Consider the following 141,482-nt stretch of genomic DNA (forward strand, 5'->3'; position numbering starts at 1 on the left):
TCTTATTAGTTGGAGCGTGATGTTATATAGCCTTAAACCTTCCTCGGTGAATGGTCTATTGAACACAAAAAGTATTTTTCAATTTGAACCAGTAGTTCCTGAGATTAGCGCGTTCAAACAAACAAACTCTTCAGCTTTATATATTAGTATAGATTTGTTACGTTTCGTTCATCAGGTGATTAATAATACCAGCAGTGGCCAGCGTGGCAGTCGGTTATTGCTGAGTCATCAGATAAGATATTTATGTGACAGTGCAACGGTATATTACAGTATTATTGAAATAGTCCGCAACGCCATCTAGCCTCAAACTAAACAAAGCTTGTACCATGCGTTCTAGACAAATAGATACATTCATATAATATCATAGATAAATTACACCCAGACACAGAACAAATAATCCTGCTCATTACATAATAAACATTTACCCTGGGCGGGAGTCGAACCCGACCCGTACGACCTCTAGTATACTTAACAGTCAGGATCACTAAACACTCAACCATCAGGCTAGCTAAAGTAGGTAATCTTTTCTTACTAATAAAATCTTTAAGAATATGAGGAAGAACCCTCATACTAGAGACATTTCAGGGCTCCGATGTCCTGATAACTCTGCTCTCCAAGGGGCTACTGCTCAAAAATCATAAAGATTCATAGATACGGACGCGTTGTTGGGCACTGAAGTCCTCATGTATCGTGTGTCCAGAGAAAAAGAGAGATATCACTAGGCGCCGTACAGCACGCCGTCTGGTGGTTCAGGTTTAGTCAGTAAGAGTCTGACACTACCCGTGCCCTCACCGAGCCTTATCAAAAAAAACAAAAGGTCGTCCCTCTGAAAGTCAAACTTCGTCACGTGAGAACACGTGCATTTGAATGCCCTAAAAACAGTCACGTTTCGCGTCAAACACTGGGATGAAATGACTAATATTGTCAGAAATAATACATCAGTCCATTGTTTCAAGAACTTTCACTTCAAACAGGAAGTAATTGCAGAAAATGTCGCTGAATAAAGTATTTTTTGTCGTGTTGTTGTCATCATAAATTGTATGATTCATATTAAGTTGATACGTGATTCATTAGTAAACAGAATTTTAATTGTTTTATTTAACACGTAAATACTGTTGAATATTTATTTTTTTTGAAGATTGGACTTTGTTCTTTGTTGGTTTGTTCAAGACACTTAGTTTCACTATAGTAGCTCTTACATCAAAAATTGATATTTAAAAAGTTGCTTTGTTTTAAGTTAAGAGAACAAAGATATGTTATAAAAGAACATCACAATAATAGCTAATTTGTGAGTTTGAGTGTTTGTGTTAACTTAACTTTCAAACGGCTTCATCATTGTGCACAAAATTTTAAATGGAGATAACTCATACTCTGTATTAACGCGGGCCTGTTACAGCTTTTTTCAGCTATAAAAGACATCAACTGTAGCAAAGACTCAAGAAAAGTTAGCAACGTAGGTTTATGTCAGTACACTGAGCAACAAAAGAAAAATAAAATTTCAAATCAATTCGTGTTTTCGTTCACTGCTACTAGATGGCGTTAGTGTATTTCTAACAACGCTTGAAATAAATGACTCGGCATTGCGTTAAAGAAAATCTAGATCATTTAGAAATTCGCTTCAAAAATAAATTATGTCATGATGTAGTCATCGAAGATTAAGAATCCACTTTACGTAATCCTATGTAGGGTATGCACTTATGTAGTTTCTATTTAAAATGATGATAAAAAAATACCCTAGTTCTTTTTAAACTAAAAAAAATATATTGAAAAAATTGCAGATGTGTGAGCAAGACGGGGCTCTACAAAGCATAGAGCGACGTCCCGCTTCCACGTACAAAAGTATTACTGCCAGGGACCGGACAACCCCACTTTAGAGTTAAGCCGTTTGACAGGGTAACCCGTACACGGGGTAACTCATATCGCAGTGTTACCTTTTGTTCGAGTTACATCCTCGAAACCCAGCGAAATGGTTAACACCTTCATTATGGTAACCACGTGAAGGGGTTAACCCCTTCAATAACTTAACCCTTTGAAGTGGTTACCTTCACGAAAGGCTTTTATTCGTGTTACCCTGAATTACCCACTAAACTTGAGCTGCATACTTGCACCCTAGCGGCCCCTCATTGCTTTACTAAGACTACAGCTGATTTTCTTCTATCGCCGACGCGTCGCGCCTCTCGGACAAACTACCTACGCGCGAAACGTCATATAGGTAACTAGCTGTTGCCCGCGACTTCGTCCGCGTGGTTAGAAGATATAAGTTAGGAATTTTTGAACGAAAGCCCTCGAAGATTAATATTTTTCCCCGTATTTGCCACATTTTCCATTAAGTCTTCGCTCCTATTAGTTGCAGCGTAATTTTATATACCTAGCCTAAAACCTTCCTCGATTATTGGTCTATTGAACACAAAATGAGATCAATTTTTTTTGATGAAATTATTTATAATAATTTAAAAAAAAATCGAGTACAAGTTTTTTTTTCATTTTTTGCATTTTCTGAGAAGATTTGACGGGTGAATTTTCGATTGAAAATTAGAGTGTTTTTTTATATTAATTCAAAATAAGGTGAAAAAATAAATATTTTTAATCAAATAAATTACAGCGTATTTGGGACACAAAAAAGTAAGTTTTCACCAAATTTCGTTACAAAAATAAATTTTGGTAAAAGATAAAAATAAAAAACCACAATCTTGGTTTTTTAGATTTTTCACATAAATTTTGACGTTATGTGAAAAAAATGTAAACACAAAAGTTTTAGATCTTTTTCTTTTAGAACTTTGCCATTTGACTTTTTTCGATACGAATTTTAGTTTTGCCGGAAATTGATAAAAACCGTTTTTTACTCTTCAAACGTCACTCCCACCCCCTTCCCGACCTCAGATCACCCGTAAATTATTTTTCCTTTCATTTTTATAATATTCCCCTCCTTTTCTAATGGGTTTCATCCTACTATTTTTTAATTTGGTTTTCAAAATTATCGACCCTGGTCTACAAGTATAGACACGAAAAATATATATCACAACGTTTGAAAAGTGCGACAAGCAAAATTAAACTGTAAGATCATATCTACAATGATTTTTATTCCATGTTTACAAGTCGCTCGGTAAATGCAACAATGGCGCCGCTGGGCGGTAAGATGTCACGTGCGCTCGTGGTTATACTATTTTCAAACTAATGTCTATGATAAAGAGTGCATATTGCATTGTCTTAGGTTGGAGTGGGTTACCCTGTTACAGTGTTACAGGGTAGTAAAGGGTAACCTGTTCAGAACAGGGTTCCAGTAATCCGTTCGAAGGTGTAACATATGTCATAGGGTTTTTTCTTGAAGCGCTTAAAAAAACCCCTTCAAAAACCCTTTCAATGAGTATCCGGCCGGTCCCTGATTACTGCTGTACGAAAACTATTTTTCAGATGTTACTTACTTATTGCTGATGATACTTCACACAAAAATTTCCCCTTCTAATATTATAAATGCGAAAGTAACTCTGTCTGTCTGTCTGTTACGCTTTCACGTCTAAACCACTGAACTGATTTCAATGAAATTTGGTACAGAGATAGAGTTGACCTTGAGAAAGAACATAGGAGTTTTTATCCTGGACTTTTGAAGAGTTCTCTTGGAAACGATATAACCAACATCGACGCGGGCGAAGCCGCGGGCGAAAAGCTAGTATCTCGTATAAGCATGTGTTAATTGATACAGTGATGTGATCATTAGCACAAATATTAGGTTTATGATGTATTTTGCGAGTATGAAACACGGAACATGGAGATTAGAAGAAAGTGGTTGCAGGCTACGCGAACGTGTCAATATTAGGAGGTGATGATCAACTTTCTGAGTTGAATTTTTAAACTAAGTCCAAATTTTTTTTTGGTGGGAAAAAATCTTGACTTTGGCCTTGGCTGATTTTTTTTATTAAATATTTAAATAGATGACAAAACTCGAAAAAGTAAATTTGACAATACTAGTAGTGCTAGTATCGTCAGTACTAGGGCAAAGTATTGGCACTTCCCCTTGCCTAAGTATTTCGTCACTTGGAGTACGTGACTTTAATCGTGTACAAGACGGAACCTGTCAGGACACCTTCAAAAATTAAATATAGAATTCGCATAATTATGGCAACGCATGACTAATTTTCAACATGACTTAGCAATTTTGGGAAACGTCATAAGTATAATATCGGATTAGTTCATTTCACAATGATTTTACTTTCTTATTAATATTTAAAATGTATTTTAGTTTTAGTGTAAGTGTACTATTGTATCAAAACGTATGTAAAAAGCAATTAATTTTAATAATTTCCAAAAAAATATAATTTAATAGTGTCAGGTGATGACTCATTTAATTAGATATAAGATACAATATCTTAAACTAATTCACTTAAGTTTTTATCATGCGATGACTAATTTTATCTACTCAAAGAAAGATAAATCGTTAAAATTGTTAATACCTTACGTCAAGGAAGGATACCACAAAAAATGTTAGGATGACATTATATGAGTCACAAAAAAGTAAACAGATTTTTTATAGTTCTTTTTTCAACAGTCTAATGGCTGTCACAATATTTTTTTCTTGTATCAATGGCTTGAATTTTGAAAAACGAATGTTAAGTTTTTTTTAATGTTATAAGTATTTAAAACCTTGGTATTATAAAATATCTTAATGCAACCTTTGTAGAGATTTAATACTTCCTTTCTTGTATGAATTTACTAACGTGTTTCACAATTTGTTTTTAAATAGCAGGAGTATGACGCTATAAGCATTCTATGACTATTTTTATGTTAAAAAATTCTCGCTCTGCAGAAAAACCGGTTTTTTTCAACTTATTGTTTTTGTTGTCATTAAAATTCTGTTACAATACGTCACCTTTCTCCGTTAGTTTCCTGCTCCCGATGACGGAGCGATGTTAATAACGCGTCATGTTTATGCGCCGGCGTTGTCCTATTGAGTCACTTCTTCCTATTGATAAGGTGATAACAGATAAGATTTTATCAATATTGCCGAGTCATGTGTATGGGAACGATTTTTAAAGTGTTAGGGGTGTGTCATCATTTATTTGGTGATGGACTGACGAGCATAATTTAAATACGAATAATGGCTCAATCCGATGTTTCCGTGTGTTAGGTCTAATTTAATTCGGTTCATCATAGTTATTTTTTGTATCTATATTAAAGTACTGATCAATAAGGAAATGAAAAGCATCAGTATTGATAATTCTGCCCAACCAGTTAGCTAAGTAAGTTAAATAAGGAAGCAAAGATAATTACTGACACAATGAATAATAATAATAATCATATGATTTTATTACCAATTTTTAAGCATTGTTACATCATTTTAGTATATTCAACATTTTTAATAAACTAAACAGCTAATTTCTTACTTAACCAAAATCGTTCATACCTAGGTAGGCATATGAACCATTGAACCCTAAATGACAGATTCAGAAAAATGGAGAGTTCTGTATACGGACAATACCCGTACTATAAGATACGAAACTCAGAAATGACGTATTCTCAAACTTGCCGTACTTGAGTCGAAGTGACTCGCGACCAGATCGCCGCGTCAGCTCATGATTAAGGACTAAGGTTGGGTCCACAACTAGTCAGACGATACAGGTCTAATACGAGTGAGTAAATAGTTGAATCATGTAAATATGATTCATTCTCCAGAAAGTTATTATAAATCATTAATAGATAAAAAACTTAAAACCCAAGTTTTAAAATGTTCTAATTTAATCAAATCAAAGTTCCATTCAAATTTAATCAAAATTTGTCCAGCCGTTTTTATAGCTGTAAATTGCATTGTCATCGGGTTCGAAGCTGCCGTGAAATCTCAGAATAATAGCTTATCGGGAAGTGCCTCAAAAATCCAAACGGAACGAGAAACAAACAAAGAAATAAACAAGAAAAATTAGTGTTTAAAAAAACGTGGAAATATACTGAATATCGCGCTGCCTCACTCCATAGTTGTAATCCCTAGTACTTTCATGAGTCATACTCTGACATCCCAAATAATCTAGAAAACGGATTTACCTATAATTGATTACACTTCATTGGGAAATAACCTAGCAGGAAATACCCGATTCACGCCAGGACATGACTTGGACATAATTAATTATAATGATGATTGTCAAACAGGAATTACCGTGAAAAGTTGATAAAATGTTAAGGTTAGTTAAGGGTCAGCTCAAACTAATGAAAAATGCGGTGTAGGTTTGTATGACACGGAAAAGTAAGCTTTAAAAGTGTAACAGTAAAGTTCATATTATATTGAACCATTTTGTACATGACTTGCTCGTGACTCCTTGAGGCATTGATGTTCAAGCATTAGTGCATAAGTGCACTTTACTGTGGTACATTTAAAGTCGGTTTCTATGTGTCGTCACAAGCTCGCTGCCAGTCGCACTGAATCTTATACTATGGTAAAACAATATCGTTTCAAGAAATTCTTTCACTTCCGGATTTCAATATTTTTTGTCTTTAATACAGATATGCGTGGATTAATTTAACTACATATTATATCAGTCAAATAGTCAGTTTATAATTTCTCGTATGATTCTTACCTTATCGCTTTTAAATGATTAGAGACCACCCATTACGCATAATATGAGAAATTAACCTTGACAGTATAAAAACTCCGGCAATGTTAAGGTGCGATTCTATAAAAAGTAAAATATTGAAAGGTCAAAGCATTTTTTTTGTCGGCGGAGGATGAAAATGATGTTATGAGGGCTATTTATTTTGTTAGAAACTCTAAAAGAAAATGACCATGAAAATCAAGAAATGCTTTAGACGTTCGAAATGATTAATCTTTCAACTTGCTTTCTTTACTTACTATACAGACTAATATCAGTGGCATTTTGTTCGATTAAAAAAAATCTACGTATTATTTTACACTAAGCTAGGAAATATGCAAAAAAAAAATCGAATCACTATAACGATAAAACTCTGCAGCTCTGGATCAGATGTTGGAATCTTCAATCGCAATCATCAATCCTTCTCCATATGGCGATGAGATGCAGGATTATCTCATGTCGAGTATAGTTTTTGTACTTAAAACTATTCAGCCAATAAAATTCAGGCATATTCCTAGCTTTTACCGGTTAAATCAGCTGAAATTCTACCTGTTTCAGTTCCCAGAGACTTGCCGGAAACTATTCTGAAAAGCAGGTGTGAATGCGCAATTTCACTATCTCGACCTGTTCAAAGAAAATTGTGTGACTTTTATCTGAATAGGTATTTATTTACTATCACAAAATGTACTCTTTAATACTGTTATCAGTGATAACATTTACATACGTTCTACTTACAACTGGATACTACGCATATTTAAATATTATCAATCTTCTCCTTAGGTATACGTAACAATTTTTTTTTTGAGTACCATACAAAGTGATGCAAGAAAACTATAAAATAACTCTATGCAAAATGTAAGTTTGTGACAGCTACCGCGTACTGGCCTTTAACATTTGTCATTTCGAAAAAATAACAACATTCTTTTTTCAAAAAGTGACGTCCCGACACGTCAATTTAACACAACAAATACATTGCTTTTACGATTTGGACATCGAATACAGCTTTTCAACTAAGCAGAGAATTAAAATGGTTACTTTCTTTTAATTAACAAAAGGAAAGGAAAACTCAAAAGAAAAGTGTGCTCAACAAATTTAGGCGACTTATTACATAATGTACAGTCACAGAAGTAACAAACATTTTGGTGACGTCCGACATTTTTAATGAGAGCATTTGGAGGCAGCTCCTTTAATACGTAAGAACAGAGTTAACAAACCTTTTTGTTTACTTTTGTTGGGACAAACAACGTTTTTGTAATATTGAAAAAGAATCGCGACGGTCACGTGGGACTGAAATGGATTACGTAATTATAATGAAGGATTTCTTGGATCGTGTTGTTATGCCCAATAGGTATTTGAAGTTTTAAGTAGCATTTACGATTATTCCAAATATGGATCTTCGATCAAATTGCTTTCGTTTTAGTAGAATTATTGTCCAACCTTTTAATTAAGAAATCCATCCCATGGTATGGTATTTCGAGCTAACTTAAAACTTAAATGAGTTGTTATCGCGTTAAAAGCAATTCCTGGTGTTTAAGTTTCAATGGCTATTAAGGATTTGAAAATTCCCAATGTAAAGTTAAGTACAAAAAGGAAACTTTTGCTTCAAAAGTCATTATTTTCTTTGTCGTCATCGATCTCACCTATAAACTTTTTTTTCAGTTCCTTTTAAAAAGATTGGTGTTCTTACCCAAAAAGACTATTTTTTACCCTAAACAGTTACCATATCTGCTCCAAAATTTAATATCACGAAAAAGTATTGCAAAACCAGCACATAGGTATTATTAAGTTTTAGGCCGTAACTAAAAGCTGCCTCTAATGAGCCAAGGGCAACCAGTGGACCTAGACTATGCTAGGCACACGCCGTTTGCCCTTAATAGTAAAAGGATTTGAGCAATATGGCCCTACAAGGCAAGTGGATTGAACTAAGCTAAGTTGCAAGATTTTGGGCAATACATCTTTTAACATAGATTTGATAGTAGGTTAATAAGAGTGGTCTTGCGCATATTACTGAATAATCATTGCGAGATTACTACATACATTTAAGTATTGGGTTAGATCCGTTTTAATAGTTTCGTCCTTTTCGGATAAAACCAAAACTTCAGATCATAGAGGGCCGAGCTTGGAGATTTGTCAGACACGTTTTGACAAAAGAAAATTCTTTTGTTTTCCTCTTTATTTCTCTCTCTTAGGGATGAATACGTCCCTAGCGCAAGCCCTTCGCGAATTAATCATTACAACTGTCTTTTTATACTTATTTTGTGTATATTCCATCGTATTTTATCAATTGTGATTAGCCGCTATTTGAAACAGGTTAAATTACCTTAATGCTCTGCTTCCAGTAATTAATTATTGCATCATATTTAAGTAACAAATATATTTTATCATGACCTTGATACGCATATTTACCACTTTATGATCCATGTTTGTCTATGGACTGGTAAAGTCCATACATAGTACCAATTTGTTGTTATGAGTAAGAGTCTTATATTTTCCGCCAGTTTTTATGCTATGCCGTCATTATTCCGCAGTAAATAATAGGAAACGATTTAGGTTAGATTTCGTTGTTTTTGTTTTCTAACCCCTTTGCTTGTACGATAAAGCTGTTGAGGAAGAATTTTGGCTGTGTCGAAACGAGATAGTGCTCTACATTACTGGTAGCTACGTCTCTTTTCCACGTGTGTTATAATATTATGTGTTTTCGGTTCCAAATAAACATGATTCATGTTTAGTTGTAAACAACAAGTATTATTATACTTGCTAGGTACATAGTAGTGAGTAGTATGTTTATCGTTTGTTTTACATTTTAACCCACTTACTATTTTTGCTGCAAATGTAAGCCTTCTCTCCAATGTGTTTTTGTGTCACTACAAAGGTTTGGTATCAAAAGTCAACCTATTTATTTTAAAAAGACTTAGAATGCAAGAGCATTTCATCAGGTTTTTGAACAAATTTTCAAACTTTCTTATTTATCTTTGACGATTCCTGTAATTATGTGGTACGTAATAAAGAATATTCTATTCTATTCTTTCTTTATCATAAGCTAGGGATATATTTTTAAGCAGTTGAAATGCTACTTACGACCCACGCCATAGGGACAGCTTAGGTGTCGAGGATATGTCGGAATCTCAATGATTAAAACACCTTAGGCCTCTTCCGATGCCTAAGCCAGGGTCACGGGATCCTCCCGTATGGTCTACGCAATTCTGGCTTAAAAATGCCTCCGCCCTCGGGCCCCTGCAACAGCCTCAGCCAGAGCCACGAGATCAGAGCCTTGATTAAGATGTTTACAATAATGAGAATTTCCAGTCTTTAATCGACCATTGTAAACAGCAGAGTTGGGGCCCTGTTCGCACATATTCTGCGCGACTCGTTTTCAATATAGAGTTGTTCCCCACATTTTCACCAGTATTCACCAGTTTCCTGCTTCAGAGTAAGACAGAATTTTCCGGAACACAAAACAAACATTCACATCAATGATTTCAGCTCATCGCAATGTGTGGGATTCAAACTATTGGAATCCGTTTTCATAATTACGTAATAGTGTAATATTCCTACTGCCAAACACAATACAATATTGTATACAAACCACCTGGTTATTGTAAAACTTTAGCTTAAATATGACTCTTATGTCAACTGAATAAGGTTGATTTTATTAATTTGTTGATAGTTGTAAGGTGTATTTGTACAGTTCTGTAATAGTTTCATTTAAATATGGCCCTTATTGAAAGACAATAAGACTCAAATTGGTTTAGTTTAATTTTGTGTGAACTGTAGGGTACACTCCACCACACAATTATTGTCACACATTTAAATTTTAAATCGAACTTATATCGACGTATTAAACTTGATTTTGTTTGTTTGTTGCTAGTTTTGCATGTGATGTGTAAACTCAATCGCAAAATTATTGAAACACCTGCTACAATATATAACTCTATGTCAACGGGTTAAGGTTTATATTGGCTATTGTTTGTTTCTATATACGGGTGAAGTATTATACGCACGTTTTGTTATTGCCGTATTTCCCCGAGCACGTTAAATGTGTTACGTAGAAACTGTCACTAATACAATTGTTTTCGATGTGTCGTAGGCGAGTGACGTCATCACTTAATTACTTTACTCATTTTTATTTTTTAGTTAAGATAACTACTAGAGTTAACGGGTTCATGGAACAGACAAATAAAGGGAAGTGCTCACTGCTTTAACGCTGGGATTGGTTTTTCGTAAGTTACATATTTTGAGTCTGTTTCCCGTGTTACGAAATATTCAAATAATTGATAAATCTTTTAACATGCAAATATCAAGACGTAAAAAAAATTAAGATGTATGTCATATTGATTCTAAAAATCCCAATACCGCCACTTCTTCCTTATCTATTGTCAGTGAGCCCTTTTTAAAAAATACGGTCTTAAGTTGTATCATTTTTAATAATTAATTAAACCAGTTTTTTATCATTATCGTATCAATCTAGATTTTAAGATAGTTATCTATGTATGTCTTAAAACAAGTGTGCGTGACAGTAATTATTTAAGTACCAGATTATGATAACATTAAAAAGCAATTAAAATTTAAAATTCATTGTCATAGACTGCAATTTACGTAACAGAAATTTTGTATAAGACTTTAGGAATCTCGTGTGACGTCATATATCAGTACGCTGTTTACCGACAAGTGACGTTATTAAACATTTAAGATACAGGCACAAACACATCCAGACTATTCCAGACTCAGGACAAGCATTCGTGGATCACACAAACGCTTTTCCTATGCGGGGATCGAACTCGCGACACGTCGCCGCGTTGTGGTCAGTGGATCTGGTGTTTTGACCTCTGCCACTCGGCTGTCCGTAGAGTCATTCAGATATACAATAAATGTTTTTTAGTTAAATTTTCTATTACTATATTCGTCTCCGAATCCCCCCCAATTAGAAATACTGAAAACATGTTCATAAATTATAAACAATTAACATTCACGATCAAAACCTAACAACTTCGGTTCATAGTTCATTAACTGAATCGTTAATTACAATAACAAATCCAGGTTTTACAAATTCCAATTTTATTAATCACTCGCATGAAATCGTGACTCGAATTTAAATTGATATTTAGCATTGTATTAATTTAATTGACAATATAACAATTATCGGGAACCTAGTGAATATTAAACACTTACTCAGTGGGCAAACTTTAAGTAGGTACTGGCTGGGGAAATAGAAACGGTTTAGTTATGGTTTTAAAATGTTTTCAAGTAACACCAAAAAGGAGGAGATTCTCAATTCGTCTGTATTTTTTCATATGTTTGATACCTACTTCATTAAATTGGATGATCCTTACTGGGTGACTTTAAAAGCACAGATGCAATTTAAAAAATCAAAATCTGATATTCTCACAATCACCATAAATGACCGAATTTTTTTCCTTGGATTACTTATCTTCTATTTTCTTATTAACCTCAATATTTAACAATAGATAATATTGCGTCTGCGTCAGGCCAGCTAAGTTGTTAAGACCATTGTACTAAATTGAATTTATGATGACTTATAACTGCAGTGGCGTGAGTAAGCTAGACCAGTATTTACCATCCATTACGTTATTATATGCAACAGTTGCTTTATAAAGTAGTTTCGATTGCGCCAATGGATACTCTATGTAGCCTATGTAACTCCACTTTCAGCTACGCAATATCCTTCGAGTTGTCGCCATCGGGCGTCCATCTTGGCAAACGTGAGACGTCACACGGGATTGTGTGACTTCTTAAGGTAAACACGAGATCTAAACTTTTTGGCTGACGCAACGGGCGTGACGTGGATTATTGTTGCTGACATTGGGAAACAAGACGTGGCTTCCATGCAACGCCAACGCCCAAAAAAGACCCTCCTCCAAATTATTGACCAACATTTTGTAGGCTCGTGATTACGCGCCCATTTTGACAGAGGAGCGGCACGTCGTCGTCGGAAGCCATATTAAAAAAAAGTTTGCAGACTCTGGCTAACGACATTCTGACAAAGTTACATAACCATAAATACATTCCAATTTTGAAATAGATCATTTTTGTATCCTAACAACCTATTAACTAACAACAATAAATAAACGTTAGCCGATACCTGTTAATTGTCAAATTAATTAAACAATATAAAGACTCGACGGTGGCAGTTCGTGGGTTGCCTTTGCTTATCTGTAATTGACACATAACCGGCCAAAACTGGTTTGAAACTTTGAACAATAGTCGATTGAATACTAATCGGCAATTGGCCATATTACATTCCCAATAACTTACAAAATATATTTATTGGGGCTGTCGTAGTTGGTTTATTGATTACATACAACCTAGATAGGAAAATTTTACTTGTACACGGTGGAAAACTCATAAGAGATGTTTGTGGAATACTAATTTATGACACAGACTATTGTTGCATATTCAATAGGTTATGAATCACTCGTGATACAATAATAATTTCTAGGTTTGATGGACTACATTATTCTGCGTAAGTACATGTCTAATGTAAACCTCACGAATTTGAGCGTAAACGTCATTCGTGCGTCGTCAATAAAAGAAAACATTACGTTTGTTTGTATATATTGACTATTCGTGATCAATTGTTGGAATTATGGTGTCACACTGACTCGTATTTACTTTCAATGCTAAATAAGCTGACCGGACACGGGGGCTCTACTAGGAATTCATTGTCTACCTTTTACAATGATTAGTCATCATCCTATGATGAACAGTCCTGATTCTAGATTTCTAGAATGGTTATACGAGTCATCATCAGCACGTGTGTCAAGCTAGGTACTGTTGAAATTGCACCATTATTTCATTAATTCAAGCTTTCAGTCCTACCGGATTCTACCGAATACGTCTTTTTAAAAGAAGCGATTACCTGTCTCACTGTTTTCACATTTTTATCATTACGTATTTATTTACTGCAAAAATGCATGTACAATTAAGACATCTTTGCCGCTAATGTAAGCAGGTAAAAGTCCCCCATTTTTAAACAGAAAAACGTGACTGAGTGAACTAAGTAGGTATGTATGTATAACAAATGTGACATTATAAATCGGCTCATTTTCAAAAATCTTTCTTATCATCGAGATTAAAATGTATTTCGGTTATTGGTTTTTATTTCGGGGATTTTTTTAAAGATTCCTATCTATCTAGTTAAATTAAGGAAAACATGGTAAGGAAAGCGAGACACCTGAGTATTTTCAAGGGTGTTTTAAATTACGGCAGATATTACATAACAGAATATACAGAACAATTCCATATTGAAGCTAAGTTAGAGGATTTCAACAAATAAATACAAAAATGACATTACAAAAGATACTTAACGCTCATTAATAATTACTGAAGGCCACGAACTCCTCAAGTAGTCTTAATGTAGATGTGAGAGAGAGATGCCGCTCTACGCATGTATGCTCTGTCACGCTTCCACAACTGTTACACTGTTATTTTAAGACCGACAGGCCTCTAGCACATAAGCAGTAATTATTTGCACGTGATTCTACCGCGAGAAACTCGTGCGCAGCTGACTCGTGTATTAGGCTATTAAATTATTATGATCTAAGTATCGCTGGGCATCCCCGACTTTTTTGACTAGCTTTTTCTTACAGCTTCAGTGTAATAAAATCCGTAGATAATTAATTTATTTATACAGCTACCAACTCTACGAAGTGCTTCGATGTCGGTTATTGCTTTAAATCATGACCCCTGCAACTGTAAAACTCTGATTTCTGTTTTAATGATTTTTACTTCAGAACTTTATACTGTGTGGACCAAGTCCTATACTTTTTTGTTTGAGGTTTAATAGCTGTCATTTTGCCCTATGAAAATAAACTAAGTGTGGCAAACAAAACCGAACAAAAGAATAGTTTATTTTTAAAAGTTTAAATATTGGCTAGGTTTTGATGTCAAATGTTAGGTTTACAATGTACCTACATAACATTGTATCCCAAACATTTACGTAAACGTCACATATAATTAAATACTGATATCTACTTAATTGTGAGTTTGCGCTAGTCAACAGTTTAGTCTCTGCGCCAATTATGACGTCAATCTACAATCTAACGCACATGAGTGCAAATGATTTACTAAAATCAACCTTACCTTTCGCTAATAAGGGATATATCAATGCTTTGAAAGTCATACATGGTTAACTCTAGGCGTACCACCATCTAAAAAGTAGTTTTCTTGCAGTTGTAAAGAAGAAACGCCGATTTACGCTGAAATCGCATTCGCTCGCTGAAAAGTGCACCTCTATTACGATTGGCTTACATAAGTAACAATGATTTACTAAAATAAACCTTATGGCTTCGGAATAGAGAATATTGCCGTGTTAATAATTTGACAGTAATATACGGCACCTCTGTTTATCTAATTCACAATCATGAAGTTTCTTAGTATTCATTCAGGAAAATTCTGTTCCCTATCAAAACAAGATACAAATTTAAATCTTCAGAATAATTGATTTGTTTTCATTTACAAACTCAAGATAATATCTACGCAGAAGCATTTTCATTCTGTTTACCTAAAACTTTTTATAGTGTCTGGATGTAAATTTAACTAGATTTTTCGAGAGGAAAATGCTCACGGAAAAATGATTCAGAATTTTTTAGAATCTTTATTGATTGATTTTATTCTGGAAAATTTAGGTTGATCTTTTTGTAGCTACTACGTCGTGATTTTAATTCTTTGTGATAAAAGTTAGCTTTCGAGAGAAGAGGAGCTTGATCACAGGTTAAGCTACGCTTGATACGGCCGGTCTATGTCATAACGAGTACCTACGTTTTTCGGAAGGCACGTTAAATTTTAAGTCCCGGCTATTATATAGGCTGTTACGCCTGTTACGGAAAAGGCTAGACTATTGATATAGAGAGTTGGTTTGCAAATATTGTCGGATTGTCGATTCTTTGTCTTAGTCAACTGGAAGGTGATTTAGCTTAACCATTTACTTATAATATTAAATCATATTCCTATTAACAGTTATCAACTATTACGTTAAACCAAATAATTAAAATACCGTCACTACATATGAATACAGGAAAATGATTCGGCCTTAGTCTACGTCATCATTGCCACCTCGTTATCTGGGCCTCATCAGTTTCCTTTATAGAGTTCAGAAGGCCTACCACGTCTTATACTAGTATTATGACGGTTGTGGAAGCGGGATAGCGCGCTACAAGTTGTAGAGCGAGCGTTGTCTCTTTTCCTCTACTACGATAATATTACCAGAAGTTGTGTCAGGCCTTCTGGTATCAGACTTCCTTGTACGATGGCCAGACGTTGAGCTGATTTGAAGGTCAACGTGAACATAAGACGTGATATTTAAGCAGTGAGTAATTTCTTGTGTTTTACTATATTTGGGAATGGCTTTAAAATTATGATTATGTGATGTAAGATACTGTATCCTGCTCATGGTGATGATAATCTATAACCGTTGACATGGTACATGTCACCTTGCGAAAAGGAAGGGCTTTTAATGTCGTAACTCTATTGCTAATGTTCTGCTGTTTGTCCGTCAGTCCGTCCCACTGCCACCTGTACCAATCTCAGAGTAATTATTTTACTTACTGATGTGTTTTCCTCATGCACCAAGAAATTCTAATCAAATCTTTTAAAAAGTCAAGCCATGGTCATGGAAAACACTTTATACATAATACATTATATTGAAATTTTCCGTTGTTAGAGCACAAAACAAATTGAAATCACGTTAAGTCGTAGGTATTTATGATAACCTCCCACTTTTTGAAATCAGTCGGATATGAAAAATTTGACCCCAGGTTACACACGCCAAGTTAAAATTATTAATAGGCGTCATCTACGTGGGTTTGCCCTTATCTGTATACCCGTAGTCTAAACAGAATGATAAGACAGATTTTTAAGGCTAATACTACCTATGTAGATTATTTAATTAAATAAAACATAAATAATTTATTATGAGTCAAAGATTAAAGCAAATTTTGTAAGAAAAATGTCAGACCGTGGGAAAGTTGATCCCATTATCTTTATATAAATAATATCAAAAAAAATAAAGAGATGTTCGATAGCCAAGTGGTTGAGGTCGCCACACAGAACAGACTGCGCACGACGTGTCACGTTTTCAGTCCTCGCGTAGGACAAATGTAAGTATAATTAATTAATTTAGAATTGTGTTGAATTATAGAAGTTAAGTAACCTGTAATGGTAGATTAGTGTGATAAATAAATAAATAAATAAATATAATCCACGAATTTCGTGGTCGCGTTGCCCTAAGCCTAATTGAAAAATGCATGTGCCTGAATATGAATTGAATGAAAACCACCTCGACATAAGTATCCACATAGTGCAAAAAGTGACTTTTTAAGAAAAAAAAACCATGAAGGTTATGAGTATTGTCAGACTCATCTGCCAATGACGTCATTATCAATGACTCCTTAAACTTGCAGTATCTTAGTTAAGTAGTATGTTCCCAGTGACTTTGATATTGTTTAATCAACATACAACATCCCTGCACGAGTTTCACGTCATACTTTGCACCTGAAATGCACCAAGTATCAAGTAAAAACAACTTCATTACATACATTTTAATGACCCGATAACTTCTAAGATAAAGACGGAATTCAATAATAAGAGCAACTATGTCATTAATTACTCCTATGAGTTAAGTATCTGCTAGCAATTGTATACGTAACTTTCATCATGAACAGCAATTAAAAATACTCAACAAAATGCTTCCATGTTTTTCCCCGTACTACATAAAGTGTAGTAACGGGTTAACGGGTAAATACCAAATTAAGGATTCTGATGTAATCTGTTACAAGAAAAAAGTAACTTATGAAATGCAAAAATCGACCTTATGCCCTTGACATAAGATGTTCTTCGCTCGCCCTGTTTTTTTTTTGCAGATTTGTCAACTGTACTAAGTTATTGTTATTTACGTATTGCAACATGATTACCAAACAAAGGAAAATATTTTAGAACTTAAAAAAAAACAGTCATTGTGAGCTCATTGAGTGAACAGCTGATATTGGATGACAGCAATGACTAAACAGATTTTATACATTTTTAATGTTTTTTTTAATGTACACTTACGTTATCTTTTTCCTTAGATTTATTTATGTCCGTTTTCAGCAAAGGAATTTTTCGATGAAAAATTTAAGGGAGAAGGAACACGGATGTTTTGTTAAAATTATGAGTACGAAAATAGATTCATCTAAATGTTCGTAGTTTCTGCTCTGAATATTAACCTATGGATTTTTCATTAATATACTAGATCATCCGTTCCCAATTAGTTGTCAGTATTGTCCGGGATTCTATGTTGCCTATGGCATTCCCGTGATGACACGTAGCTTGCTATCGGAAAATATTTGTACATATTTTAGCAATATCTTCTGATCTTGCTAAGATCTTGTAAGAAATATTATCAAATCAAATAAGTAGACTACTGAAATTTAACAATTGTTTACTTATGTAATACGCGTTTGTATAAAAATACTACTAAGATTGTTTACCTTTTTAAATACGTCATCCGACAGGCTCTGTACTACTAAAGTATAGATGTAGGAAGCTGATACGTATTAACGTGTATCATTGGATTACACTTCCTTATTCATTATTTCCACTAGGTACCAACCTTTTCTTTATTTTGAAGTTAAGAAATACTTCCATCCCTACTAATATCCCTACTAATATTATAAATGCGAAAGTACCTCTGTCTGTCTGTCTGTTACGCTTTCACGTCTAAACCACTAAACTGGTTTTAATAAAATTCGGTACAGAGATAGAGTTGACCTTGAGAAAGAACATAGGATAGTTTTTATCCCGTACTTTTGAAGAGTTCTCTTGGAAACGCGATATAACCGACCTCGACGCGGGCGAAGCCGCGGGCGAAAAGCTAGTACTCTCTAAACTTTTAAAAACAGGAACTCATTTACCTTATTCCGAATCATCAAATTACGAGAAACGACTTAATCATTGTTCCAGAAATGTTTAATTTATGTCACAATGTCCTGTACGAATAATATGTAGAGGAAAATGCACAACGAAGGAGTATTTATTACGCAATGTTCTGTAATAACAACGTACTGTTTATGTTAATTGTCTGATCCACTTAAAATTAAAATCTAAACAAGTCAAGTAATAGTGTCATTAATCAACTCACTTTTTATAAACTATATTCTAATTAAAAACTTTTTATTGCATTAAATTGTTTTCGTGCTGGCTGAATAGACTATGATCAATGCCATCATAACTTATTTATCTGTGACGAAATTCTATAGGAAATTGATCCCCTTTTGTTTTGAATGACTAAGTTCTCAGTATTTAATCATGCAGGGCTTGGAAAATGCGTCATTACTTATGAGACTGTTTTACTTGAAAGATTGTTTCACAAGAATCAGCAGCTGTATTTAACCTGACTTAAAAAGGTGCGTAGCTTTTGCTCTATAAATTAGGTAAGTCGTGACCCGAACGCAAGTTGCAACCTATTTCAAACAAGAAATAAGTAGAATAAGCTTCCCTTGTTAAAATCTAAGCAAACATTAGTTGCTTCCTAACCTACATACCAGTTCACCCCGGAAATAGCAAGCAGGCACTAATGCGTTACGATCACACGAGTTGAGGTTCCATCTTAAATCATCATCCCATGTAATGTAGCCCGTGTTTCATTGATCGGGAATGCGTGAACCCTGACTAAGTTGAACGGACAAAGGATCGCTCGAATTGCTTACTGTTGAATCACCAGCTAACTGGACGTGTGCAAACATGACGATCAGACGATACATTAGCGTTATCCGCGTTCCATTGACTCCTTTGTAACAGATGAACGCGATGTTTTGGACTTACAGCGCGTCATGGATGCGGCATTGTAAAAAAATTGGTGAGTTTTTTGTGAGACGTTTTATTAAGTTGATGGAGAGAGATCGAGGTCACTTAAGGTTTAGTAATCGATTTACGGTTATTATTGAATGATTACAGCATTGTAGTGTTTGTCAACATAAAACATTTTTGGACGGACCTATCTTCAACTATATTTAATATCCATTATACCTGCCTTGTTAGATTTAAATACAGTAATTATAACATTGTTTAAAAGTCATTTTTAACAATAATATATTTTAACTTAAAGCATAATAAATAATATAAATATAAACAATTAAGTAGGATCACAGAATAACCTTAATTTTCTTCAGTATTTACCAAAACATGATCCACAAGCTGTCTACTACACAAGTAGCCGAGGTCAAAAAAATAAACAATCACATCGCGCGCCATTGAACGCAATCGGCGTTGCTAGGCAACCGAGCGTTGGCGCGTAACTTATGAAGTCCCCCGATTCGTTCTAAAACTGCGTCATCAGCCATTGTGCCTACGTCACGGTCTACCTAGGAATAAATCTTCCAGAATTTTCTAAAACACATTTAAATAGCTACGGAGCTTAATGAACCTATCGTATGCAATTTTGCAGTCACCTGAACTAAATTTTTTTGGTCTCGCATTTTTTTGAAACTGCTACAGATAGGAAGAAAAACATTACCATTACATTGCATTTAGACACAGGGTACTTACATCGTAAGAATTGAGTGCCTAGGTAGTTTTATATTAAACGAAAATATTCCCTGCAAATAAATTGCTAAATTAGTCAGCTTGGCATTTAAAACATTCATACAAATATCATATTGCAGATATTAATTTAAGAAACATTTACAAAATATGTCGCATTAAAGTAACCTTGAGTTTAGTTACGTGTACAGGTATATTGCAATTTGCAATTGTAACCTCCTTTGCATTCACGCCCAATCTATTCAATAAAATTGAATAATTTGTGAAATAAAATATGTATATGTATTAAATTTTATCGCATTCCGGTCGTTTGCTCGTGGTTAATGTTTTATCTATTGACAGACCACCGGAAATTATTGTAATTAAACTTTTGTTTACATCACACAATAGGTACCTACCTAACTATCTTCTATTGTAAATAATATGATATGATAAGTAGTTAATAAGACTGATATAACAAATGCCTAGTACATAAGTCATCCTCGAGAAAAAAAAACAAATTGTTTTTGTTTTTGCGCAGTATTAAATCCAGCAAAATTCGGTAATTAGTTGGGTCGGTATTTTAATATTGCATTGAATATTCATTTCTTAAGAACTGCTATTATGTAAGCCTAAGTAGGTACATACGCCTATATCGTAATAAAACGAGGTGCGAATTTATTTAGAGGTCATATTCGGTCACACATCAGCGCCTTGTGAAGTAGTGACTAACTAGACCACGAGAACTTGAAAGATATCTAATGTCGATCAATAAGACCTACTCGTAAAGTCATGACACTGCTATCTGATACATATACCTACTTAACCTAAACTATATTATGCATATTGTACATACTCAACTAGGTAGGTACGTACTAGAGTAGATTACACAGCGACTAGACTTACGTTATAATACTAACTGCGAAAAATGATGAAATACCTACAAATGTTGAAGTATACTTTTCGCCAATTTAAATGATTAGAAAAATGTTCCAAGTAAGTAACTAGGTACCTTTCTACCTACCTACCGTGCGAGCAAACAATGGCTAATAGTGTTGTTATACATTCACCTACCTAAGTAGCACTTCCTTTATTTACAAATAAGCTATCTTTAAAACTCATAGATATAGGTAAATTAAATATCTAATCTTCTACTACTGATGAGTGATGATGATCTACATCGACAGAACAAAACTAAAGAGAATTATTATTATTGTAAAAATATGTAATTGGTTATATGCCAAAACATTTTTACGAAAAAAATATTTAAATTATTATAAGTTTGAAGGTAAGTGAGTAATAATATTACCTAGTCTTGTGAAAAATATTGAAACAAACGTTTGCGATTGCATTGCCAAACGTAAATGAATGGTTACTGCCTCTCCTTCTCTTTAGATAGACTTACGCATAGTGTAGAAAGAGACGGCTATACTATTACTCCTCCGTCCCCAAAACGCATGGCGTTTTGTAGCGTACTACGCAAGCTGACGGTGTGTCGACATTGGACGTTGGATCGGTTGCCGGTCCGAGGCTTCGCGGCGAGCGTCGTCGTCAGTCTCGCAATGGCGTTAGTGAGAATAGGACGTGTGTTCGTTTAGCTTCACAACAACCCGAGCGGACACCGGCCCAAAATATTGGCCGTCTATCAGTGCTTGAATTACTTGGAGATACTTCCTGTAATTCCTCACACAATAAAACGACTTGTTCGTGACCACGGACAGTCAAATTTTGGTACGATATCCACTCAGGGCGAATCATTTCAAGGTTCGTACTTTGTTCGTAATTTCCCCTTACTAAATAACGTTACTAAATCGTGTCGATTGTCTCGTTTTGTTTTAAATTTTGTAATATCGTCGCTGCAGTGAACTCGCAAGTGTTACAATCGGAAGCATTACTAATCGGTGGTATTCGTATTGTTGCAGATCATGTTCATCTCATCGTAGTTCCTTCGTCTTAAAAACAAGTGTTTGTGTGTGTTAGTGAACATAAGTGTATCGTGACAGTGTTAAGTGTTAAAAATGGAACCAGGATCACCATCGTTGTTGTGGCCGCTGCGCCCGAGCAAGCCTGCCGTGACGGTGCCGGCGCCGGCGAGCGAGGACGACACCAAAGCCGAGGACAGGGCGCAGTCGCCTGTCCTAGCCGACAGGCTGACGGCGGCTCCCTCGCCTTCCAGCCCCCCCGCGCCATCTAGCCCGGCGCCTCCCCAGCACCAGTTCCAAGCGGCATTAGTCGCGGAAAAGTATCTCCTACTAGAACAAGTTGAGGGCTCATCGCTTTGTCGGTGTGTGGACGTGCGGACGCAAGAGGAGTATGTCTGCAAAGTACGTATTCGATACTCTAAACACTTATCTAATCATTCCGCTATATTATAAAATAATCTTCATTCGGTCTGAGACATAAGTCAGACACTGACGTAAGTGCAATGACTCCCGGAACCGCGACGAGTTACCAACACTAGTTCGTTCCTATACATGCACAGAGATGCTGTAGTCGAGATCGAGTTTGTTTGCCACAATATCTATACCTAGTCGCGATATTCCTACATAGGTATAATACGCGCCTATCTACAAACTACCCGTTCTCTAGTCCAACAAGTTCGAGCGAACTTGCAAAAGTTTATGCAAATCTAACGAAGTTCTATTGATGTTCACTTTATAGTTATCTATTTGCGGATTGGTATACAGTAATTGTAGTCTGATAGGTATTTACATAGGATAGAAATAGAAGTCTAATTTAAGCTTAGCAAGTTTATGTAAAGAGTAACTTTATTAATGTTTACTAAAGAGAACAATCTGTATTTTTGTTGCGTCGAGCTCAGGATGCGTAACTTCTCGTGTTGAAATTGTGCCGGGTTTCAACAGGCGTTGCGTAGCTTTGTTTGATTGATATAGTGTGTAATCTCTTGTTTAAGTACGACCTCTTAGTCCATGAAACTTATTACTTTGTAATAAATTAGTCAATCACTGAAATCACCAATCAGATCACTTTTGAATATTTTTGAAGGACCTAAATGTAAACGTTATGATAATGCAATAATTTGACATCAAGCAAAACAACGCCATATTGACGCACACGAGCCTAAATATTTAGCAAAACATTTGTAAAGGGTTCTCAGTATCCCACGGGATTGGACCCCATGTAGAGATAAGCCGAGTACTCAATAATATGCCCACATGTCGTGTCCCTTCAATCCGATAATTAAAGTTTATTAAAATTGACTATTAGTCACTTGTGACAGCCCGTTATACTTAGCATTAAATATATGTGGCTCGGTTCAATCTGTTTTCATTAATTTTATACCTATCAGATGAATAAATTATCGCTTGAATCTTAAACAAGCCTGTGTATTGCCTAATCTGTAATTACTCGTTTAAAAACACTAATGGCGCAGCTCTCGGTAAATAATTCTTTAATTAATGTTCAATACTCGTTTTTCATGAGTCTCGCGTGCATTGTTCATTGCATCTTGTTCAAAACCGATGTCAAACTTTATATGTCATGGCCTCGCGGCGTTGCTCGATCGCACTTGTAGGCCACAGACATCGCCGTTTTTACAATGTCATGTGTCGACTTTCGCAATCGATAACCTAACAATAACGGCAATTATAACGCTAACAACACGATAATTGTTGCACTACACCAGTCGTGTTATCACGCGCCTCGTGAACTAGAATTAGGCGGGGCTAACTTATTTACATTTATGAGGCTTATCCTTATTGGCTTTTGTGATTCACTACGTCGTTTAGTGTGAAACAAGTTTAAAACTCGTTATTTTAAAAGTATTTTGAGCATAACTCTGACTAATAATTTAGGCAATGCAGGATACGTAGAGTACTAACAAAGGCCTATACGGGTATTGTCAAGGCACAGAATAGGCACTTCCCTCGTGAGAACTTGGCAAGGTTAAAGTGTGGCAACGTTATCGTTGCTAAACGCCGAGCGTATTTACAACACCGACTATTGCCGACACGACTGCCACGTTTGTTCACATTCATCATATGTGATACCGTCGCTAAGTATTTGAAACGTTCTATTAGAAAAGGCTAATTATGGTCCACATTGATATACCCAGATTGTAGTCATAATGATAGAGTTACATCAAATAGCATAAAGTTGAACCAAAAATAGGCTTGACCTTCTCATTGACATTGTGAAATAGACGATTTGATAACGCGCCGATCGCCGAATGTCATAGCGAGGCTAGCGGCCCCCTCCATTGCCTCCCACTAAATAACAGTACAAGCGATATTACCAGCGAAGCGCTCGTTCATTGCTGCCTTAACAGACCTATTAAGGCGAGTAACAGAAACACAGCCATACATACGTTGTTAAATTGAGCATGTGGTATTAAAACACACCGTATCGTTGTTGACTGCAATCAATCTGCAAACAATCGAGGCAGCCGTTCGTACGGTAATCTGCTATTGTAATTTAGCCTAGAACGGATGAAGGCCTGGAGATTTGTTATGCCCCTTAGACATAAACAACTTCACTTAGATACAATACAAGCAGGAAATTCATCAATTGCTATTATATTTATACATTTTCGAATTAAGTAACTTGGTTTTTCACCATTGCCTTAATATGATATTGGTTGTCGAATTGCGACTTCATGGTTCGAGTGCGCTTTACTGTAAATATTTTGCAATAGATACACATGCCTTGTGATTATACAAATGTTGATAACACTAAAGTAGGTTAGCTCCCGTAAAATACGTTCGATGTCAAATATTATCAAGTGTTCTGTCAACATTGCGAATTCTTATCTATATCTAATGTTTTCGAATATGCGGACTAGTTTCTGCGGTACAAGCCGAGCAAAGATTATCTAAGAAATAATCAAGTTCAGACTAGTTTTAATAATGTAGCGTGAAGTTTTCCTAGTTTTGTTATTGATTTCAGAAAGAATAAAACGCCAAACTTATTTTTATCGTTTAAAAATAACAATTTACTTGCAATAATCTTGTAATAGAACACACGATTTTCTTAACAAATATTCGAGATGTAAGTTATGAAATCGTTTACTTCCAAGGGCTCTGGCCTAGAGATGGCAAAATCGCCTGGGGATGTTGTAAAAAAAAGGTTACGTACTTTTTAAATATTAATGTGACCTTTCCGAAAACTAAAAATAGAACTTCATGAATTCTTTGCCGGTTATAGGGGAAGCTTATAATAATTTAATAAAATTAACTTAGTGTGCCTATTACGCCTTTACTGTTATGACTAACTGGATCATATTTTATTTTTGTACAAGGCCCGACATCGTGTCTAGGGCGACCGCGCTGAAATAAGCAACAAAACAAACTATTTTTGTACAATACGATTTAAAAAAGAAATGGTTTGACGCACGCGACGTGATTCATCATTCGTGAGTCGGGAAATCAGATTTGGAATTTGCGTTCACAATGTCGTTGACATTTGGTGGGCGCACTGTGCTCACGCTGATCGGTGCAATCACTCATTTAAAAATAACTGTACAAGTCCATGCGGCCAATCCGCTAGCGGTTATAGAAAGCTTAACGTTACCGCCAACTCTTGCCTATTCACTATTGAAAAATGTATTGCAACAATTATCTTGTCTGTTTCGTTTGATTTCTACTTTGTCGTCACCCAAGAATTCTGTTTGAACTCAACCGGGCTAGATTTATAAAGGAGGGTTAGCTTGCCACTATTCACTAAATGTTTCTACCTCGTTATTCACATTAGACTAAGCCCTTTTAAATCGTAGCCGCTTTGAAATAGGACCCCTTTGAATTTATTTAACATGGACGGGAATCTGAGCTGCGCATAACTTTGAAGACACTTAGATCGTTTTATTTGAACGTTATGTTTTAAATCATGTAGATACTATAAAATTGATGGAGAATTAAGTTTTACCGTTCATCTAATGAAAAACCTAATCAGCGTCTAGGAAAACAGTTTGACCACAACGTTATTGTGTAAATGGAATCGGCCGGATTTAAAGAAAAAGTGTTAATTTTCCCGGAAAGCACCTTCGGATCAATATCGTCGGCAATCGATTAGAACGATTTCATTATATTTTCTTTCGGTTCGATTGTGGAACCGGTGTAGTAATATTGACATTTTCCTTTAGGTGGTGTCAAGAGACTGCAGCAGTTTACTCCAAGCCCACTATCGGCTCGATGGCCATCCGCACGTCAACCCCATACACGAAGTTCTAGTCGGCGATAAGAGAGTATACCTAATCTTCCCTCGGTCGCACTCCGATCTCCATTCATACGTGAGAGCGAGGAAACGGCTAAGAGAACACGAAGCTCGGAGATTATTCAGACAAATGGCAGAAACAGTAGCCGCGTGTCACGAACAAGGCATTGTTCTGCGGGATCTTAAGCTGAGAAAATTCGTCTTCGCCGATCCACAAAGGTGAGTTACTTATTATTACAAATGACTTTCTCGTTTACTTATGTGTGACACTCTGAACCATTTGCTATTGTCGCCATGTCGGTGCCAAAATGTAAAATGCAACGGTTTGGAATTGATATCAGCTTGATCTCAAATTGATCGATCGATTACTTCCTCAAATGTTTTTTATTACTGACGCCCACTGCGAGATCGATCGTGAGAAAACCGATGAGTTAATAAAAAGTTCGGAAGGGAAACGGAAATGCTCTTTGTATTTTAAGTAGTGAGTCGTTTCCTTCGTGAGTCAAACGCCTTGTGCTACTGTGATGTATGTTATCAAGTCATTCATTATGACTATTCACATGCGCTATGTGTCGCTATTAAACTGTTAGTTGTCGCTCGGTGATAAACTCTAAGTATTGAAGACACATTACGCCATCGGCGCCAAAGACACTTCTAAATGCGTATATCAATAACGGTGCTTATTAATACGTCAAGTTAGCAACTAGTTAAGAGTTTATTCGTAAAAAAATAATCAAAACGCTCATTATTACAAAAGGACAATCGTACAATGGGATTACTCAACGCATTTATTAATTACGCCGGTCTCGCGTCGGCCGGTAGGAACCAGCGGATTTTCAAACTTTTGAAATGTTATCTGGCCTCCATTGTTGCGAATATCTCCGGCAATGCTAGCGGCTCAAGGCGAACGGTGTCATTGCTGCGTACAATACTGCGCGCGCCGCAATCGGGTCAAGGGTCCGCGGTAATGCGCCTGCGCACCGCGCCGCGTGCCGACTCTGCGCTACGCTAGGCACCACCCTCTCTGACCCCTATGTTGTTTGTCATACGGGTACCTGCCCTCATCCGATCAGGTGATCCTGAGAAACTTATTTAAGAAAGAAAACAATTTTATGCACCCCTTCACAAGTAATTTTAACGACCACATTCCTTAGAGATTTCAAATGAATTCTATTCACCTGCCCGTATTCCAACCCTTGGTATTTGCTGGTTTAATAAAATTCAATTAATGGATTCTTTATTTACATCAGATAACATCTAAAAGGTGTTATTGTTCGATACATTTTTTACTTACTATTTGAGCTGTAAGTCAAAAGCTATTGTGGATTCGTTGCCCTGATAGCCCTCCTCCCACAACGGGGGCAACAGCCAACCTTTTGTGTAGTGGATTATCTTTGTCGTCCTCTCTGAGACAATATTCAGTACGCCCACGTGAACTTGAAACTTCACTGTGATGGTTTCTTTGACCTTTGGACTCCGTCCTTCGTGACATTCACGTAGCGAATTCGAATATGCCTTTGACATGACCGCTTAGCCGCAGACATATTCGAAACGCAATATGCATGCCACAAACGCAAACAAAACGAGTCTATCTGTATTTGCGCTACAGTATTAATTCAGTCCGCTTTGAGTAGACAGTGGAAAAGGTAAAATTGAATTCTCTTTTGAGCGAGGCATCATCAAAGCGAGTGTTGTCAAAAGCGTCGGTTCGCGATGCGGGACGGGAAGCACCGCGACCGTGCCTCTAATGTAAAAACTTTTGCTTTACCCTTTACGTAATAGCAAAGTACGCCGCGATTTGAGAAGCCTTTACCGAACTTGCGTCTCAAAGCCGGAATGTTTTACTTTTGGTTATTACAGAACCTTTAAAAGTAAAAAAACAACTTGTACCGCGTCGTCTAGTACGAACAAGTTATTTATGTTTTCATGTTCCAAAAAGTTTCTCTTATATGAAGACTATATCGAATAGTTAAATTGCAATAGCGCCGATAATGTCCGCTGGACATGGCGTGTACAAATACAAAAGACTCTAGTTATTGGGCAAACGGGACGCGCTGGCTCGCTGGCGTCTGTTTTGTCTGGCCGTTAATATAATTAAGCAGGATATTGCAGATGTGTTTCCAGTTTTGCCATGTGCCGGTGTTGGAGCGGAAATATCGCTTTTTGTTCTACTTAATGATAACGGACCTTCACGTGTAGGTCAAGCAGGTAGACAGCTGTTTAAGCAATCTGTGACCCGAGGCTTTCGTTCAGCTAATGACCATGTGTGCTCCGCTCATTCCCAAAGGACATCCTTTATAGAAAGTTAATGTATGGATTTATTCAGATAGTCAAACAAACCCTTATTAACATAAACGGGCAGCTGACCTTGTCCAGTTCTAATAAATTCTAATGATTCCACATGTCGCGCCGGTCACTATTCCCCACAGCTGTTGTTTGCAATCGTGAGAATGGTGTATCGGTGAAGGTGCAACTTGATCAAGTGTCCCGCCCTTCGACCTCCGTTCTCACGTCTCGGTGCGATATAAAGGCACCCCTGATTATAAATTCGAGTCATCCGGCGGGGCGCCGCGATCAACATCCCGCGATACCGCCGCGTCGTCCCGTCTCAAAGGTAAACAAGAACATTAATATTGATTCCGCACTCTCTTTTGAGCTTTGAACTCGATTTTCTTAACACTCGCCCGTAGTTTTTCTCAAAGTCCTTTGACATGAAAACTGATTTTCGCTGCTCTTCTTTGACATTAAAATTTTATTCAGATGTTGATCGATAAATGTGATCAAAATTAATATATTATTGTATTTTATTCTAACAGTTGTAACTGATTTAAGGAAAAAATTCGTCCCGGATTTCTATTGAGTTTATCTTCTAACTTTGTGTTGGAGCGGTTTCTACTTTCTCTGTTATCGAATGTTTCAAAAGATAACAAATGAGAGGTTCGTGTGTAACTAGAAACTATCAAGAGAAATCTCGGGCAGTGTATCCGGGCGCAGGCCTTGGGGGAGGAAAACGAGGCCGCCGAGCCGATAGCGCAGGTAGCGATCCTCGCGCCCTACGACAACGCGCAGCTCGCCTTGCAAACATCTAATTAATATGACGCAACTCATAACTAAATTATTATTGACTAAATTCCTGGAAGGATGCGTTACAAAGCTGTCATAATAACAAAACATTGACAACAAATTTTGTATAAAAATAAATTACCTTGCTGGTGACATCATGGACCTGACGACAGAAAGCCGGATGTTTGAGTGTAAACTACCTTTATACGTATAATGCATTCTTAATTTTGGCATCGCCGACAGGATATAACAAGGCGGAAACACATTCACGATACAAAAATAGTCTTTGTCCACTCGGTGTCTCTAAAATCTAATTTGCTTCGCAAGTTTTATAATAGAGAATTAGCCAAATCCCATAACGCACCAGACAGCACGGAGCCCATTTACTCTCACCCGACGTAGTTTTGGTCCTTTGTAAATAAGTTCAGGTATAAAAATAGTCCCTTGCGCATTGTTCGGGCTCATCCCGCCCACTCCCCGCCAAAATAATAACTCGGCCGAATCTTTCCAGGTAACAAAAGTAAATTCAAGTTTTTTGCGTAACCCGGTGTTCAGTAGTCGGTTAGGAACAAATACACGTACAAGGAATGACGATCCAAATGTATTTGATTAAGCAGCTTTTTTGTAACTTACAAAATATCTTAACGTATTTTTTAACACGTTTGGTCTGGGGAATAATGCTTGAGGCATGTCACAGAAAGATGTTTATTTTATAAAACCGGTTTGATAAATGCTACATTCGCCTCTTGTTTCTCCGCAAATATATCTGCGAATGGTAGTTTCGCACGTCTGTCGTGTTTAACGGGACGACGGGATATTTACGGTGCGGTCAGAGCCGGCGGATGTGCCAAATTGGTCCGCGATAGACGGCCGCCGCGCCACCCGGCAGACGCCGCCGCATCGCATGCCGGCCCGGCCACCGCCTCACTACATATTTCCTTCTAAATCTGTTCCTAATTTGGAACCGATGTGTATCATTATTGGCCGGCACGCAATCGTTCTATAATTTCTAAAAGATGTGCAACACGGTAACCTAAATAACGCCTCGAGGTGGTTACCGATATCTTAGCGGCGCTCGATCAGCGCAGCTCGTGTACCTGCGCGCCTACGCCGACTATTTTGAAAACGTTTTGAAACAGAGTTGCTAAAGCCTCGTGGTGCAAGAGACCTCTACATTACAGCGATGTATTTGCATAATACTGGGCGCTCTGTAATATACGTCAGTTTTGCTAGTTGTATAACTCTTGGTGCAGCCGTAGTTCTCCATTATCGTCTGGTTTGCGTAATGGACCTTATATTTCGATCTGCACTGCGTAGTTGGCATCCGCTGCTGGTATTTTTCGCGCGGGTGTGGCCGTTAGCCGCCGGTGTTAGATAAACGAGCGCACATCGAGTGCTAATTTGTACGGCGTGATTCAGGCGTGCCGGAATTCAAGCGCACTGTTGGTTCTTGTTTTGGGGCGTATATTCGCGGCCTCGATCGCGACTAGCGCGGCGTGGTGAGGTCGCGCGCAACTGTGCCAATGTCGCGTTGCCGCCGCTGCCGCAGCCGACGCCGCGCGCCCGCCGCCTCCTCGATCGTGCGGAACCGATGCCACTGCTGCAAATCATAAACTCTGCTGCCTTATCGTCTTCACAACTGTGACTCACCGTTCACCTTGAATGATCAAGACGCTCCCGCTCGGAAACCTTTGGTTGATCCGCCGACAGGCCCCTCAGCCGTGAAATAACCCGGAATACTTTCGTCTTACAACGCCTACACTTTTCCCTCATTCTGAAAATAAATGAATCGGCGAGGACGACGCAAGCATTCGTCATGGTTATAAATAACGCGCGTTCGCACCTTTTTCGGTAGTACGAAAACACCGGATGCGGCTACCGGACGCAGACGATAGTGCAATGCTCCCAAGCGAAAGTCGCCTCTAGTTGCTTGCAGGACGGGACATAATGCGTACGCGACGCTCTCGATAATGAATTGCCGGACATAGGTGTCATCCATACAAAGGTAAATCCAATTGTTAGTAGAATTCAAAGCAACGATGAATCGGTGTTAACGTACACCTTGCTATACCGGGGGCTTACACACAACAGGTTTATTGTTATCTGAAGGCCGGAAACCAGCTCTTCCTTCCCACTTTTTGTTCCAATTTCTTCAAGTTACTTATTGTATCTAATGCAGCTATTAAAATACTTTTGTACAATTTCTCAATTCGACGTCGTTAATTTTGCTATCGGGTACACAGCTGAGAAAACGCACGACTTGCTATTAAATCGATCCGGTTGCGTAAAACAAAGGTCTGCGAAACCTTGTGCAAGCGGCGCGCCCGCGCAGCGCCGACATATCTGCGGATTTGCGTAACTGCGCACTTATCCGCCGATACGACGCCCGTGTGTTGTGACACGCTCCGTTTGCCTACATCTGCACAACCTACATTTGAAAATATCAATACCGATTAACTTAAATAATGTAACATTTCAAGTTAAAAATATTCTCAGAAACATTATTTCGTGTCAACAAAATTTACGTTACTCGGACCAATTTTACGCAACAATATTTTGAATTTCATTAGTCCAAAATATCATCGTTCAATGTCAAGGACGATACCAATTAAGTTAACATTGACGAGCTGACAACATCCCATTTCAAGCGTCGCGCGTCGCTTCCGTTCAAGCACCTTGTGCTTAATTATTTTTTCATTAAAATTGTCGTTCCATATCTGAGGGTGACCTAGCCTTCCTTACATCTCATGGAAAACAACGATGGTGTCATATTATGATATCACCGAATGACTCACGGCATTCGTGACTCCAGAGACGTGAACGACTGATAGAAACTTGAACTGGCTTAACCTTCTCAGTCGGGAGCATAAGGCACGACCATTAAAAAGTCTTGCAAAAAGTTTCACGGTAGTCGGGCGCACGCGACCGCTCCCTGCGAAAGATGGGTGCATTCACATCGCACCGCGGGCAAAAAATATGCACGTGCCAGTATTTAAACAGGGACGAGACAGTGGCAATAATTGCTCCCTTTCTTGAGCCGTCGCACTTGACCGCTCACGGAGAACCAAGTTATGTCGAAGGTGGAATCACTGACCGTCGACACACGCGCCAGCCACCATTTCCATTTTTCCCTCGTTCCGTACCGTTCCATACGAGTTGAGATTAGTTTTTAACGAGTTAGCAACAGCGCACCGTAAGTCACCGGGGCCGGTCGCTCTAAAGCCGGGATTTTATTCAGCGCTGCATTTATTTTTACTGCGTCGTCGGTTGCATTTTAAAACCTGCTCGAGGCGTGTATGACGTTGTTTTGGCGTCGCAGCACTCGCAGCCACTGTCGCTATCCGCTTCGCGAAGGTCGCTGACCGCCGAAATCATCCAGCGTAAACAAAACACATGCAATTAACTACGTAACCATTGAATGAAACTCTATACTTTAATTAAGGATGCTACCGAATCGTAATTATCAGTTTTACAAAAGCGTAGTTCGACGCCAGTGACATTAAAGTTAAATACAATAGTTAATTTTCGGCCACAATGAATGCCTTTCCTTCGAACAAAGCCTCACACTTGCCGATAACACGTTATCGGTGCAAAACAACAATAAGTTCGTTGAACCTGTTCAATTCAAGAATGTGCCTTGATACTACTCGATACGTCTCAAGTAGAGGTAGTTATTTTCCTGTATGTTATTTAAAAATTCCAATTAGCATTATCATAAGACCAAACTCAGCGTCGCCATGATTCAGCCGACGTGACAGGACGATGATAAATGTCATACAAACAATGGAGCACTCGATGACGTCACTTAAGAGGGAACTTTAAAGTGTGAGGGTAACAATAGAGGGTGCAGGGATGAATCATAGGAAATTTCTTTCGGGTCACTAGCCTCGCACCCCAAGCAGCTAAATATACGATCCCTAAAATTACTCCAAATATAAACCCTTATAAATAGTCTATAGGTGAACGTATCGCTTAGGGTCTTTGTAAATTAGTAATCATTTTAGACGTGTTTATAGAGACTAAAATAGAAACTTAGCTTGTTCTCTTAAAATACAACCTATTTATAACTTCAGTTGAGACTTTGTTGTTGTATAGTGATCCATAAGACACATAATTTAAAGTCTGATTTTGTTCTCGCTACGAACTCTATAACATCGAGTTGCGCTACAAAAACGTACAAAACCTGAAGGTGCATTAATTGCCAGAGTCCTTTTACACTCGCAAGCGCACGAACAAAAATAAAACAACACCGAGACACGGTACGGGGCCTACTTGTGCATGCAAAGGAAACGAGTCCGCAATAATAAAAATATTAAACGGTGATCGAGAGAAAGCGAACATAACTTACTGGGAAGTGGAAAAAAACATAGGCGACACGTACGAGTTCCTGCTGAAGTGCAGGCGAGTGACCCCAGCTACCGATACAATATCGTAAATCTTGCGAGATGTTCTTGCCCCTTACTGTCAGCTTTTTCCTGTTTCGCTTTAAAGTTCAACAACTTTCGATATTCTGCAGACGACAGTCAATTTAGCGAGCCATCAGACTCGTAGAGCGGTTGTTAGCAGTTTAGTGTTTTGTTTTTGTCATACACATTGATTCCAGAGCGCGTGGGCGACCTGTGTGTAACGCGTTTTACGACTTTACTATAATAAAGCAAAACATATTTTGTTCTATTTAACTAAAAGACGGAGGCGTCCGCAATTTTCGCGCTCCATATTTTCAACCCAATGGCTACCTATATCACTTGTACGCCACCTACAAGGGTCGGTTAGTGCGCAAAATATTAAGAGGTGGGAGCTGTGAGCTAAACATACACAAGGAATAACATGTATGAATATTCGACCTTCGCCCACCCTTTTTGTGAAGCATTTCGGAGTTATCGTGAGCCAAACCCTCAGTTTGCTGAACAGATTAAAATATTACTAGGTCCATTTGGCAGTTTTCCTGAGTTGGATGTTTACTCTTCGTTGTAAGCGTCTAAAGGAATAATAAAAAGCGTTTTTAAACCGGTCGGGCGGTGGCCAGAATTACGATTAACCCTCAATCTGCTGTTGTGATGCGTCTCCCACTAAAAATACTTGGCGTCCGCTGCGATGCGCATCCTACGTTGTTTTATACATTTTTATCTCTTTGCGCTTTAATTATTTTGTGCAGTTGTTTAAGTCTACAAGTTCCTCGCTCGAATGCTACTGGTTATTGTAGAGCTGTAGACGCATAACGCTATTTGTGTTTAAAAACAATGGTAATTATTGTTATTAACATTCGATTCACGGGCGTTTGTCCTACGGGCTTCCTGTTTTGTTGCACTGCCTCGGTTTTTGATACGTTAACCTCGACATTATTACCGTTGGTTGTATTCTATTCCGAATTAAATTTTTTGAGTTGCTTAAACAAGATCATTTTCATATCGTGCAATAATTAATAATGTTACGTTAGATCTATTTCGAGCTCTTGAACGATCTTTATTAGAATAATATCCCCGTGTTTACTAACCGCTCTCTCGTTTTGTAATTCACATTTTCCTCATCGAAAGTATTCAATACAATAGGTTCATTTCATTATCTCTGACAAACATTCTGTTAAACTAATGACCCAAACTGCTTGCCTAGATATGCTAATTAGTTAATTATCTCTCATGATGTCACTAACATTCCCTAAATGCTGTCATTTAAGTTTATCTCGGTAGTTAGTTGCAAGTGTAACGTAGTCGCTTGACACTAATGAGTAAAGTGTATACCTAGTTAATACGGAGTCGAGTATTCTCATAGCTTTCAATTATAAATGCGTTGTGGGAGCGTCCGGGGCGATTGTCCGCCAGATACCAAGTGTAGGAGCATCCTAATCTCGTTCCGAAACTCTGGCGCTGACGTAACCCGGTTCACGGTCAGCTAGAGGAAATGACGCAAGCGCAAGCGTATCGTTGCACACAACACAACTGATGTTACAACACAACAACCAACAAACTCGCCAAAATGTTTTTGATAATGCTCACTCAAATACTGAGCTCAAAAACTTACTTTTTAAGGATTCGCAACTGACGCGAGTCCACGTAAGATTTGTCATAATCGTAAGACCGTAATGAAAATTCACGGTTCAAACAATTCTAACATTGACGTGGGTCAACATAAGGAACGTCGTATTTCGAGTTAGCGAAATGCTAATAAGAACTCGTAAGATCTCTTTACGATTGCGCCACTCTCGACATTGAGTTTGTTCTATGTATATTTTTATTTATAAATAGGTCCACGTTTCGTTCACATACACATCAAAGACTTGTAGAGTTGATGCAATACTGAATATTTACATACTCAGATAATGTATCCGAGAACTTATTTCGCAAATAAGATGAAGTAAGTACTTAATTATGATGACATCTGTAATAGGTGAATAACTGTAACAATAGATGGCCAAGGCGGCCAGGTGCCGGCTCTATAATGTATATTTCATTTTGTAGACAGTGGTATCTGTACGTGTACAATGTAGTGTAACAGTATTCGGTTATCGGGAACGCTCACAATGACATTGAAATGAGTTGCGTTGCGAAACGGTACTCTTTTCGTGTTTCTGGCCTCGCGGCGCGCGCCTTCGAGATTGAAGAATACGTATAATAAATATGAGAACGTATCCGACCTCAGTTCGCGGTCACTCGTTGTGTAACCGAACGCGACAAACAATACCTCCGATTTTAAGCTGACGTAATTTCAAAATTTGCATTTGATTGTTGCTTGACAAATGGAGCTTGATTCTATTGACTCATATGGTAATAAACATTATAATTGCACATGCAATTTGTAGAGACAATGTCAAATCAATAATAAAAGTATTTCATTATGCTCGATTCTATATTCACATTAAGACCACATTTGTTGCGAACTTAAATTGTCTCTTTTGTTCCAAAAATTCGTTTAATAGGCATTGTGTACAGTTAATACACCTAAGTAATTGAACCAACGAATTCATTGGCTGCGTGAGACATGCCATTAAGCACGTATCTGGTCTAGGCCAGCCATTAAGCGGCAAAGCGATTCGGAATCTTAATATCATTAATATTAAAGTATAATTTACATCGGCCGCCCGTGATCGGGTCGTGACATTGTCAGTGTGATGATCTGCTATCGACATGAAGTCATCGTCATATATAAAACGTACGACAATAACACTGGCGTCATTAGCATCACTATTGTACATTCCACTCTTGTTTTTCTTCACACAATCGATATGTTTGTACAGATTTCACGACAATTTGCGCAGTTAGTTAAGTCCCCCGCACATATTCGCGACGCGCTGATGTAATCAATATGGTGCGACGTACGATCAACACACTCATTAGTTCACGTGTACCGATTAACCCCTTCACGCTCCTACACGATGAACTCGTTCGCTTAGCCTTGCGAAATATTGTGTCAATCAACGAGACCTTTCATATAACTCATTTTATCAGACTGCCAAATTGATTTTGTAACAACAATTAAGTTTAGTCCGTTGTTTATTTAACTTTATAATCAATACCCGAAGTACAATAGTACTTGCATTTATGTAAGCAGATACTTTCAAATAACAATTTATACAAAACGAAGCTCTACAAAACACGTTATTCGAAGTAAATTGTTTCGAAGGTAGAGAAACGTGATCGAACCACCCAGTTATTTGACTCTTGAAATTTTTGAAGTAACGACCTTCCCACGCGAGGGTTGCGGGGGTTTTATGGGTCGTAGCACGTGACCCGTAGCAACTACGAGGCTACGTAGCGTTGACGTCAGAGCGGCAAAATTACCCCGCGAGTGGGATACGACGTAGTGACGCACATAATGATTCCTCGGCGCGTGCTATCGATTAGATGCGTAATTGTATGAATTCCAATAGTGTTTATTCGTTGTGACGTAAACGGTACACGGAAGCGGTTGCGCACGGTCGCACCGCGGCCGCGGCCGGCTCGCCGGACCGTTGTGTGGCGGCGTGCGGCGTGCTGGAGCCGTGGCCAAGGACGGCCGGACCCCGCACATGGCCGCGCGCGCTTGCGACACCCGATAGCGATGCGGCATCGATGCACACGCCACGCACTAGCGCCCGCCGGGCTAGCCGACACACTCACTTGCTTCCTACCACGCTACCACATGTAATCCGCTAGTTAGCTATTATTATCATTGTGATCTGCCAATTCAATTCTATCTCTAAATGTAACCCTCCCGTAACCTGATTAACCCAGCTCACCTTCTCACTCGTGAACAAAACAGATTTGAAGTACGTAATTACCGCCCACATTTGCGAATCAGTTACTTGAAAATGACGTACAGTCAAACTTTATTGCAACATTCATTGAAAAATATTGCTCTGAAAACGAGTGACGCGTTAGCTAACTTTTTTACATCAGACCGTTGGAATCTGACAAATGTTGTCTTGAAAATAAACAAGGTGTAATGACGACACAGCAATAGCAAGCAGGATGACGGAAAACACACATATGAAAACAAACGAATCGTATCGCTCTCAAGTCTCATGATATACTCTCGTGTAAGATTTCCGCGTGCGACTGAACGTGTTGTTACACCTCACATCCTGTTACCAAGAAATCTTTCGAATAATGGAAATGTTTATAGTACACAACTTGCGGTTTTCCTCTTACGCATCCCTCTAATTCGCGTTATAGTGAATAAACGAGGAAAATTTTCTGTCTGTACCTAAAGATAAAACGGTGATTAAATTATCGTTAAACTACATAATATACAAATCGGGCGGGTGGCCTCGATTCGAAGACCGCCGATTCAATGTCAAGTTGCGCAAGCGCCACTCTTCCGCCTTCCATTCGGCGCCGCCAACACCGCCAACCAGGAACGAGCGAACACTATTCGAATTTAAATTGTAACGTCTTTTGCCCTCAATTTACATTGTATTATTTTATTAGCAACACGAGATTTGTTGTGTGAATGCTGAGACGTGCGTGCGGACACGAGTACACGTGTCTTGATATTCGGCCAGTTTGTCATGAACAGAGTTCGGCCAGCCAGTTTGGATACTTGTAATAAATTTAAATATCTTGCTCTTTACGCGACTAAACATCGCGCTCTTATGTAACACAGATGTATATTTAGATGCATCAGTTTTACTTTTAATATTTATATCTCAACTTGTATTTTAATCAACCGTTTACTTGAAGCATTTCCACTATAAATATAGAACACCTGTTTCGAGAATGTGCACTAATTGCTAATTTAAATAAAACCATGTTGTATTGATGATAAAAATTTGTTATTTAAAAGGATCTTTATTTTAATGTCAAAAAATTGCATCTTCGTAATTACGGCGCATCCATTTCGAGGGCTAACTAGACAGTATCCAATTTAAAAGCCGGCGCAGCGTCGGCGGTAAGATAATTAACTTAATACACCTCTGCCATGTGGCCGGACGGTGAACACTTATTTTAATACTAACTTTTTCTTTTGTCTCTTGATACAACGTCAGCCATCTGCTGTGTAAATCGCGCAGTCCTATTTTATTTAAAATCCGTTTCCGGTCCCGTTACATCCGGTAGTCGAGAGTGCTTGAGAATCAAACTAAGCATACGCTCCCCTAATGACGTATAAAATGTTCAAGTACCATGGGAAAGTGTACTGCACTAAACAGTTGCTACTAAAAATAATATTCGGGATTGTGACACGGTCATTGTACTTCGACGTTATCACAGTACGAGACACCTAATCATTTTTAGAGGTCAGTACAATCTGTTATCACGGGCAGATAAGGTGGTAAGGTCGCGGTGTGCCGCAACGTGCTCCGTGCTCGTGGAACACAACCTTACGGCGAGATCACTGCCTTGACGTTCATTCAGAATTTTGACGAAAAAAGAGTCAAGGTGTTCTAAATTGTATTGTTGTACCGCGTATCGGGTTAATCTCCCAACAATCGCCCGAGCGACGTTACAATACCGACTTTTTGTGGACTTTGCCAATTCTAAACCCTCGTCACTATCCAAGTTGAACAGATGTTCCAGTAAACAAATACAGCTATTATACTCTCTCCTACGCATGATTTATTCGTTCTATATGTTGGCTGAATCGATGATGGCACGACAGAGAACTACCGACCATTGTGCAAGGATTCCTCCTATTCAACTCTAAGAAAACACCTTTTGGACCAGACAATGAGTTGCACATGCGAGACGTTTACCTGCACGCACGTGTTCGATATTCGCATTCCGCACACACAATAATGAATTACTTTTCTTCTCAACCTGTCATTTAAAAGCTAACCTAACTATTAATAATAACAGAGCTGCTATTCCTTTACCTCAGGGTAAAAAAGAACATAGCTCAGTAAATCTGGCATCTCGTAAAGGACTTTAATAGCCAACAATTTCTCGGCTTTATAGCCTTGCGTCTATATTTGGTATGTGTGACTTGCGCGTAGGGCCCCGACTTCTTTGCTATTGGCGGCATTGGTGTTACTTTTCTATAATATATAATGATTTCAATAACAATACGAATTCATTTGTTGTTAGTCATGAGCTCGCTCTTGTTCTATGACCGCATCGTTTAAGAACACAATGGTTATTCTAAAATAGAATGTTTGGACACGTGAAGACAACTCTATCTGTTGTAATGCAGGCGCGCGGGCGCTCGGCCCGATATCCGATACAACGGAAGGTCAACAGAGTTTAGTTACTATCGAGAGGCGATGTTTATTCAAATGCACTTACAGCCAGCACCAAGTTTGGATTTCGACATCTGCTACGAGGTCAATATTTGCCGTTTTTTCGAATGTTCCTTTCTTTATACCATTCTGAGTCCCCCTTGAGGTCTTTTCATATAGCTAGACTTTTGTTTTTGAGCTTTGCATTAATCGGCGGCAGATGCTAGCAAGACAAATAATTTCCAACATTCGCACGGAAAACAATTTTATTGAAAATTCTGCGGAGCTCAATAAATGCTTCGGACAGGATATTACGCGATCAGAGTAAATTGGTTTTGCCGTTATTAATTTTGATAACTGGGATTCGATTCGTTTCTCTCTTTTGTAACAAAGGGAAACCATCGTAATTAATTTAATATAGTTACGCAGCAAAACAAAGCGCTTGCGATTGGAATCGAAATTAAATTTTGAGTAGATTCGCGTAAAAGTGGTAACGCGAGGCCGTACATTATTCATGATTAATTTCGTTGCTGTAGGTGTAGTACGCTTTTTAATCTCGCGTTTGATTTTTTTGTGTCGACATGTGCACGGCCATCTGTTCGGTCAGATTAAATACCTTTTTTTACATTTCACGTAAAACATATATTGATATGAAAAAGTGACACGCAGCACATGGCACGATACCGTCCTCGAGGTTTCTACCTGCCTTTGTTCCCAACACAATACGTGCGCGAACATCTGCCGGTGCCGCCTGCGCCTGCGATCCACTCCTGCACCATTGTGCACCTAATGCTTATTTGAAATTCTATAATCAATCAAATATCTCATTGATGCTGACGCCGCTAAATCTACATAATACATTACTTAAACTTATTTAAACATCAATGTTCATCTGACACCGAGGTCTGCATGCCATACTGTTGCTTAAGGATAAATTCTTTACTAACTTTTATTTTGAAATTGCTAAAGGGATATTTATACTAATAAAGGTGCAATAGTGAAACAAATTAAGCGGTGGACTTACTTACCGTTTATAGGCTTGCGAATTTCGAGGTCTTGAGTTTGCCCAATGATTGCTAACACCTAGTGAGTAGTGAGATGCTATAAATCCAAGTTAGTTAACTAAATGCGAGGTCGACTTCTCACATAACTATGGGTACTATTAATTGCTAACCAAAACGACGTCCATTCACTAAATAAATAAAACGTTTTCAAATATAAAGGGCGGCTGTAAACTATATTTTACAATATGTCCAAGCAGTTTAAAAGTGTTTTACAATTACTATAAAGCTTAAGTACTCTTCAATGAACTACAATGGCAGTTGTTTATGAAACAAAAGAATCGGAATGTTCGACGTTGTAGGATAGGAACAATTAATCGAGTGGTCCGGACGCTGCGATGCGAGTTGCGAAAGAATCGGCCATGCAGTTGCTAAACAGTTGTGTGCTACCGCTTTTGAAATTTTGTAATACATCTGGATCGTTTTGAAACTTATTAACCTGTTTGTTTTGCGCTCAATTGTACTACGGTGGAGTTTCAAAAGCCTCTCAAAGGACGTTTTCATTATTCCTACAGTTACGCTCTCTAAGTGCTAGCACAAAGGGACGCCCCTAACGATCAAGTTACTTTTGTTTGTCCGACACTAATTAAACAAAAGATGTCCAGGCTCTCTTTGTGTCCGAGTCGTAGCAGGTGAATGAAATGGACGACTGTTTCAAACGTATTTCACATAATGAGCCATAGGAAAAAAAATTGCCCTTGTTCATCATCTAGACATTGACAGACTGAATGTCGACATTAAATGAGTACGAACATTAAAACATCGGAGTAACAAAAGGTTGTAATGGACAAATGCAGCGGAACCGGCGTGCAGTTAGCTCATAGTAACGAACGCTCGGCGTTTTGGAGCGGAGACTTGCCGCAATAAATCCTTGATGAAACCTTAACCCACTTGGATGATTACGAGTGCGGCTGCCGCGCGCCGGACGCCCGCACTCCGCGCCGACAGCGCTTCAAACGCTTTTTGGTCCAATTTGACAATTTCCATTTAGAAAAATTACCAAGCACTTGTAGTTTAGCCTAGCTCAAACAATGTTATCGACCATAAATATCATTTAATTAAAGGTCGATAAGCAGGTGCAGATGACACCAAATTCCTGACTTTACCCTTTTAATTTCTGGACTTAATTAATAATTCATGAATATTGTCGTGGGAGCTGCAACGGTCGCTGCAGTGACCGGCGCTCACGCAGGTGCGCTGGCGACCTTGCGCAATGGCACATATACACGGGTACATATCTAGCCGCTAACAAATGTATATCGGAAACCGCTTGCGAGATACTTTGTATGCGTTTCGACATCGACTGTGTTTATGTTCAGTGCCCTAAACGTGTTGAGATATAATGCTTAATTATATCTTTAGTGAATTGATTCAATTGATGAACTAATATGCACGTTCCGAAAAGGTGACATCATCGCAGCCGATCGGGGCTTCGTTACCGCTAATGACTGAGGCTAGATGGAAATATTCTTTGATTGACGTAAAGAAATCTGTCGGCCGGTGCCAAGTGGGTCAGTGCGCCAATGTCGGGCTTATCATAAAACCATCGCTGTGCTACATACTAGTTAATTATATATTATAGTGTTAATGTGAGAAATGCAACCGTTTGTTAGTGACTGTGGTCGCGTCTCACGCATGTCATCAATCGAACGTCAGCGCTACACCGGCGGGCGTGACGGCCGGAATACTAGGTCAAGTACAACGGTGCTTTGCCATTCATTGTCACCGGTGCCCCCCCCGCGCCCTCCGCGCTCAGGCCTGCCGCGCACCTCTCCCACTACTCGCCAGTGCTTGCGCTCGCGCATCGGCCTCGCACCCGCTGAACTTGACATATCGCTTTTTAACATATTTTTTGCCAATTATTCATGTCAGTGCTAACTTTAAGTAGGCTACCCAAATTCTGTAGTTTAATTGTCTTGTAGTTTTGCAACATAAATGGTTTTGGTCATTTTATACAGGTTTCATGGTTTAACGTCATTTCATGAATATGAAAAGTGCTCCACCTAATTCCATTTTTTCCTCATTTGCACGCATTACATCAGCTTTGTAATTGCAACAAACAAGTGTGACAACACTCGTTACCTAACTCATTGCAGTCTCCAATACGGCAAGAGTTTGATGTAACGGTCTGTGTAACTCGCGTTGAGCCGTCGTGATTTCGCACTATAATTTCTATCCCGAAGGTATTACACATAGCATGAGATGATGAGAAGTATTGGCGAACGCGATATAAGTCATCGGCTCCTCTGACATCACTGAGGTCGTCGGCCGGCGAGCCTCAGCCGCGCAGCCTGCGGACGCGAATGATAAAATGCTAATGGCCAGAGTACATTCACCGCGTTAGAAAACCTACTTGAGTTCCGCACTTTCTTTATTGCATCACCGTGGTGAGTGCCGTTTCGCCACACTCTCTTCCGCTGCGCCGCCAACATTGTGCAAGCGTCCATCGCACCGCATCGATGTGAATTTGGAATGTGTGTGCCCAATTCCAATACATATTCAAATCCGAGACAACATCACCTGCGGATTGCACCGCCGCGGCCGCGCTCCGACTTCCGACGCGACTAATTGTCTGTGCTCACGATTCATTATTAATTTGATATATTTCCGCACTTTCTTCGGTTACATCACGAGGCTTTGTTCCGCTCCCCTCGCATATGACAGGTGAAGTTTCGCAAGTTCAGTGACCTCTCCCCGCTCTCCGTTGCATCCGTGAGCGAGATGCCCGGAATAGTGATATAATAAGTCGCCGTGTAATTCTGTTGGTGTTTAGAAATTACTGTTTCCGCACTTTCCAAGTTACATCATTGCGTCTAGAAAAAAGTAATCGCGGGGTGAACGGCCGAGTAGATCGGCCATCTTAATTTAATGTTGTTGATCAATGCTTCTTCGGTATTCGAGGGAGCGTTGATCCTTACATGATCTCATAGTTCGATGTACTATGGAGGGGAACAAAAAATATTGTACTCGACTACTTAATTAGCTCCTACGTTGTGTCGAAGGATACACACCTGCCTTTATTGAAGTCACTGTTAAAAATAAATGTATAATACTTACTCTTACTCATACATTTGATCGATTCAAACAACGAACGTTTCGCGGATGCGATGTTTGGTTGTATCTACCTCAGTGTATGATCAATACTTTCATCGACCTAGTACCATTTCGCTGGTGCGAACAGCGCACCAATCAGAAAGTACCGCTGGCTGGCGTGCCACATCTGCACCATAGCTGTAAACTTGAGATATTATTGCGGAACGCGTTGCCAACATCACCATGACGCAAATCATCTTATAATAAGTATGAAAACACAAAGGGCATTGTCCGCGAATCCTAGAAGCCTGTTTATTTATCAACCACGATCACTTGAAACGTATTCGATCCACGTTCTCGATTCACACAATCGTACGGTGTTTGGAATTCTTCTACGCACAGCCCTACGAACTTTTACGCTTTCGACTAACGATATGTGAGAATATTTTATAGTATTGAATATTTTGACTCCTCGCAAAACGCCACCTTTTCTCGGTAATCAATAAATCGGAACCAGTTCGGCTGGTTCTCATTAGCGATGTTTACGCGTCGTTTTCAGCAACGCTTAACGGTAGAAACGAGTTCTCCACTCGCGATTTTTATCCCGGAAAGATAAGTATTTATTTACAAACTTTTGACCAAAACAATTTTCATCAAGCTCCGGTGTACTCAGCATACTACAGCTTGTATTGTTTACACCCAGCACACGTTTTACCGCTCTTTTGTTGTGGTATCAAAGCATTTATAAGCTGTTACGAGCACGAGCAATGTTCCAGATCCGTACCAGTAATTTAATCGATAAGCAGTACATTGCCGCATTAGTTTACCTACAAACATGTTTGCGAGTAGCTCATGTAGTAATGAGTGTCGAGTGCTGCGATACGTTCAGTTTGTGTCGATCGGGAAAGTAGTTTATACCTCTGTACGTGTTATCGCGTCGCGCCGACAGTACCTGCAACGTCATTGGGGTCGTACGAAACCTGGTTCTTGTGCTATTGTTCCTGTTCGATGGAGTTCAGATAACGATCGCGGTACGTAAGCCTGAGCACTCGCGACGAAAGGCTTAGCGGTACCGGAGCTCACAACTATTTCTGTTTGCAAACAAGTTTTTTTTGTTGACAGGTTTTTTGTGTTCTCAGTATAATGTAATAATCTAGTTTGGTATGAATACAGAAAGGGGCAATGTTCCCTCCGCTCCTACGCAACGGCTTGACTGGTACAATGAGCTTAGTTCGTGCGTCGCGTCGCGAGTGCCGCGGCGACAACTAATCTCCATACCAATGGCATCACAATAAGTGCAAGCTATATGTAACACATTTTCGCAACAGTTACAGGATTGTGTAACAACAAACAGTTCAGGCATTAGATTACAAAATATTTGCTTATCACTCGCGTTGCCAACTAAGCAAATAAACAAGTGGTGAAAATGTTTTTAAAGTTTTTTTTCTAGTGATAAGATATGAGTGAAATGCTGATAAAAATCGCGATAAGCTCGGCCAGACATGTCGATGCCTTAGTGTGTAAGGTGACTTGAACCAACGCACAAGAAAAAGTACTCTTTCACCGTTATCTCACCTGATAACTTTTGCAGATATAATTTTATTTCTGGAATTATCTCTCTACTTTGGACAGCCGCATCCAATCGTCTTACATAATAAACATCTGATTATAAAAGTTTTTGTTTACGGAAATCACAAGCAATTCAATAGAAATGACACAATCAGCTTCACTTAAATACAAGAAGCTATTTTTGATTCAATAAAAGGCATCGACAAAGATTAATCCTATTTGTCGTCCCACGCGTTTCTCAATCACGAAGTAAATGTATTTCACAAGGCGAAATCGCAACATCGCTTATTTCGCGTTTTCGAAATCATCCTGCGTCATTCATTCCTGCTTTGTACTTACATACGATTACATTGTGTTTATTGTCTTTATATGAAATGTTAAAACGGTTTTATTGGTGTCAAAATGTCGCCACACCTTGTACCTAGGTATATTTATGTTGGAACTTTTATACATCTTTAATATTTATGATTGACTGAGTTCTATGATGAATTCACGTTTCGTTTTCGTGGCACAAACTGACGAATAACATTTAAGTCAAACGAAATCAAATTATAGCATGAATCTAGTTCATTTTAACAAGTCAACGTGTACGAGAGACAAACACGCGCTTGTTTCGACGGTTGTGCAAACTACATTATGAAATGGAGCGTAAGGACCCGCAGTTTAATACTTTGCGATAACTGCGAAACGTTTGTACCCAGCGCGGCTGTTACAAAATATCTCATTGCCTAAGGTTTGAGGATCCTTATCCATCGCTCGCAGATATATTAACTGATCTCAATATACATATGTCATTTAATTTGTCCATACATTTGCGTCACTCGCCAGATCCAATAGTTAACCAACTGTTTCAGTAATGCGGCTGGCATTGCCTCGCCAGTTCGCAATACTCTACTCCGTTCGCTACATATCGCAAGCTCTTGCGTCGTCCGACCAGCGGGCATAGCTTTCATGATTAATCGTCGTTCTAATTTCCATTGCCTGTATTGCAACCCTTACAATGTGCCAACTGCTTCATCTATATTGAAAAGCATTATGTTTTGTGCTGTGAGCATTCATCTCGCACCTTTCCTATTTTGTACTCGTAATAATGAGGAGGAAACGATTGCGAGTGAAACAATCGTCAATTCCGGCTGCGTGCGCGCCACGACGGAAGCTGTGCGGACGCATACGGTAGCGGATTTACTCTTTTTATTTATCGAGCGATCTAGACCGCATCTGTCGGGCCCGGGCGACATACATGTTCAGCTGCCCTGTATGGCGACGCACTCGTCACACAGCCTCCAAGCACGCGCACCTGTCGCCAGGTGTCGCGCCTCCGCCCTCGTCGCCGCCGAGCACACATCATTGCAGCTCCGTTCGATTGTACGATCAAAGTAGACATTACTTTTTGTGCTGTTACGTGTCATCGTTAGCGTGAAAGCTATCGTAACTAATCACAGTCTGTCGCACGATAATCTTATTTTTTCTTTCTTCACGTAATAGTGGTGTAATGACGATGATTACTCGTCCGCGATGTGGGAGCACCAGCTTTTTACTCATACGTTTCCCAACACTTGGAAAAGTCGGTTTTAATCGTAACAACGAGTTATGAAAGTGAATACGTAAACGTGCTAGTGAGCTGGTTACCTGTGTATTCCTCGTGAAATATCCTGCACGACAGAATTATACGCTTGAATTAGATCGGAGTTCATTACGGTGAAATTGCACTTGCATTTGCACGACTTCGGGACCTCTGGCGCCGCTTTTGCGACGTTACAGCTTAAGCGTGTCCAACAAATGGCCCTTGAAATGTGGGATTTCGATGAAGCTAGACGTTTTTTTGGTGGCTCAATGTTTCCACACATGCGCTACGTCTGTCGGCGAAAGTATTTCGAAATGGACACCGCAGTTATATCGGGAAGGAGTCAATGAACGGAAGTGTTTCACGAGTGTGACATGCGGCGCGCTTTATCGCGACTTGCGTAACGGTGGGCTCACTTGCCCAATCGAGCCACACGCGGAACACTACTGTTATGCTAAACGGCTCGTGCTCCTGCGGTGGCAGGAGTCTGCAGGAATCTGGTTAGCAAGTCTGTCGCAAGCATCTCCCTGCGGTTAGGTTCGGTAGTGTTGGCGGCGCGGGTCGACGTACGCTTTCTACGACGCTCGGCGTGTCTTTCTCTCGACGCGGAGCCGGCAGCAGTGCGGGCGTGCTATTGCAAAACGTCGCTGAGGTCGCGCTTTCTTCGTTCGCGACGGCCGCTCGGAGAAATTGTTGCGACACGCTGCCGCGTACACCGACCCCGCGTTAGAAAGTCGACCGCTCACCGGATTTAATACGACATCGCGTAACGGTGTAATTGCAACGATTTGAGACGGAATTCAACGAGATTTCGGATACTTTTTGCGCACGCATTCCGGCCGCTTTCTTTCGTTACACAATCGTCACGTAATAGAGGCGCGCGGGTCATCGAACGGTATCGTACGTTTCGTAAACGTCGCACGCGTCGAGAACTTAGAGATGGTGCGCAATTGGCCAATTGCGTGCGGTAGTGCGTTTGCGCAACAGGCTCTGGAGTGGCGCCCGTTCCGCAGTCCGCACGTTGCAACACGGGATTATTTCGGCGGAGGCGCTTGGACAGCCGCCCGGACTTGCAACATGCCATATCGCAACGCGGCTCATAATCCACGCCATTGTGACACGGCGGTGCGCGGACGCCGTCCGCCTGCCAAATACGGGCGCAGCGCTGTTGCGCTACTCGATCTCCTTACTTCATCAACGAGACGCGATGAAATGTCACCAGTGTGACATCTCACCGAGCGCAGAGCTAGGCCGCGTGCCTCCATTGTCACTGCATTCGATTTTTAAACTAAAACAATTTTGCAACCGATGTTCACATTAGCGTTTTCGCAAGCGGCCCAGCGGTCGGTTTCAAAACTCAGTTCGACTTGCGTTATCGGTGCTCTGATAAAGCGAACAGTGCCGCTGCCAGCGCTGTTTTGAGACCTAAATTTTGGAATGTATTTGTGTACACAGTTTGTCGTCAGGCGATATTACGTTGTGGTGTTAATAAAAGCGTGAAAAGTAACAATATTGTGTGTAGCGTGAGAATCCCGTATCCAATGAACAGATAAGATGAGAGGTTCGGGTCTCTTATTCTGTACCGATGCTGTTATCAATCAGGTTTCATGAAACATCCGCGCTTGCATCATAGCAGCCGACATGTAATTGGGCATGGTTGGGATTGTTTCCCAACTATCCCGACGGCATCTCCGCGGTGTGGCAACTGGCATCGAGCTTACGACATCACATGTCCCTACAATGCGGGTTACGAAAACCTGTGACTAACCGCTGCGCCCGCGCCGGCAAGCCGCACGGTACGGCTCGGAAACGGCTAATATCGGGCGTCAACGTCGAATTATTTACATTGTTGACTCGGCTATTAAAATAGAGCCTTTCGCAATCTGCGCCACTGACACATCGGCTCCGTTTTGTGTACGCTCGGTTATAAAGCATTTCCTAGCGATTGCGCAAGTATTCGTCATACAGCGGCGATACAAACTCGAGCAGGAAGTGCATGCATGTGTGGTGCATCTGTGTCTCGATGACTGCCATTGTTTGTTACGAAACTGTCAGGGTTGAGTTGAGCAATGGCGGCGGTTGCGAAACGCTCGCCGGCGCGGGCGCATCCCGCTAATTGTGGGCGATCTCCCACACTGCCGGCCGCCACGCTCCGCATGCGACGTCATATCGATACTTACTCAACATGCGCTTCACGATCAATCTTAATAAACCAACTGCGACATTGTACCCAGCAACATATTAATCTACTGGTTTATTACTGCCAATCCGATACACAAGTTTATTATCAACGATGAGCCACCTGTACATAAACTTGACCAAGAAAATGTTAAGGAGAACGTTATACAGTTACAAACATGTAATTTTAACGAAATGTTTCGTTAACAGTTGCGAAGTTGTAAACGTGAGTCAATTTAGTAATAGAGACTGTTCAGTTTTGGGTAGGTGTGTACGTCACGAGTGCTATCGAGTTCACGACTGTCGGATTCGGGGCGCGGTGTGTACCTGGCCGCAGCGGCTAGCAGGCACAGCTCGCAACCCTGCGAGTGCGTAATGGTGGATTGCGTAAATGCTGGTGTCCTTTCGCCCGCGGAGCTCGCAGGCCGCGTCCGAGACACCGCGAGAATCCTTGGAGGCCACCGCTCGGAACACGCTCGGAAATCCGGCCAACCTTCCGACCGCATTACGACACCGTATAACTTATTTACACGTTGCGAAATTCGAATCGATTGCAACTGCAGACATCGCACTTTAGCCTTGCCGTTGTAGGGATTTAATTAGGATCAGTTGCGCAGTCGCGCGACCTAAACGGATACGAGGACGCCCTCCAGACTCGGCTCCGCTCACTGATGGATTACAAAAAAGGTCCGGAGTGCAGTTGCAGGGTGACGTCACGCGTTTCGTCAACTAGTTCCCACAGCGGATCTGTTGCTACACCGCGCGATTACCCGGCGGCGCAGCACGTGCCCGGCCACGCACGACCGCTGCACGCCGCATCCACACCATGACATGTTACCTTAGCTCAGAACAAATCGCGGGTTGGTGCGCGTTTCGGCGCATAACATTTCATTTGATAACCGGCCGATGTTGCGACATACTTAACGAGAGTAACCTTTAGCGGGAGCCAACCGCTCCATATTGTCACGACACGATCACTTGGTAAAATGTGTTCAAAATAAATAGCTATCGTTTATCTCCCATCTAGTAGTATCGCAACGCATTATTAATACCGGCACGGTGTAGCCTGCCTCGTCCGCGCTGCGTATTGCCAGTGTCTTGTGCTCGGCTCGCTGCGAACGTCTTGCGTACGTCCGCAGACTATTTGTCAAACAGCTGAGACCGCAACTTCGAAAGGTTTTGTAACAGCGCTCTGAGCAAACTTGATATTTATTGCCTTCAGCTTTCGGAATACGCACGGCCAATCGAAACTTACACGTTTCCTCACGACCGAGTGTTACAATTAGTTGCAACATTTTTTTACTCGAACCAATTGCAGGATTCGACACGTATAAATAGAACAGGAGCCGCCGTTCAGATCGCTTAAGCTCTCTACTCCCCTGTGTATATTTACTAAACCGGCTAAAAATACTGCATGTATGTGTGCAGTTAATGCATATGTTGATTTGCTGCCTCGAACCGCCCACCGTGCACCTGCCTTACCTTATCCTCGTATTAACCACCCGCACTTATTGAATAAAATGTTACAAACCGATGCAATTCAGATGTGTCGACTGCTACAGTCAAATAATGACGTCAGCATACGCAGTCCGCTCGATGCGTTCCCATGAAACCGAAGATCGAAAAGTCCCGTTTGTCGTCCGATCGGGGTTAGTTTACATTCAATCATACACAACGCAGCCGGTGTAATGTTTCCAACTGTGCATTTAATAATGCATTTCGAAATGATGCGGCCGCTCTGTGAAATACGAGGTCGCGCGCACGGTGAGCCTAAAGCCCGATGTGATGAAACAAAACCTATTGCGTCACCGAACAGCTTTATGGTTAGCTATGTAATTATTTACATGACATTATTGTTGCATACGCACCGATACGCGCCCGCTCGTATCCCACAAACAATTTTGCAATGTTAACGCGAACGCATCTGATGTATGACGCTTTAATAATAATTAGCGAGGCGAGCACGAGAATCGTTAATAGTGCACCGACAAAGCTTTGTTCACAAAGGGATCCATTTCGGCCGAGTGCGTATCGCGCCTGTGTATTATACGCAAACGCGCGATTTATATGGGTCACTGGCCACGAACGTCAAACATACACGACCTGACAATATGTGCTCGATACAGATCAATTAATTAGTACGAAGATGTGTCGAAAAGCTTTGTGCTGTCCAGGCAAACTTACTAAACGTAATCCTCTTTTGTTTCAGAACGACGTTAAAACTAGAGTCGTTAGAAGATGCAGTTGTACTCGATGATCCTGAGGAAGATTTACTTCAGGATAAGCGAGGATGTCCCGCCTACGTGTCGCCTGAAATCCTCCGCGCGCACCGGACATACTCCGGCCGAGCTGCGGACATGTGGTCACTCGGCGTCATACTTTACACCATGCTCGTTGGAAGGTGCGTATCTTATTCAGTGATTAACATACTCTAGGCCCCCTTTCCGTTTAAGTTCCCATTGTTTATAGAGTAGAACCTCCGTCCGAAAACAAAACTTAGATTGGCAGCAATTAATTGCGCATAATGAAGTCAAAAGCCCAAGGGGTGGGCGTCTTCACCTGCGAGGCGTGGGACTTACCGTTTTTAGAGATCACAGAGCGAGGGTCGCGGCGACCGTTGGCGACGCAGACGTGGGGATGATCACCTGTCGGCCGTTACGCGCCAACGGCCAACAATTATATCACCCACATATAAATGAGCCTCGTGAAATCTTCGCCGCACCTGCCTCGGTCATGTGGCGAAGACGTTGCCCCCCGCGCGCCCCGCCCCCGCTAGCACCTGCCGTTCGCGAGCCTTTGTTTTCTACTTTTTTCGAACTCGCACCCGTAATTTATATACGAAATTCGGGATTTGGCCGCAATCGCCGCCATCACCTGTCGCCGGAAGGGTTCCAGCGTACCTGCGTTTTTGTTTTGGCTCGCAGCTGCCTTCTCTAAATGACAATCGGATCGCTATTAACTGGGCCCGCGTTTTGTAAAAACTTAGCAATTTGGGGGTCTACTTTCTGTCGACGTCAAAGATCCCTTCTTATCTTATCAAATGGCGATAAATGAGTTAGCTGACATTTTTTGCTCGTTAGTCTTGGTTTCGAAGGAAACTAAACATTTGTTCATCTGCGATTATCTCTTATCTAAGATAGTTTTATGTAATCATGAAATAATTTTCAGTGAATAACGTGATGTTTTATTTGTTATAGGTATCCATTCAACGACTCTGAGCACGCGTCGCTGTTCGCGAAGATATCGCGGGGCTACTTCGTGGTGCCGGAGTGCTTGTCGTCGCGGGGCAAGTGCCTGATCCGGTCGCTGCTGCGGCGCGAGGCGTGCGAGCGGCTGAGCGCGCGCGACGTGCTGCGGCACCCGTGGCTGGCGCGCGACCCGCGCAACGAGCTGCCGCCGCGCGCCGCCGCCTCGCACGACCGCCTCGTGCCCGACGTCGACATGGACGACCTGCCCGCGCTGTAGCTCCCCCCCCCGGTGCAGGCTCACCGGGAGCCGCTCAGCCGCCGCCGACGCCGCGCTGGACGCCACGCTATTCCTTATTTATGAATTAACCTTAAGTTATTCCGGCCCGATTGAGGCTTGCGGTTGCCTTCACTGAAATAGTCCTAGCTGTTCGTCTGAATATCCAACTTTCAGTAAGAAGTACCCCAAGCCAAATATGTCTCCGAGGAGATTTAATTTAGTGATTAGGATCCATCGGGATCATGCGGCCGGGCGGCTGGTCCGTCCCGGGCTCGCCGACTAATTTATAAACGTAGAAGCTGGGAGCTAACAGCAATAAGAATCGCATAACGTAACCGATGCAAAACAAACTCACAGTTACAATGCTAGTTGAGGTTTATGCGGCTTTTATTGGCGCTACTCGGTTCAGGCTTTTACGAGCTGTGGTATAGTCGTAACGTTCATAATGACAGAATAAGTGAGACTGATATCGCGTTCTTGTGATCTAAGTGCGCAGGGGACGCTCCGGACGCGCCGCGCGACGCCACGTCCGAACCCGTCCATCGTCAGGAATGAGTTATTTATATAAAGCATTCTGTTAACTACTACGTTAATTCCTCATAAGCCTAATGTAATCATATCAATTTCACATCAATATAGATGGGTATATTGCATTGAAGTTGTTGCTGTAGTGTTAGGTAAATGACCTATGTATATTTTGTATTTATATAAAGTTATATCGTGTAATTGTGATCTCCACCGATGTTATTTAGCGATTACTTGATTGCCATTATGTTGTAAAGCAGAAGTGATAAGTCTTTTGTTGCACAACGATCAGTTGCTTCCATCATAGTTATTTTGGATTATATTATTTTTGGTTATATTAAATCGTGATTATTCGGCTAATCAAAATACGAAATTATTATTTTGTTATTATATTCAACTGAAATTATGTTTGATAAATAAATATATACCCACCACCATGTACCGAAAATGGTCGTAGAACTTGGTCTGTGCCATTTATTTAATTTAAACGTTATTTATTGTTGTTGTAACTGACGATGTTATGTCGGCACTCTCTTCCTATTACTAAATTATTATTTCCATTTGGTACTTGGTGTTGAGTTTTTATTTTGATCGAAAGTTTTAGATCAAAAAGTTTTTATTGTATTTAATTTGTTTTGAATCAATCAGTAGTGTTACCATGTCTAAATTCGTTGAGTTGTTCAATCAATCATTCTTTTAAGTTCTCAATCATTTTTTTTTTATTTTGTTCATTTGGGATTAATGTGAACGTACAGTTGAAGTAGTCAAGTCTTTCATATTTTAAATGAAAGCGTGTTGTACAATAGTAGTCTACTATGTAAAATAAACTATTACTACTTTAATTTATACAAACTGTAAATAGAGCTAAGATATCATAAGAATTATCAAAAAAAGGAAAGAGATAGAGGGAATAAAATAATTTAGAAAAAATATATCACTTTAATTTGATAACCCTAAACCCTTACACTGAAAATAAAATCAAGATACTGTGAACATTCTAGATTGTTGAAATACTATAAAAAGAAATTACTCAGTTTTTAACTAGTGCCTAACCTCGCTGCCAAAGCAACACACCACAAAACAACAGAAAATAACAACAAAAACACTGAAAATTTCCTCAGCTTATAGTGGATTTATTTATCAATAGGCACTTATTCATTACCTGATAAAATACAAAGAAAAATCTAAATTACATTCTTTTACGATAAGTTTGGTCTAAATAAATTGATCTTGTTTGTAGTCAATGAGATATACAATGTACTGACAAGAGATAATTGTATTATCGTATCCGTGCTTATTATATTATCACGACAGATTAATTTAAAATGATATTGCGTAGCAATTGTACTGCTTTGAAAATGGCGAAAAGAAACACATCCTTGGTGATTTTTTATTTATTTTGGAAGGTTCTCTTACGAAGTTTTTGTTTACAAATTCTTAGAATAATTAAGAAAGGACATAAGACATAAGGACAATAGCTACAATTATATACTATAACTGGGACAAATTTTTCAAGAAGTGACCAATTTTTCACTCTCATTTTTGGCAAAGATCAACGTGTGTCAGATAAATATATCTTAATCGTGAATATTAAATAGGTAAGGTTTTGTAATTCTTGGGGTTTGAGATACCCCAGATGGTTTGAGGTGAAACTTTTATTCACATTGTTTACGGATGGTCCATGCCTTAGCTTGACTGAGAAAAGGCTAGCCCGCCACAAATGCCCGTCATTGGAACTCATCTACAATGAAACCAACGTAAACCACCGAAACACTTTAAGTTCGGTGTGTCCCACCCATTGGAAATAGTAAACAAGAAGAGTAAGAAATAATGTTACACTTCCCTCCATGGCAAGTAGGAGACAAGAGAAGAAATGGCTAGTGCGAAAAGGCAGCCTCCATCTTCGAACTATTTGGTGTGTATGATCTACAAGATCTTTGGCTACGTCAATTGTTGTGTTGCTGTTAATATTATTACATTACTTATCACGAACCAAACGCAACATTTTGCGATCCTGAGAGTCTACCACCGCGATTTAAAGTTGTATAATGTTGGTTTTACAAGCGTGAAGTTATTGATCAGCATGTATTTTCCACACCCACAAAAATATACTTAAAGACGTTGTGTTAAGCCCTGTGCAGATAATTTATTAAATATATAAAAAAAAACGTAAGTTTTCATTGAATGAAACAATCGCCAAAGGACGAGAAAATGCAAGTTTAGTTTAGAATAAAATAATAAAAATATTTAATCGCGCCGGAAGAATTGATAAGATTATTATAATAGCAAACCGTACCTACGTATGCAGATACGACTTCTAAATCATAAATCATTCAAGATAAAACCGTCATTGACTATACATTATACTAGTATTGTGTAGAAACAAACACTTGCTTACGGGAAAATCCTTTTATTCTGAAACTACGGGGAAAAATATTTGTTTTAGCTTTCAATATTTACTTATATAGACAATAACATATATACTTAGATTATTCCAATTTGTCACTTCGAATACGCAGTGAAATCAAAATATTTTTTTTTTATATTAAAAAGCCGCTTTGTACTTCAGATTTTGTGACCGCGTCCCCATTTGTGCGTTGTCAATATGTTATTCACCTGAAGAAAAACAGGCAAAGAAATCCATAGGTTACTCTTTGAAAATATCATAGAGCACAAGTTGTGTATGACGCACAGAGTCGAATTTTACGAGACAATGCCGCACTTGTCCGAGTGCCCTATGTACATGGTGGAGGATTTAAACCTCACCAATTACGTCACAAGTTTGCCCAACTATAAAGCAAATTAATTTAAATAAAGTTATATTTCATCCACTGAAAGATTTATGAGTTCGTAACGAGAAGGTGTATTCCGGAACAGGTGTTATTTTCACCTGTTGCAACCCTTTTTTTTAGGATTCGAAATCACTCAATTATGTCTTTGGGTAACCCAATCCACCACCTTTCATTCTGTTTTGTTCGTTTGGAGACGCGAATTACTTGTTTGTTAATAAAATTCCATAATATTTTTGAGAATTGCTTAATACCTTCGCAAAATGGATCACTTTTCATTTACGAATAAAACCATAAAGTATTTAATTCATCAAAAATTACCTACAAAGTAATAATATTTTAAATTGCGAACGCTAAGATAATTTAACAATATTATCTGATAAATCGTGGCTATTTTTTATGAATGAAAAATGATATGAATCTAGGCACATTAGGTTTACGTGCCACGTCACATCCTTTCAAAAGATAGCGAATTTCAATTATTGACGTAGGTTATACCTAACTACAAAAAAGACGTATAAAGATGGCGATAATAAACACCTTTAGATCCTAATTTGACATTGTGAATTCAGTTAAGATTAAGGTTTGACTATAAAACTACAATTCGTCAACTACTTACTACTGGTCTCCGGTACAAGGTATATCTACATACGGTACCTACTACAAGGTTTAGTCAGCAAGAGTCTGAAACTAACAGAAAAAAGGTATACCTATGCCTGCAATTCCGCACACCCATCCCGCAGTTTAACTTAAGTCTACGGTAAGAATTTGAAGTGATATTTTTTATCACTTAGCGACTAATACACTTCAACATTGTGTGTTTGTGTTTTGATTGAACTAACTGATCTTAGGAACCACTACTTAGTCCAAAAAAGAATGAAATAAGTTGTTCACGTACTTATCGGGAAAACCTATAAGTTAATTTAAGCATTTTGCTTTCACCGAGTTTCACCAACAGGAGCAGGAAATTTCGTTGAGAAAGTTATGAATCCCAGGTGTTCAGCTCGTATTTAAGTATGTTGAAATAAGTATAATATGTAGACAAACGTTATCAGTCCTAACAAACGAAATGAGGTGATTCTTGTCACCGCCCCGTGGCGGTTGAAACTAGTATACTAATTGCTCTTCGAACACATATCACGATGATTCGACATATCATTTAAGGGATATTATGCAAAACTGACAGTTATCGCTGTAAAGAGTAGTTATCGTATTATATTGTCAAGTCAGCCGCCGCTTTGACAAATTTTATATACTTATACAATTATTATTTTGTTAAAAAAATAAGCGCCCACATAAGTAATTAGTAGGAAGTAGTTCCGTAAACAAAAGGTAAACACTGAAAAATGTATATTAAGATATCTTATTATAATAATTTTGCTGCGGATTTATTTTAAACTGAACAATTAACGTATAACATAAATGTAAATACAATATATTTTAAGTTGAGGCTTAAAACCATATTAAAAAACGCCTTTGAAAATTGTTATAGTAACCTGTAACTCAATCCTTAAATATAAATTGATATACATATGCTGAAAGCTCGAGAATTACGATCATTACTATGTTACAGTATAATCATCATTAAACTACAAAAAAAAATCAAAAATAACCTATCAAAATATACTAAAACCAACCCTACTTAAGGCCAGAAACGTCAGTCCTAATACGACCCATATTATGACGAAGGTAACTCAATTAAGCGTAATAGAGTAATAGACGCATACCCTTACGTAATAACAACATTAGTTAAAAACCAAGAATATCTGGTTTACTAGTTCAGCGGTTACGTTTGAATTAATATCGTTAGTTAACAATAGAACGTGTAATAGCTGATCATCGAGTTCCAATTCCAATTTAATTCGAGGAAACTGTATTATGACGTAACTAATAAGAACGTGCTCACATAATGCGTTATGTACTAAGCCGATGTAATGTTATTACATTGTTTTATGAGAATGATATTGTAAGACCTAATTTTATTGTGCCTTGGACTTGCTTTTATAAAACTACGTTTTAACATTGAGTGGCTTCAACTAAAATGAAGCTAATCACTTGGTAATCAATTCAATTCTAAATTAAAATGTAAGATGAAAATTATTCTGTCAACCTGTCTATGACTTGACTATTAAGACAAATGTCATCTATGAAAAGTTCTTTTTTGTTTTTCTGGAAAAAAATCTGAATCCAATATGAGTTTTTATTCGAGAGGAATTTTTATTTTATTTTATTTTACAAATGTATCTTAAAAGCTTAAGCATTTGAAATAGATTTCAATTATGTTAATATTGCATGAAGACGAGACAATAGATATTTTATGCAGTTTTGACTTTCTGTAGGTCAGTCAGGTCACGGGTAAATTCTTTAAAATATTTTATTGTTACATTAGACTTCTATTATTACTTAGCAAATGTATCTTTTCATTCACGAAGTTTCATTGTCCCTTTAAAAATCGTATAAGGGTACGCGGATTTTATACAGAGCCTTGTTAAAAGAAACTTGACTTGAAAAGAAAACATGATGTCTACCAGATACCATCCACTCATCTATGGGAGAAAAGACATGAATAATCGAAAATAGATAACGTACTGAATATTTTTAAGATTCGATTTTCAGTTTAATTATTTATAAGACGCCTGGTGCAAAGCTAATATTATCTTATCTGTGGTCTGTAAGCTATAGTAGACTAATTTTTATTATATTTGTTAAGGAAATAAAAGTACTATTATTGTGATAAATAAGCCTGAATAGAGTGACTAGCTGGGTAGAGTTGAAGCCTAAGTTATTACGTACAGTTTCATACATAGGTACCTATGTCCTATACCTATTATAAAATTTATCTAAATAGTATTTCCCCTTATCTCTTATCTAAAAGCCTAAATCAAACAAATACCATACTATAATGGATATTCTCAATTTTATCAATGTAGTTAGGCAGGTATATAAGCGCTAAACGTGACTGCTATCAGCTATATTCTAGCACAGCTATTTAGAGACACAGATGTTTTCCGGAATCCGGAACATATATATCTAGAATACAATCAGAGTTTTCTAAATATAGTACAGTAGTTCATATTTATTAAAAAACTTTAGTTTCAAAAGGCCAACCTACATAAACATTAAATTAAAGATTTGTTTACGCATTGAAAATTCGAAATGTTGGTAAAATAGTTATTTAATATTCTTTCCAATATCAAACAATGTGGATACTAAATATTTTCAAACCGAACTGTCTGTTAAGCAGTAAGTCGGCTCGACCTTTAATCCAATAGAACAAATAATTTCCAAATTCTGTGTAATGTCAAGATCACGACACTTCCAGCTTAGGACACAGTAGGGACGGAAATGTGAGACAATACAAATGAGTGTAACGTGACACAAATATTTCAAGGGAATTTCTGGTTTAGAAAAAATAAAATTAGGGGTATGAAAACTAGACGTGCATGCATAAAACTGCATACATAATTTCACCATAATTGGTCAATCCGTTTCGGAGAAGCTTAACTAACGGCATTCAAAGATGAAAACAAATTTGAGCGTCGGAGGTTTGAATTATTACGCTGTATTATTTGTATTTAAGTGTAAAAATAATAAATTTCATAAGGCTATCCAATTTATAATTATAATGGATGAACATTATAAACTGATAGATAGATAGAATCCTTTATTGTACACCATAAGGAAAAACAATTTAGGACAATACAAACAAATATGATGAGTACGAAAGGCGGTCTTATCGCTAAAAAACAATCTGAGGTGGTGAGGTGATCAGCAGGAGATAAATGGCGTAAAATGTACCAAACTCAAGATTATGTAAAAGCCGATTCACGGAGTCCATATTGCTACGGGAAGGCAGAGGACTTTTCAGCGACACACCAAAATCGGCTTTATTTCATTGACAAAAAGTTCATAAATGTTACCACTGCGTCGATAGTTTTAGGGTCTATTTTCGTGTGTCATAAAATAAAAATGAGTCTTAAAACCTCAGGATAAGGTTCAAAATAACATACAAAATATAAATCTCAGAACATTTTATTTCTAATTACAATATTTTACAAAATTAACTATATTACTTGATCACCCGTATGCGAATATTACGCATAGAACGAAGCACAGATTACAAATACAAAACGAAAGTAAATGATTAATTTATATACATAATTCATTAAAATTCCTGAAAAAAAAAAATTAACACCGTGTGTTGTAAAAAAAAAAAAATAAAATTGGGCGTAAAAAGCGAATCATAAAAAATGCTTCTCCTATGCCCATTATCTTGAAAGTCTAATAAAATAATAGGCGTATTTGTAAACAACTATGACGTTAAGATCTCAAGGACTTCGTAAATTTTCGTCTCCTATATGAAAGTGATGGTTTTACAGGTAAGGGAAAAAGTATAAAAATAATATGTAAGCTTCAAAATCCCGGGTATCTATGAGATATCGTATTGGTTGTCATCACAATGACTACGTTATTAGATATTACCGAGTGTTGCAACATGTTGTGAAATAGGAAAACACAAGCGTTACTTTTCGTTTTCGACTTCGGGTTTTTAATACGCCAATCTATGTTAAAAAGATAAACAAGTTTTTTGGAACGCAGAAAAAAATATTTAGAATTAATGTACTGTTGTCACATAATCCTAAATACATTTTTATTAGTTTTGTTTTTTGAGTTTTTTTTTTATTTTTCTCTCGTATTTGTATAATAATACTATCTGTATAAGACAGACCGTATATTATATTAAAAAACATAAACAAACAAGTTGTTTTTCGTCTCATCCATATTAATCATTTACAGAGTAGTAAGCAAATGGAGTGATCATTCGCATTTAAAAATGAAATAGAATAGAGGTTCTTAGGGAAATAAAAAAGTCAGTTTCACCTCTTCCGAGAGCAAATGTATTTATTGCTATATTTATTTGTTGTTTTATTATGTAATAAATATGTTGTTCTGCTGTTAATACCAGCTACGTTGGCAATAGTTTCTCCATGTACACACTACTCACAATCCGTGTGTATAAGTATCTGTGGAATCATTCCCTATCTCCAACACGAGCAACACTACCGATATATATACAACACAACGATAATGAAGCAAACAACTTGATCAAACCAATGTTACAGTAGAAAACATCACGGAAATAGTCTAAAAGACTTTGTTGCTAGATCGAATAGATTCCTTAACCCCCCCCCCCCCAAAACGGTCATGAAGGAATCCTGTATTCCGAGAATGGATTGGTCAAGTTATTTTCCCGGCATGTAGTGTAAGTCAGCTAAGTAGTGTTGTAGTGTCGCAGTAGTGAGTTAGTGCAGCCGTTCGGCCTTGCTGGGCCCGTAGGTGCAGGCGTACTGCGCCATGCGCCGCTCCAGCTCGGGCCGGAAGTGACGGATGAGGCCCTGCACCGGCCACGCCGCGCCGTCGCCTAGCGCGCAGATCGTGTGGCCTAGGGAGAATACGGTATTAGAGACTAGCTATGAGAGAGAGTGAGAAAGTGATTTTGGGCAGCATTTTTATTTTTAATTTACTATTTATGAACAGGTTGAGATGAATGTACCGTCAAATATTAGTAAAAAAAAAAACTTTTGCCTTTTGTAACGTGTGTGCATCAAGCAGCAAGCTCTTTCTTCAGTTCAAAAAAAAATCACTATAGATAAATACATTATTCTTATGCACTTTTTTTAGGTCCAGTCCCTTTATGAATCCTTATCTCGAGCCAAATCACGAAAAGTCGCTCAAAAAATATCTTTGCTGACGTAAATTCTGTACTTTAGACTCTAGACTAGACTTTAGCGTTTTAAATGATGTTGTAGATTATAAAATATGTTAACAGTATGATAAGAATAACATGTTATTTATTTTTCGCGCATTTCGTTAATGACATCATCGTTCCCATCATATTTTGGTAAAGAAAGCAGACCGAGTACTAAAAGAATGTAACAGTATCACAAATACTGCTTATTTATATACTGCGTTTAATTGATGAAACGGTTTACTCACACGTATTTATAGGGATTGCCCGACTAGTTTCGGACCAACCGTAGTCCTTTTATCATGAGCCGACGCGGCGGCATTCGGATAATCCCGATAAATACGGGTCAGTAAACCGTTGAATACCAGAATATGAAAAATAATGCTAGTTGTATTCTTTACCTTCAATCTGTTTGGAGATCTCCCATAACATGTCGATTTCCTTCGGCGACGCGTTGCCATCAATGAATCTAGAGAAAATAAAATAATATTTGTCATATATTGACTACATATTCTATGTGAGTCCAGGGCATACTCTATAATGACTTTGTTAAAAAAAGTTTTCGAGTACCTATTTTATGTTCATTCTTCTCTTCTTTAGCCGTATTTTATAGTTTCATCAAATAAAGTGAATACAGCATCAAAAAACATATTCATTTTTACTTTTGTATTCAATTAAAAAAATGCAGCTTTTTATAGTTAAATGTTCAAGCCTTGAATGCTTCATGTACTAAAAAATCACAAGTCCGCTGTCCTAACTACTAACGCCTGTTACTGGCCCAATGTAAACGAGCCTTTACCTTTACAGCACGTGTTATTTTGATCGTAATCACCACGATAAGCGGCTTTGAGATTACTTTTGTATACACTCTTTGTTTGCAGAAATACATCTTAATTACTGCTATCTTATCTGCAGTTAAATATTACATGATTTATTTGAACAAATAAAATAACGTGCAGTTTTTGCAAAGTGGAAAGCTATTTAGTTTATTTGTGATATTTGAAGATTATTAAAACATTTCTCCGCAATATATGATAAAATAAGTTTTATTGACCTATAGGGTTAAGTGAAGATTATGCAATAATTGAACTGAGCAAGATTATTTTTTATTACGTCGTGTAGGACCATAGAAGCACAATAAAACATCACACCTTATTGAGTTAGGGCTCTTTCGAATCGTCGCCACAAGTATTTTAATCCCAAAGAAAAAAAGGAAGTTTAGAAAAAGTTAATTGTTTCATAATTACGGGGAGAACACTTGCAATTCGTAACATTATTTACTTCGCGATTGAATTATCACTTGGATGCAAAAAATCATATTATACAATGTTATTGTAGGTCTAGGGGCAACCTAACTCTAGGTTCAATACATATTGATATTTTAAATTTGCTCTAATGCAGAAGTTTGAACTGTTTTTAATACCGACTGAAACCTGCGGGGTTCATTTGCGGGGTAAACAAAAAAACAATCTATTATTCGTTATAATTTTATGTGAAGTATCGAAGTGTATCCTTTACGCAGGAATCTGTAACGAAATCCAGTTAAGTCCATTACGCTTGTGCGCGCATGAACGTACTGCGACATGTCTGAACTGTTAATAGCTTGATAACTGAACATGTTTGAACTAGTTCACATAATCAGGTATTCGATAAGCTTTTGTCTGAGTTTTAATCTAGATCACCTGAGTTATGATTGCCACAGTTATCGATTATAAACTAGATATAGTTTGCTCCTTTGTTTTCAGTTATTGTCTGGGTATAGTACACTAGAGTACTACTAGGTATAGTGTACTAGAGTATGATAGTTTTATCACATCCTAGTATATAGCTATCTAACCAAAATAATTTTATTTTTAATAAACTTCGAAAGGGAGGAGGTTCTCAATTCATGTGGTTTTGTTTTGTTAGTTCAGACAGGGTGAACCGATTTTGTGGTTTCAGTTTTTATTTAACGTGAAGTTGCTGTCATTTCATCAAGTTTATCTAAGTAGTTTATTTTATGTTTTTCTTGTTTTTTTTTTTTTGTGAATTGTTTTTCATTATAAATCACGTGGCCGATATATGGGCTGCTATATCAAGACGCAATGTATTTAATTTATATTTATTTACACTGGAGCTTTTCATTTGTCTAGTTGAGTTCATTATTTTCTTATTTTTACTTAATTTCTTGTGCGTTTTAAGCTATTAAAAGCATTATGGACATGGACTACTGTTAAGCGTTATGGACACTAGCGCCACCTAGTTTAGTTAAATGGTATCTTTGTACTATCAGCGTACGTCAAATCAGCTTGAATGTTTATCTGAAACCAGTGAAGACGGACTCACTAGCAACACAGGGTTTCGTAGAAATAGGCTAAAGATAAAAAATCGGTTGAGTTCCAAATCAATTTGTTGGATCCACCACCTAATTGAACAAAAATGTATGTCAGTAACCATTATCCATTATCCATTTTACACAAAAACATTTTGATTTCACACCTACCTAGTGGTCGTAGTAATTTCATAAGGCAAATTAGAGACGGCCTATAAACCAGCAGTAGACCAACCAACTCTGCAAAGACCAATGCAGTCAGCTGATTAATTGATTAATAATTCCCACCTGTATATGATCTTGTTCATCCAGGAGACACCCTCGCGACAGGGCGTGCACTGTCCGCAGGACTCGTGCTTGTAGAACATGATGAGGCGGGCGATGGCCTTCACGATGTCCGTGGACTTGTCCATCACGATGATGGCGGCGGTACCGAAGGAGGACTGCGCCGCTACTAGCGCGTCGAAGTCCATTAGCACGGTCTCGCATACGCTGGTGGATGGAATAATCACAATTAAATTATTTGATCTCTGACTGATGATAATCGTATTTTTTTTTATATAATTTAAGAATATTGTTGAATTATTCGTAGTATGAGTATGCATCTTAACAATAAAAAAAAATCTCTACTCTAGTTAAGAATTATATGGAGATGAAGAATCACTTTGAAGAATAATAAACGGAGAATTAGAGCAGCATTAAAGCTCTGCCTGATTGGAAAAAAAAACTCTTAAACTGCGGTCCCAACTCTGGTTTTCATGTGGATAAAACTTGATCACGCAGCAAATGAGGTCTAATTATGAACACTCTTTTTTACTAAAACCTATCTACTATAACAATAACAGCTCACTCTTTAGGTATGAGCGGCGTGGAGGAGCCGCCCGGGATGACGGCCAGCAGGTTGTCCCAGCCGCCGATGACGCCGCCCGCGTGGCGCTCGATGAGCTCCTTGAGCGGGATGCTCATCTCCTCCTCCACGGTGCAGGGCGTGTTCACGTGCCCCGAGATGTTGTACAGCTTGGTGCCGTGGTTGCGCGGCCGCCCGAACGACGCGAACCACGCGCCGCCGCGACGGCAGATGGTCTACAGGACATGGCTTTATATTATTAAAGGTACTACGTCTGAGAAGGAGCTAGATAACAGCAGGGTTGATGAAGATATCATTAAGAAATTAAAGTTAATCAAACAGTATGTTGTTATAGTATTCTTTATACATATCTTGAATCTATAATTTATACTAGTTTTATAAAGAGGCAGTATGTATATAAGTTTGTGACATTGTAGGTATTATATCCTACAATGTCACAAACTTACATGACATTGGAATGTTAGCGATTTTGGAAGTTCTTTTACCAATAGAAAGTAAAATTCTGTTAAAAGGAAAAGAGGCAAAATACATGTTAGTATTACCAGAAAATTATTATCAACTCTAAAGATTTCTACAATACAGGCATAACATAACAATAGTGGGTGAACATCAACATCAAGAACATTTAAAAGTTGAAAGTTGTTACAAGACTTACAGGCGACGTCGCAATAGTCTCCACATTGTTAACAGTAGTAGGACATCCAAAGAGTCCGACGTCAGCGGGGAACGGGGGCTTGAGCCTGGGCTTGCCCTGCTTGCCCTCGATGGACTCGATGAGCGCGGTCTCCTCGCCGCAGATGTAGGCGCCGGCACCACGGTGGACGAACACGTCGAAGTCGTAGCCGGAACCGCACGCGTTCTTACCGATTAGACCGGCTTGGTATGCCTGGAATTATGGTGAGAGGTTAATTATACAAAAATTATGTAGCGCTACTGATGTATATTTAACACTAGCACTTAATGTGCCTGTGTTTGACAAATAAATATACTTGATTCTGAGAATTTAATTCAGAAATAGAATTTAAAGAATATTTTTGTTGAGCCTGAGAAAATTGTGTTCTTTTTTATGGTTCTTTTCTGTAGAATTTACTTGTTGACAGTCATACAAGACTGGGTCTGTCGAGCAAGCGAGCGCTTTTTCGCACAGTGCGCGGCTCAATTTAACAACAAAAATAGTCCTGTTATTAGTGCAGGAACTATTTTGAAAACGGAAATATTTAATAAAGGCAAAAAAAAATAGCTTTTTGCAGCTTTGGAAAGTGGGACACTAAAACACGTTATTTAATTTCTTCATATACATTTTTTTTTGTGTATCAATTAGAAAGGTAACTAGGTAGAAATGCATCTGATGGTACATTGAGCGATACTTGTGATCTACGTAAATAGACTACAGTAAATACATAATAATATAAAACTTGTACAAAACAGTTGAAAACAGTATATGACATAGATACAGTTTGATGCCAATTTAATTACGACTCAAAACCCGTGGCGACTTGCTGCGCAGTACCGAAATCGTACGTCAGAATGGAGCAAAGCAATATTCTATGCAGCTTATTTTTGAAACAGACATCTACTTACTATAGATCTTTCATTACTTTTGGTATTGATTTTGCTAATACCAAATTCCTCTAAGACTCTATTTTATATATTGTATATGTGTGTGTATTTTTATATATGTATTTTGTACTCTATTTTGAAAATAAAATTTAACATAATGCAGAAATCGTCAACACCTGATAACACCTAAATGCTTACATATTTTGCTTAAATCAGCAAAGCATAGAAGTGGTACCAATTAAGTTATAGATCATGAATATATAGATATATATCTATATATATATAGATCTTGCATGACACTAACCTCAGCAATAGCAACCTGCAGGTTACTGGCCTCGTTGTAAAACTCTCCTCTGATATAAATGTAAGCTGCCTGAGCTCCGATAGCACGGCCAGCAATCAAAGCTCCCTCAACCAACTTGTGAGGGTCGTGTCGCATAATCTCTCTGTCTTTGCAGGTACCGGGCTCTCCCTCGTCAGCGTTGATCACCAGGTACTTGGGACGGCCATCAGACGGCTTGTTCATGAAAGACCATTTCATACCCGTCGGGAAACCGGCGCCGCCGCGGCCACGGAGGCCTGATACCTTCAGCTCATCTGGAATTTCATGTTGTTGTTTGAAGTTTAATTGGGAACTGACAGACAGAAGCAAACGTCTAGTGCAACTTAAAGAAATGGGGCCTAACAGTGGGATAGTGCAAGTCAAATATTCGTTTTAATTAAGTTTAAATTAAATATTCATTTTCTTTCATCTACAAATTTAATGAAGCCAATTAACATGAGCTGTTGAGTTAACTTATTATTGAGTTTATCTGGCAGATCAATTTATTATTAACTTTAGTAAAATAAAGATTTTTTTTCAGTACCTCACTTTCATAATTCACAGGAATACAGATTTGGATACAAAAAGCCAGTTTCAGACTTGTTTTAGATTTGTGTTTTGCAATAATAATTAAAATCTAACACTTAAGGCTAGTGAATTAGTTGCAGTTTTTGTTGCACAACTTAATGAGCTGGTAGAATATTGCACAACATTACACATATTGCACAATAAATATTACCCCAAACAACATTACCAACAAACAATTTTAGGAACACAGACAAAAAGTTTAAAAACTTCAGAAGAAACTATCAGGACAATTTATAAAAATAATGACATTATCAATCATTTTTTGTAAAGTTAAAAGAATTTTCAAGATAACCTTTATGAGGGTTGCAATCAAATGTTAGAAACATATTTAAATTGTGTACACAAAATACTTTTGTGAAAGGAGTTTCGTTATAATTTCAAAGTACTTGTAAAATATAGTCTGACCTACCCCAATAAAGTACGAAAACAGAGAAAAATAGTTATAAACCAATGCAAACTACCTACTTTCTAGAAAGCTTTTTAAATATTTAAAAACTAGACTATTTAAGATAGTCAACTGTATACTTACTGACAATCCAGTCGCTGCCTTTCTGTAAAATAGCCTTGGTCATGTACCAGTCGCCGCGGCACATTGCAGCCTTCAGCCTCCAGTCATGTCGGCCGTACAAGTTGGTGAACACCCTGTCACAGTCCGATAGAGGCGAGCCCCTAGTCTTGGCTGGTGGTGCTTGAGTCTGTTGGTTCCTCACAGCCACCGCATTGCTGTTCACCAATGGCCCAACAATGCCTAAAACGAGACGTCAAACTTATGTAAGCAACACTGCGCACCCTTATAATAACAAAACCATAGCTACCAGATTAACTGTTTTGTACGACCCATTTTGTAAATATAATGTAGATTGATATGGTAATAATTAGAAACTGGTGAATATGTACCAAATTGTGGTTTTGCGCCCTTAAAAAACCTGGTCAGCGCACCAGCCATTTTTTCCACGAATGTCAAAACTCAAAAGTCAATTTCTAGTCATTGACAAGATCACACTGACATTCCGACGTATTTGACGGAAATTGTAACACTTTTGATTGCCATAACAAAATACGCCAAGTCTTCTTTTTCGAAAATAACGGCATCCACACTAATTATTGACATTTTGTTAGCGAAGCGCTGAGTCTGTGCGAATGATTTGAAACCATATAAATTCCATGCTATTCCCAAGCATTGAGTAACATTAGTGACTGAATAAGAAAATCACCTATTATTTTATTAACATTGTTCAAGCGACAGATTTAATTAATTACTTTTCTTTTTTTTTTTCACTCGTTGTTATCGTTGGATTTACGTTCAAAATTTCGTAGATGTTAGTTCCAATACTTCCAATACCTTTTTACAGAAATTGATAACATAGATTTGATTCGGTTTCCAAACGAAAAAATAAATGTCACCTAGAAAAACATTCCAAAGAGTTTTCAAATCAAACGCAAAGTCAATCAAACCAAAGTTCAATTTCTGTAAAACAAGTAAATTGTGCTTGTTAAAATTCAGTGGCTTATTTAAATAATTCAACTAGTATACAGTGATTTGAATAAAGATACATAAATATTTATTTTATCGTCACTTAACATTCTAATTGGGAAAACAAATTATTATTTGAAGAAGTACGTAATTTATTACTTCGTATGTTCAAAGTTGATATTTATATCTTATCTTTTTTCGATGTCATTTTATAAACTTGGTTTATTTTTATTACTTCTAGACATGGCAGCTGCTATTCCTGCTGTAACCAAGCTTACTAGCAGGATAATAAGGATTTTGGGATGTAACCCCGGGCCTATGACCCTTCAGGGTACCAATACCTATTTAATAGGCACGGGAAAAAAGTAAGGCTCATTAACTCTTATCAGCTATAAATTATTATAAGCTTTTTATTGCGATTTATTGAAATATTCATAGTACCGTTGCATGGCAATAAACTACACAGGTATTAAAGATTTTTATTTATAAGTACCCTGATAGATCAAAATTTTTACTGATTTTAATAATGGACAAAGTACCTGCAGTACATTCTAATTGGGATTACCTGGATTATTGAAATAATAATAGTAAATATATTCACAATTTTTTATTGTATGTAGTCCTATTTTACACGCTTTAAATACCTATACTCAAACATAAATTAAAAAATACATCTATTTAGTAGTAAGTAAGGACAATATACTGTTTTATTTATTTTTTTCACAATTAAATTTCAGCCGAATCCTACTAGATACTGGTGACAAAGATGTACCAGAGTATCAGAAGCACCTTGCTGAGGTTGTGCATTCAGAGAAGGTTAATATTGAGCATATAGTTGTCACTCATTGGCATCATGACCATATTGGCGGCATCGAGAACTTGTATGGCAGTATTGCTAGTAAGTAAATGTGTAACCAGACTTTATATAATAATACCAGCCTATATAATATAAGGCCCACTGCTGGGCAAAAACCATGAGACTATACTAGACTTATTGTAGAAAATGCTTGTGGAATAATAACTAGGAACTTGACTTGTTAATAGAACTAAATTTTATCGTTTTTTTTTTTACAAAGTTTGTGTTTGCCATCAATATTTTTGTAGCAATCACATGTGGCAACTGTTTACCTATTTGAATCATCAACATATTTGCAACTAACGCAAGAGCTTTTCGTTATATACATACTAGATACATATAAAGACTAAAAAAAAGTATAAACTGATATACACTTATAATATTATTTCAGAGCAACCGAAAATCTGGAAGCACAAAAGGAACTCAGAGGACGAAAATGACGATCTACCGAAATCTATTCCAACAAATTGGTTGTCGGACGGCCAGGAAATTAAAGTAGAGGGCGCCACCGTCAAGGTACATCACACGCCAGGCCACACAACTGATCATGTGGTACTTACTCTAATGGAAGAGAATATCCTGTTCAGTGGAGATTGTATTCTTGGAGAAGGGACAGCAGTATTTGAGGACTTGTACACTTACATGAAAAGTCTTCAAAAGATATTAGACCTCAAACCAGATACTATTTATCCTGGACATGGTAATGTTGTGGAGGTAAATATTCGTTTCTATTTTTACTTGTTGTTTATGTTACAAATATTTTGTCTGTTGTTTTTGCCAAACAAATAACATAGGTATTAGGAAAGATTGAGTCAGTTGCCATCTGTGCAAACTACCCCAGGTTAGGCTTACTTGAGATGCAGGTTAAAAAAAATAATAATTAGGGGCATCCGCGCCGTACGCACTACTTCGCGACCATCTCGTGAAACCACTCAAATGATTAAAAACCTATTGGAATGCTTCTTAAAATTGTCGTGTTGTATCCTTATCTATAGATCTAAGAATAGATTTGAAGAGGTAAAATAAACAATTGTCTATATAGTGCAGGAAAATGTTTATTATTTGAATGATTTTCAGTACTCTATTATAAAGAAAATATTTTACTCCTATAAATATTCATTATCTATTTATTAAAATTTCAGGACCCCATGGAAAAAATCGAATACTACATCACACATAGAACACACAGAGAGAATCAAATTTTAGAAGCTTTAAAGGAAAATGCTGAAAGGCAGATGAATGAAATGGACTTAGTTAAAATAATATACACTGAAACACCTGAACATTTGTGGCCGGCGGCGGCTTATAATGTAAACCACCATCTTACTAAGCTAACCAAAGAGAAGAAAGTAATGTTTTTCAATGTAGAAGGTGAAAATAAATGGCAGTTTGCGCAAGTCACTCCCTGCAACTTATAATAGCCTTTATATGGTTAAAGTTTATGATTAAAATGTTGATTGTTTTATACACAGATTATTTTTATTAAAAAAGGTGATATTATTATGAAAGAAATACTGTTTAATTAATTGTGTCGACTTTATTCTTTAAGTATGCTTTACATTTTTATATATATGAAGTTTGCAGAATTATTATACAAGCAACGAATGTATAAAATTACATTTTACTACCCATTAGTAAAGTATTGCTTTATAATTTTGGTCCTTTGGAAGTTAACAATAATAATAGGAGATGTTCTATTTAGAGATTCTTATTTTTATCAACATAAGCAGGTCTTGTAAAGGTTGTTTCTTTAAATAAAAAAATAAATATAAATAAACTACTCATAGGTATTTATTTTATAATACTATAACATAACAATCCACAAATTATGATCACAACAAATCTGTTTTATCAAATCTCGACAAAGATCTTAAACAATACCAAAAGCCCTTTGGTTGTCGCGGTCAACCCAGGGGCAACCTGGGAAACCTAGCCCAGTAATTTATTTACAAATTAATCGTTTATCAAAGCAACCATTTTATGTAACACAGCCTACGTAGTAGTGAGAAATAGTAGTGCTATTTTAATAAAAGATGGTTTTGTGATGGTCTTCTAAATTGTTTCTTTCCTTTTTAACTATTCATAAAAGTCAGCATGGCTTTGTCTGCTTCACCGACATTCAGGTATTGAACAAATACTACAATGTACTTGTAATATAAAATATTTAACTAATTATTCTGTATAATTAACTAGTGAAACAACGCAATAGACTGCTTTATTTCTCATATATTATAATATAAAAACTTATATTTGTAGTTTGCTTAGCGCAGATATAATTGCCCGACATTGGTTCCACAGTACAAGGAAGATAAACAACGAATGTACGAATAATAAGTGGCACTAATTACATTTCAACTGATAATTTTTGAATTCAATGTTCCGCCATTGAACTACGCCGTAGTGTAGATATTTTCAGCGAATGGCTTTAATTGTTTTAACCAGATATGTTATATCATGTTGAGCCAAACAAAGACAATATGTTCACCAGGCAGAACAGGCAGATATAATTGCGATTGACTCTTTACTGTGAGAATTGAGCGCAGTGACCAACGGAGCTGTACGGTCTGATCGCGGCAACAATTAGCGAATCTTGATCACATCTATCGGGAGAAATTATTATTTTTTTGCTCAGTATTCAATTGTAATGTCAATCAAAATATCGACTGTGTAACTACGAAATTAATCCAAACATTTCATAAGGAAAATACACCCATTTCGCTTGTGACACTTTAAAATCTAGCTTATCTCAATTCTCTTAAACATCTCATTTATAACATTTTTAGAAAGAAACAAGTAATAACAGCGACAATCGTACATCTTTATTAAGAGAAATTTAACGTTGCTATCGTCGCATGCGTTTCGGCGGCGGCATCATGTCGGAGTCGTCGTGGAAACGGTTGTTATCAATGTAGTCTAATAGGATCTCCTTTGTAACTGGGTCTTTTATACTCTCGCAAACAGCTGGGAACAAAACGAAATAAATTTTAAATATCTTTGTTGTATTGCTAACTTCTTTCGGGAGGGTGAATCGATTCGTAACAATCGAAATAAACATTTTATCGATATAAAAAAATAATATCTATAGTTCTTTCAATAAACAGTAGTTTACATATTTTAAAATATAAAAAAAAATGTTAATTAATTGGTTTAATTAATTTACATTTAATTAAAAAACTAGGCTTTGAGCAAATTAATCAGGTTCCATATTAAAAATAGTATATCTAAATTACTTTAAATTGTTCCGAGTGACACGTAAAAATTTACGGCTTACTTAGACGATGCGAGAAATGTCATACAAGTTGTAATACATTGCTGGGTGATACTGCAATAGCAACAGAAGTGACTGACCATTGACGTCAATGTACCGCAACTCGCATGTTATTTCTCCTTAACATGCGAACAAGCCTTAAACGGCTTTAAGTCGATTACATTACTCGACTATTCGTAAACTAGCAAGCAACAAATAGTGTACCATATCGCATACTACATATGCAGAGCCGGATCTAAGGGCCCAGAGGGCTCGGGGCAACAAAGGACCTCTAGGTCAAAACTAATCGAGCTTTTTTAGATACTTTGGGCACACTTATTAAGACAAGGCACTATCCTTCTTATTCGTGGGATATTTTACCTTGGTGTCTACCGTGTTTTATTTTATTGGGATTGCTGGGCCCCTAGTCATAGTGGGTCCCTAGGTCCCTGGCCAAAATTGCCTTATGGATAATACGGCACTGTACATATACGAAACAATAAACTTACAAGTGGCAGTATTATAGCTGTTTGGGTAAGACTTGTCTGTCCGTTCCCTCATGAACACCCATCGTCCGTTCTCAAACGTGCACTCAATGATCTTGTTGTCTAAGTGTTTTATTTCTTTTGTCACCTTCATCGATGAGAATGGCTTATCCAGTTGACCGACATATAAAAAGCCGACCTTCGTTGGTAGAATACTGAAATTAATTACAAAAGATTTTATTATCCTATTTTTTTCTTGGATTTTTTTTTATAAACATACAATGACTGATATATTTCTGAGGTTTATTTATCATTTTTGATATATATTAGGTTTTAGTGAACCAATTTTTACCTTCTTTTAAGTAAATAAATGAAGTACAGACTGATAGCATAAGATAGAGTAATAACAACACTGTCAGTCTGTACTTGAAAATGATGGGCTTTGACTCTAAGTATAGTTAAAGCCCATCAGTTTTGCATATGAAACTTCTAACTAACTAACAAAGACCACTTTAGGTAGAGCCCAGAGTATTTACTACCAAAACATTATCGTCTTTATAGACATTGAGATAAGATTGACATTAGTGTGAATATCGATCACTCACCCTTGTCCACTCTCTGTAACAATTTTTAACTTAAAGTCTACACTGTTCAGGTTACTCGGCTTCCATTTTAAAACATCTTCACATGGTCCGGGTGTGTATCTCTGGAAAAGAATGATTTTATTGAATTCTGTGAACTGTTAATACTCAGTTTGACTCTCTTTTTTGGTGTTCGCACCTAAAGGTAATTTTGTCTTTCTACCAGGCTGTATCTAAACTTATAATAGCTGGATATTTCAAATTTGCACAAATTATATAGTTCTGTCGGCTACATAACATGTAACAACAAATATTTAAAAATTTCAAGGAACGCTAGGTACGGCCATAACATCAAACCCAAATGTCACTTCTTTCTATTTCCTAACGTTCCTGGTTCACAAAATAGTAACTAACCTCCTTAGACGGTTGAAATATGAGTCCATCAGGTTCATGCGATAGTGTTTTCGCAAACTTCTCGCCGAGCAACTGCCTCGCCATCGGGAGCTCCCAGAACTGCTTCAAACGTATACTGAATGGTTCCCGGTCTTTTCTAATAATACCTTCTTTCATAGCCTGGTGCCTATAATCATGAAACAATGTTATAAACGTCTTGGAATATACCAAAAATCCGTCTTAGCCTAAGTGGTAGAAATCGCGAATGATAGACTGGTCTTCAAGAAAAAAAGAGAGCCTTACTGACTGTTTGGTCACAGTTCAGTATCGAGTCTGTATTCAAGCAGAGTGAACACTTACCACTCCTATGAAATATTATACACAATATAAAAAATAATTCATGAAGTCGTGTCTTTATTTGGTTTTCATTCCAACTGTAATTAAAAAAAATTGTGATGGTAAAATAAATAGCTAAATGAAAAGGCGATTCTGACTGGTCCCGTATTCTGGGGTCTAGGTACTGTGTAATTCGGACTTGTATTCATTTAAAAGTTATCGATCAAATATTGATTGCTCGATTTGGGACACTCTACCGATGATGGATGGATGGATACTAGAGTGGCTTTGCAATGTATTGTAAATCGCTTGATAATTCTCGCTTCGTTAAAAAGAGGTTTTATTTCTAAGGTTGATACATTACCTAGGATTAACAATTTCGTTTTCAATGTAGCTCAGTCTGTTTGGATAGAACGGCAGCTTGCTTGTGTCCTGTCCTTCGAAGCTGATGATATCGTAGCACAAGTATCTCGGTATATCCTCGTTGCCGACTTTGTCTATCACCATCTCCTAAAAAGTAAACAGTTATATTTTGGTTAAGTCTTTATGAAGCTTTTGAGAGACCGGTCCTACTACTATTATAAAAAGCGCGAAAATTTATTAGTGTAGATGTATGTTCGTTAATCTTTTACGCAAAAGATCACTGAACGGATTATATAACCTAGATATAGGTTAGTTTTTATCCCGATATAATGTTACCGTATGATTATTTTCGAATTGAAGCGGGCTGAGCCGTGGCAAAAGCTAGGACTTCATAATTATGATACATGGATCCCTGCAATGGCTGCAATAAAGAAACAGTTTCGACCGAAAAAACTGACGAAAATTGCTTCAATACAAACTCATTTTTCGCAAAAACGGCCTTCCGAAACTATATACATATATAAATAAAACTAAATTAGTTGAAATAATGAACTTACACCATCAAGTAGAGTATTCTTCAAATGTCTTCTCCGATCTTTGCTGTGTAAGAACTTGAGACCGGACACTTTGAACACGCAGTTGTCTCTGTCTAGCATGTACACCTCATCGTCGCCGTCAATCAGCATCATATACCTATAATAAACATAAACGTTTTTAATTTTGAGATTAGTTACCAGGGGGCGTAGCTTAACTCTTAACTATTTAAAGAGTTAAGTTGTTACAAACTAGTTGTTACAGTTGTGGAAGAGAGACGCCGTGTAGTTTCTGTCTTGCTTCTACGGCAGCAACAAACTTCAAGCTCTAAAAGGCAGAATTAGGCTCTTGAAAATGATTATGAATGAAAATAGACTTTAAAACTATCCATTTAAGTTCCAATATGTTTGTCACAAAATTACTACTAAAATGCTTAGGCAATACCATATAATGCACACAATTATGTTCTTTATTTGCATACCATTAAAGTTTGTTTTAAATGTCAAAAAAAACTCAATAGTACACGCAGTTAATTTTGCGTCAGCTCAAAAAAAAGACTTGGGATACGCTTTTTTTTGCCAGTATCAAACACTAATAATGACTTCAACCCACGCCGACATATCCACGGCTTGTGGATATGTCGGCATTAAACCAACTAAAAACACCCCGGGCTTGTTTGCCTGAGCTAAAGCCACGGGATCACTCGCGCATGTTCAGCTCGACTCTGGAAATGGGAAAACGCTTACCTAACGCCATCAGCCTTCCACGACACCCGGTAAGGCTTCTCGTGCAGCTTCCTGAGGTTGGTGGTGTCCATGGAGACGGGCTGCGAGCCGGGGAAGCCGGTGCTGTCCCAGTCGCAGAAGCGCTGCGCCTTGCGCTGCACCTCGCCCAGGCGCGGCTGCGTCGCGAACGGCTCCACGCCGCGCACGCCCGGCATGAACGACTCCTTCTTGTGGGTCGTCTCGCGGCGCCCTTTGCCTTTGTGTTTGCGGTTGCTAGGGAACAAGTATTTGGGTAAAAATGAAGTAAGATGAAGGGAGATAGAATAGGAGAATATAGGAGATCAATAAAAGAAGAAATTATACGCAAGGTATAGCAATAAATTATATATAAGGTTAAATTCACTGAAAGGCAATTTGATAAGACAAGCAAATTCTCTAAAAGATAGCTTTCGAAAGGAGGTCGAACTGAGACTCTTTTCAACTAATCTCTGATTGATGATGGGATTCCATGAGATATTATGTAACGCATTATTTTTTGTATATTGTGTCTTAAAAATTCATGATGTAAATTAAAACTTACGTAGACGAGGGCGTATTTTGCGAATTACTTGGAACGTCGTCGTCACATTCCTCTTCCTCCTCTGCGGAAATTCGAAAACAACATTGAAAAGCAAATCCCAAAGCAAAAAAGTACCGTCTTATAACGTCACTTGTTGGCTAAAGATGTATTGACAACAGACGTCACACGAATTTTCATTTTACCGACAGTCTACAATCTCCATATTCTGTTTACGCGATAAAAGGAAAAAATACATATCTAATAGTTTTTGAATGTCTCTCTGACAGAATAATTCGAGTTCTAAGGCCTAAATCAAGATAAACAGGTTAAGTAATAGATTTGTATCATAAATATAGACTGAGTTTACCATGACACCAGTCGGGAAGTGGTGGTGCAGCAGGCGTTAGTTCGACTTCATCGTAACGGCGATACAACTCTTGTAAATAGTCCTGTTTGTATATACCAGGGGGCCTGAAACATAGATAGCCGAGTGGTTGAGGCCACCGCGCCAACCCCATTGCGCGCGACGTGCGACGCCTCTTTGAGCATGTGATTTAGATGTTTGTTAAATCTCTCACAACATAAAATCATTTTAATATACGGATCAAAACATTAAATACCTGATTTTTTATGAAAATATAAGTGCTTATAGGTCTACCACAACCTTTTAAAGTAAAACTATTGGAAAGGTGGAAGCGAGACGCCACTCTAAGTTGTGTACGCCATCTCGCTTCAACCACTGCAATATCCTTCATTACGAGATAGTCGGTGCCACATCGTATTTCAGATTATACTTTATGTATCAAGTTGTTTATACATACCTCATCCTTGAGAATTCATTGATAGCTGCCTGTACACTGCAATCTAAGTGTTCCACCATGTAGGAGACGAGCAGGAAGCCGGTCCTGTTGAACCCGTGGGTACAGTGCACGCCAATCATCTCTAAAGGCTTCTGGCTTACGAATCTGCTTACTAGTTGAATGAATTCTCTGAAAAAACCATACTAATATTAGAAATGCCAAAGTATCTCTATCTGTCTTGCTTTCACGCCAAAACTACTGAACCGATTGTTATGAGATTTGGAACACAGATCCACAGTCTAGAGCCTGAGACAGGCTATATTTTAACTGGAAAATAGAACTTTTAGGGGGGTAATGGGGATCAAAGTTTGAACATAGCTTTATGGGGACAACCAGTATTTACATATAGCAGGATTACACTACCACTGTAAGCTTAACATCTTTAAAAAAGATGCACAAAATAATGGCATACACAAAGGAATATTACAACTTACAACTGTTATCCATATGTTACAGCTTACTGGTTACTGACTTTGGACTTTGATAATTATTTAGTTGATAGTATTTCTACCATGAGTATAAATTTCCGTCAGAAAACAATTACCTATGCCTCTTTAAATACAGAACATACACTACACATTGAACATCCTTAGTAGACCTCGCTAAGAAATGATCTTGTTTGTAGGAATTGTTTCAATCACCATTGCATTTTATTTGTTCACAAGTCTTCACATGCGTAAACCATTTATACCTGTAAATTGTATTGTACCTTCTATAGTTTCCAACTTACCTAGTTTGCTCAGGTGATGGTGTTTCCCCATGACCACGGCATTGCATCTTCACATACTTACAACCTGCCTCTTCAACTTCTGACTTGTCATAAAACCTACTTGTGTTTGTCAGATCAATCCAGAGACCCAGCTTTATCTAAAAATTAAAAAATTATTTCTTTTATCCTCTGACTAATAATATTATGAATACAATTATCTGAGATTAAAGGAGAAAAATATTACTTTTTTAAGGTACACCTAAAAGGCAATAAGGCAATGGTATAATTGGTGTTGCTATGGTCATAAATTTGATGGACAACCAACTTTTGTTGCAAAAGGTATTTTCATTAGTCAATTTATATACCATCAGACACTTGACCAGCATTTTTGTTTTTAAGCTTTCTTCTTTTGAAGTTACAACTAAAAAAGGTAGAAAGAACAATCATATTCAGGTCATAAATCAAAGATTAGTAGAAAATCTGGCTACAGGGTGCTTTATAACCAATACCTCATTATATTTGAAGATACATAATATAATTTTTAATTCATTGTACATTTTTACATTGTTTTGAATTGTACATTTTGCAAGAAGAAGATTAAGAAACTTATTTTAAAATAAGAAAAATTATAATTATAGTAATTAGATACATTCTTTACAAGAAATCTCATTCTTCAAAATGAAAACACATCAGACATTTTCTCATATTCAAAGGTTAAGAACCTCTGATCTAAACAATATTATATGTCAACAATATTCAAGCTCATAGCAAAATTTACTAAAAATAGACTTTTATATCTGGGAAGACAATAAAATTTGTACCAGATGGTATTTTTAGGTCAACTATTGACTTTATATACTAAAACTTGCGACAAAATAGTTTTTTAGAGTATAAAGATATAAAAATCTTGATGTTTTAAACATATCGTGTGGTTGGTACATTATTTTTGTTAGTCTACTTTCGCAAAAGCTTACATACAACTTATTACTTACTTTCATACTTTTCATGAATGTAAACAACATGGATGGTGTGAAACGGTGTTTTTCTTGCACTTTATCGTTGAATTGAGGTCCCAAGGGTGTTTTAAAAGCAATAAACTTATCAGCTACGGTGCCCGTCGCTTTTCGTGGACATCTTAGCCACCTATTAGGTATTGGGCCCGGATCTCTTTGAGACATTGTGGCTTATATCAAGATCTATTCACTTATAACTCTAAGAAAGTAATACCAATTGTACTAAATACATTAGGTTAAAATTATACACGATGAAAGGTTTTTCTCATGAAAAAAACTAAACTGTCTGTCTTTGACAAGTCGACACAGCATCTTTGTTACTAGTGTTGCAAGTAGTAGGCAGCACCACATGCAAAAAATTGAAATCGATTTGTGAATCATTCTTATTTCTGCTTCGAAGGAATATAAATGAGCTGATTATTGATTGATATAGAAATGAAGCCTGCCATGGTATTATGGTATACATACGATAAGCTAAGATTAAGATTGTAAAGAAAATTAGTAGGTAAATGATTTTTTTTGACACGAAACCGTGTTGGACATAGAATGACAAAAAGTTAATTACAGAAAAATAATATTAATTCTCATGCTAAATTAAGAATATATTACAATTATTTACACAAATACGGTTGCATTCGATTACAATTAATCGATTTGGTCTTGTAAACATTGATTTTCTTTTCTAAATGATTCGTGCTGCCGACACTATTGTTGTAATATGACATTTTCATAGATAAAAAATATATCAGAAAAATATAAGAAGTACATAATATGTTTTAAAATAAATTAAAATGTTCAGCTATTCAAATTTAGCATGGAGTACAACTATTTACAGAAAAATATGTTTCCAAAACAGTACTTTCGTTTAGATCTGGATTGTAGGGTTTGTTATGGATTTTATTGGGTGTAAATGCACGAGTCGTGTAATTAACTTAAAAACTTTCAGAGTTTATTCACAACAACATAACAAATAAAGCAGTAATTATTTGTTCAGCGCAATTACTCACTTTGGAATTAACGTACCTAATACTTATCAAATTCAGTGTTCTGAACGTGAGCTAAACTATTTTTGGCTGTTGACAGAAGTAGCAACATTACGAAATATGAAATGTACTGTAGTGTTACTTCATTCTTTCTTTCTCAAACTGTATGTGTTAGAAAGAGTATACCGATTACATTATTTTTATGTGTTGGCCACATTCGAAGTTGGTATTTGCCAAGAGCCTGCCATTTTGTAAGATAGAAGGGAGATAAAAAATAGTTTTATGGTGTTAAAATTTTACAAAACCGCCGTTGCCATTTGTCTTAGGGCCAAAAACAAATGTTTAAATGGACGCATCGTCCATTATAACTCAGGTGTCACGGGATGACGAGCAATTAAACAATTATGGATCCGACAGAGGTAAATCCCAACCGAATTACACCTGTTACCTACTAGCATCAAATTAGAGCGTATAGTGTTACCTCCTCACGACTGGTAAATATTTGTTGTTCGTGTTTGAAGGAAGATCAGTGAATTTGTGAACGTTTTATAATCCTTAAGTTCTGTTTCGCGTGCGTGTGCTGTGAGGTAAACAATTGGATCGTGTGGACGCGATAACATATACGGCAACCTTGAGAACTTCGCTCTCCTTACGGTTCCACTTGTGATATCCACTTGGTTTTCCGTGTGTGTGCTACTGTGATTACGAGTGTATTGATGTGCAATGGTTGTTTTAGGGTCATCCCCTGGCGGCCAGCATAATGAGGGGGATGGTACGCCGGTGTCAGGGTCTGCCCCATTGGGCAGCAAAAAGTCCAGTGGGAGCGGTGGGTTCCTGCGGTCGTTGCTGTGCTGTTGGCGCGGCGGACGAGGCAAAGGCCCGCCCGGCAGCAATGGCGCGAACAGCATCGATGGCCGAGCCTCGCCGCTCCCTCAGGAGCGGGGGCTCCTGGTCATGGCGGAGCACGCCCCACGACCCCTGTTGCCGCCAGTGAGACACCAGGACATGCATAAAAAGTGTATGGTCATTGATCTTGATGAGACGTTAGTTCACAGCTCTTTTAAGGTATGTATCCCATGTTATTGTTGCTTGTTAATTAATTCTGAATTCTACTTCGGTCATGACCTTACTCCACCAATTTGTTTGAGAAAACTAGTTTTTTCAGTACAATGCTATATAATATAGTCGTAATTCGTTGTTTTAGGCATTACTCATCATTACAAATACAAATACTAAATAAAATACATCATAGGGGCAAGTGGTAAATGTCTTAAAAATTACAATTATCTCAATTTAAACAAGTTATCTCTCTGTGTGGGTGGGACATAATTTTGTTTTATAATTTAGCAAAACAGCTTATCAAAAGTATGTTATTTACATTATTTGCACAAACTGTATGACCACATAACACCTCATCTTGAAATCAGACACTTTTTATTTCACCTCAAATAAATTAACTCATTATGTTATCTAAACGCATTAAGTTTGAAAGACTAATTATGTTTAAAAGAAGTTGCATTAATTTGCGAAACAGATAGGTATTATTTCGTGTGTGTAAGCTCACAGAGAGTGGGTTAATGAGTTCTGGCCATGATAACCCAGAATTAACAAGAATGAGAAATGGCTGAATCTTCTTTGACTGCACCTACTTTTAAATTAATAGTAGTTAAAAAAAACTGTATTCCTGTAGATCGATTGAACACTTGAAAAATGATCAAATAGTGCTTAGATAAGTTCATATTACCTATTACATTATGACCTCCTTATGAAAATGGTATGTTTTGACATTTGCAAACCCACTCATTAAAGAAATTTAAAAAGTCTTACGAGTTTAGTGTCTTAGATAAGTTTTGATATTTGAATAGTCCAATGAAACTATCAATGTTTGTGCTAGTCAAGCTAACTGCATAGATCTGTTTAAAAAGTTAACAGGTATGCTATCATCATCAAGTACTCAATGACTCACCAACAGCCAGACAATACAGCAATTATGTTTATTATGTGATTAAACTCCAAGCTCAAATGCTTGACTCTTTTTATATCAATTATAACTCAAGATTCTATGTTCTTGTTGCAAAAAGTGCAATTATAATAATATTATGATGCATAGATTCTTTATTGCTTACTAATAGTGATGTTCAAATCTCTATTGCTTTCCTGGTAAAACACTATATAATATGTTAAACATAGGGATTAATACTCTATATGGGATAAACCTTGTGTATGTCCTGGGACATTGTTTATTCAATTGCTAAGATTGCTTTTGAAATCCATTTTGAAATTTTACATGATCAGACAAATATCCTGCAATTTTTTCTTAATCACCTAATCATCTGGCAGGTTTCTAGTTATCTTAATATGCAATAGCCTTAAATAGAATAGTTTCCTGAAATGTTGTCTTGGTTAAGAAATATTATGTAGAAATATACTACAGTACTAGATTTATTATAGACTACTGTTTTTAATTCATACTACAAACAATTAGTGTCAAAATACTGATTGTTTACCGAATATTTAGCATTTATGTTGCTAATCATAGTATTATTGCTCTTGTTTATTTAACTTGTCATATCAAACCTATAGGATGTGTGGCAAATATTTTTCAATAAGTGTAACTGTAGTTGTAATTTACTCTCTGTTCAAACTGCTTTGAAGTTACAAAGACAGAGTGGCCAATCACATTTTGAATAGAAACCTTCTTAATATTTGATTTCACACAATGCCATTTTAATAATAAGAAAGTGAAAGTGTTCACCAAAATCAGCCATGATTTTCGTTCGACGACGACAGACGCGTACAATAAATATGAAACCTGTTTTTTTGGCCTACTTTTTAGTTTTACTATTCTTAATTAATGCTGCGTTGATAGTACGTTTTGCGATAACTTCTCAGTTTTTAATAGATTGCTTGTAGAGCTGCATAAGTTATCAGCATCATTTTTTTCAAATCCTTCTCGTAACATGTACATTGCGTGTTTTAAAATGGTATAACTTGTCCGACTTTATTTTAAATCTTTCCCTTTGCTTTCCTGCGCAGGAAAAGATGTTTTGCTTTTTAATAATATGATTCTTTGAATACAAAATTTCGCTATAAAGCATTCCTTCGATTCTTTTAACTAAATATCATTATAATCAACCTGTCAAGTGTTTAAAAGGCATTGAAGCAGGCACTTAATAATCAGATATAGTTACACATGTTAGAGATATATAAACTTTAGTACACCAGTCGAAAACTTCTTATTGTCTATGTATTGCCTGTGGAAAACGCCACTTGTTTAACGTGCATCGAAAACAATCTAAGAACATTTTTCAAGATGATTAAATTCGCGTGTTTTACCTAGCGTGTTTCATAACGTAAATTACTCTAACAATCGCAGGATTAAGTAAAAAAAGTGCAGTGTAGACCAAAATAAATGCTTTGTTTTGCGGATCAATCTAACTTATATTGTGGACCATGTCGATACAATTATTTATCCTTTCATTATCACGTTTGCGCTTCAACATGCAGATAATGTATCTCTTATCAAACCTAATTCATTCATATCTTGTTTGATAACCTTGGTAGATGCATCGGATTATTGCTGTACAAATTTTGTTTTGATTTTATATCTGTAAATGGTTTATTTTTATCATTCACAACTTACGTTTGAATCACGTTTGTTGTTAATTAAACGTTCATACATAAGAAGGACAAACAGACATGTTTTCTATTGTGCTCTGTACATTGTAAATATATGTGTTGATTTAAATCTATTTACAAGCTCAATAATATATTATGCAGCAAATCATGTAACATTGTAGATAAGGAGACGGAAGTTTTATTATCTTTCTAAGATATGCAACAACGCCCTGCCCTATTTATAAATACGTCTCGTTAAAAATATCGCTAAAATTTACTGCTACGCTACGCTTGGAACCTTATTTATTTTCATAGAAATAAATAATCACGTCGACTAGAAAACAGAATGGCGTGCCGATCTTAATTCTGAGCGATCGCAGATTCGTGACGGGAGCTACTCGGGTACCCAAACCAATATATGTTGTAGTCGCGTGACTCGCCACCGTTCACGTTCCCCAACTCCAATAAAACCATACTTCCATATCGCCACATCGATGACACCTGACGATTAAGGAAGCCGAGATTTCATGATGTCATAATCTTGACATCAAGGGCGCCAGTTCATAGCACCGCCCACGAAACATTCCAAGTTTGCATAACAGCCTTCATGAAATTACCACGTAAACTCGCGGCTTGTTATAATGTAATTGAATAATTTGTTGTTTAATTACATAGCGCTTGTAACTTGGTCCGTAGTATTTTGAGACTCCCCTTTATATGACGCAAGTCGTAGAGTTACTGTTTAATACGTATTTAATGTATTATAACGCAATCAGCGCCGCGTGACGCATCTTACTCCCAATCTGTTACTAAAGCTTGCTCTTAATGTGACGTTTTAAAACATTATTTCGCTAACCCAGATGGTATAAGTAGCTAGTGCCTGCAATCAACACTTAAATATAAGTGGCACCAGTCGCAAAAGAAACGTGGGTAACTCAGGCAGTGATCAATTTATCATCGGAACAAACCATTTAGCGGCTTCCTCTATTAAAATCGAACCATTAAAAGGATCTTATCGTGAAACAATGAGGTCCGACGACGTGTGTCACTCGTCAATGAACTACTACGTTATAGTTTGTGGTTTGTGCTACTTTGGTTCACTGTCAACATTCTATCGCAGTAAACCAATTAAGGCTCCCATGACGCCTACGAGCGGTGAACACGAACTCCGCTGGCGCCACCGCAAACGCTTATAATTTCGTAGTTTTTTTTCTGCGAGTAGTTCATAAACGTAAATAACATTAGGAGCAGGCGTCAATTGGCTGGCGTCGATTGTTTCTGAACCACTAGAATCGGAAACTGCGATTCAATGCGGCGCTGACGTGATGCGAAGTTTATTATAGTGACGACCCTAAAAACCCAATAAGAACCGTCAAGTTTTATCAACACCCAGTAAAAACAAATGTTTAATGTTTTCAGCATGCGATATCCTAAATAATTACATTGGTTAGGAATGTGTACGGCGCGAGTTTGAATCGCATTTGACCGGTTTGTTCCCGTTCCGAAAGACTTGCTCTTTTTAACGTTTCAGTTTGGGAACTAGAGCGTGCAGCCGTCCAAGGGCTCCCGGTGAAACGGGAAATTGTCAGATTAATATTATAAAACAGCTTTGAGATAATGTGAAAGTCTCGCCGCCATTTCACTCTGGACGTGATTTAATTTGAAGCTTTGCCAATCTCGAGTTCGTTATAAAAAACGGTCATCATCTCTGATTGAATGTTACATTAAGGCGAAATGACTGCAATGTATTAGTTACAACAGTCTTATTAGATTATTGAGAAGGCGTTTTATGAATTTGGTTTTGATATTTTGGAATCAAATTGTGAAGGAAAATATAAGCGTGATCTTGGATGCGATTTTAAATTGCTCTTTACCTATTTTATGACCGCGTGGTTATGAAATTTAAATGGGATATTAGTTTTAGAGGGCACGCAGTTTCTGTCTGTTTGATAAATGCCTGATGGTATCCTATAGCCTCTCGCAACAATTGGTCTATCTGGGCTAATACAGTTTTTTTAATCGGATGTAATGTAACTAATGTTACGGCAAGAATGGCTCAACATTGATTACTTCACTTATGCAATTTTTATCACGTTATTACGTATTCAATCCATTATCGCATTAGGTTAAGATCATCACTGCTTATACAACGACCTTTAATTTCCAGTATAAACTTAAAACTGAAGATGACGAGTACAAAATCACATGCAAGTATGCCATTGCCGTCTATTAAAACAGCGACGTCTTAATTGCTATTAAACTGATACAATCTTAGTTAAATTAAAATTTGGGTGAGTTATAGCTATGTTTCTATTTACGTTGCGTGGGTTTACAATAGTTCAATAGGTCGGACTGACTTCCGTTCGGTAACACACCCACGCCGAGCCACTATTGTTGCAGATTGCAGCTTCATACATCGCCGCTCCTTGCCTATGCTTCTAATAAAGAAAAATCTATTCATGTATTGATTATAAAACCTCTGTTCTAAATAAACGAACAAGAAAATTTGAATTGAGTTAGAGTATGGATATGAAAATAGTTTTCTTGTCAGGTGTATTCGACGTTGAATAATTCATAGTGTTTCTTAGATTATTCTCTTAAAAGGACAGATAGTTTAGCTCTAAGCAGAGCCAGCAGATTTTTACCGTTAATTGCCAAAGCCATTCGGCTTCTTTTTACTTGGCTGCGACATTTTTTGTACCGGTTTATTGAGCTCCTATGAAGTTAAACAATTTTTTATAATACAAAGTAAAGATATAATAAGAATTCCTAGAATAAATTCAAAGGTTTTCGCACATTTATAATGAAAGTTATACCAATGTGACGTCTCTATACAAAAATATAGCCGTTTTACGTAGTCAGCAGTCGAAGAAGCCTTAGCAATGCACGCGTGCCACTAAAAATACTTCCTACAACCTGCTAAAGTGCTTTAGCTAGCTACACTACCGTTCGGATAAGTTTGACGCGTTTGTGTTTATTTATATTTTAACAATACACCTCTAGGGATTAGCTAAAGCTATTAATTTATTCAATCATATGAATGGACAATGCATATTATGTCTTCAGGGAGTTATAATAATGCGCAATTTAGTCAATACGATATCTAGTTGGCCTCTTAAATATGTTTGCTTAGATTTATGCGTAATACCGGCCTGTGAATGTCCTTGGGCTTGGTAAATGCTGCTTCCCATATAGACACGGACCTTAAATATAATTTATTCATAAAACACCTAGTACCTAATGCACTAGAGTTTATACGGGACGTTGTGCCAGGTTTAATACTACAAAAATGTAAGAGTCGTGTACGATAGGCATTAATCGATTTGCACCGGGAAAACTGTCCATTAAAAACTTGTTAACTGATTCTAAATCGAGATAGCACGTTGAAATCTCTGTCAATATAGAAATTTGTATTGCGTTTGTATCATATCATATCGACTACATCCCAGATCGTTCTACTTGTCACAATAACTAATTAATCGTATGGTCACGATCCATATTACATTATTTTTAGGAATGTCTCGAACTACGTTAAAGAAAAAGAGTTAAATTAAAACCCACTGTCAGTAGTCTGTTTTTTGTGGAGTTGTTTCAGCGTATATTTGCAAACTTTTCTCATAACAGCGCTCGATTTATCATTCGTCATTGTTCATCGTAAATATAGTGTTTATAATACGTCTACATCGATTCGTTGGACCTATCACATGCTTTACTGCGTCGTTGCTAATCATTTAGTTTTTCTATTGTCTTTTATTCATCTTTATAACTTGCTAAAACGAAGCAGCTATGCTCTGTCGTTTTTCGCGTAATATGCTTGGTTTCTAGGAGAAAATGTTTACTATACCGTCTGAAATGTTTGAGCTATATTTAAACGTAACCCGCGTAGGGTGAGCGGTGAACTTTGACACCTACGTAAATAGACTGATTGATACGATTAACACGCAGACCAATAGTATGTGATTGTGTACCGTGTGAACGAAACTACAATTATGTTAAGGTCAGCATCCGTCTTTCAGGCTTCGGATGCTGTTGATTAGCAACATTTTCTCATACGTTTCAATGTTACGACCCAATTCTCTATTGATATTTATGTTTAGTACTAAACGGATGTCGAAATTTATTGGACATCCTACCTAGATAAGCGAAAAATGCTAGCAAATAATATTTTGCCGAAATTATCGGCTTGAACAGTTATTTAGCAACTCGCCTCAAAATCGCGGTCCAAAATGCAAAATGTGATCGTGCATACGTTTACCGCGGTCGACTTTGTCCGTAGATAGTGTGCGGTGTACGGCCACTCGACATGGTATAGAAAATGAGGTGACCGACACCCTTCACTTCCGATCCCTAATGGTGCACTCGCTGTTACGTGCTCTTGCTTAGAAAACGCAGAAATATTGCCGTTTCTCTTTATACATAGCGTGTATTATGAATAAAGGGAATGAATGCTTTTGTTGTGTTCGTCTTATTCTTGTTGACAAAGCTAAGAATGAGATTTAAAGGAGTATTCTGCGGAGACCACACGGAAGCAGTTCTCGTTAGCATTGTTTAACAAACACTTTCCGTCGCACAAGTCGCTTTAAACAATCTAATTGATATTAAATGAAATATCACGAGCTACTTCCCTAATCTTACCTTATACACCAAGAATTGTCGTGACGCTTACAAGGCCAAATTAACCAACTGATACAACAGTTAATAAAACTGCAAATGTTGTATTGTTAGCACGATTTGCGTTCTGCCATATGCTGGCTGCTATTGTCAGACCGCATTTGGTTAGCTCAACCGTGTCAAGGCTCCGACCTTGGATGTGTTTGGCCACACAATCGGGAATCAATTCTCATCCACTACTAACTGATAGCTCAACAAGAACCTTCAACTATTTGAAGGGCAATGTTTACTCTAAGCTTTGTTTGTTCCCTCCCACCTCGTACGGTCTCTAGACACTGGTTTACATTGACTCAAGATTAGTTATGCACTATATTTCCTATAATTAATGTTTGCATGTCCCACTTCGACTAAACTTTCTCAAAATTGTCTAATGTTAGCAGAAATTAGTGCAATTTGACGTTCTTTTGCAATTCGTGTCGTAATCTAAACGAAATATGAATGTTACTTACAAAATGAGATATAAAGAAACCGCAATCTAAAAAGTATATTTTTAATAATTTGTCAATAACCTGGTCAGGGTATTATCCAGTTTGTATAATGATGTTGTCAGACAGGCTTCCTGAAGTGCTACATTGAATACCGTTAATACCGTACGGATCTTATATGAATGTAACTGACCCGTCTCTAAACGGCTAACTAGCGGTTATTCATTATTCTTATTAATTGTGTCTTTAATATATGGATATAGCACGCGTAGAAAGGTGTGCTTAATTGAAAGTGTGATCCTTTAAACAATGAAAATATCAAATCTAATTTTAACGTTATTAAAGAATATTCAGATATTCGATTTTTGCCTAAGCTCGCTTTAAAAGTCATCGCCTTCGGGTTGGTTAACTATTTTCTGACGCGGAAACAAACCGTGAAGCAAGATCTGTTAAAATCTATTTAATAACCGGCGTCTTCCCTCGTAACTCTCGTTGCATTCCTTATATTATTATCCAATTTCACGAGCATAAGTTATATTGCTTTAATATTTATCTCCGTCTTTGCAATAAGGAGATAAGTAAACAGAGACAATGACAATTGCAAGGTAATGAAATGTTTTCACATAAAAACTACGAAGACCCGGCCTTTTTCCTGCGACTCTTTCAGCAGACAGTACTTAAACCTTTTCTGCCAAACAGTTCATTATTTACCTTTAGCTCAAGATTTCATACTTACTACCTTGAGGTAGCTTATCGAATAAATTACGTCTAAGTTATGTAAAACGTCACGTTCGTCTATTAATATTGCAGACTCCTAAGAAGCATAATTCAGATTTATGTTACGACTTGACCGTGAGATCACCGACGCACCCGCCGCGGTGATTACACCAACATTGATAACTTCGCTTTCCGATCTTAGGTATAATTTGTCAAAGTGAAGTATTAAAACATAATTTATCTCATACTACGAGACTCGGTGATAAATGTTATAACACATCATTGTAGCTGGCTAACTGACCGACTGACATGCTTGCGTTGAGGTAAATTATTTACATTGCTTCTAGGTGTTATCTTGTTGACCACAAATAACCCAACTTATCTAGAACAAACCAATTAGGCTGTATTACTCGGTACTTCAATTGTTTCACCAGCTGACAGCATTGCGTACACTTACGAAAATACTTACACACTTATAAAAACGTTATATATATTAGCAGCGATATAATTACTGCTTTTTCTTTCCTTGAAGCTTTTTAAAAGAATGTAACGCAAGTTGCCTCGCGTCACGCGATTTCCATGTCCACGTGACCTTTACAGCCTTACTACGTATTAGGTTTATGCAAATTATCAATTAATACATTATGACGGTAAACGTTTTCTTTGTAAATACTTGTGGTATTTATGCTTTTGTTGTATTCTTGTTAGAATTAACGTATTTTCCCATAAGAATTCGTCATATATGATAAGGTTGTTGAATGAAATTAAGTCACTAACTAACAACGAAACAACTTTGAAAGATATTTATTTGCTTACGTCAACTCAACTCAGGCTGAAATTTAGAATGATAGTCTAATAAAAATGGCCTAGCGTGACTTGTTCCAAATTTTATTCATATTTCTTTCATTTTGTCAGTCCTGAATTCATGACCAAACTTTTGATTGAAGGTTACTTTAACATCATTAGGTTCTTTTTCAATGTTATTATTATCTATAAAAATATTTTATTCGTTCATGATGATTGTTTTTTATCGTATTCGGGTTATCCTTCAAACTTGACATTATAGTAATAACTGTCCTTCGAATTTCGTGATTGCTGCCGGTAATGGAAAATCCATGACGGACCAGTTTTTTAATATTTAATGCTTTATTGAGTCAAAAGGTTTTCTGTGTCCCCGTTGCCCTTCGGTTGCCGAAAGCTTATTCCTAAGTAGAATCCAGTTTACTTAAAGATGAAGTCGTGCACTAATTAGCAAACGCAACCTGTTTTTTAGCGTGCATAATTGACTTGATTCGGAATGTTTAAATTTAGAAGCATTTCCCAATATTTTTGATATTAAAATGTAATCGGTGTCAAAATCTATCGCATTATCACCATTTTCTATTTCTAAACAGTTCGTTCCACTTGGTTACGTAAGAAATAGCAGGTTGATTTGATTTATGTTTTCCATTTCCAAATATGATTTCAATAAGAATAACACAAGCCTACGCTTTACTTTTTTTGAACGTCTGATCGCGTAGCACGTGATAATTCATACATACATCCTATTTTGCCAAACAAACAAAAGTCCGATTGTTTTCGAAACCGAAATCGAGCGTGCAAAACTGATTTCGAAATCGGCTCCTATTGATATTTGATACGTAGAAAATAATGAATGGAATCATTAACGAAGACCATATAAGTTACACGATTATGATGGTAAAGTTACCAGATTAAGATTCTTATGTTACGAGCTTAGCCTGTCAGTCAGTTGTCGTTTTAAAAGTAACCTTAACTAATATTAATGTGAAGGTTTGTTACTTAATAGCTCTACATTCGCTGTGGAGTATATTCATACACTAATACATACTTTGCAAAAATTTATCTGATTCACAGCAAGATCATTGATGCCAATCTTCGGATAAATGATAGTCTTACCAGAATATATGCATACTAGCTGACCCGGCAAAGTTCTTTGCTATAAATGATTTCTAGAAAATTTCTGGTGATGAAAAAACATCACATACAAAAAAAACGATGTGTTTAAAAACCTAATGGACCCTAACCCTTATGGAAAATTATAGAAAAAAGTAGAACACTCCATAAAAATCGGTCAAGCCGCTTCGCAAGGATGCAGTATGCTAAAATTGTGACACGAGAATATAAACATAAAATCTATTTGGCAAATACACAAGGATACTCAGATTAATATTTAATAGGTTTAGAACAAAGCTTGACAAATGATTCACGGCCACACATATCCCCACACGCAATGGCGGGCATAACAAGCGTATTGTTAACATTACGTTAGTGTTATTATAACATTATGATGACGTCGTATTGTTGACGTAAACACTGGTTCTAGTCTTATATTTAGCCTTGTTAGAGGGTAACAGGATTACTAGATGTAACCAGCTGACAACTACTCTTTGCTGGAGCTGATCTGGCATTGAAGCGAGATGGCGAAATACATATCTTAGAGCGTCTCCTTTTACAAATGCAACAGTCTTTGTTAGCTGATGGTAAAAAAATAATTATACTTAGTAGATATATATTCTATTCCAAGTTGACGATGAATGAGTCTTTAATTCGTAAGCTCCCCGTAAAGTTTTAAGCACATATTTATTTCCATGGAAATAGTGTGTCTTCCAAAACTACACTGATATATATTTAGAAACATTATTTGATGACGTCAATATTGCAATCATTTAATCAGAAACTGTGTTGATAAAAGAATCGTTGCCATCCATTCTAGTCGATTAGATCATACATGAATTGTATCTTTTAGTTTCTGAATCATATTTACCTCACATGTGTTCCAAATACTGAAGTTACCACTTGGATATACGGCACAAGTCCGTATATTGGTTTGTGAAAATTAAAGGTAATTGCTTATTAGAAAATATTGGCACTTATAATATCCGGTGAGACTGGAAACCGATCTCAACATAGTTGGCTAAAGGCTAAACCAAGAATTAATAAGTATGCATGTTCCTTCAAAAATATATGTTCTCATTCCATAGAACGGTCTTAATAATAATTCCTAATTATGCTTGTTTTATTCATTTTGTTTCTTAATGAATTGTTGACGTAATCGCCTACTAGGTATATCATTATCCGTGAGAATTCTAATAGAAGCACGTGGACTGCTTATTTGTAATTAAGTATGTTAAGAATGCACAACGTGGTATATAAAGCAAGATCTAAATGTAAAACGTAATAAATTGTAAGAACGCCTATTTAATATGTAGGTTGTTAGATTTTAATTATTTTACGGTATTTTTTTATGTCCAGGCAAATACAAAAAAAAGTTACGTTAAATTTCCGTTAACAGTGCATGATAAGCGCACTAATGTCTAAAAGACCTAGAACTTGTACGGGTACGAGGGTAATAATCAAATGGTCTTTAACGTTATTTCTTTATTTCCAGCCGATAAACAACGCGGACTTCGTAGTGCCGGTCGAGATAGACGGCGCGGTCCACCAGGTGTACGTGCTGAAGCGGCCGCACGTCGACGAGTTCCTCCGGCGCTGCGGCGAGCTGTACGAGTGTGTGCTGTTCACTGCGTCGCTCGCTAAATACGCTGATCCCGTCGCTGATCTATTGGACAGGTGAGAAATCAAAGTCAAAAGTCAGTTATTCAAAAAAGCTACGAAGATTTTTGAATATCAAATTATAATGGACAACACTTAGATTCGCCCAAACATCACCGATACCTAAGTGCTTATGCGGCGATAGAAGAAAATTACAACAGGTATTATAACACCATTTAAATTGTCGAAACGGGAGGAACTAAACAAATTGTCTTATTACGAGTTCAGGGTAGAAGAAAGGATTTTTTGTATCGGTGTTGCAGTTTTATGTCCGAGGATTCGAGATTTATCGGAGTTATCGTTACAGAAAAACTTTCATGCGCAAAATGCGACTTTTCCTTTTAACCCCAAAAGCTGCTTTGGGGCTTCAGGCTTTTGCCCTTCCTAATAATTAATGTTAATTTAATAAAATAACAAAACCAGGATTATTCCATTTGGGTGATTAGAACGAGGATTATGTATTTTGGATAATCCAAACCGATGCCATCTAAGTAAGACATATCATGCGGTACATTCTAATCATCAAGGAATATTTGCCAATCAAATAGTGGTGCTTCGTAATATCAGACAAACTAGAAACTTGCCTCTAACTCAAGCCTTATGTTGTGGTGACATGACTTTCCAAAGTTCAACTCGTAGTTTTCACCAAAATTAACCTACTTCGACGGAACAATAGTGAAACTTGGACATGTACACGTTAGAAGTTTTGCGTAACCGCAAGAAGCAATTATTATGCATATAAATACCTATTTTTAGCCTGAAAGGTTAAAATTTTCGTCTATAATAACAAGTCTTCAGAATAAAGGTCGAAAATCCCTCTGTTTATTAGTTAGGCATGTTTTACTCACAAGTTAAACGAAAAAAACCCACAAGTCTTTAACACCTCATTATCGCTCAGGAATAACCATTTTAGTCACAACTATGTCAAATAAACTACAATGGCGTGCAAAGTGCTATAACTTAACATTCCAAACATTTAGTTTATAAATCTACTGCTTTGTTTTCAACAAAAATATGTAACACTTTAAGTGTAAACAGTAAATAGTACTAAATAGTTCTAGCGACTGACTAATTCGGTATGATTAATTTGATTATTTCATTCCTTTGATTAGAAAATAGTCATCGAGTCCTGAATATCCATTTGTAAATTCTTTGTTTTGATGGAAATCTATCTTATTGTGATTATATCGGATGTAACGGTCATAAAGCCAAATTAAGACGGGAATTATATAGCGCATAGCAACATCTTTTGTGCAATAGCACCAGTCTTGTTCAAGTCACCGTTTTACAAACTTATTTAGTGTACTCGCCTTTTGACTCCATGAGACCCAAGTCCTGTAAGTTGAATACAAATACATTTCTTTAGGGCCTCTTACCACCTCGCTTCAGGCCATCATAGCCCCTGAGCACTATCACTCACATTGGGAACCACTTCTGTGATACATAACACAATAAGTCATACATTTCTACGCACAGATTACTATACCCAACCACATATCAATGCATAGAAGATAATTGAGCGGCTTTAGACGTTTCCAGCTATCTAATTATATTGTATAATTAGAAAATGATACAATGCGTGAGTGAGTTGCGTGTGAATCAGAGTAATGCTCGCGATTATGTAGTTATGTGTGTTAAACATTAGTAGTTTATCGTCCATGACTGCTTATGTGTAGGGTAAAGAAAGAGACAAATGTCAGTTACTCTGTTTTAGCGGTTGATTTTGTATATTACCGTTTTCTGCAGGTTAGTGAGTGCCTCCCAGATATTACGTGAGGACGGAAAACTTTGTGTGGAGCCCAGGTTTAAAAAAACTGAATCTAAAGTCACCGACATCAATAAAGGCGATGCTTGGATGTTTGTTGTGGGACGATTACATGACGGAATTATTATAGGATGTAGGACGAAGCCTAATTAATACAATGTTAACCTAAGTATTTCCATGTTTATTTATATTAAATACATACTAATATTAACCTTCTATTAAATCGATAAATTCGTATTCATAAATTACGAATAAATAATATATTAGATACAATATAAATAAGGAAATGAACCTATTTATTGTTTATTTAAAACATAATTATAACTGCAACCATACGGAAATAGAATTTGTAATGAATATTAATTAGAACTAGATTATTTATTTACTAACATCGTAAATGTTAGTAAACAATTATTTTAGTAGTCTATAAATCTAAGGGACCTCTTCACGTGTAAGAAACGCGTGAAAATCTATCATATTTATACTGCTTCTAGGCTAATTAATTTAGGGACTGCCAGTCGACAAAATAAGAAAATATATTACAAGACGAGGGAGGGGAGAACTGGTACTTTAAAACTGCTTAGAAAATAGGAAACCTTCCTGTAGACCAACAGCCACATCGTCTACATGTACTACAAGTATTAACTACATAAATGGTATTAAACTACTGTTTTTTATCCCATATAAATAAATAAATTGTTATAATTTTTCCAGATGGGGCGTCTTCCGCGCGCGGTTGTTCCGCGACAGCTGCGTGTTCCACCGCGGCAACTACGTGAAGGACCTGAACAGCCTCGGTCGCGACCTCCGGCGTGTCGTCATCGTCGACAACTCGCCCGCCTCCTACATATTCCATCCTGATAATGCTGTGAGTACTAATTTTTATTAATTCACTTAAAAACTGTTGTATACCCCAGTTGTTTCATCATCATCATCGGTGGTCTCAAACATCTATGACAGATGATAGAAACAGCAGCCGTGTTAGTTTTTTGATTTTGGCACACATGTTGTTTAAGTACTAAAAGTTAAGGTAGACAACCTTGATTATTATTTTATGCAAACACATTAAATAAATAAAGTAAGTGTTATATTTCAATGGTACATTTGATTTGGTAATAATTTATTGATGCTTTGTATTGGTTTTTAGTCGCATTTTATTTAAATTTGTGTATACAAAAAGTACCTGGAGTGTATTGATGTATATGTATTGGGGACTCAAAAACATATCCTACTTTACGATCTCTTAAAATAGGCACAGGTTTATCATACGAGTTTAAATTGACCTGGCCATATTTTATATGCAAAATCTTAAATGTTCCGGGCATGGCAGTAAACATATTTTTGTAAGAAACTAATTCGTAGCCTATTCTTATAGCAAAAATATTCTTTCCAAAATATGAGCCAATGTCAATATTGCGAAATTTACTTTAGATTATCTGAATCCTTTTTAGTACGTTTTATAGATAACAAAAAGTAGCAGTTGTAACCAAATAGTGTGAATATTAAAATATCTTATTTTTTTATTCACAACCGAAGTTCTTGTTAGATAATTTAACATTGCATAAAATGTAACAATGTGACAACAATATCCTTGAGATGAATATTCCGATAACCCCTTATATAACCGACATTCTTAAGTGAATATAATTCTCTAGTTTAGTTCTTGAGTTAGTAAACACACCATCTAATTACTTCATATTATGACAAGATGATCATTAATTTATTTAATTGATATAAGTATTAGATGACTAATAATATGGAGCGTTTAACATCATTATAACGTATATAGAAATATAATATTATAATCGATAAAATAATTAAATTCTCGTTAAGAAAAGGTACCCTACACGGATAACTAATTTACTTGAGCCTTATTTGATACGTCACTCTACAAGTCATTATCAGCCTCATCAGATAGTAAAACCTCGAGAAGGCTCAAAATATCTGGAACTAAAATCTCGAAAAAGTCCTAATTTTTCTTTCCCATATCTAAAATTTGCGAAATTAACTGTGACATCTCAGTCCTTAGATAATATTTAAAAGAACATTTTCCTTATTGCGTCATTTCTTAGTCAAATATATTTGTACAACTAGTTCATTTTTATCGCTATTGGAGTAAAAAAATATACGAAATCTTATCGCAATACCAAGTCGATGCTCTATGCAGACGTTTGTTCATTATTCACGGCTCTTTGTCTACTTATCTGGTGTTTCTTTATGTTATCTATCTACAAAGAGCTTTTGACTGAGCGCTTATTATTTAGTTAAGTGGTTCACTGTGTTCGATTGTCCTAATTTATGAATACACACGTAGAAGCTGTACTGTTTGTATAGGCTTGACCACGCGGATTTGTCCGTAGTTTCCGTCCCCGTATTTAATAATGTACGCAATTTAAAAAAATATGCTTCAAACTGTACTGATACATTTAAATTTAAGGCATACCTGGCTTCCCAAAGTGTGTATAATAATGAACTTGTTTGTTGGTCAGGTACCTGTGGCGTCATGGTTCGACGACATGACGGACTCGGAGCTGCTGGACCTGATCCCGTTCTTCGAGAAGCTCAGCAAGGTGGAGAGCGTGTACACGGTGCTGCGCAACTCCAACCACCCGTACAACGCGGCCGCGCCGCCCTCGCCGCCCACATAGCGCCCTCCCGCCCAGCGAGCGAACCAAGTCTTAAGTGCCAATTTTGCCTTCTGGATAGTGAGGACATTATTTCTACCTATTTTACATTTTAGGTATTTCTTAGTGCGTAAGTGGTCTGTATGATGGATTTGTGATGATAATACATTTTATTTAACATTTCCACAATCTGGTGAGCTTGCAAACGAAAGTGTTCGTATATATTTGGACGTAAACGTAATTCTATCGATATTTTTCGGGCTGACTAATGTATTTTTAACGTGTATTCTTAAAATGCAATCGTCGTTCATTATATTTCATTTTCATAACAATTCGACAACTTATATCGTGCTTGGGATCAAATACAAATAAGTTAGGATATTTTCATTGTCGTGGTTGCAGGCTATCGTACGTTTCCGGTGTTAGGTCACGGAATATCGACATCGACAAACGCGACTTGTCTCATCCTTATGATTTGCATTCGTCTTGACTATGTGTATGAATGTTTAAATATAAATCGATAGACTTGTAACATAATCACGAATTCTAAAATTCGACTGGGATTTAAGCATTAGTATCCAGCACTAGTGAAATGTGTAAATATTTTTATATAAGAGAGTAATGAGGTCGCCGCTTGAATCATGGTTAGAATTAATATGATTAATGTACATACATTTATATATAAACTATTGGATGTAAGAGATCGCTCGTGGCAGAACAATAGCACTTAAGGTGAATTGGGTCGCACCGATCCGTGGCCCGTCTTACATTGTTATTCTTGATAACACGAACTGCTACCGTTTAACGAATTATTTACCCGACAAATTATAATTTTATAATATAAGAATTTTCTATCTAATTGTTAAGCGAAAAATGATTTATATTTATTTGTGGACATATGACTTAAAATCTGAACGAAGGCAGACAATCAATGTATTAAGAAGTGTAGTACGGGCCACTGTAAGGTTTGTGCACATTAGAGAGGTGTATTACCCCACATTTTCATGTAACATATTATAAGCTTTAGTGTGTACATACCTTTGTGTTTAACAGTTAAACTTCCTCCCTAAGTAGTTATTGCATTGGTGACAATAAGAAGTCAATCGCGACAGTGTCATATGAATGTTTTTTTTTTAATTACTTATAATGGTAAAGATATGTTTAATTGTGTAATTAAACACGGGTGAATGTAGTATCAGATTAACTTGGCATCTAAATGTATTAATTATGCTGTATAAGCTCGTGTCGAGTACGGGAGCTCTGACTGTTATTAAAGTCTTCTTGAGTCTGAACACAAAATATGCATTTCGAGTATATCCTAAGATGTTGTTATGAACACGTACCGAGTACATGGGCTATAACATTCAAGAACGTATTAACAACCAGAAATTGTCTGCTCCCATTATCTACACGAGCCGAACACGATACATGCTTGAAATATAATAAAATTTCATCATCTCAGTATTAAACTAGCTTTGTAGTATTTGATGCCATTTTTACACAAGAAAATAAACTAAAATGAATATAGGTATCTCTATGAATTTTAACGAAATATTTTTTATGATGGCAATATTTTTCTATGGTAAATTATTGAATGTCAAGTATTACCAACTTGAAGTTGCGACTGCACGGAGGTGAACGCGATACTATGGAGTGTATTATATACGGACAAAATATCTTTAACTTATCCAAGTTTATGCACTTATTGGTGAAAATAAAAAATCTGTACCTAATAATTCGGTCAAAGTTGATCTTATTTTAACCATTTTTGGTATGTTCGGATTATGTGTCGTTGTAAGCTCAATATATCCGTCGACATTAATATCGTGTAAATATCGCATATCCATGCCTCAAGTGTGGTCGGTAACTAATAAAAGTTCAACATTATAATCTAACGGACTTACGTAAGAATTGATTAAATTAGGTAATACTAAATGGTGCTTTCAGTATTAGTTGATTAAGCAGCTCGAAATTATTGACTGTTAAGGAAACTACGCACATTCGGCTATACAAATCGGTATACAAAATTATATAACACATACTGAGAAACACATTGGCGGACAAAATCTATTTCACTAAGGGCTGATTTCTCAATCGCCAGATAACTTTTATTTGACGAATATGTTAGACGTTTTGACAGCTTTTGCATTGAAAATATGTCAAACGGCCATATTTATTCCTCAGATAGAAGTTAACTGATGATTGAAAAATCGACCCTATGACTCCTTGGCTAACCCACGCCATGTATTTATTGTTTTTAATTGCTTAGCAAAAAGGTTTTATTGTTTTCGTATTATCTTTTGATGTCGAAATATTATTGTTTTGTAGGAGCTTGTAAATAAGATTTTTATTAACTTAAAACTGATTGAAATTGATGATTTTTTTTCAATGTCAATGTGAATTGATCACTTTCTCTTAATATACGCGTTAGTTTGTTATTTAGTGACTACACAGGTGTATGTATAATACCTTATACATATATAATAGGTATATGTACGCTTAATGCTAGGTGTATCCTTAGGCAGATTCACACAGTTCACTTGTAATCCACGTCGTCACAGAGGCCATATAAGTTAGACAATTATAGTCCTCCGAAGCCAATTAATACTCCTATACAGTTTAAATTAACGGGTGCACAGGATAATGAACTTTATCGCTTAGAAAACACGTCACCATTTATGTGAGCACTGACCTCATTGGGTCTTCAAACTCAAGTTAGTATTCCGTGCGCCCGTTTATAGGCTATACACACACACATCGATAACTAGCTTTAATTCTGTCGGACATTCAATAAGCTACACTTGAATGCCAGCATTTCTGTCACAACTGTTCTGCAGTCCCGGGCTTCTATTCTACAAGTGGATTACACGATCACACTCATCTCGTCACCCGTCACCACATAGACCCACTGTAGACAGCATTTATTTGTAAGCATTAACATAGACCTAGGATGTTATAGTAATATATACGTTGATTTCTATAGACTTAAGGATTCTGTTGTTCTAAATGACGCGTTTTCTTATAAATGTATTTAGCTTGATAGGAACACTCCCTGTGAACATCTTATTTAAACTTTTATTATCAATTTATTATCGTATTTTTTATCGTCCAACAATGTTATTTAGGAGAATAATTGTTAACGTTTATTTAAAAAAATGCATGCAATAAAGTTCGATTGATATTTTGCTATTAATATCGTATTTCTTTTTTTTAATAATGGGTATAAAATAATACTTTATGTCTAACATTTTAGCGAGATTTGGTATCGTTGTTGTATCATTAATTTGATTTTTTATGTAATTTAACATTGGTGTATAAGGACTTATGAAATGAAAATGTATATGCAATAACTTGTTTTTTATGTAACTATTTTGAATGAGCTTATTCGTTAATATAATTGTTTGAGATTGTTTCTATCGGTGCTTTATGAGTATTTTATTTATGTGACACTCGGTTTTCGCTCCAACTCATTTTAGTACTACTCGATAAAGCTGAAAGGAACTTCTCTAGTAAGCTTTGTTTCCGATTTTTTGTCAATAATTTGGAAATATAAATCTGTCGAATTCCGCGTGTCACTAATATTTTAGTCAATGATTGCAGTTGAAATAAATGGCTGGTCGGTAATCAAATTTAAGCAATTTGAGTCGTGTAGATGAGAACATGGTTTATCAACAAGCTTAATTATGCAACTATATCAATTAAGTGATATAAACCTTTCTATGCGACGTATATTGCACTGCAGACTCTTTTCACTTGCACTCTCAACTTTAATTGCTTGTAAACAAAGTACAAAATACAATAGCATTGCTGGTTAAACGTTACGAACAAAATGTATTGAGTCAGTTATAAAGATTCTTTAAAATAATAAGGTTGTGCTTATGCTGTACCACATATCTTTTGTAATCGAATCGAACGGTCATTAATTCTTGCCTCTAGAATGTAAATTAAATAAAAATACTCCCGAATTTTTATACAATTAATTAACAATAGCTACCCACCTGTCACTGCCTTATACGATGAGATTGCCCCAAAATTTATAGCTGGAGCGGTATATATCGAGTTTATAATAAATCTTATGAAATATTCATATAATATATATTGCTAGATAACATATATAAAATTATAATATATTTTGCAACATTATATTCCCCGTCTAAACATGGTTATAGACAGAAAATATATTCAGATAAATTACTATTGTATTTATTGACTTTTTTACGCGAGGCTTATGTGTAAAATAGATTTAAATTAATTGATTTGTATATCATTAAATCATATCGCTGAGAAGTATCTACTCTATTAAGCCTTTTAACCTTTTCACCGCCACGCTACGTTCGTATATTTTTACCAGGCCTGTATAATGTTTAATGCTCAAAACCTTTATTTAATTTTATCCAAAAAACGAAAGAGATCCACAATTCGTCCGTGTCGATGAAGAGGTTATTTTATCCCTAGCTATTATTTAATTCGTGATCACTTTTATATTTGTATAATTTAGCATATGAAAAAATGAAGTCTAAGCCTCGGGTAAAAAAACTACCATAGTATTACCGCTCTCGATGAAATTATATAATAGACTATTCAAGAGTTTTCAATATGCTTAACAAATGTTATTTCCAGTATAAAAAAAATAATAGTGCAATAATCTTCCTTTAAAACATACAACTCATATAATTCTGGACTTTAAGCTTTATAAATAAGATTCAATTTCACATAACAATGAATTTTAACAATAACTAGAAGTTGGCATATTGTAGATATATTGTACAGCATTACAGGACTCGTTTTATAGAAATACAAGGCGGTTGTAATATGGGTGTGTTATGTATTTTTATAAAGTTGCGTCCGAGTCGGTATTATGAACATTTTGTACCTATCAGAGACTAGGCACGTGAGAGGACTATAATATAATTATATTTATGTAATAATAGCCATGAAAGTAATAGGGGGAGACACGAGAGTAGCTAGGTAACATTTACCTGAGACGAAATTTATATAATGGTGTACATTTTTGATATGACGTTGTACAAAAGAGACATTTGGTATGTTATTTTATAGGAATGAAATAAATAGCCTTAATAAACAATGTGTTTTTTTACTTACCCCTATACATTTCATACCTACAAACAATAAAACTTGTTTTAAACATTTAAACTTGTTTTGTAACGAGAATTTTGCTAAAGCCGAAGAATAGCGAAATAAAAGCCATAATTTTACTGCGAATTTTATTAAATGTTAAATATATATTTTTTAAATATCTCATAAACACACTTCACAGGACAAAGATATAAATATAGTAATTAACATGTATGTAACATTAATGATATGGTACTTGTCAATTGCATTCGTAAAGCAATCGTTTGATCGTAACAATCGATTTAGAAATGGCTTAATCATGATTCTATTATCTATAAAAATGGCCATATTTCAACATTAACCAGATCATTTTGGTTGTTTATTTTTGGGCTTTCATACGCAAGGGGATGTTGGTCTTGGATACCAGATGAGTTTAATTTGCTTTGCGACTATTGCCATGCATTGCTGAAGACTTGCCTGGCTATGTTTACGCTTCATATTCTGTTTATCAATGGAATTGATTATAGACTATAGATAGAACTACCATTGTTAGAATATTACGGAAAATTCGTCGCTTATCGGACACTAACATTACCTTCTGTAAGAAACCCCAGATTTTAATTTTTGATGACCGTTAGAAATGTATTATTCCATAATATTACACATATAGGACATACAACGTTAATTTTATTGGCAACTTATGGTGTTGCCATATTCTAGCTACATATTAAAAACAATCACTAAGCATCTGATTGTTTTAAAATAAAAAAATAACAATTTGTTCGCTATTATAATAATTCACTTTGTACTGTTGTACCTTTGGATTATTGCTTACCGTTGCTATTCTATTAAAATTATATATGTACATGATAAAATAAATGGGGCGGGCAACTTAGTGAGAGAACGGGTTTTGTCGATAAGATTTCCAATTGAAAGAGATCTAAATATCACTTTAAACTTTTGCTACTTTTTACTAAAATATTTACTTTTAAAATTTATCTCAAAACCATTCCACTCACTACGTTTTACATTCTAAAGCTATGGGGACGACTCAGTAGATGTTTTGCAATCAAACCTTATAAAGAAACCAAATTGCGGAATCATAAAAAAGCATCTCTTTCTCATGCAATCCCGATAAATACGCGTGATTAAACCGTTGCATCATTTAATAATAACCTCCAACGGCCACGAGTTCAATACAATCGATTAGATTTGACATAACGTCGCTACTTAAAAGAAGTCCCCATACACATAAAAATTTTGGCACTCAAAATAACTAAATTAATTAAAACAAAATTTTTGAACAAAAAACATTAATTTTAATACAAAAAATCATTAATTTGAATTGCTAATGGGCTCAAACGCAACACCTCAGGTCGCTGTTGAATCACATGCTATCCTTTCCACTTCACCAATATGCCGTCGTGTTCAGGAACGACACATAGCAAAGTGTGGTCCTACCGTGTCATTTGGCTCTATCTTCGTGAAACTGAGGTGACAGGCAGACACTTAGCTAAATGTTGTCCCTGCATACGGGTGTTAGCATTCAAATACAATTGAGTTTTTAGGTTTGGAACTTCATCCCGTTGTTACGCAGGAGTACTTAATGTTATTGTTAGTCTTCTAAAAAGGTGGGAGGTGAGTGATTTTTTAACTTATGCTGTAATACATAAATCAAAAATATTAATAATATTTGGTAGTGACTGAATTGTTCTAGTTTTCTTGTTCCGGTATTGATACATTTCTGTTATAGGTGTCAAATAGGTAGATACAAACCTACAGGTTAAGAGCTGAAAGGATTATCATATCGTAACAATATGTTGGGCACTTAATAGGCCTTCTCTCTTTAGGAAAACGTGATACACACACTTTTAGAATTTCTTTACAAAAATATACAATACAGAGTGTCTTTAATTAAAACCGTGAGATCGATATTGGAATACACTAAAATAATTTTATAAGTAGGACTTTATAGCGTCGTCTTTATAAATAATTCAATTATACAATTAATATCATTATAGATTCAATAAACAAATTAAATGATCGATCATACATGATCTGTGATGATTATGATAGAATAGGTCCTATGGGTAGCAAGTCTAATACCCAATGATAACCATGATAATCCAACAGATAGATAATAAAAAAATATAAGACAGCATTTTTTTCTAGATATGTAAACACATAGATTAGATCTAATAGATTTCGCATAAAAGACAATGTACAGAAAAAATATACGAATTTTGCAATGACAATATGGCATACGCAACGGTTAGGAAAATATGCCATAGCTATTTTATCTAATGTGACATTGAACCAACTAATGAAATTGCAATTGTCTTTGCTTGCATTTGACATCACTTGGTGAAATCGAATACGAACAAAATGTTTCACATGCGATATCTATTCGGTTTATATATAGTAACAATTAAGCAGAGGAAGGAAAACAAAGTTCAAGAGTGGGGCTAGTGACGTCACGTAACAGTTTCATATTTTGTGACGGTACCGCAAAAAAAGGAATCCATGTCTAAATTTCTTTTAGTTAGATATCTGTTGGACAGTAAAAAAATGACGTCTTCCACTCCCATTTAGATACCGTACAAATTACTTTCAAATCTAACCACTGTCTACAAAGACATTACAATTATATAACAATAAGATTTTATAACAATTATTATGTTCAAGTACGTATACAAGATTTGCATTTTATTTGCAGTGAACCAATGATGAAAAGATAGTAGTCTATCAATTGATTTAGCCGATTTAGGTTCATGTTTGTACATTTTTACAAGCAATTTGAGATACATTTACCCAGTAAAGGTTTGAAGGTCACAGAAGAAATTAAATAAGGCAAAACTTTGTGTTGAGATGAAGCCTATGAAAAGGTTAGAGCCTATGACAAAAGCAACCTCTCTCTCAAGAGGTTGCTTTTGATAAGAAAGTATCTTTGAGAACTCTTTAGTTGAGCTAGCAAAACTAAGCCTCAAAACTCTCTAGGGGAAAAAGGTTCCAGACAAACATGACAGCGAACAAAATAGTCTTATTACAAGGTAGTAAGGTTGCTTTTCCATTAACTTCACATCTGTATCTTTGAGGCTTTCCACAATCTTGTATACGTCCTCACAACCTACTAGCTAACGGAACACCTAGCGAGAACTTACACAGCAAATTATTGCGGAAGCTACAACTAAATACGCACCATACATATTGCGAGATCAATCGTTATTATAACAAGCTAGTTGATCGACATCTTCTCTTGAAGTATTTGGAAGTAACACGCCTGGAAAAAAAGAAATATTGAAAATGTATCTTATAGGTATGTTTTAGTAATAACTACATTATACATGGAAAACGCATTTCTAACTGACTCATCATAAAACCTATTTTAGCTTGACTTTGGTATCCATTCAATCCTGTGGTTATGTCGGAGTGCAAGTTAGCACTAAAACTATATAAAGGACTTTTAACTATGTCCAAATAATATAAGGTACAAATCAACTTAAACGTGAACTTCTCGAATCGACGAATAAACTTTAGCTTTACCGCTACAATGCATACAGTTGAAATTACTTTGAGCGTTTTTGTTTTAGAATTTGAGTTCATTTGTATGCTTCATGGCAAGTTTTATATTGGCCGCTTTATATTAGTACATAGAGCTGACTTTACCCAAACCATTGTTAGGATGAAAACGATCCCCTTAAACCCGTGGTTACGATTAAAATATACAATCGCTTTCAAGACTAATGCACATTCAACTTTATCACACCCTACATAGAGTTGCCATTACCTTGAGCGTGGTAAACATGAGTCCAAGTTCCCCGTGTTGCATGGCGGGCTCGAGGAAGTCCTCTATGAAGTGTATCTCGGAGCCCAGCTGCAGGATGCGCGCCCTCACCACCACGAAGTGGAACACCGGGAACAACTCGTCCATACTCCACAGGTAGTTCTGACCTGAGGTTAAATAGAGCGAAATGTTGTTAAAACTCTGTCTTGATCCCTCATGTCTAAGTATCATGGTCAGTACTGCTGGTGGGTGGGAGGATATTATAAGACTGATATTATATGTTTAACAATAATACTGTTCCAAAAATGGCAGGAGGATTGGAGGGTTGCAACGCATCGCCATACACCGACACAAAAACGTGGTAGACGTAGCATGGCGGTTCAGGTTTAGTCAGTAAGAGTCTGACACTACCCATTTCCTCCCCCGAGTGAGTGGTGTCCATGAGCATTCCCCGCCTTACCAAAAAAAAGAGGATTCTTCGAGAAAGATCGGTAGACACCGTTGCGGAAAAAAATGCTTTATCTGGCAAAGCAACACTCCTATGAAGAAACTGAACTTGTCTCTGTCAAACTGGCTAATATGGACAATGTCGCTATTTAAAATACAAATACCCTGTCTTTCAACATTCACAAGAAAAATAAATTACACTTAAATAAGACCCGAAAAAATCGAAGTCAAAAGATTTCGCTCCACTTACCCAACTCTTGCTGCACAGCAATAGTCATCTTCTGGAAGGTGCTCCTGATGACCAGGAGCTTCTCTATAGGGGAGAAGGTGGTCTTCAACTGTTGTAACGTCTCCACTGCTTCTTGGAAAAGCTGTTCCTTTATCGGTGATGTTGGGGATAGCTGGTTGTTGGGATGTGTGTAGCCCACCCAGAATTTTCTGAAACAATAATGTCGATAGTTTAGTTATAATGATATTGTCACAATGGTTTAAATACGACATTAATGTGTATAGGACTTGGTGTACATATTTGATTGGTGAATGATCGACAATGTACAACTGTAAAAAGGTCACAAATTTATACTAATATTGTAAATCATCCCACATATATTCAATGTAGTCAGAAAGAGTCTGACACTACCAATTCCCTCCCCCAGGGTACGGGCGTTCATAAGGATTCCCCTACCTTACCAAAAAAAAAAGGCTATATAACCTAACAGACACAGACACAGACTATGTGTAAACTACCAAAGTAACGTCTACAGTATACTCACGGATCGATGCCCAAGAAGGCCATGAGCGTAAGGTCTGGCTGCCTGTTCCACTTGAGCAACCGTCGCCAGTAGAGGTCGTCTTCTCTCTTGTTGTGTAACGCGTATAGTACGAAGAGTGCGGGATGTACCCGGGGTAGTAAGGTAGGCTGTAGGAGAGACGCCGCTGATACCACCTCTCTGAAAATTAACGGATTTGATGGTGAGGTTAAGAAATGCTATATTTTGTTATGTCTTTAAATCATGCTGTAGTGGTACATGTTAACTGGACAAATAATATTTTTTTATTGATATGAGTTTTTAGTTTCTGGATTATTTCAAATTGTGTTATTGAATCGCAATAAATAACGAGAGAGTATACTATCTGTAAGATCTAATACTTAGAATGAAAAAGAAACATCAACTAGGATACTACCGATAAGCTTATAGCATCTTCTTGCAAATGACGAAATATTTTTTTCTTAAGACAGACAGGACTGACCGACTAAATGATGCCCGTATACTTTTACTCCAATATTTAGCATAACAAATAAATAAACAACTTACCCATCAATGGGATTCGTTTCTTCATCATCACCTTCTTCCTTCACCTTATATGAGAGTACAGCATCAGCGCCCTCTGGCGGTAACGCGGGGAACAGCAACCTTACCACCTGGTACAGCCGACTTGTAATACTCTTCAACTCCTTGACGGCATGGCTGAGGAGTAGCGGGTGGACCCTGACGCCGCCGTATGTGGTGTTGAAGGCGTTGGTTACCCCTAATACTAGGAGGCCGAGAGGGTGGTGTGTGGATTCGCAGGCCTGCTTGAGAAAACATTATTTTATGACTGGGTTGAACGTGACCATTAAATAGACTTGGAGAGACTGAGCTTCTTAATCATTTTTCAGTATTATTCTTGGCATCCAGTGTTGAATTCAGAAAGGAGAAGATTAATCGTGAAAAGCAACACAATCATAATAACCATCACTACTGTCAGCGCTGCTGATGACACAAACAGAAACAAGTGACAAGGCAACACACAAAAATATAATGGTCCAGAAAATACTATTGCTCTTGATGCGATATGTAGATATAAACAGACTTAAAAGACTAAAACAGAGTAAAATCTCTTACATTGTACAAGTACTGCTTCAGCTCCATATAATTCTCCAAATCTAAGGTCTTCTGTCCAAACTCTGGTATAACTTCTAAACAGTCGACGGACCTCTCCATGTCATTGCCTTTTTTCTTTGACATCTTATTCCTCTCCTTATGCGAGCAGGAGAGTGCCACAGCCACATTCTGCCAGATTTTGACGTTGTCTATCGTATTTGAGGAGCCATTGGCAAGGTGGTTGCCAGTTGGAGTGAGTAGGGACTCTGATACTCCTAGACAATGGAGGAAGCATTGACGGAAGAGGGCGTTCCATTTCTGGTTTGGGGCTACACTTAGTTTTCCGAATGAGCTGAAATGGAAGATTTTTTTGTCATATTATCCAGAAAAACTCGTCGTCGTAGATTATATAGACGATAAAAATATCTTTGAAATGTTTTTCGTAAGTTACTAACGCCTGGAAAAAGAGCTGTTATTTTGATATTACCTACTTTTTATTTTAATTGTTCTTTGGGCTGTTATCAATAGAACAACGAGTTTGTTACAACATTAATAGGCAAATAATGTCATGTGATAATTAAGATTAGGTTGATGAATCATGTAAATTTAGAAAATCATGTAAGTAACCACTTTTTAATGATTTCATGACTGACTTACAGATTCTTATCATAATGATCCGATAAAATATTTCCCGCTTGATCAATTGATGGATAAAGAAACCATTTCTTATTTAAGATGAACCATAAAGAAACTCTAAATTCAACTCACTTAGGTTTAGAATTGGTTGGGGGCACGGGATTGGACACATTTAAGTGCATAGTCGCATTCGATATTTTGACGCCTTCAGTCCAGGCTCCGCTGAGCGACCCTTCAATTTTGTCTCCACTGGAAAATGTTAGTATTCCTTTCCCTGAGAACACACCAGCTGATCGAAACTCCCCTTCGTAGTGAGTCCCATCTTCAAATACCATTACACCGTGACCCTGTAAAAGTAAGGATGCCGAGGTATAAAGAAATAACAGCAAATACTTATCAATCTCAAGGGTTCTGTTAAATAGGCAGTAGAATCTCAGAGGAAAAGAAAGAAGTATTTATATTCATTTTCGTCTCCAGAGATTGCCTTGTATAGTTAAACAGGCTGTCCTGCATTAAACACATGGCGATCATCTGCATGGATTGGAAGCTAAACCCATTGTAGCTTAGGCCGTAATAGTGAAGTAAAGTCATAACGGAATAATATAGCTTTCTGTAAAATTTTCTCCTCTTAGATAAAAAAAAACCGTAACAATAACCCACTTACGTTATTCTCAACAGACAAAGTGAATCATAATGCCTGATAAGCGATATATTTCGGATGTTATCGCAATTAAACACCGCTGCGATTTCATAATCCAGATTCCAAGAAAAATAAACATTAAAGAGCTGTCTTTATACTAACCGTCAAAATATCCTGCATGAACAGTCCTTCGTAATAAATCCCGTCCAAGGTCACAATGAGGCCACATCCATGCTTCTTATTATCGCTCCAATTTCCCAAATACTTCTCCCCTTTTCCTATATCGTCCATGACCCCGTAACCTTGCCTCACGCCATTGACCCACTCCCCTGTGTATATTGTGGCGGACGATGATGTGAAATCCCCCTGCTTTTTGATCCCATGTCCGTGTGGACTACCGTCCTTGAAATAACCCTCATAAATGTCTCCTGTGGTGTATTTCATGATACCGTAACCGTTTTGGAGATTGTCCTTCCATTGACCTTCGTAAATACCTGAAATTTAATTTTATTATCACGAAAGGATTTAAAACGTATTGTTTAAACTTGACCTTGGCATTTGAACATTTAATTTTCGGACGTTTTGGTCTTTTTAGTTATAGAAGGTAGCGGAATTTGTTAATGATAAATTTTCTAAGGATATTCTAAGTAGCACTCTGTAAGAATTACATTTGTATTAGCGTCAAAAAGGGACTTTTGTGCAGGGGGATCACCGCATTATCTATATGGGTAATCCGGAAATGTAAACTGTATAATCACAAGTATATTCTTGAAAAATACTTATACAAATAATGCTTATTAAATAAAATTTTCGGTCTTTGTATATTCGGACATGCTATATGTTCGTAACACTGAATTTGTTTTCATTTTTGTTTGAATGAATGTGAAAGCCCTTGCGAGTCGTTCAAAAAATAAACACCCTGATATTACCTAATTTCAAAACATGTATATTTGACCAGCATATACCTAAATGGAATCATAAATGAAACATGCTAAATTCCAGTGAAGGTTGTTCAATATTTAGTAACGTGCCTTGACACGATACCCGCGTTGCGAATTTATTATTTAGGTTATAAGCAACAGTGTTTAAAAATAAGTAGGTGTTTAACACGAAGACAAATGTTTACAAAAATGAATATCAGAAATTCTTGCAAAGCTGTGACATTTAAATTTATAAAAGCATTGGAACAATATGTATACTGCCACAATCATGTTTACCGAAGTAATAATTCAACATGCTGTCATGAGTTAATTTATGAACAAACAGATCGTTTAGTATTTATTGTTAAAATAAGTCTTGTATCGATAAACAAGCGTGGATTTTTAATGCCAATCAAACATATTGACGAAAAACATTAGTAACGGTTTTAAGTTAAAACTTGATATAGACTTGATATTGACTAGAATTTCCATTTCATAACTTTAATTTGGTATTAAATCCTTTAGTTGTTTAGTTAATGGTACCTATATCCAACGTTATTTAATTTAACATTAGCAGTCATTTACGCTATTCTTCTAAAACCGCAAACGAAGAATGAGTAACATACAAATCATTACAAATTATATACGCAAACTTTTTGTATCAATATTTACTCGAGCGTAAATATTACTTAGCACAATGATGACTAATATACCTACATAAATTGGCTCAATGAAAAATATATTTCAATACAAGGTTTCATCGATATTCAATTTATTAACGACGAACAGAATCATTTGTTGAATGCGTGCGGTTATTATTGAGAGGAAAAAGTGAGGGCCTATTGTTAATCAAGTATGGGGTCGGCAAATAGACGTCTGCACAATGCGTAATTAGAAAGCTTTTACTGCGTGTGTCTCATGCAGAGAATCGTAGCTTCCTCATTAGTTTAGAAATCGATAAAAAAGGCTCGATTATTGTTCGAGTTACAATTAAAGTATAAAGACATTTGAAGTGTTTAGCTTTTAGTTTGGGAGAATTCTTACCTACATTGGGAATCTCCATTTTGCCATGTCCACATAACGAATTCATTTGGAATTGCCCAACATACAGTTTTCCGTCAGGCCACTCTACTTTACCACTTCCATGAATTTTACCATCCAACCACCGCCCTGTATATTTCGCATCTTTGTAAAAAATATTTTTACTTGAAAACGTGTGACTGGCGGTCCTTATCGCCGGCGGTTTGAAGTTGTCCTTATTTAGCACAAGTCTTATCGACGTGTTTAATGAATGGATCCATTCTGTTTTCTCCTGTTCAGTAGCCGTTGATACTGAGATAATTTCTTCTGGTGTAGTAAGTTGAATTACATTTTGGAGCGAATCTGTATTTGGGATCGGCTCCACCCATAACGTTTCTAAAGGATGGACGTTAGGAGTGCTACCGTTTACATGGACGAATAGGTCGTTGAATAGAACGAACCAATGAGATGAGAAGCGACCAGGATTCACCAAGTTTAGCTGACGCGACTTGGACTCTCTGACTAGTCGCCGTTCAGGCGTTCGATACTGCTCCAGACTCTTGCCTACCGTTTCCCAAAATAACTTTGTGACGTCAGCTTCCTTCCGTTTCTTTTCCTGTTCATCCATCAATGAATCAAGCGACGTAATAACTTTATTTAGCCTTTCATCTATATTTGACTTTCCGTCAACCTTTTTTCTTTTTGTCTTATACCTCAATAATGATTGAGCTATGCATTTATAAGAACTCAATCTTGTTAGGGGCTGAACGAATGCTAGACCTACTATGGCTTCCAAGGTCTTTTTGTTGTTTTTCTGCTTGTTAGTCGGGAGTTGGTCACTAAACAAATTATAAACACTAGACGGCGCATCGACCACATTGTTAATCTGCGCAAAGCCGCCAATAACTATCAAATTGCTTACAGCTACGTAATACTTTCTGTACAAATAAATAAACTCTTCTAAATTTTTTATCAAAGAAATATCACATTCGTTTATATGTTTCTCGGCGTACTGCCACATCGAGAGAACATTCAGAGCAGTTATGTTTATTATGTCACCAAAAATATCACAAACTGTTTCGTAAATATTGGAATGTGAAGTTATTACTTTACTTTTCTTAAGAAAAGGTTTGATTAGATTATGATATATTAACAGCATTTCTTCTAGATATCTTTGAGCAATAGACAGGTCTTGGAATTCTGGGCACTTGGACGATTCTTCTACTGAGCAATAGCTGATGTTACCTGACGATAATATTCGCCAATGGTAACACATGTTCTGGGGTTTCGTTATAAAATTTGGGATATCTGTTACTTTTACAGTTGTATCTTTTGGGCTATCGGTTTCATTACCTCTCTTGATATTTAGATTGACTATAGAATCTGTGAATCCTTCTGTATGCTTGCCCATATAAAATATATTTTCATTGTGTGTGTATGCCAAAGTGTGGTGATCTGTAGCTATCATGTCTCTGACCCTATCACTGTCAGAGTTCTCTGTGAACTGTTTGGGACCACTCCTATCTTCTCTGGACTCAAAACAAACTTGATGGAACTGATTGTAGCCCCACATGAAAAGTCGCCCATCCAAGGTCAAGGCTGAACAATGCCATTTACCACAAGATACCTTCTGTAGCCCAAAACCTGACAAACTCATGACCACCATTGGTTTTATCCTTTTGATGGTGTCTCCTACTCCTAGCTGCCCATATGATATGTCGCCCCAGGTCCATAATTCTGTACCTAAAATATTCTTACCAAGTTTGGACATATTTTTAAGGTTTTCTCTTTTTCTTGCTGCTTCATATTCTTTCTCACTGCTTAGGGTGCTAGTAGAGAAGTGTAGATCTTCAAGATTGCAGTTGGAGGTGCAGCTGTACATAAGAGAATTGAGCTCCTCATGGTGGCTTCGCATTTGCAACTCTACAGCGTCATTATTGTCGCTGCTGCCACTGACATGTCGCGATAACGTCGCAACTTTGTCGCCCACCGTTTTGACACCTTCATAAACAAAATTTGTAAGGTTTGATACATTTTCTTTTATTATTCTAGTGGGTTTTTCTGTGTATTCTACTAAGTAATCTTCACCAGCTGACACCCATGAAAGCTGCCTGCTCAGGAACTGTCTAGCAGCATCAGTGTTTATAAATATATTATTGATTTTATCTCCACAAGCTTCATCTGTTTCACTTTCTTTGTCTGTCTGGTCGTCAGCATCTGACTTGGCATCTTGAAAATTAAGATCAGTATCTAAGTTTGTGTTTTTTTGTGAGTTTGTTCTGGCAATTTTTGATTCCTCAGACGAGGGACTAGAATCTTCAGTTAAACTATGTGCATCAATATGCACATCTGTTTGTGGGGGCGTAGTACTACTTGAATCTTCACTAGACTTACTAATTTGAACACCTAAGGGGCAGGTTTCGGATAACGATGGCACGGATGCGGGGGATGCTAGGCCTATTATTGTCTGGCATTGTGAGCAGTTTGATGCAAACACTTCTTCATCATCATTGTCACTCTCTGTATCACAGTTACCAGACCTTCTCACATTCTTCCTAGCTATAACTGCTGCAAAGTTTTGACCAACTGATGCACTATAAACAGTCCTTCCTTCAAAAAACGGAATTTTCTTAACACTACTTGTGTCTAATGATATTTGGGGCATAACCCCAGAACCCCAAAGCTGCCCATCACTACTGATAAATAGCTGTCCAAAATCACTAGTCACTACATTTCTGAACTTCACTTTATAACTGGAACTTTTAAAACCGTGAGGGCAACACTTGGCATCCTCCTTAACAATAATTTCTTCTTTATTTTTAAAACTAGTATTTGTCTTAAAAAGTCTTCCATGGACATCTATAAAATACAGAATATCATTGTGATATGATATGTCTATTGCTAAAATCCCGCTGACTTTTTTGAAATTCGAGCAATTGTCAATTATTTCGCAGTGATAAAGCCCATGGTCATTGCCTAACACAATAAAGTCTGGGCCGAGTGCACACAGTTTTACAATTTTATCTGGAACTTGCTGAGAAGGTGCCACATTCAACGGTGTTAATCCTCTCCAGAAATTATGTTGACTCATCATTTAATGATCAATTTATTCACTTTATTTCTTCATTGAAAGTAGGAGTATCATCGATCAGGGCGGAAGAACTAATGCACTGTTTCTTATGTCATTATAACACATATTATGTTTTAGAACCGAACCGTTTACTATGTGATACATTTACAACTGGACTATAATTATTTTCTATAAAAACACTATTCTTCTATCTTTGTTTGCTATGTACGTTTTTTTTGTAAGATTTGATTGACTTGACAATTAAATTCAACTGACATTTGACAGCTGATCTTTCACCACAGACTGTAAATAAAGTTACTAAGGAACCATAAAGAAATGAAATCAGAAACAATACAACTTCCATATTCATAGTCTGTGTGTTTTTATTTTAACTGGTAATATTGGAAAACATGTCAAAATCGTAAAGACAATTTAACCTTTCACAAAAATGGCGAACCGTGGTGGGCCTGCAAGACGCGTTCCTGAAACTGAACCCACAATTACGTACGTTCAGTGCGATGGATTGGTACGTACACCATTATTACTAACTATTCAATAATCACGCAATAGAGTTAAATCTTTGGAAGTTAAAACTGCCTTCAAATCTGTTGGTCTTAGACACGTATTCATGTATTCTCTGTTTTTGGAGTTTATGGTTGATTTTGTCGATTATCAAGTATTTAATTTGATTTTTTCTAGCTAAATTTTGATTATGAAGTATTTTATAATAATATATGAAGGTATCCTATTAGTATTTGCAACTTCATATAGGTTATGTTATGGACATAAACTTTATGCATGACCTGGAAGTGTCAATAAAAACTGCCAAAATAATCAATATCTTCCGCAATACCTACAAGCGAATTTCGACTCTATTGACATTTACTTTCGCTACCATTTAACTTTTTTGTGCTATTTTTGGGTGAATGTACCCTCTTGGTCATTTGTTTGTGTGTGAAAGTTAAATTTCCTAGTTACTGGTATGAGTCATGGAGTCTTTTCGGACATTTACCTCAGTGACTGCCACCAGATTATTACAGAGATGATCTCACTAGTGTGACATTGAGTTAATTTGGCCCGATACATCAACAGTTAAACTTGTGCGTTTGGATAATTTAAGCTGGGCATTTAGTCAAATTCTTTGTTTAATCAGTGTACGAAAGTATGCAAAGCACAGTAATAAGTACAATCAATAGCAAAATACTTAACTGTATATTATTAGTGAAGTTCGGATGTCAACTATATTGAAATAGCTGCTTTAATTATCAACAAGATATTAAAAGTGTTTGCATCATTTACTACATTCTTTAAATAGTTTGTTTATTAGAAAGTGTTTGAGTAATACTATCTTTCAAGTGTACTTTACAAAAGATAATGTTATCATTTAAAGTTGCAAAAGAAATAAAGAGTGCATGTGCATTGTAAGTTGTCTAGGAATTAGACATTCAGACTATTGTAAGATGGTGGTATCAGTTTCATTAAAGTATTCTGTAAGTAGTTATTTTAAGCTAATTAATTTGCCTTAATAGTTGTTTGAACATTATAATATTGTTAATCTTATGACTGTAACTAGTTTTTGTCACAATTTCTGCATTCTATCTTTAACTTTGAATGTAAAGTACTCCAACCATTTTCTTTGTTGGTATTGCAAACACTATTGTTAAGACATTAAATTTGATTCACCTATTGCTTAGAAAACCAGGAATTGAAAAAAAAACATAATAGGTTACAGCTACGGCTAATAGGTACATCTAATCTTAATATTATTATTTTCGTATTTAAAAGATAACAACTCTCTTTACAGGCGGTGATGAAAATAGTGAAACATTGCCATGAGGAATCATGCAGCAATATGGAGGTGGCCCAGGGTGCCCTGCTTGGGTTGGTTGTGGAGAACCGCCTCGAGATCACCAACTGCTTCCCCTTCCCGAAGCACGACGAGGCCATGGATGAGGAGGAGTACCAGCTCGACATGATGAGGCGACTCCGTCGTGTTAACGTTGATCATTTTCACGTTGGATGGTGAGTTAAGATTGTCTAGTTTAGACATTTTCATGAATCTTTAATTTTAGTGACATAAGTGAATTGTCTTTTTAATCACTATTTAGTTTATTAGTGTCATCTTTTTGTTGCATTGTAGGTCTTATGAAATTTATTTTCCAATCAATTAGAATAACTTATTACTGTAATGTTCTAATTAAAATTCATAAACATAACTTCTATGTTAGATCCAAGCTAAGTTAATAATAACACAAGAACACTGTCAAATCATATTTTCCTACCAGATAAAATTACCAGCTTTCATTAAATTATTCATACTCTCATCATGTTAACATCTACTGTTTAAAATAATGAACATAGTGAGTCAGCCATGACTCCCAAGAAATTTTCGAAACTACAAATAATTTTGTGTCTCATAATATAAGATTACCTGTTAGATTTATTAGAGTGAGCAATGAAATTGATCGCATACTAAACAAATATTTCCTTTTCCTCAGGTACCAGAGTGCTGATGTGGGCAACTTCCTGAGCCAGTCACTCCTGGAGTCTCAGTACCACTATCAGACCTCCATTGAGGAGAGTGTGGTCGTCATCTACGACACTAAGAAGTCCGCCAGAGGGTTCCTTACACTGAAGGCTTACCGTTTGACTCCTCAGGTTGGTTTCATTGAATACATACTTACACCTCATACTCCATTTGTTCAATAAAGTATCAAAATCTTAATCAATTTTATAAGATTGATTTGCCTGTCTTACTTATCTGGTACAGCTTCACCAGTACAGGTGAAAGAAAAAGAAATCTTATGAAATCCTGTAATATTGACATGCAGTGGTTGTTTCTTGATGCTTTTCTTTTATATCTTCAAGCAGATACGAAAGATCTGACTTCAGATTTTTCGTATCCGCTTGAAGATCTGATCTGAAGTTAGATTTTCAGCTGATAAGCAACCTGCAATTATACAAAATTGAATAAAAATTTGTGTGCCCTCGTGTAATTTATACAGTTGTATAAAAAGAAAGAAAGTCTAATGAGTCGTGATGGCCTGCAACAGTCTGCCAGAATATGCTTTTTATTTACGGCACCGACACTGAACTGCTTCAAAAATAGACAAGACAAACTTGATATCTTCAAATTATTTGACACACACGCATCGGCGGTTTTAGCACTAGTGTGTTTTCCAAAATAATAGATAAAGATAGGCTCTTCATAAGTGAACCTGTAATATTCAACATCCAAATTTCCAGGCCATCGCCATGTACAAGGAGGGTGATTACACGCCAGAGGCTCTCCGTAACCTGAAGATCGGTTACGAGAGCCTGTTCATCGAGGTGCCCATCGTGATCCGCAACTCTCCGCTCACGAACATCATGATGTCTGAGCTCTCCGAGATGATCCCCGAGGAGGAGGGATCCAAATTCTTGGACCTGGGTACCGCATCAGTATTGGAAGGTGTGTGGACATGTATTGTTGTTCTATGGGTGCCAAGTAGAAAAATGACCACACGAATTTCCAGTTTTCGTGGCGTGTTTCGGGTTCGATCCCTGCGCATGATAACTGGCTCAAAGGATGAGTGTTCTTTAAACATCTTATTTCGAGTCTTTGACATCAACTGTTTTATCTAAGTAACATAAAGAAGTATATTATCAGTAGAAATTTAAAAATATATACTATTTATAAAGCTTAAAAAAATACATCTATCCCTGCCGAAGTACGACGAATACCAAATACCTGGCTGGCACTATAAATTGTTATTAAGGATACCAAAAATACGGTAGTCAATTTAATTAATAGTTTGTTACATCATCATAAGTAAGGACTGAAGGTGACCAGTTTGATGTGTCAAAGTCAATCAGTGATGTATTTGTGTTTGATTAGTCATACGGTCTGTTTTGATTTGTGGTTAGCGCAGTTCATTGATCTTATTGTAGATGTAAACAAGTATTCACACTTTTTTATTTCTGTACTTGTTAGAAATATAAAACAACGTCTTTGGACGGACTCAATGCGATAAAATTAGAATTTACTGAAAGACTTGATTAATTTATTATATATATACAGATTTACATTAGAACTTACATCTACATTATGTGTATTAGACGCTACCAAAATAATAGGCGTTTTTATCGAAAATACTCATGCGTCATTCACTTTACATTAATAGGTGTAAGTCTACGTCTAAAAAATCATTTCCTCCCACAGGTCAGCTCCGTAGTCTTATGGAACGCGTCGACGAGCTCAACCAGGAAGCTATCAAGTTCAACAGATACCAGCAATTAGTCGTTCGTCAACAGCAGGACAAGCACCGCTGGCTCGCCAAGCGTACCCAGGAGAACCTGGCCAGGGCTGCCAAGGACGAGCCACCATTACCCGAGGAAGACGTCAACAAACTCTTCAAACCCCACCCCGTTCCGCCTAGGCTCAACCCCATGATCGTCGCCGGTCAGATCAACACTTACAGCCAACATATAAGCCAGTTCTGTTCCCAGAGCCTTGCTAAGTTATATCTGACGCAGGCCCTGCAAAATGCGAAGGAATCCAAGCAGAACAACTAGTTTTGTATTTAATTAAAGTGTTTGTCACATATTTTGTTGTTTTTTAATTGCCTTTTTAAGAGAATGGAATTGAATATAGTATTGTTGCTGTGAACGAGGTTTTAGATTTTTTCGAACCCGCAGAAATACACATAAAGTGTATTAATCAGTCTGCTTCACTAAACGCCTTAATCTGAGAATAGGGAAAATGGAGAAAACTATGAATAGTTTCCGTATGGTGGTATCATAATTATTTATTTCTATAACAATTTACTCCCGCATATTTATCGAGATAGCCAGACTAGCTTCGGAATTAACTGAAATAATGGAGTGATAAACTATTTGTAATTGAATACAATTTAAAAGCTAAATAATAATTTCTTAACTTGAATAAAAAAATATAACCGGATTCTACATAGACTGTTAGCCATTAGAACCAAGGAGAAACACGTATTTATCAAGTCCGGCTAACAAGCAAATTTTTAAAATTCACAATTTTATTGTCCTTGAAAAGGAACCACTGAAGAACGGCGAACTTTATTTGTAAACTCGATTATTTTATTCATCAACTGTCGTTACCAATTTCGATTAATTGTATAATATGACTGTTTCCTCCCATTAGCCTACCGCAGTCTTATTAACGAAGATCGGGCAAACCAAAAGAAACCCGCCAAAGGATAATAGTGATAAATTGTGATTGTCCCTGAATTGCTTCCAAATTGCTTTATTTTCGTCCCAACGTCGCCGGCCTATAATTGGGGTATCTGTCTCCATTTTAAGTCATGCAATCATATGCGGATAATATTGTAATTTGTATGTCTAATTATTGGCTGAGTAGTCCTGGGACAACGATCAATGGAGTTTAATTTGAGAATGGATTCTAGGCCTCGGAGCCTAGAGGAAGTTTAAGAGAATGTAAAACTATACGGTAGGTACAGTCAGCGCCAAAAGTCGATGAACAGAATCAACTTTACAAAACAGCTGTTCACAATAAAATGCCATAAGTTATAGTCGCAACTGGGAAACAAAATAGAATGTACACCAGAAAATTTACTAAAGTCGCTAAACACGAGTATTTCAAAAGTATCTGTGCACTAGTATTCCTAATGTCGCTGAACATCATTCTATCAAAAGTCACTAAACAGCAGAAAAAACAAAATTAGTAGCTAAGGGCGCTCCGTCTTTTATAGCGGACTGCTTGTCAAATCCCAGGTTCGAAAGAGGTTTCACTAAGGATCTTGAAGGAGGTTTCACTTTGTGAAGAAGGTTTCGTTAACAATATCTAAAATATTTTCATTTGAATTATTACTTAAAGTAATAAATGAAATATGTGAAATAATAAATTTAATTTAAAATATATTATTTTAATATTTTACAAAAAAATAATGGATTAAAAATTCTAAATATCCATGTTTTTAAATGTCACTCCACTCAAATTGTATCAAAATCGGTCCAGCATTTTTAAAGTTATAAATTGTATTGATATAGATACAGCAAGCACTGTCCCAAAAGTAGCTCAACAACATAAGCGTCAAAAGTAGGTACATTAACACAGTCACGGCAACATTAAAAATATACTTTGTTAGCCTAATTTTGTTTTTTCTGCTGTTTAGTGACTTTTGATAGAATGATGTTCAGTGACTTTAGGAATACTAGTGCACAGATACTTTTGAAATACTCGTGTTTAACGACTTTTGTAAATTTCTGGTGTACATTCTATTTTGTTTCCTAGTTGCGACTATAACTTATGGCATTTTGTTGTGAACAGCTGTTTTGTAAAGTTGATTCTGTTCATCGACTTTTGGCGCTGACTGTACGGTACAGTGCAAACCTTGTTTGATAGGCCTCTTTGCTATGAGATAGGGTTAAGAAAAGTACCTTTTTATTATTACAAAAACGGATTGTTTTACTTGCAATCCTTCCGCCTCGACAGTTCTTGAATAAGGCTTCCAGTAGGGTCTGACACAAGTAGGGCAATCTCGATAAAAACAAAAACTCTTCTTGAAAATAATTAAGTACCTACCTACTTATCCCTCAGATTGATTATTTCGCTTGTTACACCGCTGAACTATGTAGGTACACAACACAATTTATATTTACCCATGGTAGACTAACAAAATTAGGTAGCACATTCAACGGTTCTGTCTGACAACACAAGCGAATTAATGTTATAAAAACTTTTATAATTAAAGGTCGTAAATACATGGTTCAATTTCCATAAAGCTGTAATTATAAACGTTACGAAATTAATCAATAAGTCATTTTTATTAAATTTATGTTTGAACAGAACAATGATCATACATTATAATTATGGCAACAAAATACAGTGTTACCATAATTATAATTACAATAATTGCGAGTTCCCGAAATGCTAACCGCAGCTAACTGTGCCCACACCTGCTTAAGAATGTCTCAATAAGGTTATGGGTAGCTATTGGCGTGGCTACCTGCTGTGTAAAATACCCTACGACGAAATTACATGACAGCAGAATATATATGTGAGTTCAGCTGCCCTTTTTTAAAGACAACATTACAATTAATTGAAAATTTGGTAGGTACGGTTGACCCGCTTCCGTTGACTTACCCATTTTTATCTTTATAAAAATGTGTCTGCATTTATGTTCTCTAGGTTGTAGTAAGTAAGAACCTGGTTGTGAAGATCTTGTTCCAGGTGTAAGTCTCATAAAATAATATGAAGAAAGAAAATTTGTTTTAAAAGATTTGGTGTTTTGTGCGTATGTGTAGATATGTGTGTGTGTGTGGACTTGGTGGAATTTACAACTGTAATTTGGAAGTTAAGTACCTACCTATTTAAAAAGCCTAAATGACTAATTTCTCACATCCATTAATCAATAAATTCAGCATATTGAGGTCCACAGCTGGACATGAGCCTCCCAAAGTTACACCACAACACCTGGTTCTCCGCCTTCCGCATCCAATCCGATCCAGGTATCTTTTTTCGGGTTGTGTGCGTTCTTTACTGCTTATACACATAAGGCGAATATAAAATTGTAAACTCTAAAAGCTGAAAAACGTCTTAACATTTTGAAAGCAACATAAGCCATAGCTCACAATTTTATATCAATGGCCTTGTTATTACAAAAAATGTCCCCAATCATAATTTTGTGTACCAAAATTTTTTACGCTCGATAAAAATTACATAAATTGAGAATTCGCGTGCAGGCACCCGTTATTAAGTTGTTTCCTTTGAATTCGAGTTATACATTTTCATTTAATAAAGACATCATGTAGAAATAAGATGTCCCTTCTAATGTAAGGGGGCTAGAGTTATTTGAGCTGCGATTAGCTAACCACAAGGATCACAAACCGCGCCATTTGTGTGTATTTACACTAATTTGACACAATTTTCTGGTAAATATTTCGTGATTGTGCAACTTTTGATTGACGTTATGATTCAGTGCAGCTGTATTTGATGTGGTCACGGTATAAATATAAGTAATGCAAATGTGTATCTGTTTGCAAAAGTCTAACAACCATCATTTCAGGTTTTTTTTTCAAATCCTCGTGACAAAAATATATTTGTACTATGTCAATATCATCCCACCCTTTTTCCTATCTACGAGCATGTTTTGGTTGGCTTCCAGTGTAACCGAATGCAGAAAAGTATCAGAGCCTCGATCCTGCTATTTACAATGACCGATGATTTCGGGTCGATGATTCAATACGACAATCCAATTATTTTGCTGGCAAAATGCTTAAGAGAACACGAATAGCGTAGTAATACATTTTATCCAATTTCCCCTCATTAATCGTTGTTTTACAAGGAGCGACTGCGCAAAGCAACTCTGGCTGTTCCTACCTAAATGCAATTGCGGATAACAGTTAAAAATAATTGTAATAATAGAGTTATTAAATTAAAGTACCACTTGTGACCTAATTATCTGATAAATATTTATACAATTACTAATACCACATTTTATACATCGTGGATAAACTTTGTTTGTCCTTTAAAAAATTATAGACAAAGAATTTAACGTGAACTTTGTAAAACGGTTACACGGTTTCTTGATCAAATAATAAAGAAAGCCAATTGCACTGAATTTATGCGATAATTTTGCCCCATTAAAATGTAGGCACTACAATTAAATTTCACCTTTCTCGTACATTTTATGAACATGATGTTTGTGTAAACAGTTTAGTTTTAATTCTTTTAATTTAGTTATTAGACATACCTTTGGACAACAACGTATATCAAGTGGGTAAACAAACAAGAAAAAATGAGATCTTATCAAGTGTGTTGTAGAGCAAACTTATATATTTGTTCAGCAAATTGCATTTTTGTATAATTTTTTTGAGAACATAATTGAACAATCTACCTACAAGTTTATGCACACAGTTGAGGAATTATTTAATTAATAAGTAAATTTAATTAAAAGCAAAAAGCATATAAAGGTACCGTGAAGTTTTATTTTTACTTTCATTTAAAACTGTGAATAAAAAAAAATGTTTAGTTAGGTGATACGAAAATTATTCATGTGATGCAATAAATTTATATGATAACCATAAGCATTGTATTCTGAAAAAGTCACTTAATAAAAAAAAACAAGCATTTTCGATTTCTTTGACAAATTCTCTTGCATTATTTCAAATTAGTCACATCACTATTACGGCTAAATGAAATTAATCCAATAATTTGAAGTTACGACAGTACAATGTGGCTATTTGTTCAGACTGAAGAACAAACGATTATCGGTTGACATGATATAATTAGTGGAGCCACACATAATTGTTTAAAACCATAATTGTATGGAAATAATTGTGATGAACATATGTGTCTTGTTTAGTCTATCTTGTACAATCTACTATAATATTTATTTGAAAACATAACTATGCAAAAATAACTTGTTTAAATTTAATTACGGAGAGTAAAAAAGAGATGGCAATAAAAAGGTACAGGTCTACTACTACTAAACTACAAAATTTTATTGATTAAAAACAATATTATATTATTAACTTGTAGTGCGTCGGGTATGTTCGCAGAAGCTAGGCTGGATACGTTTAATGCCATCCAGAGAAAACGAATCGCTGGATTCATGTCGAGGGTTGGTTCGTGTACGAACAGTATTATCAAAGAGCTTTCTGAAAGACTGTATACTACCACAACGTACAAAAAATGGTTACAGATTGCAGCTTAATTGTATTTAAAATTGTATTTAAAAGCGTCTTGAATTTTTTGAATTTTATAAGTATTTATGTGTTTGTTATGTAACGTTAGGTATATATTTTTTTTTTTTCTATTTATTTTTTAATTGAATATGTTTTGTTTCTTTCGGTGTAAAAATATGGAGTGTGAAGATTCCGAAATAAAGATTTATTATTATTATTATTTTGAAAAAATGTTTACATTTCTCGGCGGATTGCCGGAGAGAACTGATGGCACGGGCCTAGGCCAAGTAACCATCAGTTTAAATTAAGCTGAAGAAGAATATAATTAAAAATAAAAATAGTTAAACCACAGCTGTTGTGTAAGTATTGTGTTGTGGGGTGTCGGACTCACACTGCAGGAATTTTCGAACTATTCTACAAGTATTTAGTATAACTGCTTTTTGCAGTAGGTGATATGTATTCGGATTTAAATTTAAAGTAGTAAAGGACTGATGTAGTTGGCAAGGTATAACTCCTGTTGCGGACAATACTATTGGTACTATTGTAACTTTTTGCAGGTGCCAAATTCTCGAAATCTCTTCTCTCAGTTCGGTATATTTGGACAATTTATCTGCTATGGTGGACTGCAGATTGTGAGTATTTGGCACTGCAACATCTATAAGATAACCGGTTTTGTTAGCTTTGTTAATAAGCGTAATATCTGGTCTATTGAAGTGAATGGTCCGATCAGTGAGAATAGCTCTATCATAATAAAGTTTTGTATTAGAGTTTTCTAATACTGTCTCTGGGTTATATTTGTAATAAGGAACTATTGAATCTACAAATTTATACTGATAGGCTAGTTTTTGGTGAATGATATTGGCCACTTGGTCGTGTCTGTGTTTATAATCAGTCTGGGCTATTGACTTACATGCACCTGTTATATGTTGGATCGTTTCCGACGCACTGTTACATTTTCTGCATCTATCATTAGCTAAATTCTTTATAATGTATTTCCTGTAATTTCTAGTTTCAATAACCTGATCTTGAATTGCTATTATGAAGCCTTCAGTCTCCGGGAAGAGATCGCCTCGACTCAGCCACGCGTTCGACGCCTCTTTATCGACATTTACTTGGCATAGGTCATGGCGATGTCTTCCGTGTAGGGACTTCTGGCTCCACTCTAGAATTTTAGTTTTATCGTCTAATAGTTTCTCACTTTTCTGTTGTAACGGGTCCTTTAAGTTTAACGGGGTCAACTGCTTATCATTACTTATAATTAATTTGTGGAGCATAGACGACTCGGCTTTAGCATAGAAATACTGTCTGAGTGTAGTAATCTGTCTACTATGTAAATTTGAAACATCAATGAGACCTCTACCTCCTTCTTTTCGTGGTAGTGTGAGTCTTTGCAAACATGATCTAGGGTGGTTTTTACGGAACTTAGTCAATGTTGTATTTACTTTACGTTGTATATCTTTAAGATCTGATTGGGTCCAATTTATTATTCCGAAAGAGTAAGTGAGCACAGGGATAGCAAAGGTGTTTATTGCTTTAATAGTGTTTCTGGAGTAAAGATTCGTCCGTAAAATTGCGTTCAACCTATGCTGAAACTGTTGTTTTAGTTTGGATTTAGTTTTTTTATACTCTATCCGAGATGCCTGACTATATCCTAAATATTTATATGTATCATGCTCTTCTAATGGTTCTATCTGCTCTAAGGTTGTTAGGGTGTAATGATGTTGGTAGTTTTGTCCTGCTTTAACTGAATTAATTTTACACTTGTCGATGCCAAATTCCATTTGAATATCATTAGAAAACTGTTCTGTTAATTTAGCTAATTCATCAAGTTCATTCTCACTCTTTGCGTACAACTTAATGTCATCCATATACATTAAATGATTTAAGTAGATTTTTAATGTCTGTGTTCCTTCGTTATGAGTGAGAGTTGTTCCTACACCTGTTGAATTTAATATATTAGAAAGAGGATTTAAAGCAAGACAAAACCACAATGGGCTAAGAGTATCTCCTTGAAAGATACCTCTCTGAATTTTAATTGGGTTAGTTTCTATTGACCCATTTTCTGTAGTAAGCTTAAGGACCGTAGTCCATTGTGACATTAACGATTCAAGGAAGTCTATAATTTTAGGATGAATTTTATACAATTGCAAAACTTTGACAAGCCACGAATGAGGAACAGAATCGTAAGCTTTCTTATAATCGATATACATACTATACAAGTCGGATTTTGTTTTATGGATTTTATTTAATATAACGGAATCTATTATTAATTGTTCCTTACAACCTTGGCTAAACCTGCGACACCCCTTCTGCTGCTCAGCTAGGATACTATTAGCTTCAACATGTTCATATATTACTTCAGCCAGGCAGGATGCCACAATTTTATACAAGGTCTGTAAGCATGTGATGGGCCTATATTTTGCTGGGTTAGCAAGGTCATTGCTGTCTTTTGGTAACATGTATGTAGTACCTACTGTTATGTACTTTGGTATCAAGTTAGGATTCTGAATGAACTTATTAATAAAATTACATAAATAACCATGAATTGAGGTAAATTTCTTATACCAGTAACTGTGGATATAATCCGACCCAGGGGCTTTCCAATTGTGGAGACGGATAAGCACTTTATTGAATATTTCTGGTGTTATATTTTCGAATACCATTGCTTGGGTGTTTTCAATGGCATTCGCTGCTTCTGTTTTAATCCAGTCGGCTTGGTCATTATGTCGTGCTGGGTTCTCCCAGATTCCTGACCAAAAGTTTTGTAAAGTCTCTGGGTCCGGTTTGTTACGTTCATTGCTATTAGCGATGTTTTGCTGAGTATTGGAGGTTGTTTTTCTAATATTGCGGTAAAAATGTTTTTCATTATTAGTGAACTGAAGGTTCTGTTGCTTTCTGAGATTGCATGCTGTATACCTTTTAAGTCGGCCTGTTACAACGAAGAGTTTCTGCTTTAAAGTATCTAAGACGTGTATAGCTTGTGTGTTAGGCTCTTCGTGTATTGTGTGTGTTTTATACTGCTTAATAATATTGCTAAAATGTTTCGTAACTTTTCTACTCCTATTTCCGTTAATGAATTGAGTCACTCTTCCTATCTTAGATCTTAAGTTATTAATTTTTCGCTCCATGCGTTTTTGCCATTTTGGCTTATTTTCTCTTGTAATACCCCTAAGATTCTCTGATTGTTCTAGTGCTATTTTGCTTCCGTTAGCTTTAGCCGTAGTCCATGCTGCACTGTATATTAGAGCCTGTAGTGTTAAAAAATCTGTATCTGCGTTTACATTGTCTGGTAAAATTACTCTATTTATATAACTGGTTATACGTGCTAAATTTTTAGATGGCTTTTGCCTAGGAATAAATACTCTTTCAGTGGGATCGGTGTTTTTATAAAAACAAAATGCCTCTTGAAACATCTGATCTATTTCTAGATTTCGAGTTTCCTGCAGTGCTTGTGTGTTAGATTCAGTATGAGATCGACCAGGCTGAGGACAATTTGCAACTAATGGAAAATCTTCCATGATTGCGTGGACAATTCCAGAATTAGGATTATTACAGTTCTGTGTATTAACAACTTGATTAGGGCAGTTATTTGTGTCATTATTATTGAGCCCTAGTTCTACAGAAACTTCTAACTTTAACATATTTAATCTGGTATCACTAATGTACTTATTATTCAAAATTGCTCTCCTTTGATCAGCTATTCGTTGTTCACTTAAGTGTTCGAGAGCGGGGTACCGGTTAATAAAATCCTGATGCATGGGTTTACGGTAGGCAGTTTCATTTGTGCCTAATGCTGTTACTCTATAGTAAGCCCGCATAATAGCCTCATTATACTCATTAGTCCATCTCATACGAACCTGTGTTGTGTTGGGTGTACTTCTTCCCTCTGGGTTTTGTGTTATATGTGCTTCAGCTGTATGACTTGATAAAGTGTTAATGTTTATTTGTGTTTCATGAAGATCTTCTTTAACATTATTGTATATTCTATCTATTACGTCTTGTGACAAAAGTTTATTTCTAATAATAGCTCTTCTTTGGTCTCCAATTCTTTGTTTGCTAACTTGCATATTAGGAAATTGTTCGATAAATTTTAGGTGAAGGGGTTCAAGGTAAGTTTTTCTGTCTGTATCTAGTGAAGTTAAATAATAGTAGGTGCGCAGTATGAACTCGTTCATTTCAGATGTCCATCGTCTGCGCGTAGATGAAACACTTGTAGTGGGTGCAAGATCATGGTCTGAAGTGACCTCTTGCACAACACTATCAGGTACGCTAGAAGAAGATAGGCTTCTTGTTATATAAGAAGGGCGAGTTGAAGGAACGGAAGAAAACAAAGACTCTGTATCATCGCCTATAAGGTCAGCTGTAACTTCTACGTCGTGAGCCCGCTTGCTCAGAACACGACGACCGGCTGTAATATTTTTGTCGGGAGAAGCCCGCCTGCTCAGCCCCTCACCGCCGATGGTCCGCATGCTGTGACATCCAGCATCGGCTCCAGATGTGCCCCGGCGACCCCCGGGAAGCGACCGTAAATCGTATACTCTTTTACTCATCTCCATATAGGGTTACCTTTCCTGTTTAGCCGCGTAAGTTTTTAGTACATGAGTACTGTACACGTGTCCGCCCCCCACGTGAGCTCGATGTTCAGCTCGGACGTTAGGAAAGGGTTTTGGGGGGCTTATTATTATTATTATTATATGAAACTTAATGTTTCTCGGCGAACCGGTTTAACTGATGGCACGGGCCAAAGCCAAGTGGTCATCAGTACTAGTCTCTATTAAATATATTAAGTTATGCCTACAGCTACAGTAGGCGTTGCAGTGACTCTAGGAAGAAGTGAGGTATCAGACTCACATTGAAGAAATTTTCTAACTAATCTACATGTATTTAGAATTGCTGCTTTCTGCAGTAAGTAGTAGGTGTTCGGAGGCAAATTGAGAGTATTAAGAGACTGATGTAGTTGTTTGGGTATTACGCCCGTTGTGGATAAAACTATGGGTACTATTGTTACCTTTTGCAGATGCCAAATTCGGGAGATCTCGTCTCTCAACTCAGTATACTTAGCTAATTTTTCCGCTATGGTAGTCAGCAAATTGTGTGTGTTTGGTACTGCGATGTCTATTAGGTATCCTGTTTTGGTAGTTTTATTAATAAGTGTAATGTCAGGTCTGTTGTAATGTACTGTTCGGTCAGTTAGAATGGCTCGGTCAAAATAAAGTTTAGTAGTAGAATTTTCTAAAACAATCTCAGGGCTATATTTATAATAAGGTGTGACGGAATCTATAAGATGATACTGGTGCGCAAGTCTCTGATGAATGATGTTAGCGACTTGGTCATGTCTATGTTTATAGTCAGTCTGGGCTAAGGACTTGCAGGCACCAGTTATGTGTTGTATAGTTTCTGGGCAACTATTGCATTTTCGGCAGGTATCAGTGTTCAAGTTCTTAATAATAAACTTTCTATAGTTTCTAGTCTCAATAACCTGGTCTTGTATAGCTAACATAAAGCCTTCAGTCTCCGGGAATAACTCACCCCGACTCAGCCATGCGTTCGACGCTTCTTTGTCGACATTTCCGTGGCAAAGGTCGTGGTGATGTCTTCCATGCAAGGACTTCCTGCTCCACTCAACAATTTTATCCCGGTTCTCAGTTTGCTTTTCATTATTCTGTTCCGCCGAGTCTTTTAGGTTAAGTGGTGTTAGCTTTAGGTCGTTGTTTACTATTAATTTGTGTAGTGTAGATGATTCTGACTTTGTAAAGAAATACTGTCTAAGTGTTGATATTTGTTTATTGTGTAAGTTGGTGATGTCTATGATTCCTCTGCCTCCCTCTTTTCGTGGCAGTGTGAGTCTCTGTAAGCAAGATCTAGGGTGGTGTTTACGGAATTTAGTCATAGTAGTATTTATTTTACGTTGAAGATCTTTTAGGTCAGACTTAGACCAGTTAATAATTCCGAATGAATATGTGAGGATTGGTACAGCAAAGGTGTTAATTGCTTTTATCGTATTTCTAGAATAAAGATTTGTTTTCAAAATTATATTTAATCTATGTTGAAATTGCTGTCTAAGTTTTAATTTAGTTTCTTTATAGCGGATCTGCGACGATTGGTTGTAACCTAAATATTTATAAGTGTCATGTTCATTTAAGGATTCTATTTGTTCTAATGTTGCTAAGGTGTAATGATGCTGATAATTCTGTCCTTCTCTAATTGAATTTATTTTGCATTTATCTATACCAAATTCCATTTTGATATCGTTAGTGAACTGCTCTGTTAAATCTGCAAGTTCATGAAGTTCATTCTCACTATTCGCGTATAATTTTATGTCGTCCATGTAAAGCAAATGATTTAATTTAATTTCTTCTGTTGGTCTGTTATTATTACAAATCAAAGGAGTTCCTAGTGAAGTAGAATTTAAAATTTTGGAAAGAGGGTTTAGAGCTAGGCAGAACCACAGTGGGCTAAGGGCATCTCCTTGGAAGATGCCCCTTTGTATTTTTATTGGGTTTGTAACTACCGTTGCTGCCTCATTGCTTAGTTTAAGCACGGTAGTCCAATTTTCCATAACATTTCTTAGAAAGCATACTAATTTTGGGTGTATTTTATAAATATCTAAAACTTTTATAAGCCACGAATGGGGGACAGAGTCATAAGCTTTTTTATAGTCTACATACATACTGTATAGGTCAGTTTTCGTTTTGTGTGTTCTATTTAGTATTACTGAATCTATTATAAGTTGTTCTTTACAGCCCTGGCTAAACCTGCGACATCCCTTCTGTTGTTCAGCTAAGATATTATTAGCGTCTAAATGTTGATATATCAATTCAGACAGACAGGATGTTACAATTTTATACAGAGTCTGCAAGCATGTGATTGGCCTGTATTTCGCAGGATTATCAAGATCTTTCGGGTCTTTTGGAATCATAAAAGTTGTACCTAGTGTCAAGTATGTCGGTAATGAATCAGGTTCTTGAATAAAATTATTAATAAACTTAAATAAATAACCATGAACTGCTGTAAACTTTTTGTACCAGTAGCAATGAATAAAATCGGAACCAGGGGCCTTCCAGTTATGTAACTGAGAGAGGACTTTTTGGAATATTTGCGGTGTTATACTTTCAAATACCATAGCTTGGACATTTTCGCTGGTGTTCGCGACTTCTGCTTTTATCCAATCAGCCTGATCGTTATGCTGTATTGGAGTCTCCCAAATGTTTGCCCAGAAATTCTGCAAAGTCTCTGGTTCCAGGTTGGTATGTTCACTGTTATTTATTATAGTTTCCTGTACATTGGTTGCTGTTGTTCTAATATTACGGTAGAGCAGTTTTTCATTATGAGTGAATTGAAAATTTTGTTGTTTTCTAAGGGTGCATGCTTTGTATCTTTGGAGCCGGCCCGATACAACCGATAATTTTTGTTTTAAGGTGTCTAGTGTGTGTATAGCTTGTGAATTTGGTTCTTCGTGTAGCGTGTGGGTTTTATACTGACTAATAACACTTTGGACATAATTCCTTATTTTCCTACTAGCATTACCATTAATAAATTGCGTAACTCTACCTATCTTAAATCTAAGGTCCTGTAATTTGCGCTCCAAGCGTCTTTGCCAATTTGGCTTATTTTCTCTTTTAGTTTATTATTATTATTTAACATCTATGAGACATTGTTGCGACCAGCGTAGTTGTAAATGGCTTTTGCCTTCAAGGATGATTCTTGGTGTATTTCATTTTGTTGCTTATTTTATATTTTATACCATTAGCTTTTCGCCCGCGGCTTCGCCCGCGTCGATGTCGGTTATATCGCGTTTCCAAGAGAACTCTTCAAAAGTCCGGTATAAAAACTATCCTATGTTCTTTCTCAAGGTCAACTCTGTCTCTGTACCAAATTTCATTAAAATCAGTTCAGTGGTTTAGACGTGAAAGCGTAACAGACAGACAGACAGACAGACGACAGAGTAACTTTCGCATTTATAATTAATAATATAATATTGTTTTTAATCAATAAAATTTTGTAGTTTAGTAGTAGTAGACCTGTACCTTTTTATTGCCATCTCTTTTTTACTCTCCGTAATTAAATTTAAACAAGTTATTTTTGCATAGTTATGTTTTCAAATAAATATTATAGTAGATTGTACAAGATAGACTAAACATGACCATTACAAAGTAAACAAATATTGCAAACAATAATTTGCTAACACAAAATACAGATACAATGCATGTAACCACATTTTACTGAGACGAACATCATTTTATATTGTAAAGTAATTGCGAGGTAAAATGGCCGCTAATTGTGAGTTGCCATAAAAAATAAATTATACCCGAGTGTCATTGTCATTTGTGGAAGTTTATTAACAGACGCTGGCAACATTGTTCTTTTCCCTCGATGATTTAAGTGTGCCGTTTGCTTCGACACCGTTTATTGGATATAATTAATAGGTGCTGTGTGAATAGTGGAACTAGTAGAACTAATTGCTTATTGTTAGTCTTGCTTCATCTAACATTGTTCGACGACCTCCGTGGTCGAGTGGCGTACGCACCGGTTTCAAGGTGTCGCTAGCTCTGAGGTCCCGGGTTCGATCCCCGGTCGGGTCAATGTAAAAGTTCACATTTCTACATTGTCTCGGGTCTGGGTGTTTGTGGTACCTTCGTTGTATCTGAATTCCATAACACAAGTGCTTCAGCAACTTACTTTGGGTTCAGAACAATGTATGTGATGTTGTCCGCATTTATTTATTTATTATTGTGTTATGAAAATATGTTTTTAGTGTTACAGACGTACCTAGATTTTATAAGGTTAACTGATTTACTTTTAATTTGTAGGGTGGTGATTCTTTAACCTTTTTCAAACCTAACCAAGGTCTTACTTATATCAAGATAGTTTTTAAATTGATATACCTACATTATAAATTTAAAAGAATACTTCAAGGAGGTTTTCATCTACATTCGGCCGGTATTTTTAAAACTTATATTGCGTTAACTGTAACTTATCTCGATAGTAGGCGGAAGTTTGTCTAGTCAGGAGTCCTTTTTTATTAAGGCGGGGAATCCTCATGAAGACCCACCTCTCCGAGGGAAGAAATGGGTAGTTGCAGACAGTTCGTTACAGTTACAGTTCATCAGAAAACAGAAATGGTCAGCGCCAAAAGTCGATAAACAGAATCAACTTTCTAAAACACCCGTTCATAATAAAATGCCATAAGTTATAGTCCCAACTAGGAAACAAAATAGCCTGTACACCAAAAATTCACAAAAGTTGTTAAACACGAGTATTTCAAAAGTATCTGTGCACTAATATTTCTAAAGTCGCTGTACACCATCAATCCAAATGTCGCTGAACATCATTCTGTCAAAAGTCACTAAACAGCACAAAAAACAAAATTAGGTTCACACAGTATATTTTTAATGTTGACGTGTGCTAATAGTATACTCTTGACGATTATGTTGTTCGGCTACTTTTGGGACAGTGCTTGCTTGACCTCAATAATGTATGTAAACACGTTAGTATATATTTCAATACAGTACAATAAGCAGTATTTACTCCAAATTTCAAAGCCGTAATCCAAAAATAAATTACCCCATGACCATCAATTTGACACAAAAACCGATGTGCACATATCTCATTATTCTAAACAAACAATTTTGAATCTAAATCTTCGTAACTATGACCATGTGTCTGCTTATCGCACCACCCTTGGCTGGCTTCCCATCCGCGAGCGCCGTAAGATGCGGGCTCTCTGTACCCTGTCTTTCTTGACGTCCCCCTCTCCCCCTGCTTAGGTATTACAATAAGCTGTTAACATAAGTTCTTGCCAGACCTTTAGACTACGGTCTCTCTTGAAGAGAAAGAAAAAAAGGTATTATTTTGAAAATAATACTACTTTAAGAGGTGATGGTAAGGCCATTGATTTCCTTGTCATTATCATTAACTGTTGCAGTATCCTATCCTTTGAGAACAAGATGAAATGTAAACTGATAAAAATACTGTTATTCTGATGCAAAAAGAGTCCGTTTATTCTAATTCCCATTCGTTATAACACCTCAGTAATTATGTTGAAGTAAATTTAACGACGTCTTGTGTAATGTTAACATATTTCATTAACACGCCTTCGGCAAGTCATATTTGCGAGTATATGTGTGAAAACATACACCTTGTTAGTCTCCAGGAAATAAGCAACTTAATAGGCCAAGATTTATAACCTGTAATTATTTCTATATTAAACGAAACTTGAAACAGGCCCTTTGTACACGTTTCAACGTACGCTCGTACGGTTAACCCAGTCTTTCAAAGCACGTATGTACATAACTGCTGACGATCAAATTTATCAAGTTATTTAGTAAAAAAAACTGTTTAGTTACAAAGTGTAGGTGGTTAAAACATACTAACCATCAATGTTAGCATGTCACTGAAAAATACAGGCACTTTTTGAGGAGGCAAACGCTTATTGATTTTTGTTGCTGACTGTATGTAATGACTTTTCTGTAAGAGCAACTACCGCCATAACAGCTCACAGGTCCGTATAAATAGTGATACATACTGGATTGTAGCTTTGAGGGAGGTAGAGAGACCGATGTTATTCCTGAAGAGGTAACGCACATACTTTCGCTTTTATAAAATAAGTGACATATTCTACACAGGCGCGGATCCAGCCCTCAAAAAAGGTTGTGGTCACAGCCACCCGAATATTGGTCAAATACGAGTCAGAGTTTTAACTCGCTTGTGATCGATATAGTGCATTCTTACAAAGGAGTTGATAATAAAATAAATTACTACTGACTGTGGAAGTGTGACGTTAAAATTTTATGAGGGTTGTGGGCATGCCTATCGTGCCCACAATAGTGGATCCGCGCTTGATTCTACAACTTTTGCTAGATCAGGTAAGTCTCAATCTAATCACAGTTTGTATTATGAGTTCTAGACAACTGATAAACATACTTTTGAATATATTACTAAAAACATACATATTACAGAGATGAATTACACCCAGATAGATAAATAACAAATGATCGTGCTCTTCAAACACACATTTGTCCAGGGTGGGAATCGAACTCAAGACCCCTGGTGTAACAGTAGGGCTGTTAACCACTAGAACAAAAATATTTTTAGTGAACAATTTTTTGATATTATAAGAACTTAGACACATTAGGCTTTATGGATTGCTATCTTTAGTTTCTTATCAGAATACTCAACAAGAGAAATCAATCTCGATGGGGTTGTGTCATTTTATATGAGAGCTTCTACGCCCACGAGCTTCAGCAAGTGGTCAACAATATGTAAACATAGCACTGTAATGTAATGTTTATATGACAACAAAATTTCAGCTGAAACGGGACCTTTTTTTTTTTTTTCGCTGGGAAAAAATGCTATTACGCATCCCCTTCCCGCCGGGGGGCGAGAGAGGGGTATGTGGGACTCCCCGGTAAACGACGTTCCCGGTATACCCACTAAAAAGACCCAGCGGCACTCCGACCTCGCCTGAGTGGAGGGGGCCTGGGAGTCCATGTCGTCCAGTCCCCCACCGGCGACTGCCTGCCTTGCGGCAAGCCCCTCAAGCTCCCCCCCAGAGGGGAGGGTGCTTTATAATGGCCGGAGCATGGGGGGTGATAGTTGTGATGCAGGTGGTGGCGCCCCCGCGCCTGTCGCCCGCTGATCACCCCCTGGGGCAGATGAGGACGGGCGCTGTGCTCGCCGTCTTCCGCCCCTTCTTCGTCTGCGGAACGGCGCCGCGAGAGGGTCGTCCTCCCGCATGCGCTCCGCTGCCTCCTTTTGTGACATGACGACCTCACAGAAGGAGGCTACCGCAGCTGAAACGGGACCTAATTTAACTTGCCAACTTTTAATGTTTAGTTTGAAAACGGGATCTAGTAATGACCTGCATTAGTTTAAATATAAATAAATATAGATATCACATTAATATGGTGTTAAGTCAAAGGAGCTCCACTTTGTTTATAACATTTTTACCGTCAACTTTTCTATTTCAGTTACGACCTTTCACCAGAATAGACCCAGCTAATGAAGTAAAACCGTTTTATTTTTTGTCTGGCAACATTCTTTCAACGCTGTGTAAGTGTTACCAGGTAAGGACAACTCCAGTTGTCAGTGGGAGGAGTCGGTTATATTTTATTAAGTATTTGCCTTGGGCGATGTGTAGGGTCGTAAGTACCTTGTTCTATAGTGGTCTATGGCACGGCTACTCGCTAAAACGCTCACTCATTACCTTGTCATGTTATTACTCGCTTAAGTGGGATATTCGTACATTTTGCATTTAATTTAATGTATTAATTGTACCCTTTTAATAGTGGCTATAAAATTACGAGAAACTGCTGTTATTATTTTAAAGAAAAGGCCAATAGACTCCACTGACTTTAGTTAGAGTCTAAACCGAAAGCTACTATGGAAATTAGACAAGTGTTCATTATTTTAAGTACTAAACAAACAGTTTATTATTAGTTTAATCATTGCGTAGTACTTGTGAAGAAACTTCATAAAATATTTGGAAACAAATGCATTATCATATTTTTATCATTATACAAACAGCTATCCGTTCTGGAAAGCGTTACCCACAATTAATATAATGAAAGATTTATTAATTACTTTTTCTTAGTGATAATATTTTGTAATTATATTTTTAATTTCTTGAAAACTGATATATCGTGATTATAACAAGTTAATTTATTGTAATAAATGTAAGTAATTACGGAGTAATTAACATTTCATTCCGATAGCGATCACGAGAAACTGCTGTGTGGTATGTTTTCACGATATTTTTATTAAAAAGAAAGAAAATACGTTACACCTAATTGTGAATACTTATTCCATACAAAAACTAAATACTTATAAAATAGTAACTGTAAAACTTTAATTATTTTTTTTACGATTAATATTTTCTTAATATTGTTAGTGTACTGGACATTGATTAAAACTACCTAAATAATCAATCGATTATTGTTGGGTAGGACAGAAAATTCGATTAATAGCCGTTGATCGAATCGATTTTGCATTTATACGGTAAACGATGGCCCGATACCTATTTTTTATAAGTGCGATGTTCCTCAGGCCAGTGCCGTAATTTTATTATGCAAATGCGGCATAAAGTGTTGCTATACATAATCGCTCGAAACTATTACCAGAGACAAGAGCGCGGGAAAATTATTGCGCAAAAAATGGCGCCCGTCAATACTTGACTCGATAATCTTCGGCTATACGATGGTTTAAAGGAAAATTTAAGTTTTTTTTATTTGTTTATTGTACTAGTCGCTCGTTTTGAAGTTTAAATAATTTTCAATTATTTTTTTGCGGCAAATTGATTATGTATAGTGAGATTCTTGGATGCCATTAATCTTTTTGTGGGTATTTTTTATCATCCAAATTATGATACGTAAATTAATATTCTTTATTTAAGTGTTAGACTTATTTTGAACTTAATAAATTAGGCCATAATCGTTCTTATTCAATTGGTAGGGCAAATATGTTGCACCTGTATTTTGCAACGAAGAGTAAAGAGGGTTCTGTCGATTTCGACGGACTATGACACTTCACACTAATAATACTCGAAATTAATTAATCTAAGAATTGAAAGCTTCCTTACAACATAAAATAATGATCCTATTACGTCAAATTAACCTTGATAAGTCCTATAAACCCTGCCTGCTTAGCATAAAGACAGGTCTAGACTAAAACTTCGTTACCAAAACACAGAAGAGGAGGTCCATAAGTCATCTCATCTCTCACAATGGCTAATAGGACTACCAGGTCCCGGGCAAATTGTCCACGCGAAACGATAACAGTTTGATAACATTTAAGTATTGGTTTTGGACGAATTTAATCAAAAACGTTGGTATAACAGTCATTATGCGCCAAGTTAATTTCAAAATATACGATAAAGGATGCAAAAATAATATTTAAGGGAATTAGGGCTGCCGATGTGTTGTGGGCAGCAATTTGGGAGATTGCACCGCCGCCGCCGACACTGCCAGTTTTCTGTGAATTTTTTAATTAAATTACGAGCACAGATGCTGCGGCGAGAGATCGCTCGGACAGTGTTGACCTCGGCGTTCATCACATTAATTTTATTGTTCTGTTTTGTTTGGTTTATAATCCTAAATTGAGACGTCTAATAGTATGGCGTGTTAATTCTTATTAATAAATTATCTTGATTACAGATTGCTTTATAATCTTTAATTTAGGAGCGTTATAAAATTGTTTTGCTTTAAAGTTTATAATTATAATTGGAACTGTTCATTAATTTATCTTCTTTCTAAGTAGACTACAGTGAGTACAGTGAGAATACAAAATTCTCAAAAAAATAATAATACAAAAACAAACTTTTGTCAAACGCAAAAGCTAAAAATCCCCGTAACATTCGAAATACTCACAAATTTACTTAAGGATGCAAACAAAAGAGCAACTCGAAACAAAACATTTTAAATCGAAATCAGGAGAAAGTAAACATGCAATAAATCCTGTTGCTATGACACTGGGGGTGATAAACAGATGCGCAGGCGCATATTTCACGGTAAGTGCACGTAACGCAATAATTCTAGGCGTATCTCCACACTTTGTTGGCAGATAGCAACCGACTCGCATCTTGGAAGATGGCTAACTTTTGAGAAGACCGTTTATCTGTACCTGTTATGAAAGGTGAGCTAAGTGTAGTTTTAATCTAATAAAGTATAAATTATGTGGAACTAGGAAACTAGTCTTTAGGGAGATATGGAACTGAAGTATACTCCGGTGTAAAAGTCAAAGTCAGTCAAAATAGGGCTTTGCCTAATTCCAAATGACTATTCAAAAATAGAAAAGGAGTAATAGTAATAGTAGTAGAGTATAGTAATAGTCTTTTATGTATCTACTAGCTGACCCGTCAAACGTTGTTTTGCAAAAAGTAAGTGCATGCCACATTATAAAAATAAAAAAAAAATCGCCAAAAATAGAAAAAAAAATATTGTGAGCGACCCTTATCACTTAGGGGTATGAAAAATAGATGTTAGCCGATTCTCAGACCTACTGAATAAGCCTATAAAATTTGGTAAAATCGGTAAATCCCTTTCGGAGGAGTGCTTGCTTTAACTAACATCGTGACACGGGAAGTTTATATATTAGAAGATTATGTATTATGGGACAGCTTACTTAAATCGTTTGTGCTATAACATTTGAGGATAGCACCATGGGTCCCTGTTGTTTATACTAGGTTGAATCTCAGCATTAATTTTTAAATATTTTTTTCATTTTTCACAAAGTCTAACCCTTTTCTGCCTTTTTGAAACTATAATTATTCATTCATTGCTCGTTTTATTAAACTTAAGCTCCGTAGTCAAATCAAAACATCTTTTGAAGACAAAGTCCTGGCTCCGAATGAGAAAAAGTCATAAACCTCTCTTAAAACCAAGCAGACCTGGTCAAGTCTCACTTATGAGTAACTTTACTTCTGCGTTCTTAACTTTTTATGAAGTAGTAAGCAGCAAGTAATACAAAATACATGTGTTACTGTAAAAGCCCGAACTACGGCAAATCCTAAGATTTACCAACTCTTAAGGGTGAAAGTAGGAACCGTTCAATGAAAATCGTTCATTTCGGACTTTTACCACCATTCATTAAGAAAATAGTGGGGTTTATTCTGACATTTATCGACTCATTTTGGTAAACCCTAACATTTGCTGGTAAAATCTAATATTTACCTATATTCGAGCTTTTACAGCTAGATTGTAATGTGACATACATCATAGATACTTATTACTAGATATTTTTATAGAAAACACTTTTCTATGTAATCAGTTACTAGTTCCCCTTAAGGTAATACCTTATTTTTACCAATATTCGGGCTTTACAATAACATAGAATTTTTATGCAGTCTATAGAAAACACTTCTCTATGCAAACAGTCCCTAGTTCCATTCAAACCAAACCTAATCGTCGTCACTAATAAACTAAATACACGTTCAACAACATATACAGTAAACCAAACAATTTGTCTCTAACTTAGTTTCCTTAGTATCAATAAGCGTTCAAAAACCAGTAATTTGGCGCTACTAGTTTGCCAATTACAAGTACTTACCGAGAACAAGCTTGGTTTAAACTTAAGTGGTTATCAACTACACTACTGGCTCTTTATAAGGATCCCAGTCTTATGAGAGGTAATGGGGAGAATGCTATAAGGTTTTATGGCTTTCGTAATATTGAACATCGTAATACAGATTTTGTTGTTGGTTTCCATAGTTTACTGTATTTTTTTGTGTCGTAATAATATGTTGGTGGTTCTAAATGGGCTTTTTCTATTTTGTATGACATTGTTGCTGGCTGATGTTAGACGTTAGTGATTTAATTATTGTTTTTGTTTGTTGCA

The 141,482-nt window shown here is 36.8% G+C and overlaps 7 protein-coding genes across 8 annotated transcripts; 4 read left to right on the top strand and 3 right to left on the bottom strand.

Moving 5' to 3' along the window:
- The first annotated feature begins 21,615 nt into the window (after positions 1-21,615).
- Positions 21,616-54,267, top strand: LOC113501543 (tribbles homolog 2-like). Its single transcript, XM_026882730.1, has 5 exons — positions 21,616-21,848; positions 22,007-22,408; positions 26,182-26,471; positions 51,557-51,748; positions 52,545-54,267. The coding sequence occupies exons 2-5, from the start codon at positions 22,103-22,105 to the stop codon at positions 52,810-52,812; spliced, it is 1,056 nt and encodes a 351-aa protein (XP_026738531.1). The 5' UTR covers positions 21,616-21,848; positions 22,007-22,102; the 3' UTR covers positions 52,813-54,267.
- A 6,734-nt stretch (positions 54,268-61,001) lies between these two features.
- LOC113501038 (NADH dehydrogenase [ubiquinone] flavoprotein 1, mitochondrial) lies at positions 61,002-68,531 on the bottom strand. The gene is made up of 8 exons (XM_026882015.1): positions 68,422-68,531; positions 68,054-68,272; positions 66,919-67,211; positions 65,710-65,940; positions 65,037-65,269; positions 64,475-64,678; positions 62,277-62,344; positions 61,002-61,569 (listed from the first exon to the last, which is right to left on the bottom strand). Exons 1-8 carry the CDS (start codon positions 68,468-68,470, stop codon positions 61,430-61,432), a joined length of 1,437 nt encoding a protein of 478 aa, XP_026737816.1. The 5' UTR covers positions 68,471-68,531; the 3' UTR covers positions 61,002-61,429.
- A 416-nt stretch (positions 68,532-68,947) lies between these two features.
- Positions 68,948-71,366, top strand: LOC113501039 (beta-lactamase-like protein 2 homolog). The gene is made up of 5 exons (XM_026882016.1): positions 68,948-69,141; positions 69,240-69,363; positions 69,736-69,896; positions 70,246-70,568; positions 70,997-71,366. Exons 2-5 carry the CDS (start codon positions 69,242-69,244, stop codon positions 71,270-71,272), a joined length of 882 nt encoding a protein of 293 aa, XP_026737817.1. The 5' UTR covers positions 68,948-69,141; positions 69,240-69,241; the 3' UTR covers positions 71,273-71,366.
- A 261-nt stretch (positions 71,367-71,627) lies between these two features.
- LOC113501037 (mRNA-capping enzyme) lies at positions 71,628-79,986 on the bottom strand. Its single transcript, XM_026882014.1, has 12 exons — positions 79,639-79,986; positions 78,668-78,804; positions 77,899-78,066; positions 77,445-77,548; positions 77,099-77,159; positions 76,540-76,791; positions 75,817-75,952; positions 75,261-75,406; positions 74,582-74,747; positions 74,192-74,292; positions 73,611-73,801; positions 71,628-72,815 (listed from the first exon to the last, which is right to left on the bottom strand). The coding sequence occupies exons 1-12, from the start codon at positions 79,822-79,824 to the stop codon at positions 72,697-72,699; spliced, it is 1,767 nt and encodes a 588-aa protein (XP_026737815.1). The 5' UTR covers positions 79,825-79,986; the 3' UTR covers positions 71,628-72,696.
- Positions 79,987-80,807: 821 nt separating this feature from the next.
- Positions 80,808-103,121, top strand: LOC113501043 (carboxy-terminal domain RNA polymerase II polypeptide A small phosphatase 1). Its single transcript, XM_026882020.1, has 5 exons — positions 80,808-81,061; positions 81,379-81,707; positions 93,483-93,664; positions 96,126-96,279; positions 97,901-103,121. Exons 1-5 carry the CDS (start codon positions 80,989-80,991, stop codon positions 98,057-98,059), a joined length of 897 nt encoding a protein of 298 aa, XP_026737821.1. The 5' UTR covers positions 80,808-80,988; the 3' UTR covers positions 98,060-103,121.
- Positions 103,122-103,246: 125 nt separating this feature from the next.
- Positions 103,247-115,829, bottom strand: LOC113501041 (alsin). 2 transcript variants are annotated; one of them, XM_026882018.1, is made up of 9 exons: positions 112,448-115,829; positions 110,646-110,977; positions 109,976-110,190; positions 109,229-109,559; positions 108,659-108,915; positions 108,116-108,292; positions 107,593-107,780; positions 106,899-107,062; positions 103,247-106,391 (listed from the first exon to the last, which is right to left on the bottom strand). In XM_026882018.1, exons 1-9 carry the CDS (start codon positions 115,515-115,517, stop codon positions 106,347-106,349), a joined length of 4,779 nt encoding a protein of 1,592 aa, XP_026737819.1. In that variant the 5' UTR covers positions 115,518-115,829; the 3' UTR covers positions 103,247-106,346. The 2 variants fall into 2 exon arrangements, with proteins under 2 accessions (XP_026737819.1, XP_026737818.1); XM_026882017.1 differs by having other exon boundaries at positions 108,659-108,918.
- An 81-nt stretch (positions 115,830-115,910) lies between these two features.
- On the top strand, positions 115,911-120,078 carry LOC113501042 (eukaryotic translation initiation factor 3 subunit H). The gene is made up of 5 exons (XM_026882019.1): positions 115,911-116,019; positions 117,298-117,515; positions 117,992-118,151; positions 118,740-118,944; positions 119,695-120,078. The coding sequence occupies exons 1-5, from the start codon at positions 115,942-115,944 to the stop codon at positions 120,045-120,047; spliced, it is 1,014 nt and encodes a 337-aa protein (XP_026737820.1). The 5' UTR covers positions 115,911-115,941; the 3' UTR covers positions 120,048-120,078.
- The last annotated feature ends 21,404 nt before the right edge of the window (positions 120,079-141,482 follow it).

This window comes from Trichoplusia ni, chromosome 15 (genome assembly GCF_003590095.1).
Source record: "Trichoplusia ni isolate ovarian cell line Hi5 chromosome 15, tn1, whole genome shotgun sequence".
Classification (NCBI taxonomy): domain Eukaryota; kingdom Metazoa; phylum Arthropoda; class Insecta; order Lepidoptera; family Noctuidae; genus Trichoplusia; species Trichoplusia ni.

Excerpts from the sequence above, each read along its gene's own strand:
- LOC113501042 (XM_026882019.1), top strand. The coding sequence starts at position 115,942 with ATGGCGAACCGTGGTGGGCCTGCAAGACGCGTTCCTGAAACTGAACCC. Across the intron at positions 116,020-117,297 it reads ACGTTCAGTGCGATGGATTG|GCGGTGATGAAAATAGTGAA; the intron begins GTACGTACACCA and ends CTCTCTTTACAG. Across the intron at positions 118,945-119,694 it reads TACCGCATCAGTATTGGAAG|GTCAGCTCCGTAGTCTTATG; the intron begins GTGTGTGGACAT and ends TTCCTCCCACAG.
- LOC113501037 (XM_026882014.1), bottom strand. The coding sequence starts at position 79,824 with ATGTCTCAAAGAGATCCGGGCCCAATACCTAATAGGTGGCTAAGATGT. Across the intron at positions 77,160-77,444 it reads ACTTCCCGACTGGTGTCATG|AGGAGGAAGAGGAATGTGAC; the intron begins GTAAACTCAGTC and ends GAATTTCCGCAG. Across the intron at positions 75,407-75,816 it reads AGAATACTCTACTTGATGGT|GAGATGGTGATAGACAAAGT; the intron begins GTAAGTTCATTA and ends TTTACTTTTTAG.
- LOC113501041 (XM_026882017.1), bottom strand. The coding sequence starts at position 115,517 with ATGATGAGTCAACATAATTTCTGGAGAGGATTAACACCGTTGAATGTG. Across the intron at positions 108,919-109,228 it reads TGAAGCAGTACTTGTACAAT|CAGGCCTGCGAATCCACACA; the intron begins GTAAGAGATTTT and ends TGTTTTCTCAAG. Across the intron at positions 107,063-107,592 it reads TGCTGTGCAGCAAGAGTTGG|GTCAGAACTACCTGTGGAGT; the intron begins GTAAGTGGAGCG and ends ATTTAACCTCAG.
- LOC113501039 (XM_026882016.1), top strand. The coding sequence starts at position 69,242 with ATGGCAGCTGCTATTCCTGCTGTAACCAAGCTTACTAGCAGGATAATA. Across the intron at positions 69,897-70,245 it reads CTTGTATGGCAGTATTGCTA|AGCAACCGAAAATCTGGAAG; the intron begins GTAAGTAAATGT and ends ATATTATTTCAG. Across the intron at positions 70,569-70,996 it reads GACATGGTAATGTTGTGGAG|GACCCCATGGAAAAAATCGA; the intron begins GTAAATATTCGT and ends TTAAAATTTCAG.
- LOC113501038 (XM_026882015.1), bottom strand. The coding sequence starts at position 68,470 with ATGGCTGGTGCGCTGACCAGGTTTTTTAAGGGCGCAAAACCACAATTT. Across the intron at positions 67,212-68,053 it reads AGGCAGCGACTGGATTGTCA|ATGAGCTGAAGGTATCAGGC; the intron begins GTAAGTATACAG and ends ATGAAATTCCAG. Across the intron at positions 61,570-62,276 it reads GATCTCCAAACAGATTGAAG|GCCACACGATCTGCGCGCTA; the intron begins GTAAAGAATACA and ends TATTCTCCCTAG.
- LOC113501543 (XM_026882730.1), top strand. The coding sequence starts at position 22,103 with ATGGAACCAGGATCACCATCGTTGTTGTGGCCGCTGCGCCCGAGCAAG. Across the intron at positions 26,472-51,556 it reads GTCTTCGCCGATCCACAAAG|AACGACGTTAAAACTAGAGT; the intron begins GTGAGTTACTTA and ends CTTTTGTTTCAG. Across the intron at positions 51,749-52,544 it reads TACACCATGCTCGTTGGAAG|GTATCCATTCAACGACTCTG; the intron begins GTGCGTATCTTA and ends TATTTGTTATAG.
- LOC113501043 (XM_026882020.1), top strand. The coding sequence starts at position 80,989 with ATGGACGCATCGTCCATTATAACTCAGGTGTCACGGGATGACGAGCAA. Across the intron at positions 93,665-96,125 it reads GTCGCTGATCTATTGGACAG|ATGGGGCGTCTTCCGCGCGC; the intron begins GTGAGAAATCAA and ends TAATTTTTCCAG. Across the intron at positions 96,280-97,900 it reads TATTCCATCCTGATAATGCT|GTACCTGTGGCGTCATGGTT; the intron begins GTGAGTACTAAT and ends TTTGTTGGTCAG.